The following is a 144,179-nucleotide window of genomic DNA, read 5'->3' as shown; positions in this document are numbered from 1 at the left end:
AGGATATATGAATGAGTGATGGTACAGGGCAGCATACAGTAGATGGTATCGAGTACAGTATATACATATGAGATGAGTATGTAGACAAAGTAAACAAAGTGGCATAGTTAAAGTGGCTAGTGATACATGTATTACATAAGGATGCAGTCGATGATGTAGAGTACAGTATATACATATGCATATGAGATGAATAATGTAGGGTAAGTAACATTATATAAGGTAGCATTGTTTAAAGTGGCTAGTGATATATTTACATAATTTCTCATCAATTCCCATTATTAAAGTGGCTGGAGTTGGGTCAGTGTCAATGACAGTGTGTTGGCAGCAGCCACTCAATGTTAGTGGTGGCTGTTTAACAGTCTGATGGCCTTGAGAGATAGAAGCTGTTTTTCAGTCTCTCGGTCCCAGCTTTGATGCACCTGTACTGACCTCGCCTTCTGGATGATAGCGGGGTGAACAGGCAGTGGCTCGGGTGGTTGATGTCCTTGATGATCTTTATGGCCTTCCTGTAACATCGGGTGGTGTAGGTGTCCTGGAGGGCAGGTAGTCTGCCCCCGGTGATGCGTTGTGCAGACCTCGCTACCCTCTGGAGAGCCTTACGGTTGAGGGCGGAGCAGTTGCCGTACCAGGCGGTGATACAGCCCGCCAGGATGCTCTCGATTGTGCATCTGTAGAAGTTTGTGAGTGCTTTTGGTGACAAGCCAAATTTCTTCAGCCTCCTGAGGTTGAAGAGGCGCTGCTGCGCCTTCTTCATGACGCTGTCAGTGTGAGTGGACCAATTCACTTTGTCTGTGATGTGTATGCCGAGGAACTTAAAACTTGCTACCCTCTCCACTACTGTTCCATCGATGTGGATAGGGGGTGTTCCCTCTGCTGTTTCCTGAAGTCCACAATCATCTCCTTAGTTTTGTTGACGTTGAGTGTGAGGTTATTTTCCTGACACCACACTCCGAGGGCCCTCACCTCCTCCCTGTAGGCCGTCTCGTCGTTGTTGGTAATCAAGCCTACCACTGTTGTGTCGTCCGCAAACTTGATGATTGAGTTGGAGGCGTGCGTGGCCACGCAGTCGTGGGTGAACAGGGAGTACAGGAGAGGGCTCAGAACGCACCCTTGTGGGGCCCCCCGTGTTGGGGATCAGCGGGGAGGAGATGTTGTTGCCTACCCTCACCACCTGGGGGCGGCCCGTCAGGAAGTCCAGTACCCAGTTGCACAGGGGGGGTCGAGACCCAGGGTCTCGAGCTTGATGACGAGCTTGGAGGGTACTATGGTGTTGAATGCCGAGCTGTAGTCGATGAACAGCATTCTCACATAGGTATTCCTCTTGTCCAGGTGGGTTAGGGCAGTGTGCAGTGTGGTTGAGATTGCATCGTCTGTGGACCTATTTGGGCGGTAAGCAAATTGGAGTGGGTCTAGGGTGTCAGGTAGGGTGGAGGTGATATGGTCCTTGACTAGTCTCTCAAAGCACTTCATGATGACGGAAGTGAGTGCTACGGGCGGTAGTCGTTTAGCTCAGTTACCTTAGCTTTCTTGGGAACAGGAACAATGGTGGCCCTCTTGAAGCATGTGGGAACAGCAGACTGGTATAGGGATTGATTGAATATGTCCGTAAACACACCGGCCAGCTGGTCTGCGCATGCTCTGAGGGCGCGGCTGGGGATGCCGTCTGGGCCTGCAGCCTTGCGAGGGTTAACACGTTTAAATGTCTTACTCACCTCGGCTGCAGTGAAGGAGAGCCTGCATGTTTTCGTTGCAGGCCGTGTCAGTGGCACTGTATTGTCCTCAAAGCGGGCAAAAAGGTTATTTAGTCTGCCTGGGAGCAAGACATCCTGGTCCGTGACTGGGCTGGGTTTCTTCTTGTAGTCTTCTTGTAGTCCGTAATAGCCTTGCGGAGGGAATAGCTGCACTGTTTGTATTCGGTCATGTTACCAGACACCTTGCCCTGATTAAAAGCAGTGGTTCGCGCTTTCAGTTTCACGCGAATGCTGCCATCAATCCACGGTTTCTGGTTAGGGAATGTTTTTATCGTTGCTATGGGAACGACATCTTCAACGCACGTTCTAATGAACTCGCACACCGAATCAGCGTATTCATCAATATTTTTATCTGACGCAATACGAAACATGTCCCAGTCCACGTGATGGAAGCAGTCTTGGAGTGTGGAGTCAGCTTGGTCGGACCAGCGTTGGACAGACCTCAGCGTGGGAGCCTCTTGTTTAAGTTTCTGTCTGTAGGCAGGGATCAACAAAATGGAGTTGTGGTCAGCTTTTCCGAAAGGAGGGCGGGACAGGGCCTTATATGTGTCGCGGAAGTTAGAGTAACAATGATCCAAGGTTTTACCACCCCTGGTTGCACAATCGATATGCTGATAAAATTTAGGGAGTCTTGTTTTCAGATTAGCTTTGTTAAAATCCCCAGCTACAATGAATGCAGCCTCCAGATAAATGGTTTCCAGTTTGCAAAGAGTTAAATAAAGTTTGTTCAGAGCCATCGATGTGTCTGCTTGGGGGGGGATATATACGGCTGTGATTATAATCGAAGATAATTCTCTTGGTAGATAATGCGGTCTACATTTGATTGTCAGGTTCGTACAGGCTGAACAACATATGAGTATGACCAAGAAAAGTATAATTATCTAACTTTAACATGAACTAACTGAAATTTGATGAGAGTTATACAACTAGGCTGAGTTCTGAAATAAGTTTTAGGACAAAACGAAACAACATTTGGTCAATCTGCATTCTCAGTCAAAGCCTTGAATTTAAATTTTAAAAAATGACCAATAGATGTAATTAATTGGTGGTATTTTCATTCATAAAGCATCAATAGATTTTTACAACACATTATTATTTTCTTTATTTTGTGATATCAACAGATATTATATCAGTAATTTTCTATGTATTTTGTTGCTTTAGTTTCAACATGTAACCAGGGACTGCAGATAAACTATTGGTTTTCAACTAATAGATTTGTGATGATGAATTAACATACACTCTCCTCCATATGTATTTGGACTGTGAAGCTAAGGGTTTTAATTTGGCTTTATACTCTGTTTGAGAAAATGTTTCATGAAGAAACAGTACAGATTGTTTTATTTGAGGGTAGTTTTTTTAAATAAATAACAGTTTTACCGTTTAGAAAGGACATCACTTTATGTGTCTTGTCTCCCCATGTGAAGAAGAAGTCATAAGTATTTGCAAAAATGTACTTATACTGTATTAAATTAGTTAAAAGTGTAGTATTTGGTCCCATATTCCTTGCACACAATGATTACATCAAGCTTGTGACTCATCAAACTCTTTGGATGCATTTGCAGTTTTTTGTTTAGTTTTTTGGGGTTATATTTTGCCCAAACATTTGCCCTAACGCACTTGCCTTTCGTGAACTAACACTCGCACTTGACTTTTTTCTACAAGCACTGGCTTTGCTGATACTGTGCCTTCAGAAAGTATTCATACCCAATGACTTATTCCACATTTTCTTGTGTTACAGCCTGAATTCAAATGGAAAATACACTTGAAAATCTTGAAAATCTATGGCAAGACCTGAACATGTTTGTCTAGCAATGATAAACAACCAATTTGACAGAGAAATCTATGTTTTTCTCACCCATCTACCCATAATACTCCATAATGACAAAGTGAAAACATGTTTTTAGAAATGTTTGCAAACGTATTAAAAATGAAATACAGAAATATCTCATTTACATGAGTAATGACTTCCCTGAGTCAATACTTTGTAGAAACACTTTTGGCAAGAATTACAGCTGCGAGTCTTTCTGGGTAAGTCTCTAAGAGCTTTCCACACCTGGATTGTGCAACATTTGCCCATTATTCTTTTCAAAATTCTTCAAGCTGTCAAATTAGTTGTTGATCATTGCTAGACAAACATTTTCAGGTCTTGCCATAGATTTTCAAGTAGATTTAAGTCAAAAATGCAACTCGGCCACATTCTTGGTAAGCAACTCCAGTGTAGATTTGGCCTTGTGTTTTAGGTTATTGTCCTCTTGAAAGGGGAATTCATCTCACAGTGCCTGGTGGAAAGCAGACTGAACCAGGTTTTGCTTGAGGATTTTACCTGTGCTTAGCTCCATTCTATTTCATTTTTATCCTGAAAAACTCCCCAGTCCTTGCTGATGACAAGCATACCCATAACATGATGCAGCCACCATCATGCTTGAAAATATGAAGAGTGGTACTCAGTGATGTGTTGTGTTGGATTCTCCCCAAACATAATGCTTTGTATTCAGGGCATAAAGTTAATTTCATTGCCACATTTCTTGCAGTTTTACTTTAGCGCTTTATTGCAAACAGGATGCATGTTTTGGAATATTATTCTGTACATGCTTCCTTCTTTTCACTCTGTCATTTAGGTTAGTTTTACAATGCTGATCCATCCTCATTATTCTCCTGTCACAGCCATTAAACTCTGTAACTCTTTTAAAGGCAACATTGGCCTCATGGGGAATTCCCTGAGTGGTGTCCTTCCTCTCCGGCAATTGAGTTAGGAAGGACACCTGTTTCTTTGTAGTGACTGATTGTATTGATGCACCATCCAAAGAGTAATTAATAACTTCACCATGCTCAAAAGGATATTCAATGTTTGCGTTTTACATTTTTACCCATCTACCAATATGTGCCCTTTATTTGTGAGGCATTGTAAAAAAAATCCCTGGTCTTTGTGATTGAATCTGTGTTGGAAATTCACTGCTCAACTGAGGGACCTTACAGAATATTTGTATGTGTGGGGTACAGAGATAAGGTAGTCATTCAAATCATGTTAAACACTATTATTGCACACAGAGTGAGTCCATGCAACTTATTATGTGAATTTTATGCACATTTATACTCCTGAATTTATTTAGGCTTGTTATATCAAAGTGGTTGAATAATTATTGACTCAAGACATTTCAGCTTTTCATTTTGAATGAATTTATAATATAATTCCACTTTGACGTTATGGGGTATTGTGTAGGCCGGTGACAACAAAATCTCAATTTAACCAATTTCAAATTCAGGCTGTAACACATCAAAATATGGAAAATGTCAAGGGCTGTGAATACTTTTTAAAGGCGATGTAACTACTTTATTGACAAAACATGTACTTACTTTATCTTAGCTAGGTGAGACAACCACATCTATCTTAAGATGAATGAGTTGCTCTGAGTAAGTGCGTCTGATATATTACTAAAATGTTTAAACATTTTTTAATGTAAATGCAATAGTAAGTGAATGGTGAATGATGACTGGAGTCATTTTCTTTCTAAGCGAGTAGATAAGATGCTTCTGACCACTTCTAAATTAATCCTGATAATGCCATGATAAAAAAAATCATGAATGAATCTAGAATAATGATGAGTGAGAAAGTTACAGAGGCTACTACAAAATCTCTCACCCATACCAATAATAGAGGAGGTAAGCATTTTTTTGTGTGGGGGGGGGGGGGGTATTATCTTTGTGCCTCTGCAACCTTCTCACGCATCATTGTTCATGATCCATTCATGATTATCCATAATCATGGTAGCATCCACATAAATGTAGAAGTGTTTAGAAACATCCTCTTTTCTCGCAATAAAAGTGACTCCAAAATGGCAAAGTGACTCTACAAACTCAGTTCCTACTGGGCAAAACATCATCCAAAACACAACCAAAACATACTGCAAATACATCCAACAAGTTTGTGGAGTCACAAGTCCTTGTTTTCAAGGAATATCAGACCAAATACTAAACTGACCAAATACTAAATACTAAACTGAGTAGTTTAATACTCTGTAAGTGAATTTGGCCCAAAAAATTATGATTTTAAAAAACACCTCATGACATTAATTGAGAAAAGTTCTGAAAAACAACCCCGACAAAGGTTTTTGTGAAAGCCTGTGTACAGTTGTTATCTAATAAGGGGAATGTTTGTTAAGATTAAAAAGGAAATTGAGATGCTCAAGCAGACCGCTTCCTTGCAACGTTCTGTGGTGTATTTTAGATAGATGACCTTTGAGAACCTGAAAAATAACTCTTCAGAACAAAGTGTTTTACACCTGCTTAGAATGTCATACTTTACCTCGCGCGGGCTTCCCCGTTGCGTAATGGACTCTTTTTTCATTGGTTATGTTAATGTTTCCTCTGTAAAATGCCTCGTTAACCATTTTTGGTGGTGATGCTGGTAGTAATGATAATGATGATTATTATCTTTATTACAAAATAAAATAAGTACAGCGGACACAACCAGAGCAAAACAAAATAATTTCTCACAAGAAATACACCTTTTGATGTCATTATCACAATTGTAATGTTGATAGTTTCATATACTGCTCATGCTATTAACCATTTGAGCGTACATGTCATAACGAATGTAATCTTACTTCAGCTCGTCATGATTAGGACACACCTGAGGTCAGCAACCGCCCGCTCTAGCCCCCTATTACCACTCCTCTGCTTCTTCTAGAGATCCTCACACACAAGGAAAAGTTTCATCACAGACAACATTTTTTAAATTTCATGATGAATTACATCCAAAGATGTAAGGATGCAAATGGACAACATATTACTTTTTTACTCTTGTCAGCAACTATCCTTACAGTATGTGTGGTCAGGAGTGACAGAATATGTGGTAAAAGATGTCTGTGTCCTTGCTCTGTTCCTCCGCAGACCGAGGTCGGCGAGAAAGTGCATAATTTCATTGTTTTCCCTCAGATTGTGTGTTGCGTTCACACGAGAAGACAAGTTTCAAGTAAATGTGTCTTGGTACACATGAGAAATCATACTCCTCAGCATAGCCAGTCAAAGACTTAAACAGGGGTAAAAGGAGAGCTAGAAGAGTATTTTAGCCATGGAAAGTTATTTAACAATGTGGTTTGGAGAATGTGTTGGTTAATTGTAGGGTTTAGAGCCTGCCGATATCACTGCGGACTGTTAAGGCCCCTCAGAGTCATGGTGGGGCATTGCCTTTGTAACAGAGGTGGTTCAATGAGCCATGCTTGCATGTTGAGTAACTTTGTCGGAAACCTAGAGACTTGCGCTAGCTTCCCAAGCTTAGGGTTTAGCTCAGTGAGCCAACACAATTTTGTGGTGCGCAGACGACCAGGGCTGCAACCGAGACGGTCCCATCGGTGCCAGTCATTCAGTTGATGCCTATTAGCTGCTGGGGTCATTGTGGAGAGGGAGACGAGGTCCTGAAGACTTGCGAAAGCTCCCCAAGCTAATGCCTAGGTTTCAGACCACCGGGCTAACACAGACAACCCAGATTCATTTGATTTATACTAATTCAGCACAATACGGTGGATCACATAATCAACAATCACAAAACAAACCATTTCTGTGCACTGCCATTGTGGCTTGTAGCATTTATTTGTTCTGAAATAGGTTGTGCTTCAGACTATTGAGGGTAGGGTAAGTCATTTACGCTTATTTGTGTGAAACCTGTTGCAGTGAGGTAGGACATTTCCATTTCGATGGCAGGCGTAAACGTTTTTCCTACTGTGACTTCCAGGTATAAATACAGACTGGATTCTGGCAAACACATTTCACACATCTGTTCCCTCTCTCACACGTTGCTTGTGACATTTTCAGGTGAGTGTTGAATGAAGGGGATGGTGATTCTGCGTTATTCATGCTCTCTGTAATCCGAGTGATTTCTCTTTATTTGAGCATGTTATTGTGATTACGCAACGTTATTTGAACAATTCTACTCATCATGGCTGTCCATTGTGTTGACACGCAGTGAAATTATACAAGGCCGCATGATTGTGTTTAGTCTGTATCAAGATTTTTTTTTATGTAGCTATTGTGAAAGTTATCTGAATACGATGGGTTGGCAAAGCAAAAATAAGATACTATTGGAGGAGATTAATGTTAACATTTATTTGTACCTTAGACAAAACATGCTGATAGGTTTTGGTCTTACTTGCCTAACAAATTAATAATTAATGCTGAAATCAAATATAATTGTTTTATAGCATCAAAGAAATATACTTTTCATAAACATTTTTATATTTCTAAACATATTTTAATAAACATTTCTTTGCTCTTACCATAACCTGTTTCCCCGTTACAGTGAATATTGCTGGTAGTCTGTGTTCTTTTAAACATAATAAACTTCAAACATCACTTGTGGAATACTACCCCCTCTCTCTGACATTTGTTTGCTTTTTTCTTCTTCATTTTCTAGCATCTCATCCTCTTAAGAACAGGAAGACAGAAAGCGAGCAGGAGATACGGAAGGTGTAAGGTGAGAAAAACTGTCTGTTTTAACGTGTGACCTTTACATTTTAGGAATGCACTTCTTTGCTTTCAGCTAGAGTTGGCAACCATTCTGTGTATCAGAAGGGAGATCATTCAGTGGACAAGTGTCTCCCAAATTGGGGTGCGTGTCCCCAAGAGGTACGTACAGTAGGCAAAACTCAAGACCATCATGTAATCTGGTTTGGTGTCATCTGTAATGGTGGATTGTTTGTAGCTGTGGTGTATGAGCTATTTTATAGTGTAGTCTAATGGTCATGTACCTTACTTCTAAAAGCGTACAAAGTATCGATGCTGTATATCAGTTGGGTAACACAGATTGTAGGCATATAGCAAAAGGGTGAAAGGGGAATGATAGGTCTTAATATTATGTAAACACAACTAAGAAAATAACTTTGTTTGTAATGACTGCTTTAGTGAGGAACCTGTTAAAAGGTGTTAACGGGTGTAAAAGTAAGTATTTAAAGCATCACTAATCATATAGGCGAAAACAAATCCAATCTTTCTTCTACACATTTTTGAAGCATTATGTTCAAGATAACTTTTAACTTCTCATTGAATGGATTATTCAATGACAACCCAGTCGACACAATTCTAACACTGGGCACATTCATTCACAAAATTGAAACGACTTTGGTATGATATCTATCACGGTTAGGGTAGATTCATTTGAACTCACGATATTCAAGGAAATAATTGAAAAAAATGTAATAATTGAAACTCTGAAATATCTATGCGTTACTAAAAAAAATGTACAATCTCATTATGAATGTAATTCTTTAAATGATTTGGGTTTAGACCCAAGACCTGATATTCATAACATGATGGACTGTTGGTGGATTGAAGTCTCATGGTGCAAAAAGGTCATTTGTGACGAATCTGTGGGCTTGTCCAGAATTAGTCTTTTATCATTAAAGGATACTGGGATTTTTTAAAATTTATGTCAAGAATGTGTACCAGTATCATCACATGTTGCTGTGTCATCAAAATTATCATACATTCAGATTTTTCTGACGGTAGTCAATATCTGTACTTTGTTACCACAAAAAAAAGCAAATGATGGAATATGGTAATATTTTCGGTACCACAATGTCAAAGACGATGAATCACTTTACAGGAATTACACTGTTATACTTTGGTCTTTCAATTGTGTTACTTTTGATCTGTGAGAAAACCAGAAAGCATTTTCTCTCTATGAATATTTTTTTGTCAATATAAAAATGTAAGTATTGAGGCTTACACTACAATCACAACATGCATTTCATCTGCAAATCACCAAAATATTCCAGGTAGATTAGGTTTTTATTCAGTTAACCTAATTTAAAGATCAGATTAGGATGAACAGAATAATACAAGCATGTTTTTTTTGTATTGTAGTTTATAGAATAATACATGTAGGTCAAATTCTGGCGAAAGCCAATAGTGATACATAGTTATAAATGGAAGCTCCGAGTCAGTGTGACATGATTGTAGGGTGTTGTTGTAGCTGCATTTACACTGCACATTAATGTGACATTAGTAATCATGAGTAGTAGTTCTATCTCAATTGCTTTTTATTTCTATTGAATTGTATTTGTACTATTAGGGATCTATTCTACTATTAGGGATCCCGATTCGCTGTTGCCAAGGCAGCAGCTACTCTTCCTGGGGTCCAAACACATAATGGCACTTACATTACACTAAAAACAAAAAATAAAACAGTACATCATATAAAAGTATTACACCACTACATATCTACAATACAAAATGTATAATACCACCATACAACAATATTACAATGTACGTGTGTGTAGAGTGAGTGCGCTAGCGTGTGTGCATATGCGTGTGTGTGTGTCTCTTTTACAGTCCACCTTGTTCCATAAAGTGGTTTTATTCGGGGTTTTTTCAAATCAGATTTTACTGCTTGCATGAGTTACTTGATGTGGAATAGAGTTCCATGTAATCATGGCTCTGTGTAGTACTGTGCGTTTCCCAAAGTCTGTTCTGGACTTGGGAACTGTGAAAAGACCCCTTGTGACATGTTGTGTGGGGTATGCGTGGGTTTCTGAGCTGTGTGCTAGTTTGAACAGACATCTCTGTGCTTTCAACATGTCAATACCTCTCGCAAAGACAAGTAGTGATGCAGTCAGTCTCTCCTCTACTTTGAGACAACAGAGATTGACATGCATGCCATTGATCTTAGTTCTCCATGTACACTTAAGGGCCAACTGTGCTGCTCTGTTCTAGGTCAACTGTAATTTGCCAATGTCTCTCTTTGTGGCACTTGACTATATGACTGGGCAGTAGTCCAGGTGCGATTAAACTAAGGCCTGTAGGACTTCTTTTGTTGATAGGAATGTCAAGAAAGCAGAGCAGCACTTTATTACGGGCAGACAACCTCTCCCCATCTTAGCTACTGTTACATCAATGTGTTTTAACCATGACAGTTAACAATCCAAGGTTACACCAAGCAGTTTAGTCTCATAAACTTGCTAAATGTTCACATTATTCATTAGAATATTTAGTTGAGGTTTAGGGTTTTGTGAATGTTGGCCCAAATACAATGCTTATAGTTTTTTAAATATTTAGTTCTAGCTTTTTACTTGTCAGTCACCTTAACCACTATCCTTACCCTAATCCTAATCCTAACTTTAACTCTAACCTTAACCCTTACCATAACCATTTAAAATGTCATTTATAATGGGATAGGGACATCTCAAGGATCGCAGATAGCACAGGCCATTCTAAAACTGACTGTGTGATTTTACTTGCTGACGTTTATAATGTTGAGCCATCAGCATACATAGACTCACAGGCTTTACTCAGTGCCAGTGGCAGGTCATTGGTAAAGATTGAAAAACATAAGGAGCCTAGACAACTGACCTGGGGAATACCCAACTCTACCTGGATTATGTTGGAGAGGCTTCCATTAAAGAACACAAAACAGCAACCACAAGCTTCTTATTATCAATTTATTTCAGCCAATCATCAGTGATTTGTGTAAGTGCCGTCCGTATATGTTGAGTGCCCTTCCCTATAAGTATGCTGAAAGTCAATTGTTGATTTGTTTACTCTGTAATAGCATTGCATCTGGTCAACCCAATTTCTTCCAAAAGTTTACTAAGGATTGGTAGCAGGCTGATTGGTCAGCTGTTTGAGCCAGTAAAGGGTGCTTTGCTATTCTTGGGTAGCGGAATGACTTTTGCTTCCCTCCAGGCCTGAGGGCACACACTTTCCTGTCGGCCTAGATTGAACAAATGGCAAATAGGTGTGTCGATATAGTCCGCTATCATCCTCAGTAATTTTCCATCCAAGTTGTCAGGCCCAACATTTCTGCAACTACCGCCCCCTTACAAGCAACGTTTGAAATACGTTCTACCTTCTTGTGGCTTTGAGTCAGTGACTCTTATCACAGAATGAAATGTTACATTTCAGAAGTTAAACAATTCTTTTTTCACCTCTTCCACACTCACTTTACGGAATTCAAAATTACAATGTGTGTATTTCATAATTTGGTAATTTATTAATGGATGTGTAGGTTCAGTGTTTGTTTTTGGCATGTCATGCCTAAATTGGCTAATCTTGCCAGTAAAAAAACGATTAAAGTAGTTGGCAATATCAGTGGGTTTTGTGATGAATGAGCCAACAGATTCAATGAATGATGGAGCTGAGTTCACTCTTTGGAAATACAGAAGTTGGACACAAATGTTCAAGAAACATCCTAACTTTGTAATATAAACCACAATATGTTTATTTTATTTTATTGTCTGTAGGACTGGTATTATATGACCATCACATTTAAAGTTAGTCTTCATGCTTATTTTGCCATTTAGATTAATTCAATAATTTTGGACATAAATGTTAATGTAGCTGTCTCTAAGTCACCACTACAGTATAGTATTTACTCTAATATATTTTTATAAACGTTTTTCTTCTCGTTCAAAAAGAAAAGTTGAATTAGAAGAAAACATATTATAAATTAAAAATAATATAATATTGGGGGGGAAAAAACATATTCTGTTTAATACTGTCCTTTGTGGATCAAAGATAAAAAAGAATGATTACTCTGCTTATAAATTCTTTCCTGTCCTACTGTAGTGTTATAGGTCAAAGAAAGCGAATCTACAAATCAATATCACCCACAGGTTCCTTCCAAAGTGCCAAGATCAGACAGATATTTTAGATATGGAAGCATAGTGAGTAATAAGAAAACTCACTGAGAAAAATGTTTCAATATGATGCAGAAGGAATAACTTTCCATATGTAGTTGATTGTAAATAAAGCATTTTGATAATCAAACCCAGTCCTAGACTATAGTAAAAGCTGAACGTAATTGTCCTCAGTTGAGAGAAGTGTTGTAAGAAGTGTTAATATATCACAATTTTCTACTTGTAATGTCATTGTAGCACATCCATTCATCAAATCACACCCTACAAACCTGTGTGACATAAACATGTACTGTAGGTCTCAATTCCAAATCCAAAAGATGTGCTTATTCATTTAATACCTGTTTTATGTGACATGATTCAATTGTCACTTTGCATTACAACAAATACTTTGCTTTGATCTGAGCTTTCTGTAAAGAAGAAATGTTTGGTTTTGCTAGTGAAGTGGAGATAAAAGTGAGAAGCCACAAAGAGCTTCAGTACTTTCTCTTTCTACTGAATTCCTGTTTCCTCTTCCTGGGTGAGAGCGTGCATTTGCAAATGTACACAGTGGTCACCCATAGACTTTTAAACATTTGAGGTATAGAGTTCTATAAGGTTGCCTTTAGAAGCTCTTGGGTTGCACTTTATTTTACAGTACAGAAATGACCAGATATTTACATATTTACCTAAAGATGACATGATATAATTACATGTTTTTTTGGTGGGGAGTTCTAACAGATTTTGGTACCAAGTAGTTCTTTCAAGTATACTAAGCACAATAACGTAGCCATTGATACCACATTATTTCCTTCTAAATAAAAGGTGAAGGCCACTGAAACAGTATCAGTACCAGGGGTACGAGGGGAGAAAAGAATTGGAGCACCCTCTCCCCTTCCCTCTTTCCTGTGCTATATTTTTGAGATACCTGCTGCTATCAGCTTCATCTCTGTACCCTCCACTGTCTGTGTAGTCAAAGGTTGCACCTGTGCACAACCACAAAATCTCTCAGCCCAGACTGTGTTTGAACTCCTCTCCCTTTCATTATGTCTGATAAAGGAACAAAGATAATATGCCTCCAAACCTGTAGCTGTCTAACATTTACCAAAGAGCAAATTTGTATCCCCCAATCACTCTCTCTCTCTCTCTCTCTCTCTCTCTCTCTCTCTCTCTCTCTCTCTCTCTCTCTCTCTCCTCTCTCTCTCTCTCTCTCTCTCTCCCTCTCTCTCTCTCTCTCTCCCTCTCTCTCCTCCTCTCTCTCTCTCTCTCTCTCTATTATATTATATTGTAGCAATATGTTGTTTTAATGTCATACATTGAACAATATGCTTGGACTGAATACAACATAACCTTACAAATAGGAACATACCTACACAATTGGTGCCCTGTGTGGAGATGATCTATTGCGATGTGTGTTTATTTACGATTGTTTATGTTGTCTACACATTTGCAGCGTGAGAGTCAACCTTTATCCACCACCACCCCTGCATTCCTAGGGGTAACATGCACTTAGCACTAACCCTCCATTTCTGCTCTTCTGCACCAGGCCCAGGGATGCCACAGACTGAGAGTGAGAGGTTGAAGAGTGGGCGACTGAACAGTGGGCGACATCAACAGCAGCGAGAGCAGCGAGAGGAGCCAGACGCACATACCCAGCCCAAAGATTCTGCCTCACCTCAGCTCTGTGCTCGTACCTCTGTTACGCAGGTACTGGTTGAACTGTTACTGTGGTTTCAAGCCAAATTTGAGCCAGATTTACAAAGAAAAATAATAATACATAATGAATACTAAAATAAACATGAATTGAAAGTTAAGAGCTCAAGCTAAAGTGTACATCAATTGGTTTCATACCGTTTTTTTGTATAATAATACTAATTTAAGACTATTAAAGCTAGAATCCATCAAAAATAACAAAGCCACACCCAGCCTCTGTTTCGAGAAAAAGCTGAGGGGTGGGCCTAAAGACATGGAACTACTCTCAATTTCATAGACTACGCTATGGATGCAAGGACGGGCCATCCATGATATCAAAATGACAGTTTTAACCATGTTTTGAGGCTATACAGCGGTTGTTTACATTTACTTTGTTGAACTCAGCTTATCAGGCATTAATACGTTTTCTTCAAGGGTAATTGTTAAGTCCAAACATTAATGTTGCAACTAAGGATTCTAGCTTGGAGGAAATATTTATACTTTCATTACATGGAATATCTGTTGTCCTTATAGTGAGAGGAATGAAGTAAATACATGTCCATTATTCATAGACGGGCTTCCCATTGATGATTAGACCTGGAGTTTCACTTATGGCCTCGTCTCAGCTCCAAAGCATATTGTTACGGCAGGTATGATATTCCTTCTTATGCCTCCTATTATAAAGCGTTTCGATGCCCTATTCTGGCCTGAGATACATGTAAACCCATACATTATTGTTTCAGTTTCACTGACATTAGCACAAGAAAGTTGCTTGTATTTGCTCGGAGAACTCCCTGCTGGTGGAAAGGGATACTGTATGTGCCTTGTTGCGTGTCCTCCCCAGTGTTCCAGTGAGGAGGAGGGGAGACCGCTCCTGCAACGGGTGTCTCTGTGCCCCCAGTTGAGCCAGCACAGACCCTCTGTTCTACGCCAGGGTGTCCAGGCTGCCCACGTGCGACCGCAGGGTACGCTTTGCGCTGACTGACTCTCTGCAGCCCACTTGCGTACACATGTTTTTTACATTTTTGTTTATTTATTTCACCTTTATTTAACCAGGTAGGCCAGTTGAGAACAAGTTCTCATTTACACCTGCGACCTGGCCGAGATAAAGCAAAGCAGTGCGACACAAACAACAACACAGAGTTACACATGGGATAAACAAACGTACAGTCAATAGCACAATAGAACAATCTATGTACAGTGTGTGCAAATGTAGTATGTCTTAGGAGAAGATATAAAGCCAGCTTGTAGTCCTAAAAAAATAGAAAGGAGTTACCTCTGGTTCGTTCAGCCATTCCTTTGGGGGAAATGAATGGGGAAAGAATAGGGTTTTGGGACAACCTTAGAAAATATGGTCTGAGGTTGACACAGGCTTAGGAGATCTTATACGTTTGGTTATATGCGATAATATCAGTCAGTTGACATGGCATTTATGAATTATGAAACCTTCATGTGCTTTTTTTCAGTTTACATACAGTCAATGCTTCAAAATGCACAACAAGTGACGTTAGCTGATGAAGATTATCTCATAGAACAAAACGTATAAGATCTCCTAAGCCTGTGTTTACCACAGACATATAAAACTCCATTAATTTCCGCGTAGGCTTTGTTCCACGGACCATGGCTGTGTCAGTGCTTACTAAAAGACGCAATTATTATTGCTCTCTATAAAACAGCTCTTTATGGAGAAAGACCTACAGTATAAACACTGTCCATGACCCTCAAGTATATAATGGATGTATAGAATCTATAACTAACCCCATAGTTCTGTCCGCTTGGACAGCATTCACAACTGGACCATTAAATATTTGTCAAAACATTTTCATTTTTCCCTCACCCTATAATGTGTGTGTACAGTCACACTTTTGAATGGAAACACTAGCGGCTTTAAAAGCATGGACTCATTCCATATGTTGCATACGATTGTATACAGCCATTATACTGTACATTATTCAAAGGAGGCTCGTGGAAAGTGTATCGAGGTCTTTCTCCATAAAGATCCATTTTTCTCTACCTTCTGCTCCTCCAGCACCATGCACTCTAACAGAGGCCAGTTCAGCTCAGCCCATCTCACTGTGCAAGGTGGAGGTGGACACAGGGAGCCGTGGACAGTCCTCTCCCCCACACTCTGAGCACTCTCCTGGGCCAACTCGTCACCCCTCTCCCCCGAGGACAGCCAGTCCTAATAAGCAGAGCTCCATCATCACCAGGCAACATGAGTGAGTTCCGCGTGTGTGTGTGTGTGTGTGTGCGTCTGTGTGCGTCTGTGTGCATGTACGTGCATCTGAGCTTGTGACATGAACAGAAACTGCATAAACAAATGCCAGGTTGGTTTGATTGATTGCGTTCAGTCCTAAGTTTGTAATATTCCTCCCCTCATTCTGCAGGGCAGGTCACCCAACCCTAGAGGGGTCCAGTGCTCTGTTTCTCAACGGATTCTGCTGCTGGCCTGGCTGCGATGCAGTATTTGAAGAATTCCCCAGTTTTTTGAAGTAAGTAATGAGCACCAGTATATGTCATTAGTCATTGTCATACAGTTGTGGCGCTGTTGTTTATAGTCATGACAGTGATGCTCTTTATGGTGTTTCCAGACACCTCCACTCTGACCATGGCCATGGAGACAGAAGCATTGCACAGTGGAAGGTACAACAAGACATGGTGCAATACATGGAGACCCAGGTTTGTTCCTGTAGTTCTACATATTATATCGTTTTACAGAAAAACTCCAACTAGTGAACACGGAGAACCCGGGAAAGGTTGTAAAAGCTCCAAGTCCAGCTAAGTGAAAATGTGGCCTTCAATGAATCTCCTCTCTTTTTTAGCTGACTGTGGAAAAACAGAAACTCTTCGCAATGCAACTACATCTGCACCTATCTGGACACAAATCAACTGTCTTGGTAACTTCTCTTTTGAATAATTCCCTCGAGTGACTATAGTAACCGGCCATTGTCCATTATCCTGCATTTTAAGACAATTTCTATGTACCTCAACTTGTCCTTGTTGAATGTCTGTGTTGTTGGGTCATGGTCTCTCTCCCTGTCAGAAGGCAGCTTCAGACTGGCCCTACAGGCACAGCCTGTCACTAGGCCTGCCCCAGAACCGAGGTGGAGTGTCACACTGCACCACTAAAGAGCCAGAGGAGCTGGTGCAGCACGAGTATTGGCCCTCTGCTGCTCCCCACCACCTACGGCCAGGTAACACTGCCCCCCCGCTCTTCTTAAGTACGGGGGAGTTCCACTCCATTTTGATTCTGAATGCCACTCTGAGTGCATTCCTACAAGTGTTTTGCTTGTCTGTTTTGGTGATGTTGTCTTTCGTGTTGCTGTGAAATCTGATCCAAACTCAAGACCTGGTATGTTTGCTTTCGTTGGCCGTCCTACAGATCTTATCCCGAGTGTTGAGTGTTACAAATACAACAACATTAGGCCACTGTACACCTACGCCTGCATGATAAGATGGGTGAGTTGTCTGATTTAAACAGTAAGAGTCTCTCTGAACACTTGTGTAAAAGGAGCACTTGAGAAAAGGAAAAGGTAGACTGTCGAGAGTCTGGCTGAGTGGCTGAGGAGCATACAGTTTGCTCGGTAGTTCATGCATCCTTGTTGGACTGCAAGACAGCGACAAGTGTGACATTAATATAACATCTGTTGTTTTGGACTACATGTGTAGCAAGACCTCAATCTATGTCTAGACCCCATGTGAGTTGTTTCAATTGCACAAGCATATTGTGAATGTCCACCATGTCTGTCTGCAGTCTATACTGGAGTCTCCAGACAAGCAGCGCTCCCTGAATGACATCTACAACTGGTTCACCACCATGTTCTTCTACTTCCGACACAACACGGCCACATGGAAGGTTAGACTTCTCCTTGGATCATTATGCTCGCTTTCATATGAGTCCTATATTTGAGCCTTGAGCGATATTAGCTCCTGAACTCCTGACACAAGCTGTATTCATTTGCCGCCACAGAACGCTGTCCGTCACAATCTTAGCCTCCACAAGTGTTTTGTGCGAGTGGAGGGAGGCAAGGGGGCCGTCTGGACAGTGGATGAAATGGAATATCAAAGGAGAAAGGGACAAAAATACCACAGGTAGACAGACCTATGGTCTGGATGTGCTCTCTTGATTCATTCTTAGTTTTGCAGCTTCATTCCAACTCAACAAGTGAGGGTGCTATTGTTAACCCTGTTAATAAAACACAGCTTAACCCACCCATTAACACAGACATGTTTTTAAAACGATATTGTAATAATATGAACCATTTTTTTAGGGATCATCATGTGAAATGGCTGGCACCCTACTCCTTATTTCGTCCAGAGGAACCTTGAACATAACCACCCCTTCAGTGAATGAAAAACTACTGGGAAAGGAAGTAACTAGGACCTATTACTGAATCAGGCATTTTTTCAACAAGGCTGGAGAAAAGGCCCTCCAGGAGGGTTGACCCGTCCTGGTCTACAGTATCTACAGAACCTATCGTCACCTTCTTTGTTCAGCAGCAGATGGTGCTACAACATAGCACAGCCTAGGACTCTTTTGCCTCTAGACTCTTTTATCATGAAGATGTGTGCACGGCTGGAATGGCTATACGTTTTGCAGCATTTGAAAGAAAAATATATACTTAGCAATTATTTGTCAATCAAACTTAGTGAAAGGGTAAACAATTGTTTTGTTGTGTTGGCTACATACAGTATACTCTATCCCACTGGGCTCATCATTGAAAACTGTTGTTTTTGAGGGTGGAATTTCAACCATAGGATAAGTTCAACATTTTAATTCATTTTCAACATAGACAAACATTGTATGAAATATAATTAATTTGTACCTTTGAAATAATGTCAGATCATCACTCAATTAAGTTAGCCAACAAACTTCTGGCTGATTTATTGAGTGGGTGAATAAAGGTTGAAATCGCATTGATCAACGTTTCTACCAAATATTACCCAAATGTCCACATTGAAATTAAATTGTGTGCCCAGTGGGATGTTACAGCAAGCATGTACAATTTTACATTGTGTTAAAAAAATAAAAAATACTCTGCAATTATATGTATATTTGATTATATCTTGTGGATGTGATCTGTCTAATGAATCTATCCTTTACAGGAAACAGTATGACTCTGATATCTCATCAAAACAACGGATCTAACATTCCATTGACATCAAGCTAAATATGGTCTATACGGTAGCATTTGGTTTCTAAACATCTCTATTGTGTTTTTCTTGTTCCACTGCTATTTATCCATTTTGCCGCAGACCCAGCAGTTGTCGTTCTGTGTGAACCAGGCTTTCCCTAGCAAGGGTTATCCAGTTATTTATATCCAAAGTTACTTTTCTAAAGGACAACATGCCTTTATCTGGTGTGCATGGGTAAGCATGAGACTGTTTGATATGAGCAAACCTCCGTCTGGACCAGATCCATGGAAGTTCATGAATGTGTATGTGGTTTCCAAATTCAAAAGTATACTAAAACCATTTAACTGTAATTCCATATGAGGGGGGTGTTTTTGCACATTCCTTTTCTCCCAGAGAAAGAAAATGCCCCCCCCCAATATGCAAATTAGCCCCATATTTTGTTTTACGTCTGTAAAGTGTCTGCCTCGTCTCTCTCACTCACAATCTCACATCCACAAACCTGCTAGCTCTCAGAAAAGGACCTCAGGAAAGGTATTTTTGACAGGACAAGACAGAGAGAGTGCAGTAAATACAACACATTTCCACTTTTCAGACCTTGATTACACATCTCAGGGCATAGTCATAAATAATAACTAGCAATTGCCTGTTCAAGGCAACCACTAACATATAAAAGTGTTCACCTGTAAATCAAGAACAAACTGATTTCATATCACAATTCACATTTTTACCCATAACAGATACATAGATACATCAGATTCACATTCTGACCTGTACATCCAAAAGGACCATAATAAAATATTGATTTTGCAAGCAAGCACTTAATCGGCGGGTATGTTTGTGTATAAATGGAGAAGTGTACCCTTTGGATGTACCAATTTGGTTCTGTTATCATTCTGTCACAGCTCAGAAATACTGTATGACCTGGTGGCTGAAGTCTTGACAGAGTTGAAGTCCTTTTCCAGCTCTCAGTGTTTTGCTGTTGGGAATTATGGTTTCAAAGGTCCCAGACGAGTATCACAGCCCTCCAAGCCCAGCCTACACAACAGGATTCATGTCTGATATGAATTCCTATAATGATTGCAAACTATAAATTCAAAGGATTTGGTTCAGAGAAATGGCATTGTCTGTGTCATCCCATAAGTGATTCCTCTGTGATGGTGCCACTCAATCTTTGAGAGAGAAGACGTTGTATCTAAACAGAGAACATAAACAGAAAGCTGGTTTCCATTTCACTGGATGGGGTTGTCCCACCGGAGGCCATCACAAGTTTCTGATGCCGTCTGACAGCCCAGAACTTTCCACCACTTTGATGCCATGACATTTGAATGGAGCAGCCTGGGGGGAGACAGATGATAACTTGCATGAGTTCACCCATTTCTCTGTCTCTTGCTGGCGGGCGACATAAAGTATAATTGCTCAGAGCATGATTAAAGTCGTTCAGCAAGGTGTAAACACATTTAACCCCTTGAACATCCTTAGCAGTCAAAAGAGAGAAGCAACACCCATGTGACTTTGAAACATATCTCATAGCCTCAGATAAAATAATAAAAGAAAAATGAATTGTGATGTGCTTGACAACAGTTGACACAGAGGGACAGTGTATACTACATTTAAGGTTTATCCCTTGTGTGGATTTACATGCCCACCGGTTCTTGGCTATTGCAATGGAATTGTCCCACTTTGGCACTAAACATGCTTTTGTAAACAACAATACTATTGTCTGTGATTTCACACAGCAGAGCTACACATAGCTATGCATCTACACTCATTGACTCAAATACACACGCACACACAACCACAAAGACAGACAACCCCCTTCCTTACCAGCACATCGGCATATTAACACACACATGCACCCACCCACGCACGCACGCACACACACACACACACACACACACACATTCTAGTAGAGAGCAGAATGATGCGTTGCCCCATCTCCTTGGATATGACAGAGTTATGCAAACCACATGAATGGCTTGATCCAACACTCCATGCCCCATTGCCTAAATGCTATCAACCCCAATATGCCTCCTCCACGCACGCACACACCACCACCAACACTACCATTCCGCTAGAGTGAGAGGTTGTTAACGTTCAAAGAAACCACACTGGCATCTTTAGATTTGGGTAAATGAAGTCCGTTGTGGTAACTTGAACCACTAGATGTTAACGGCCTTCATCCATGTCTAAATGTTATGGATGTTTTCTCCCCTCAAAAATGTACTTTGGAATTATTGTATATCCTTGCACAAGAAGATTTTTCCCAATATGTTTTTTTTAAAGCCTGTTGACAATGATTTGTTTTAGCTGTTTTCCAAACATTCCCATCCCTGATAACCTACTGAATGTCAATAAAACTATAACTATGTGCTATAAACCATTACGGTAATTCAGATAAATTTGAGGTAATTTATCTCATTACATTTGAAGAGCTATCTTAAATGAATTATCTGTGCCAAATGAAAAGAGCATACATCATTGATGAGTTAAAGCATCACCAGAAACATATTTGTCTGCAGTTTCCTGCACTTACAGTACACTAAGGAGTGATAGATTTATACTTTCACAGATGTCGCAGACTCCCAAATCCCATCTCTGCAGCCTGAGTACTATCATTAGTATGCTTTGGAGGAAATATGTCCAACAACTTGCCTATATAGCTCTGTTATGGCTAAAATGCAGTGGTGTAAAGTACTTAAGTAAAAATACTTTAAAGTACTACTTAAGTAGTTTTTTTGAGTATCTGTACTTTACTATTTATATTTTTGAGAACTTTTACTTTTACTTCACTACATTCTTAAAGAATATATTGTACTTTTTATTCCATACATTTTCCCTGACAACCAAAAGTACATTTTGAATGATTAGCAAGACAGGAAAATCACGCACTTATCAAGAGAAAACATGTGGTCATCCCTACTGCCTCTGGCCTGGCGGACTCACTAAACACAAATGCATATTTTGGAGTGTTGGAGTGTACTCCTGGCTATACATACATACATTTTAAAAACAAGAAAATGCTGTCGTCTGCTTTGTTTAATATTGGGAATTTTAAATAATTTATTTGAGCAATTACATTTGCTTTTGATACTTAAATATATTTCAAACCAAATACTTTTAGACTTTTACAGAAGTATTATTTTACTGGGTAACTTCTACTTTTACCTGAGTCATTGTTTATTAAGGTATCCTTACTTTTACCGAGGTATGACAATTGGATACTTATTCCACCACTGGTATTTCCTTTCACCCACTGGTTATTCAAACTCAGAAACTAAGGCTTGTGGAGGCCAACAACAACAGGGTATGTCATGGCCACAATACATATTCACAGAAAAGTTTGATATTTTAGTGTATTTGGTCAAAGCACATAGAAGGTTGGTTCAACACCAGGTGGTGATTTTTTCGGTATTGAGGCAGCAAGTTTGTGAGAGAACACCCACACACAGAGGTGGGATCTCAACTCCTGGACCTGTATCCTGTTTTACATCTCGTCAGGGATATTATTAATTTCCTTTGGGCCAGTTGACCTAAGGATCACACAAAGTCACAGCGCCATCATCAGTCATACTGTAGCTGTTGCTCTATGAAACATCAGGATCTCCCCTAAGACGTGTCTATATTTCCATCCCTACACTTTCAGGGATACATTGACTCAGAACAAAATGCATTAATAAGGAATTTAGATGGAGATGACAATGAACGAGAAAGGGAGGAGGGAGACAAGCTGGCATGGCCACTGAGTTCATGCTGTGCAATTTAAGAAAGATGTTGCTGCTGTCATTGTTCATGTGGCAGCGAGGGGGTAATTCCAGTGTCTGGGAATTCCAGCGATTCCTGCAGCTTGGTGGCATACAACAGGCGAGTGGAGAAAGGGCAACCATGAGGGGTGGATAAGACAGGTATTCACATCACAGCAAAGCCATTCGTCACCTGCCTGTAAACTCCCAAAACAAATCAGGGGTCTCCATTGGCCATTGTGCAAAATGGTAGCTAACCTTAAACACTATGGAGCAAGATCTCAGTGAAAAATCTTCCTTAGTGAGTAACTGAAAGGCAAAGACAAATGTGGGTGGTCCCTTGATGTCAACTGTGTTCATCTACAATGACAAAAAGGAAAGATGATTCATCATCATTGTGACCAAGGGGTGTCCTTTCTAGGTCCACCTGGGCACCGTGGGGCAACTTTATGAAATTCCATATACTCTCTACACGCTAATGATGACTCATTGACACTATACTGTTCTGGGAACTAAGCTTTTCTTTTTTAAATGTTATTTATTTATTTATTTATTTTACCTTTATTTAACCAGGTAGGCAAGTTGAGAACAAGTTCTCATTTACAATTGCGACCTGGCCAAGATAAAGCAAAGCAGTTCGACAGATACAACGACACAGAGTTACACATGGAGTAAAACAAACATACAGTCAATAATACAGTACAAACAAGTTAAAGGCAAACAAGGTAAAGGCAAAAAAAGGCCATGGTGGCAAAGTAAATACAATATAGCAAGTAAAACACTGGAATGGTAGTTTTGCAATGGAAGAATGTGCAAAGTAGAAATAAAAATAATGGGGTGCAAAGGAGCAAAATAAATAAATAAATTAAATACAGTAGGGAAAGAGGTAGTTGATTGAGCTAAATTATAGGTGGGCTATGTACAGGTGCAGTAATCTGTGAGCTGCTCTGACAGTTGGTGCTTAAAGCTAGTGAGGGAGATAAGTGTTTCCAGTTTCAGAGATTTTTGTAGTTTGTTCCAGTCATTGGCAGCAGAGAACTGGAAGGAGAGGTGGCCAAAGAAAGAATTGGTTTTGGGGGTGACTAGAGAGATGTACCTGCTGTAGCGTGTGCTACAGGTGGGAGATGCTATGGTGACCAGCGAGCTGAGATAAGGGGGACTTTACCTAGCAGGGTCTTGTAGATGACATGGATCCAGTAGGTTTGGCGACGAGTATGAAGCGAGGGCCAGCCAACGAGAGCGTACAGGTCGCAATGGTGGGTAGTATATGGGGCTTTGGTGACAAAACGGATTGCACTGTGATAGACTGCATCCAATTTGTTGAGTAGGGTATTGGAGGCTATTTTGTAAATGATATCGCCAAAGTCGAGGATTGGTAGGATGGTCAGTTTTACAAGGGTATGTTTGGCAGCATGAGTGAAGGATGCTTTGTTGCGAAATAGGAAGCCAATTCTAGATTTAACTTTGGATTGGAGATGTTTGATATGGGTCTGGAAGGAGCGTTTACAGTCTAACCAGACACCTAAGTATTTGTAGTTGTCCACGTATTCTAAGTCAGAGCCGTCCGGAGTAGTGATGTTGGACAGGCGGGTAGGTGCAGGTAGCGATCGGTTGAAGAGCATGCATTTTGTTTTACTTGTATTTAAGAGCAATTGGAGGCCACGGAAGGAGAGTTGTATGGCATTGAAGCTTGCCTGGAGGGTTGTTAACACAGTGTCCAAAGAAGGGCCGGAAGTATACAGAATGGTGTCGTCTGCGTAGAGGTGGATCAGAGACTCACCAGCAGCAAGAGCGACCTCATTGATGTATACAGAGAAGAGAGTCGGTCCAAGAATTGAACCCTGTGGCACCCCCATAGAGACTGCCAGAGGTCCGGACAGCAGACCCTCCGATTTGACACACTGAACTCTATCAGAGAAGTAGTTGGTGAACCAGGCGAGGCAATCATTTGAGAAACCAAGGCTGTCGAATCTGCCGATGAGGATGTGGTGATTGACAGAGTCGAAAGCCTTGGCCAGATCAATGAATACGGCTGCACAGTAATGTTTCTTATCGATGGCGGTTAAGATATCGTTTAGGACCTTGAGCGTGGCTGAGGTGCACCCATGACCAGCTCTGAAACCAGATTGCATAGCAGAGAAGGTATGGTGAGATTCGAAATGGTCGGTAATCTGTTTGTTGACTTGGCTTTCGAAGACCTTAGAAAGGCATGGTAGGATAGATATAGGTCTGTAGCAGTTTGGGTCGAGTGTCCCCCTTTGAAGATGGGTATGACCGCAGCTGCTTTCCAATCTTTGGGGATCTCATACGACACGAAACAGAGGTTGAACAGGCTAGTAATAGGGGTGGCAACAATTTCGGCAGATAATTTTAGAAAGAAAGGGTCCAGATTGTCTAGCCCGGCTGATTTGTAGGGGTCCAGATTTTGCAGCTCTTTCAGAACATCAGCTGAATGGATTTGGGAGAAGGAGAAATGGGGAAGGCTTGGGCGAGTTGCTGTTGGGGGTGCAGTGCTGTTGACCGGGGTAGGAGTAGCCAGGTGGAAAGCATGGCCGTAGAAAAATGCTTATTGAAATTCTCAATTATGGTGGATTTATCAGTGGTGACAGTGTTTCCTATCTTCAGTGCAGTGGGCAGCTGGGAGGAGGTGTTCTTATTCTCCATGGACTTTACAGTGTCCCAGAACCTTTTTGAGTTAGTGTTGCAGGAAGCAAATTTCTGCTTGAAAAAGCTAGCCTTGGCTTTTCTAACTGCCTGTGTATAATGGTTTCTAGCTTCCCTGAACAGCTGTATATCACGGGGCTGTTTGATGCTAATGCAGAACGCCATAGGATGTTTTTGTGTTGGTTAAGGGCAGTCAGGTCTGGGGAGAACCAAGGGCTATATCTGTTCCTGGTTCTAAATTTCTTGAATGGGGCATGTTTATTTAAGATGGTTAGGAAGGCATTTAAAAAAATATCCAGGCATCCTCTACTGACGGGATGAGATCAATATCCTTCCAGGATACCCCGGCCAGGTCGATTAGAAAGGCCTGCTCGCTGAAGTGTTTCAGGGAGCGTTTTACAGTGATGAGTGGAGGTCGTTTGACCGCTGACCCATTACGGATACAGGCAATGAGGCAGTGATCGCTGAGATCTTGGTTGAAGACAGCAGAGGTGTATTTAGCAGAGGTGTATTTAGAGGGCAAGTTGGTTAGGATGATATCTATGAGGGTGCCCGTGTTTAAGGCTTTGGGGAGGTACCTCATTGATAATTTGTGTGAGATTGAGGGCATCAAGTTTAGATTGTAGGATGGCTGGGGTGTTATGCATGTTCCAGTTTAGGTCGCCTAGCAGCACGATCTCTGCAATCCGTTCACATATGGTGTCCAGAGCACAGCTGGGGGCAGAGGGTGGTCTATAGCAGGCGGCAACGGTGAGAGACTTGTTTTTAGTAGAAGTTCAAATTGTTTGGGTACAGACCTGGATAGTAGGACAGAACTCTGCAGGCTATATTTGCAGTAGATTGCAACACCGCCCCCTTTGGCAGTTCTATCTATCTGAAAATGTTGTAGTTTGGAATTAAAATTTCTGAATTTTTGGTCTTCCTAAGCCAGGATTCAGACACAGCTAGAACATCCGGGTTGGCAGAGTGTGCTAAAGCAGTGAATAGAACAAATTTAGGGAGGAGGCTTCTAATGTTAACATGCATGAAACCAAGGCTATTACGGTTACAGAAGTCGTCAAAAGAGAGCGCCTGGGGAATAGGAGTGGAGCTATGCACTGCAGGGCCTGGATTCACCTCTACATCGCCAGAGGAACATAGGAGGAGTAGAATAAGGGTGCGGCTGAAAGCAATAAGAATTGGTCGTCTAGAACGTCTGGAACAGAGAGTAAAAGGAGGTTTCTGGGGGCGATAAAATAGCATCAAGGTATAATGTACAGACAAAGGTATGGTAGGATGTGAATACAGTGGAGGTAAACCTAGGTATTGAGTGATGAAGAGAGAGATAGTGTCTCTAGAAACATCATTGAAACGAGGAGATGTCATTGCAAGTGTGGGTGGTGGAACTTATAGGTTGGATAAGGTATAGTGAGCAGGACTAGAGGCTCTACAGTGAAATAAGCCAATAAACACTAACCAGAACAGCAATGGACAAGACATATTGACATTAAGGAGAGGCATGCTTAGTCGAGTGATCAAAAGGGTCCAGTGAGTGGAGAGGTTGGTTGGGGGTCACAGCGATTTAGACAGCTAGCCAGGCCATCGGTAGCAAGCTAGCAGAGGATGGAGGTCTGTTGTTAGCCACCTCTTGCGTTCCGTCAGTAGATTAGTGGGGTTCCGTGTGGTAGAGGGGATTAATCCAAATCACACAACAACAACAAAAATAAAAACAATAGATATAGTTATAGAGGCCCAATAAGAAAACATAATAATAATAAAAAATAAATAAAATGTCCGATTGTCCATTCAGATAGCAGCTGGTAAGACAGCTAACGGTTAGCAGGCCGCAGATGGGCGTTCAGGTAACGTCGCGGCGGAGGAGCCAGCCGGATCTCCTTCGGGTAGATAACGTCGGCAGTCCCGTTGTGAAGGCCCGGTGGGGCTCCGCGTAGGCAGTAAAACGGGTCCGGATAGGTGACAGCAGCACAGGAGTGATTGATGGAACTCAGGAGTGATTGACAGAGCTGGCTAGCTCCGGAATAATTGATGTTTGCTCCGGAATCGACGAAAGCCGATAGTCACGCGGATAGCAGCTAGCTAGCTGTGAGATCCGGGTATGAATGTCCAGAGAGCAGTTGAAATCCAGGGACATGGAGAGAAAAATTGGTCCGGTATGTTCCGTTCCAAGCCGTGCTGCACAAAACTGGCGATAGATTTTCGAGCTAAAGGATAGCTGATGACCACAAACCGAGGTTAGCTGAATACTGACGATTTGCCAGTAAAGAAGCTAACTAGCTTCTGAACTAGCTTCTGAACTAGCTTCTGATTAGCTTCTGGATTAGCTTCTGGGCTAGCTTCTGGGCTAGCTCCTGGCTAGCTTCTGGCTAGTTTCTGACTGGCTTCTTGGAGCTTCTTGGAGTTTCTGGCTTGTTTCTGGCTAGCTTCTTGGAGGATTACAGATTTGAGGTAAATAATACTTTTTTATAAATATAAATTGGTGAGGTGGGTTGCAGGAGAGTGTTTTGAAGATGAGTTGATGGAAAATAAAAATAAAATGTATGTGAAAAAGGACACGACAAGACGAGGACAAAAGATGTCTGAACTGCTATGCCATCTTGGTATGTATTTTTGAAGAAGTGACTTATCCATTACAGGATTCAGTTCCAAATCGGTAGTGAACACCACATAGTATAGTACTGGCTCAACTATTTACACTTGTTTTAAAGTTTTCCAGAAAACACTCACCTAACAAAATCTTAAGCAGGGACAACAGAGCGATGTCTTACTTAAACAGGAGGCTACCATAGGGATCTAGGCTACCTATTTAAATTGTTTGCTAGACCAATTAACATTGCAATTGTAATTGTCAATTTGGTCAATAAAAAAGTATTTCACATTTAAAAATGAAACTGGATTAAGTTTTCATTTCTGATTCTTACTCATATTTTATTTAAATATCATTCAATAATAGTTCAGTTCTGAAATGCAAATAAAAACAGGACAGAAAGAAGATCTCACATTGGTCTTGCTAGAGGAAAAAAAGTGGCAGTACCTATTCACTCTGCTCTGGCTGGCATTGAGGTAGTTAACTGTGACATGGTTGGCTTGGTCAGAGGTAGCAAGAATGGGACACGCGCCTTCAACAGTAGAGCTCAGAGGGCGTTGGAGGAAGAAGAACAAGCTCATAACACCTGCCAGCACTAATTTAATGAAACATTGTAATATTGCCCGGATTTGTCATTCCGGAGTTTTCAGAGGAGGATTTACTGGTAAATGGAAACGTAAGAGATTTCTAAAGCATCACGTAATTCCTATTGACTATAATTAGAGGAAAAACTTTTTTGACAACTTGCGAAACCTGAACAAAGCAGCGAAGCCGAATTATAAATTGCCTACAGAGATACACATTTCTACTTTTAGTTTGGAAGTCTAACGTTACTCAACGCCACGGAATGTGAAATCTAGTCTACTGTCCATCGACATCGCCAGCAGAGCCAACCTGCATTTCAAGTGAGTTTAATACTCATTTATGTTTAGAGCACGTTTGTATCACAGAGAAAGGCCAATCGTTGTCTTGAAAACTAGTCTACTTTTCTTTCAATGCCATTGTGTAGTGCTTATTGGCCTGTGGCATCTTCAGTCGCAGTTAGAGCGCGCTAGGCTTACGCTATAGGCTACAAGGAGTCCAACCATTTCTAGAGCTTTATAGATAACGTTATAACTCATAACATCCGCAGGATTCAGAAATAATGTCTTAGTCAAGTCATACTACAGAAGCTGCGTTATAAAAAAAAGGTGTAGGATACGTGTACTGCCTTGCCAAATGTTCCAAAACTCTTACCATCCTAGCATGCGTTTGCTTATGAATTATTTATTTTTTAAATCGCTATAATGACATTAGCACTAACGACGTTATAAAGGCTTTATTAAAAACGTGGTTCGACGTTATAGTTGCCTCCCTCAAAATGATACAATTATGGCAAATGATTCCACATGCTCTGATGGGCATACTTTACTGATGGGGCTTTTATTAGGCTATCTATCATCTCATTTTAGGTTTACTGATCTGATTGATAATGTTGGTATGAAATCACGCCCCGCATGGAGTTGATTATTTCTTATTTACAAACTCCCGAGCCAACTTTTTGAGGACCAGAGATGAGGTTTCAAAATGCAAATTATATGTTTCCCGCTTAGTGGGCCTATGTATAATTCATACTCTGCTTTCCTGGCTGAAGAGCTTATGCATAATGTATTTTAAGTTAAAAGCACAACACTTTTTATGACCTTGGGGTAAATCCATTTGAATTACATTTGACAGCATCCCTTTTAATTTAAAAATTTGCTCATGGAAGAAGTAGTCAAAATGTGACTTTTTGGTAGAGCCCCACCGATGAGGGATTTTTGGATCCGATACCAATTTTAGAGTGGAAATATTAACGATAACTGATATATTTGCCAATATATTTAGGAGCACCAGAATGACACATTTTTAAATGGAAGAAAAGTGTGTTACTCTAGTGAAAGGAGAATAACCTGTAGATTCCAGACAATAATGTGCCTCTGAAGCCTGAACTGCCTCATGCTAGCCAGCTGGAAAACAACGACATGGGACACCTTTTCAATATATTGATATTTAGGTATGTTTTCATCGATTGTAAGGCTGTAGCCACTGAATTCTGGTAGTTGTCACTTGAAAGGAAAAACAGCAATCACTAAATGTATAGCTGGCACAGTGATGCCTCTTGCCCCAAGCATTGCCTAAGTGAATGGTCTTTGCTCCCCCCTGGATCCTTGATATGTCCATTTCCCATTTGAACTTGACATTTAAAAATGTTTACGGTAAATGCTCAGACACACCAGTAGGATTGTCAAACGTTTGTCGGCTGTCAATCTCTTTTGTGTTCACACAGCAAAGACCTTGGAAGTCGTCAGCCACTCAGCCTTGTTAGAATACTCCAAACCAGAAGGTGGCAGTAGCGTTGTTTGGCAATGCATATCCGTGCATATTGCTTATGGTCTAGATTCTAAGCTTTCTGTGCTAAGGCTGCTATTTTGTAGAAATACCTTTTTGATACTAGCCAGATGGCCACAGCTAGATAATTACCTTGCGAGATGATGAAGAAACAATTTAATTCACTCTCCATAATCCCATAATGCCATAGCCAAATGTTTAGCTCGCTAGCTAACGCTAGCATTTTCCCTAGCTAGCACAACATAGCTAGCTAGCTAGCTAAGGACACTGCACTAACTTGGCAGCTAACACAGGCAGCTGTTTCATGGAAACTAGCTAAATGTAATCCATTGTGATTTAATTATGTCAATACTACAGTACCTACAGTGGTTAGCTAGCTTGGAGGAAGTATTTAATGTTGTGTGCATTGCATCTTTGCACTTAGGCAGCTGCCTACCCATAGCCTACATTGCATATGAAGTGTGACTGGCTCATCCATGGACGTAACATACGGAGAAAATGCCCTCTTTTTTTCCCAGGTGGTGGTTTGTGCTCTCTGAAATGTCTAAGTCAAGTTGTTGGCCACTGACAAGCATTGCAATTCTACAAGTAGAATCGGTAGGTTCGTCTGTACCGGTTCGGCATGCAGCAGGTACCGCTTTTGTTCTAGTGAGAGAAGGAATGGCCTCCCTCAGTGAATGGCATCAAATACTCTCACACAGCTGTTTAGCTGGGTAGATGGGGGTGGCAAAACTTACATTTGGAGCAGTCCCTAACAAGTAAAAACAAATAAATCAAAACAAAGCTATGAAGCGCTACTTTGTAACCTTCTATGTTTTTTAAGTGTCTCTGGAAACGTTTGAAGGACAAAGCTTGAGCAATACCCTTCTCAAAGACCATATACAGTGAGGGAAAAAAGTATTTGATCCCCTGCTGATTTTGTACGTTTTCCCACTGACAAAGAAATTATCAGTCTAAAATTTTAATGGTAGGTTTATTTGAACAGTGAGATACAGAATAACAACAACAAAATCCAGAAAAATGCATGTCAAAAATGTTATAAATTGATTTTAATTTTAATGAGGGAAATAAGTATTTGACCCCCTCTCAATCAGAAAGATTTCTGGCTCCCAGGTGTCTTTTATACAGATAACGAGCTGAGATTAGGAGCACACTCTTAAAGGGAGTGCTCCTAATCTCAGTTTGTTACCTGTATAAAAGACACCTGTCCACAGAATCAATCAATCAACCAGATTCCAAACTCTCAACCATGGCCAAGACCAAAAAGCTCTCCAAGGATGTCAGGGACAAGATTGTAGACCTACACAAGGCTGGAATGGGCTACAAGACCATCGCCAAACAGCTTGGTGAGAAGGTGACAACAGTTGGTGTGATTATTCGCAAATGGAAGAAACACAAAAGAACTGTCAATCTCCCTCGGCCTGGGGCTCCATGCAAGATCTCACCTCATGGAGTTGCAATGATCATGAGAACGGTGAGGAATCAGCCCATAACTACACGGGAGGATCTTGTCAATGATCTCAAGGCAGCTGGGACCATAGTCACCAAGAAAACAATTGGTAATACACTACGCCGTGAAGGACTGAAATCCTGCAGCGCCCGCAAGGTCCCCCTGCTCAAGAAAACGCATATATACGTGCCCGTCTGAAGTTTGCCAATGAACATCTGAATGATGCAGAGGACAACTGGGTGAAAGGGTTGTGGTCAGATGAGACCAAAATGGAGCTCTTTGGGATCAACTCAACTCGCCATGTTTGGAGGAGGAGGAATGCTGCCTATGACCCCAAGAACACCATCCCCACCGTCAAACATGGAGGTGGAAACATTATGCTTTGGGGGTGTTTTTCTGCTAAGGGGACAGGAGAACTTCACCGCATCAAAGGGACAATGGATGGGGCCATGTACTGTCAAATCTTGGGTGAGAACCTCCTTCCCTCAGCCAGGGCATTGAAAATGGGTCGTGGATGGGTATTCCAGCATGTCAATGACCCAAAACACACGGCCAAGGCAACAAAGGAATGACTCAAGAAGAAGCACATTAAGGTCCTGGAGTGGCCTAGCCATTCTCCAGACCTTAATCCCATAGAAAATCCCTGGAGAGAGCTGAAGGTTCGAGTTGCCAAACGTCAGCCTCGAAACCTTAATGACTCGGAGAAGATCTGCAAAGAGGAGTGGGACAAAATCCCTTCTGAGATGTGTGCAAACCTAGTGGCCAACTACAAGAAACGTCTGACCTCTGTGATTGCCAACAAGGGTTTTGCCACCAAGTATTAAGTCATGTTTTGCAGAGGGGTCAAATAGTTATTTCCCTCATTATCCTGTTGTGACTAGGGGGCAGTATTTTCATTTTTTGAAAAATAACGTACCCAAAGTAAACGGGATCTTTTGTTAGGACAACATGCTAGAATATGCATATAATTGACAGCATAGGATAGAAAACACTCTAAAGTTTCCAAAACTGTAAAAATATTGTCTGTGAGTATAACAGAACTGATATTGCAGGCGAAAGCCTGAGAAAAATCCAATCCGGAAGTGCCTCGTGTTTTGAAAGCTCTGCATTCCAATGCGTCCCTAGTGAGCAGTGAATGGGCTATCAACCAGATTACTTTTTCAACTTATTCCCCAAGGTGTCTAAAGCATTGTGACGTAATTTTACGCATTTATGTTGAAGAATACCCGAAAGCGGCTACATTGTGTAAGTGGTTACTTGATGGCTCTCAGAGTGATTCTCGCGTAAAATACAGAGGTAGCCATTTTTCCAATCGGTCCTACTGAAAAAACAATTGTCCCGATGGATATATTATCGAATAAATATTTGAAAAACACCTTGAGGATTGATTATAAACAACGTTTGCCATGTTTCTGTCGATATTATGGAGCTAATTTTGAATATTTTTCGGTGTTTTCGTGACCGTAATTTCCGGTCGATTTCTCAGCCAAACATGAAGAACAAACGGAGCTATTTCGCCTACAAAAATAATATTTTTGGAAAAAAGAACATTGGCTATCTAACTGGGAGTCTCGTGAGTGAAAACATCTGAAGCTCATCAAAGGTAAATTATTTAATTTGATTGCTTTTCTGATTTTCGTGACCAAGTTGCCTACTGCTAGCTGGACATAATGCTATGCTAGGCTATCGATAAACTTACACAAATGCTTGTCTTGCTTTGGCTGTAAAGCATATTTTGAAAATCTGATATGACAGGGTGATTAACAAAAGGCTAAGCTGTGTCTCAGTATATTTCACTTGTGATTTTCTTGAATAGGAATATTTTCTAGTAATATTTATGTCCGTTGCGTTATGCTAATTAGTGTCAGTCGATGTATACGCTCCCGGATCCGGGATGGGGAGTATCAAGATTAAAATGCAAATCAATTTATAACATCTTTGACATGTGTTTTTATGGATTTTTTGTTGTTATTCTGTCTCTCACTGTTCAAATAAACCTACCATTACAATTATAGACTGATAATTTCTTTGTCAGTGGGAAAACGTACAAAATCAGCAGGGGATCAAATACTTTTTTCCCTCACTGTATATTACAACATTGAGAGTTGAACGTTCTTAGTGCGACACTTGCTTAACATTTGGGTTTAGCATCCATACCATGACACTTCACGTAACAGTATTTGGCCAGTGCACATTTTTTTTAACTTTATTGAGCTGGCAAGCTTCTCTCTACTCAGCACTCACTGTAGAAGCAGTAGCAGATAGTTCACAGTAGTTCATTCTCCTCTCCGACTGGTGTAGTTGTGTTGGGTGATAGTGTCTTATCTTGCTGTAGGCAAGATAGGTTTATAGCCACGTAAAGAACGCCCTCTACAGGACAAATAATGAAATGCAAAAAAAAGTATAATCCTATGAACAGCTTTTTTCCCGAGCATTTTCTCTGCATCTTATATCGGTCATTTTTTGAGGATTAAACAAAGATACAAATACATATATAAAAGTATAATATTGATTAATCGGTCGGGCTCTACTTTTTGGACCTAAATGCCAAAACATTCAGCTGATAAAGGTGCTCATAGTTGGCCCAACTTTGAGCACCTTTATCTCTTTAACGTTTTGGCATTCAGGTCCAAAAAGTAACTTTCTGAGCATAATGTACAAATATGTTTGGAAGGTTTCATTCAAATCAAAAGGGGTGCTATCAAAAAGTGATTGAATTCAAATGGATTCACCCCTATGCTATCTGATTCACCCCTATACTATCTGATTTACCTCTATGCCATCTGCCCATGCTCAGATAATGTCAGAACATATTATTATCCTCTTAGCTAGACTATTATTAGAATAGGGCCCACTCTCATAGTGTTGTTTGTGTAGTGTTTAATCTAAGAGATAAATGCAGGATGTGTTCAGTGTAGGCCTACTAGTTGTTCACAAGTTTTGTGGTCATGTCCCTGCTGCAAGGGTTTCCCCTACCTGCACACTATCCCACATGACACTGGTAAGTCTACACTAAGACTTTATGAACAAATGACATGAAGCTGAAAAAACACAAGCGTGGACACACTGTCATTTCTGACATGGAAATATACAATGCTTTGCGAAAGTATTCGGCCCCCTTGAACTTTGCGACCTTTTGCCACATTTCAGGCTTCAAACATAAAGATATAAAACTGTATTTTTTTGTGAAGAATCAACAACAAGTGGGACACAATCATGAAGTGGAACGACATTTATTGGATATTTCAAACTTTTTTAACAAATCAAAAACTGAAAAATTGGGCGTGCAAAATTATTCAGCCCCTTTACTTTCAGTGCAGCAAACTCTCTCCAGAAGTTCAGTGAGGATCTCTGAATGATCCAATGTTGACCTAAATGACTAATGATGATAAATACAATCCACCTGTGTGTAATCAAGTCTCCGTATAAATGCACCTGCACTGTGATAGTCTCAGAGGTCCGTTAAAAGCGCAGAGAGCATCATGAAGAACAAGGAACACACCAGGCAGGTCCGAGATACTGTTGTGAAGAAGTTTAAAGCCGGATTTGGATACAAAAAGATTTCCCAAGCTTTAAACATCCCAAGGAGCACTGTGCGAGCGATAATATTGAAATGGAAGGAGTATCAGACCACTGCAAATCTACCAAGAGGGACGACCTGGCCGTCCCTCTAAACTTTCAGCTCATACAAGGAGCAGACTGATCAGAGATGCAGCCAAGAGGCCCATGATCACTCTGGATGAACTGCAGAGTTCTACAGCTGAGGTGGGAGACTCTGTCCATAGGACAACAATCAGTCGTATATTGCACAAATCTGGCCTTTATGGAAGAGTGGCAAGAAGAAAGCCATTTCTTAAAGATATCCATAAAAAGTGTTGTTTAAAGTTTGCCACAAACCACCTGGGAGACACACCAAACATGTGGAAGAAGGTGCTCTGGTCAGATGAAACCAAAATTGAACTTTTTGGCAACAATGCAAAACGTTATGTTTGGCGTAAAAGCAACACAGCTCATCACCCTGAACACACCATCCCCACTGTCAAACATGGTGGTGGCAGCATCATGGTTTGGGCCTGCTTTTCATCAGCAGGGACAGGGAAAATGGTTAAAATTGATGGGAAGATGGATGGAGCCAAATACAGGACCATTCTGGAAGAAAACCTGATGGAGTCTGCAAAATACCTGAGACTGGGACGGAGATTTGTCTTCCAACAAGACAATGATCCAAAACATAAAGCAAAATCTACAATGGAATGGTTCAAAAATAAACATATCCAGGTGTTAAAATGGCCAAGTCAAAGTCCAAACCTGAATCCAATCGAGAATCTGTGAAAAGAACTGAAAACTGCTGTTCACAAATGCTCTCCATCCAAAATCACTTGAGCTCGAGCTGTTTTGCAAGGAGGAATGGGAAACAATTTCAGTCTCTCGATGTGCAAAACTGATAGAGACATACCCCAAGCGACTTACAGCTGTAATCCCCGCAAAAGGTGGCGCTACAAAGTATTAACTTAAGGGGGCTGAATAATTTTGCACGCCCAATTTTTCAGTTTTTGATTTGTTAAAAAAGTTTGAAATATCCAATAAATGTCGTTCCACTTCATGATTGTGTCCCACTTGTTGTTGATTCTTCACAAAAAATACAGTTTTATATCTTTATGTTTGGAGCCTGAAATGTGGCAAAAGGTCGCAAAGTTCAAGGGGGCCGAATACTTTCGCAAGGCACTGTATATTCTACACTTACTGCTCCTCCTTTTTTTATTGCGTCAAACAGTGGTCTAGCGTTGTGGTTTGAGCGAGGGCCTCGACAAATACATGAGGGAAAAACATGGAAAAGCTCTCAGTGGTTTTCGCCCTTTACAGCCATGGTTGAAATATTAAAGGATTAGACACAAGGACATCTCTTTAGTGAAATCATGGAATGGTTTTGTATTTTAAGTGTATGGATGAAAATGGGGGAAAAGAAAGTTATGGTAGATTTGTGTGGTGAAAAAGGCAGATTATGGTCCTTAAATGGATGTTTACCAACATTTACGGTGTAGTCACCACTACAAACATACAGTACCATTAACTGCACAGTAACCATATAAACTCTGTTAATTGAGTGTATTTTTACAATAGTAAAATGGCTAATTAAATCTATTCACGTGGGAAGAAATACTGAAAACCATGCACTTTCAAACTGCCATGGTTGCTTCCCAAATGATTTATTCCTCTCATATTCAACATCTGACAATGCACCAAGCTGGTTACAGTTACATTATTCCCAAATGTTAATGTCTCGGTTGAGTAGTCAGAGATTAGCATCAAATGCTTTGCACTGTAATGTAGCAGACAGCTCCTATAGGATTCTGCATGCCTATCACACATGCACATATCATGAAGCTGGCAGTTGTTTGTTTTTGCTCCTACTTGTGGAATTAACTTTAAGTTTTGATCACATTATTCCAAGTTGAATAATTGTGTAAATTGATTATTGTGATTATTTCATTATTTTTCTCAACATCCCTTGTTGGATTCGGCATCATTCTATAATTTTCTTTGCCTTTAGAAATATGTCAATATGGTAAGGTTGTCACGACTTCCACCAAAGTCGGTTCCTCTCCTTGTTCGGGCGGTGTTCAGCGGTCGGCGTCACCGGTCTTCTAGCCATCGTCGAGCCACTTTTCATTTTCCGTTTGTTTTCCTAAAGAACTTGGTTTTCATTTCCCTCATTAATTGTTGTGTATTTAACCCTCTGTTCCCCCCCATGTTTTTGTGTGGGATTGTTTATTGTAAGTGCTTGTGCACATGTTGACTGGTGCGCAACGGGTTTTGTACCCATGTTTTGTTATTCTTTATGCCGTTGGTTTTGTAATTAAACTGCTCCGGCTATTACCTAGTTCTGCTCTCCTGCGTCTGACTTCCCTGCCACCGGTTACGCACCCCTTACAGAATCCTACGCCGCTAATATGGAGTCATCTGGAGCAGGTGGCCCTGGTATAGGGGTCGAGGAGCGCGTCCAGGAGCACGTGGCGATGATCCACCATCTCGGCGCCACCATGGACCGCGTCGTCCAAACCATGGACCGCTGGGAAAGATAGGGAATACCTCCAGCGCCTCCACCAGCACAACCAGGGCCTCCACTACTCGCCTTCCCTTTACCCGGTCCTAGTGGGATTCATCTCGCCCTTCCCCGGGAGTACGACGGGACGGCTGCACGCTGCCATGGTTTCCTATTGCAGCTAGATCTCTACTTGGCAACCGTCCACCCAGCTCCTTCGGGCTGTGAGAGGGTGTCCTCCCTCGTCTTGTGCCTCTCAGGGAAAGCCCTGGAGTGGGCCAACGCCGTGTGGGAAGAAGGAGATGCGGAACTGGACCATTTCGAGGATTTCACCCGCCGTTTCCGGGCAGTCTTCGAACGTCTCTACCATCTGAGGCAGGGTACGAGGAGCGCCCAGGAGTTCGCCATGGTCTTTCAGACCCTGGTTGCCAGCACGGGATGGAAAGGCAGGGCCCTGATCGACCACTATCGCTGCAGTTTGCACGAGGACGTCGTCGGGAGTTGGCCTGCAAGGACACTACCCTCACCTTCAACCAGCTGGTGGACCTGTCCATTCGGTTGGATAACCTGGTGGCTACCCGCGGACATCCAGAGCGGGGTCTGTCGGTTTCATCCCCCAACACCACCGCTCCGATGCCCATGGAGCTGGGAGGTGCTGTGCGCAGGGGGACCGGAGGAGGTTCCGTCTCATGCACCATCTGTGGCCACAGAGGTCACACTGCAGGTCGGTGTCGGGTTGGTTCCTCTGGGGATCGAGGGAGCAGGCAGGGCACTCTGGTGGCTGGGAATTTTATAGACAGATCGTTCACCCATAGTTTAGGGATCCTTATTGTTCCCGTGGCTGTGCCCTTCCCCGTTCACACTTTAGACCATTACCACTTGCTTGACTCATTTCTGTTGACCGCCATTCTGTTTCCTAAAACTTTATCTCCCCTTCTCTTTGAAATAGAAACAGGCTATGTAGGCTCTCATACTCCAGTGTAGATTAATTTCATTTTGCAACACCACCTATCCAACTGTGACTCATCCCTGAGTCCTGGCACAGTCACCTGGCAAAGGTTGGTTGAGCGACAGTTTTCATTGATACTATGTATAATTGGACAGCTCCTAAGTCCTGTTTGTTCGACTCTTAAGGATGTGCATAATAGCTCTATTTTTATTTGAGATTTACCTTTGACTTTTATGTTAGTGTTTATCTTAGCTCTTAAAACGAGATTGCCATAACATCTCCAAGAATCCCTGTGAATTAGATAGACAGGTGAGAATGTAAGAAGAAGGGGAGAGAAGAGAAATCTGTCTGACATCTTGCAGTAAATGGTCAAAATATATTTTGAGTGGTGTAATTTAGTGGCACATGATAATGATGGTATTATGCTTTTAAATGTAATTTTCAGTTCAGGGGGAATCTCTGTGTTTACAAGCTTTATTGATGGAAATATATGCGTTATTGCAGGGAGTGAATATTCGTAGGTTCACTGAGAAATATGAATCCCTACTCTGAAACCCTAGTAATAACTATGTTTAATATGTCTCAGTTGTCTATTGTCCTTGTTTTTGTAAATCACTTTGCATTGCATGTTTGAAGGTGATCTACTAATGACGTTGTTATTGTGGTAAGTAAAACTTTACATAAAGCAGAGTGGTATAGTATAATACTGCATTACTTGTTATAACCACATATGAGCCTTTATGATGTATTTTAATAAGGCTTATAATATATTATGTATCTTTAAGTAGCAGATTTGCAACTAAGCATGTTCATGAATTGTTCCGTCTTGACATTTGATGTAGGAGAACAACTGGAGTGGAATTTCAGTGCATCAGAAGCCCACCACAAAGCTGGTGTCATGTAGATATATGTTCAGAGGGACCTGGCTATTGTTCGTCATCACTTTCTCTGACACTCTCCGTTCCTTAAATTTGGCATCAAGGATTTGGTGCATTCAAGCAGTTGTCAGGCTCCAACTCACCACAAATACAACTGGCCTCTTGAGACAGTTGTCATGACATCCTCAGTGAGTTTTGCTGGGGTAATATGAGGGCCAGCATGGGCCCTAGAGGTCAAGAGGAGGGGGAAGTGGGGAAGAGAGTGATAATTGGTGATATCAGTGAGTGTGGCAGACTTAAAATACATAGGCCCACTACTGTTGGTGCCATTATGAGTCTATTATTTTTATGAGCAGTGCCATCGGTAAATAATTTCTGAAACGTGTTTCTTGGTTTTATGCCTTATTTTTTTCTTATTAAAAACACTTTCAATTATTACATTTTTTTTGACAAATCTTTAAGAACACAAGACCTAAGATATACTAGGCTGTATGACGCCGATTTTGGAATTAAATGTTTTTTTCATTACTCCAGACATTGTGCCAGCTCTGGTCTCTTGGCCCTCCCAGCCCTGTGGGAGGGCAGCTCCCCCTCAGCCCTATCCAAGCTCTTCTCTGTCCTTGCACCCTAATGATGGAACCAGCTCCCCCTCTGAAGCTACGACAGCAGAGTCCCTTACCCTCTTCTGAAACCCTACCTCTTCAAAGAGTATCTTAAATAATCCCATAGCTAAATAACACTCACACTTGACTTTTTATGTACTTTATTGAAGAAAAATGTACTTACTATGATTGTGATATGTGGTTGTCCCACCTAGCTATCTTAAGATGAATGCACTAACTGTAAGTCTCTCTGGATATGAGCATCTGCTAAATGACTAAAATGTAAAAGTACTATTTTTGTACCCACAAATTTGACCTCACCACATCAAAGACATTGGGTGTTTCTCAAAATGCATACTACCGTGCTCCGAGCATGCAAATTAGTGCCACGCCCTGGTCGAAGTATATTGTGTTTGTCTTTATTTGGTCAGGCCGGGGTGTGACATGGGTTTATTGTGGTGTGTTTTGTCTTGGGGTTTTGTTAGGTATTGGGTGTGTGGCTTAGTGGGGGTATCTAGCAAAGTCTATGGCTGTCTGGAGTGGTTCTCAATCAGAGGCAGGTGTTTATCGTTGTCTCTGATTGGGAACCATATTTAGGCAGCCATATTCTTTGAGTGTTTTGTGGGTGATTGTTCCTGTCTTTGTGTTTGCACCAGATAGGGCTGTTTCGGTTTTCACATTTCATTATTTTGTAGTTTCTTCATGTATAATTGTTTCCTTCATTAAAATATCATGAATCATCATCACGCTGCATTTTGGTCCGACTCTCCTTCTCCACAAGAAAGCCGTTACAGAATCACCCACCACAACAGGACCAAGCTCCGTGGTAACAGGCAGGAGCAACAAAGAGAGGAATGGACATGGGAGGACGAATTGTTCGGATCAGCCTGGAGAATATCGCCGCCCCAAAGAAGAACTGGAGGCGGCGAGAGCTGAGAGGCGCTGGTATGAGGAGAAGTAACAGCGGCAACAGGAGCAACAATATCTGGACTACACAACTTGGGAGGAGATAGACAGGTGGGCGGTCGACCCAGGGAGAGTGCCGGAGCCCGCCCGGGATTCGATGGAGCAGTGTGCAGAAGGTTATGAGAGAATGAGGTTGGCGAAGCAAGCACGGCGGCGCGGAAGGAAGCCCGAGAGTCAGCCCCAAAAATGTATTGGGGGCTCAGGGAGAGTGTGGCAGAGTCAGGAGTCAGACCTGAGCCAACTCTCCCTGTTTATCGTGGGAACCAAGGAGGAGACCAGAACCAGGGCCGGTATTGGAGGTGAGCGAAGCAGAGACTGTGAAGGAGTTAATGGGGAAATTGGAGGAGAGAGTAATGAGGGAGTTGCTGTGTTGGTGTTTTAAACATGGAATTCGCCCGAGGGAGTGTGTCGGGGATTTGATGGCACCTGGGTCAGCGCTCCATACTCGTCCTGAGGTGCGTGTTAGTCGGCTGGTGAAGTTGGTGCCAGCCTCACGCACCAGGCCTCCTGTGCACATCCCTAGCCTTGCACGTCCTGTGCCAGCACTGCTCTCAAGATCTCCAGTACGCCTTCACGGTCTAGCCCATCCTATGCCACCTCCACACACCAGCCCTCCGGTGGCAGCTCCCCGCACCAGGCTTCCTGTGCGTGTCGTCGGCCCAGTACCACCACTGCCAGCACCACGCATCAGGTCTACAGTGCGCCCCGCCTGTTCAGCGCTGCCCGAGCCTTCCTCTTATCCTGCGCTGCCGGAGCCTCCCGCCTGTTCAGCGCTGCCGGAGCCTTTCTCCTCTCCTGCGCTGCCGGAGTCTCCCGCCTGTTCAGCGCTGCCGGAGCCTTTCTCCTTTCCTGCACTGCCGGAGTCTCCCGCCTGTTCAGCGCTGCCGGAGCCTTTCTCCTCTCCTGCGCTGCCGGAGTCTCCCGCCTGTTCAGCGCTGCCGGAGCCTTTCTCCTTTCCTGCACTGCCGGAGTCTCCCGCCTGTTCAGCGCAGCCAGAGCCTTTCTCCTCTACAGCGCTGCTGGAGTCTCCCGCCTGTTCAGCGCAGCCAGAGCCTTCCTCTTCTCCTGCGCTGCCGGAGCCTCCCGCCTGTTCAGCGCTGCCGGAGCCTTTCTCCTCTCCTGCACTGCCGGAGTCTCCCGCCTGTTCAGCGCAGCCAGAGCCTTCCTCTACAGCGCTGCTGGAGTCTCCCGCCTGTTCACCGCTGCCAGAGCCTTCCTCCTCTACAGCGCTGCTGGAGTCTCCTGCCTGTTCAGCGCAGCCAGAGCTGCCAGCCTGCATGGAGCAGCCAGAGCTGCCAGTCTGCATGGAGCAGCCAGAGCTGCCAGTCTGCATGAAGCAGCCAGAGCTGCCAGTCTGCATGGAGCAGCCAGAGCTGTCAGTCTGCAAGGAGCTGCCAGTCTGCAAGGAGCTGCCAGTCTGCAAGGAGCTGCCAGTCTGCATGGAGCTGCCAGTCTGCATGGAGCCGCCAGAGCTGCCAGTCTGTAAGAAGCCGCCAGAGCTGTCAGCCTACATGGAGCAGCCAGAGCCACCAGTCAGCGTGGAGCAGCCAGATCCGTCAGTCTGCCAGTATCCGTCAGTCAGCCAGACTCTTCCAGATCTGCCAGTCAGCCAGACTCTTCCAGATCCGCCAGTCAGCCAGACTCTTCCAGATCCGCCAGTCAGCCAGACTCTTCCAGATCCGCCAGTCAGCCAGACTCTTCCAGATCCGCCAGTCAGCCAGACTCTTCCAGATCCGCCAGTCAGCCAGACTCTTCCAGATCTGCCAGTCAGCCAGACTCTTTCAGATCTGCCAGTCAGCCAGACTCTTCCAGATCCGCCAGTTAGCCAGGATCTGCCAGAACCGCCAGCCAGCCAGGATCTGCAGATCCAACTACCTGCCTGAGCTTCCTCTCAGTGCTGAGCTTCCCCTCAGTCCCGAGCTTCCCCTCAGTCCCGAGCTTCCCCTCAGTGCCGAGCTTCCCCTCAGTCCCGAGCTGCTTCAGTCCCGAGCTGCCCCTCAGTCCCGAGCTGCCCCTCAGTCCAGTGGGGTTCTGGGTGAGGACTACTAGGCCATGGTCGGCGGTGAGGGTGGACTATCCTAGGACGCGAGGAGGAGGGACTAAGACATTGATTGAGTGAAGTCCACGTCCCGCGCCGGAGCCGCCACCATGGACAGACGCCCACCCGGACCCTCCCTATTGTTTTGATGTGCGTCCGGGAGTCCGCACCTTAGGGGAGGGGGGTTCTGTCACGCCCTGGTCGAAGTATATTGTGTTTGTCTTTATTTGGTCAGGCCGGGGTGTGACATGGGTTTATTGTGGTGTGTTTTGTCTTGGGGTTTTGTTAGGCATTGGGTGTGTGGCTTAGTGGGGGTATCTAGCAAAGTCTATGGCTGTCTGGAGTGGTTCTCAATCAGAGGCAGGTGTTTATCGTTGTCTCTGATTGGGAACCATATTTAGGCAGCCATATTCTTTGAGTGTTTTGTGGGTGATTGTTCCTGTCTTTGTGTTTGCACCAGATAGGGCTGTTTCGGTTTTCACATTTCATTATTTTGTAGTTTCTTCATGTATAATTGTTTCCTTCATTAAAATATCATGAATCATCATCACGCTGCATTTTGGTCCGACTCTCCTTCTCCACAAGAAAGCCGTTACAATTAGAGTACGGGAGGGTCAGAGTATGAGTCCAAATCAAAGTATGCTCAACGGAGTACGGAGGGCACTTCTCGAATGCGTACTCCGTTTGTACATTTTTGAAGCATGCATCAATGCAAGTGTCAATGGAAAGTTTTCAAAGAAATATTACACAATCACGTAAACATTTTGCACATTTTCTTGAAATTAATGGCGGCCATTATTTGTGCTGAAGCGAGAGAAAATACACTCCCGATTTAGGAATTAAATTTAGCCTATTCACATCTCATATGTTGCTTGACTACAATATTTTATCTTAATATGTTAATAGTACATGCTGTGTTATTTGTGGCATGGTTACCTGCCTACAATACGCACTATAGTGTGCTTAGGTCGTAATCCCATACTAAGTCAATAGAGCTAACTGGCTAGCTACTACTGTTAGCTATCCAGATAGCCACAAATAATTGTTAGCTAGCAACACAGGAATAATTGACATCTACCTTTGATAAAATTGGTTTTGGGTCATTTTTGTCTGTTTTCAGCTAGCTGATAGTTATACACAAAGCAAACATTTTACTTCATATCTTGTTTCGTCTCTATTGCCATTGTCCTGGCTAGAAGAAGGAAGGTTCAGTGAATGGGGAGATGCAGCATGAGTTAATACAGTAGGGGGAGTGCGAGTGCTTCTCAAATTAAATGTTTTATGCGTTCTCCACACTCTCGTCCTCACAAGAACGTACTCAAGAGAACATCCTCGGAGAATGCACTTGGAGCATGAGAGTGTGGAGCACGGCAGTATGCATATTGAGAAACACCCAATGTGGCACTCCATGAAAAAGACAAGTAGCTCTCTGGGGAGGAAGGGCAGAGTTCTCTTTTATTATCAGTGTACGCCCACTGACAGTGAGAGATAGTATCAGAGTGATTATATACTATTAATAGCATAGAAATACTATATACTGCCAGCACAAAGCACTTGTGTATGTCACCAAGACATCAAAAGCAGAAGCACCTGACTGTTAAACCCCCTCCCTCTCCTCTCCTTTACCCTCCTTCCTAAATCTGGTGCCGCTTTTACAGGGAATGGCACAATACAGGGGCGTCATTGACAGCGGGCAAGGGGAGCTAATCCATGCAGCTGTCAACCCGCGGGGTATTAAGCCTTCATTCTGATGATTATTGGCACCCTGCCAGAAATAGAGCCAGTCTTTTTCAGACAAGCATGAAGTAGCGGCATGGAGGGCCTGGTGCTATGCTTACTATACCCCACTGTACTTTGACTGAAGTGAATTTTGGGAACCCAATGCACCATTCATAAATCTTTTTACAGAGTGAAGATGTAGCCAGCGATAGTAAGACTCTAGAGAGGCATTTATCATGACTGGTGTCTCTGTGTCACACTTTGATTTACTGACTTGTTAACTGGTCTCTTGGCCCGGAGACTGAAGTGCTTGTTGTCTTGGATTCTTCTACTTCTACTTTAGAGTTCAGTGTTGCATTTTCTAAGTTCTGATTCTGATAAAGCATGTTCTACTGAACATAGAATTCTGGATGTGCAGTGCAGACTGTATTGGTCTGTAATGTGTGTGAAATCTATATCTAATAATGGCAACATTACTGAAGGTCTGTTAAGCCAGGATTTTGGTCTGGCAAAAACAAACATGCATGTAAAAAATAAAACAAATAAATAATGTTCTTTCATAAGCCAATCCAATGCTGGAAAACAGCTGTTGGGTATACATAGTAGGGCAAGAGATAGTGGTAATTACAAAAGAATCCAGTGTTTATTGTTTAAATCAAAAGAGCAAGCCCATTTGAAACAGGTGTTGGAATGTGATGGGAGGGTGTCCATCGATCGCCCTTTCTTTTTTCCTTTCTGCAAAATAGCTCTCTAATGCTGCCTCGCTCATGTTGTACCATTACAACACACAGGACCTCCGCTTCAAGTGATTGAGACCTGGGGGGCTGGATTACCAACAGAGACAGGCGGGGGAGGGTCGATGGCCTGCATAAATGTGGGGTGACGCAAAAGCTATACATTTGTTCTATCGCATAAGGGGGAGAGTAGGGGGCATCCCTGTCTCTCCCTGTCCATCTAGATTCAGGGAAACATCTTGAGTTTGTTTTCTAACAGTTTTTGAGACTATCTTTGGAGCTCTTTTGATGTTTAGGTGACCCAAAGACAAGCAGATGCTAATTTATCTTCTGAATATGTTTTTTGTTGTTGCTGCCAGTAGTTTTGTAGTCAGGCGCTGTGATATTGTGTTTACTTTGCCCAGTGATTGTCTGAAAATAATTTTGTCAGAGAGTGGGCTTGGACACAGCGGAACGAACATGCACACTAACACATATGGCTCTGGTTACACCTGAATGACTGGCGACATTTCAAGGACTATTGCCCAGCTTGCTAGATGCACTGAACAAAAATATACAGTACCAGTCAACAGTTTGGACACACCTACTCATTCCCAGGTTTTTCTTTATTTTTTCTATTTCTACATTGTAAAATAACAGTGAAGACATCAAAATTATGAATTAACATGTATGGAATCATGTAGTAAGCAAAAAAGTGTTAAATAACTCAAAATATATTTAATATTTCAGATTCTTTGAAGTAGCCACCCTTTACCTTGATGACAGCTTTGCATATTCTTGGCATTCTCTCAACCAGCTTCATGAGGTAGTCCTCGGAATGCATTTAAATTAACAGGTGTGCATTGTTAAAAGTGAATTTGTTAATGCGTTTGAGGCCATCAGTTGTGTTGTGACAAGGTAGGGTGGTATACCGAAGATAGCCCTATTTGGTAAAAGACCAAGTCCATATTATGGCAAGAACAGCTCAAATAAGCAAAGAGAAACGACAGTCCATCATTGCTTTAAGACATGAAGGTCAGTCAATCCTGAAAATTTCAAGAACTTTGAAAGTTTCTTCAAGTGCAGTTGCAAAAACCATCAAGCGCTATGATGAAACTGGCTCTCACGAGGACTGCCACAGGAAAGGAAGACCCAGAGTTACCTCTGCTGCAGAGGATAAGTTCATTAGTTCAGATTGCAGCCCAAATAAATGCTTCACAGAGTTCAAGTAACAGACATATCTCAACATCAACTGTTCAGAGGAGACTGTGTGAATCAGGCTTTCATGGTCAAATTGTTGCAAAGAAATCACTACTAAAGAACACCAATAAGAAGACGAGACTTGCTTGGGACAAGAAACATGAGCAACGGACATTAACCTGTCTAGGCCGTTCCGCTACCGGAAGCCCTCGCCAACAGCCAATGAAATTGCAGGGCGCCAAAAACAAATCAACAGAAATCTCATAAATCAAATTTTGCAAACATACAAGTATTAGGCACCATTTTAAAGATACAATTCTCGTTAATCCAGCCACTGTGTCTGATTTAAAAAATGCTTTACACCGAAAGCTCCACAAACGATTATGTTAGGTCACCACCAAGTCACAGAAAACCCCAGCCATTTTTCCAGCCAAAGAGAGGAGTCACAAAAAGCACAAATAGAGATAAAAGTAATCACTAACCTTTGATGATCTTCATCAGATGGCACTCATAGGACTTCATGTTACACAATACATGTATGTTTGGTTCGATGAAGTGCATATTTATATCCAAAAATCCAATTTTAAATTGGCATGTGTTGTTCAGTAGTTCCAAAACATGTGGTGATTTTGCAGAGAGCCACATCAATTCACAGAAATACTCATTATAAATGTTGATGAAAATTAAAGTATTATGCATGGAACTTTAGATACACTTCTCCTTAATGCAACCGTTGTATCAGATTTATTTTTTAAATTATGGAAAAAGCATACCATGCAATGATCTGAGTACAGAGCTCAGAGCCCAAACCAGCCAAAAGAGATATGTACGCCAGTCAACATTAGTCAGAAATAATAAATATAAATATTCTCTTACCTTTGATGATCTTCATCAGAATGCACTCCCAGGAATCCCAGTTCCACAATAAATGTTTGATTTGTTTGATAAAGTTCACCATTTATGTCCATATCCCTCCTTTTGTTAGGGCATTTGGTAAACAAATCGAAATGCACATGCAACTTCCAGCGGAAAGGTCGGACGAAAATTCCAAAAAGTTATATTACTGGTCGTAGAAACATATCAAACTATGTATAGAATCAATCTTTAGGATGTTTTTACCATAAAGGTTCAATAATGTTCCAACCGGAGAATTCCAATGTCTGTAGAAAAGCAATGGAACGAGAGCTACCTCTCATGTGAATGCGCGTGACTGAGCGAGGCTGCTGGCAGACCCCTGACTCATTCCCCTCTCATTCAGCTCCCCTTCATATTAGAAGCATCAAACAACGTTCTAACGACGGTTGACATCTAGTGGAAGCCTTATGAAGTGCAACATAACCAGTATCCCACATGTATATTCAATAGGGGCTGAGTTTAAAAACTACAAACCTCAGATTTCCCACTTCCTGTTTGGATTTTTTCTCAGGTTTTTGTCTAACATATGAGTTCTGTTATAATCACAGACATCATTCAAACAGTTTTAGAAGCTTCAGTGTTTTCTATCCAATATTAATAATAATATGTATATGTTAGCATCTGGGACTGAGTAGGTGGCAATTTACTCTGGGAATGCTTTTCATCCAAAAGTGAAAATGCTGCCCCCTAGCCCAAACAGGTTAAACCGGTGGAAATCTGTCCCTTGGTCTGATGAGTCCAAATTTGAGATTTTTGGTTTCAACCACCATGTCTTTGTGAGACGAGGAGTAGGTGAACAGATTATCTCTGCATGTGTGGTTCCCACCGTGAAGCATGGAGGAGGAGGTAGGATGGTGTAGGGGTGCTTTGCTGGTGACCCTGTTAATGATTTATTTAGTATTCAAGGCACACTTAACCAGCATGGCTATCACAGCATTCTGCAGCGATACGCCATCCCATCTGGTTTACGCTTAGTGGGACTATCATTTATTTTTCAACAGGACAATGACCCAACACACCTCCAGGCTGTGCTAGGGCTATTTGTCCAGGAAGGAGAATGATGGAGTGCTGCATCAGATGACCTCAACCCAATTGAGATCGTTTGGGATGAGTTGGACCGCAGAGTGAAGGAAAAGCAGCCAACAAGTGCTCAGCATATGTGGGAACTCCTTCAAGACTGTTGGAAAAGTATTCCTCAAGAAGCTGGTTGAGAGAATGCCAAGATTGTGTAAAGCTGTCATCAAGGCAAAGGGTGGCTACATTGAAGAATCTCAATCAGAAAATATATTTTGATTTGTTTAACACCTTTTTGGTTAATAGATGATTCCATATGTGTTATTTCATAGTTTTTATGTTTTCACTGTTATTCTACAACGTAAATAGTAAAAAAATAAAAATAAACATTCAGACTGGTACTGTAAATGCAACATGCAACAATTTAAAATATTTTACTGAGTTATAGTTCATATAAAGAAATCAGTCAATTGAAATAAATTCATTAGGCCCTTATTTATGAATTTCACATGACTGGGAATACAGATATACAGTTGAAGTCGGAAGTTTACATACACCATAGCCAAATACATTTGAATGCAGTTTTTCCACAATTCCTGACATTTAATCCTAGTAAAAAGTCCCTGCCTTAGGTCAGTTAGGATCAGCACTTTATTTTAAGAATGTGAAATGTCTGAATAATAGTAGAGATGATTTATTTCAGCTTTTATTTCTTTCATCACATTCCCAGTGGGTCAGAAGTTTACATACACTCAATTAGTATTTGGTAGCACTGTCTTTAAATTGTTTAACTTGGGTCAAATGTTTTGGGTAGCCTTCCACAAGCTTCCCACAATAAGTTGGGTGGATTTTGGCCCATTCCTCCAGACAGAGATGGTGTAACTGAGTCAGGTTTGTAGGCCTCCCTGCTCAGGTCAGGGCTTTGGGATACCTTGACTTTGTTGTCCTTAAGCCATTTAGCTACATCTTTGAAAGTATGCTTGGGGTCATTGTCCATTTGGAAGACCCATTTGCGACTAAGCTTTAACTTCCTGACTCATGTTTTGAGATGTAGCTTCCATATAGCCACATCATTGTCCTTTCCTCATGATGGCATCTATTTTGTGAAGTCCACCAGTCCCTCCTGCAGCAAAGCACCCCCACAACATGACGCTGCCAACCCTGTGCTTCACGGTTGGGATGGTGTTCTTCGGCTTGCAAGCATCCCGTTTTTTCCTCCAAACATAACGATGGTCATTATGGCCAAACAGTTCTATTTTTGTTTCATCAGACCAGATGACATTTCTGTAAAAAGTACCATCTTTGTCCCCATGTGTATTTGCAAACTGTAGTCTGCCTTTTTTAATGGCGGTTTTGGAGCAGTGGCTTCTTCCTTGCTGAGCGGCCTTTCAGGTTATGTCGATATAGGACTCGTTTTACTGTGGCTATAGATACTTTTGTACCTGTTTCCTCCAGCATCTTCGCAAGGTCCTTTGCTGTTGTTCTGGGATTGATTTGCACTTTTCACACCAAAGCACGTTTATCTCTAGGAGACAGAACGTGTCTTCTTCCTGAGCGGTATGACGGCTGCGTGGTCCCATGGTGTTTATACTTGCGTACTATTGTTGTACAGATGAACGTGGTACCTTCAGACGTTTGAAAATTGCTCCCAAGGATGAACCAGACTTGTGGAAGTCTACCATTTTTCTTTCTGAGGTCCTGGCTGATTTCTTTTGATTTTCCCATGATGTCAAGCAAAGAGGCACTGAGTTTGAAGGTAGACCTTGAAATACATCCACAGATACACCTCCAATTGACTCAAATGATGTCAATTAGCCTATCAGAATCTTCTAAAGAATCTTCTAAAGCCATGACATCATTTTCTGGAATTTTCCAAGCTGTTTAAAGGCACAGTCAACTTAGTGTATGTAAACTTCTGACCCACTGCAATTATGATACAGTTAATTATAAGTTAAATAAACTGTCTGTAAACAATTGTTGGAAAAATTATTTGTATCATGCACAACGTAGATGTCCTAACAGACTTGCCAAAACTATAGTTTGTCAACAAGAAATTTGTGGAGTGGATGAAAAACGAGTTTTAATGACTCCTAAGTGTATGTAAACTTCCGACTTCAACTGTACATCTGTTGGTCACAGATATCTTTAAAAACGGTAGGGGCGTGGATCAGAAAACCAGTCAGTATCTAGTGTGACCATCACTTGTCTTAATCAGTCTGTTGATTGTGGCCTGTGGAATGTTGTCTCACTCTGCTTCAATTGCTATGCGATGTTGCTAGATGTTGGCAGGAACTGGATCACGTTGTTGTACACGTTGATCCAGAGCAACGCAAACATGCTCAATGGGTGACATGTCTGGTGAGTATGCATGCGTTCTGCCATCTGCCCTGTACAGCTGAAACTATTATTAATCTCCAGCATGCCAGTGGCCATCGAAGTTGAGCATTTGCCCACTGAAGTCGGTGACGATGCCGAACTGCGGTCAGGTCAAATCCCTGGTGAGAACGACGAGCACACAGATGAGAATCCCTTAGATTGTTTCTCAAATCCTCTGCACAAATTATTTGGTTGTGCAAACCCACAGTTTCATCAGCTGTCCGGGTGGCTGGTTTCAGACGATCCCACAGGTGAAGAAGCTGGATGTGGAGGTCCTGGGCTGGTGTGGTTACACGTGGTCTGCTATTGTGAGGCGGTCGGACGCACTGCCAAATTCTCTAAAACGACGTTGGAAACGTCTATGGTAGATTATCTGGCAACAGCTCTGGTGGACATTCCTGCAGTCCGCATGCAAATTGCACGCTCTCTCAAAACCTGAGACATCTGTAGCATTGTGTTGTTTTACAAACCGCACATTTTAGAGTGGCCTTTTATTGCCCCCAGCACAAGGTACACCTGTTTAATGCTGTTTAATCAGCTTCTTGATATGCCACACCTGTCAGGTGGGTGGACTGTCTTTGGAAAGGACAAATACTCACTAACAGGGATGTAAACAAATTTGTACTCAAAATTTGAGAGGTATAAGCTTTTTGTGCATATGGAACATTTCTGGGATCTTTTATTTCAGTTCATGAAACATGGGACCAACACTTTACACATTTAGATTTTTGTTCATGTCACACCCTGATCTGTTTTACCTGTCTTTGTGCTTGTCTCCACTCCCTCCAGATGTCGCCCATCTTCCTCATTATCCCCAGTGTATTTATACCTGTGTTCTCTGTTTGTCTGTTGCCAGTTTGTCTTATGTCAGCTCTTACCAGCGTGTTTTCCCTTCTCCCTGCTTTCTCAAGTTCTGTTTCCTAGTTCCCCGGTTCTGACAGTTCTGGCTGCCCTGACCCTGAGCCTGTCTGCCGTTCTGTACCTGCCTGCCTTTGACCTGTCTTTTGCCTGCCCCCTGTTTGGGTCAATAAACATCTGTGGCTCTAACTGTCTGCATCTTATCCTGAGTTCTGATAGTTCAGTGTAGTATGTTCAGTATGTTTGCTAGCTACTAGCTAGTGGAACTGTCATTGTTGACTATGGTGCCTCCTCTATAGCTTGGAAGGACATCATCTGCAAGAATAGAAAGTATATTTTCTGATTCAATAAGTTGTTGGTATTGTCTTGCCACGGCAATTTAATTTAAGTGTTGTCTCTAACTAGAAGCCTACTCTGATTCAGCGGGGTTGGGTTAAATGCGGGAGACACATTTCATTTGAATACATTCAGGTGGACAACTGACTAGGTATCTCCCTTTACCTTTCCCTTACTCATTGCTGTTTGAACTGTTTGATTGCTCAGTACGTGTGACTGTTGTTGTTGACTTGGATTTGTTTCAGGGCAATTTGTTAATAGTCTTTGGTAACGGTTTGATGTTTTAAAGTGCCTTTGAAAATCAAATGAAATGTTATTGGTCACATACACATACACGCGAAATGCTTGTGCTTCTATTTCCGACAATGCAGTAATATCTAAAACGTAATCTAAGAAATTCACAGCAACTACCGTATACACACAAAAATGTAAGGGAGGAATAAGAATATGGACATATAAATATATGGATGAGCGATGGCCGTGTGGCATAGGCAAGATGCAGTAGATGGTATTGAGCAGTATATACATATGAAATGAGTGATGTAGGATATGTAAACATTATTAAAGTGGCGTTATTTAAGGTGACTAGTGATACCTCTATTAAGACTATTTATTAAAGTGGCCAGATATTTGAGTCTATGTTGACAGCAGCCTCTCTATGTTAGTGATCGCTGTTTACCAGTCTGATGGCCTTGAGATAGAAGCTGTTTTTCAGTCTCTCGGTCCTAGCTTTGATGCACCTGTACTGACCTCGCCTTCTGGATGATAGCGGGGTGAACAGGCAGTGGCTTGGGTGTTTGTTGTCCTTGATTATCTTTTTGGCCTTCCTGTGATATCAGGTTCTGTAGGTGTCCTGGAGGGCAGGTAGTTTGCCCCCGGTGATGCATTGTGCAGACTGCACTACCCTCTGGAGAGCCTTGCGGTTGAGGGCGGTGCAAACTACACTACCCTCTGGATTCTTGCGGTTGAGGGCGGTGCAGTTGCCGTACCAGACGGTGATACAGCTCGACAGGATACTCTCGATTGTGCACCTGTAAAAGTTTGTGAGTGTTTTAGGTGACAAGACAGATTTCTCCAGTTTCCTGAGGTTGAAGAGGCGCTGTTGCGCAAATTGGAGTGGGTCCAGGGTAGAGGTCGACCGATTATGATTTTTCGATACCGATTATTGGAGGACCAAAAAAGCCGATACCGATTAATCGGCCAATTTATAAAAATGTAATAAAATCGTTTTTGTAATAATGACAATTACAACAATACTGAATTAACACTTATTTTAACTTAATATAATACATCAATAACATTTATTTAGCCTCAAGTAGATAATGAAACATGTTCAATTTGGTTTAAATAATGCAAAAACAAAGTGTTGTAGAAGAACATAAAAGTGCAATATGTGCTATGTAAGAAAGCTAATGTTTCAGTTCCTTGCTCAGAACATGAGAACATATGAAAGCTGGTGGTTCCTTTTAACATGAGTCTTCAATATTCCCAGGTAAGAAGTTTTAGGTTGTAGTTATTACAGGACTATTTCCCTCTATACCATTTGTATTTCATTAATTAACCTTTGACTATTGGATGTTCTTATAGGCACTTTAGTATTGCCAGTGTAACAGTATAGCTTCCGTCCCTCTCCTCGCTCCTCCCTGGGCTCGACAACAGCCACCACATCGAAGCAGCGTTACCCATGCAGAGCAAGGGAAACAACCACCCCAAGGCTCAGAGCGAGTAAAGTTTGAAATGCTATTAGCGCGCGCTAACTAGCCAGCCATTTCACTTCGGTCACACCAGCCTCATCTCGGGAATGGATAGGTTTGAAGTCATAAACAGCGCAATGCTTGACACACAATGAAGAGCTGCTGGCAAAACGCACGAAAGTGCTGTTTGAATGAATATTTACGCGCCTGCTTCTGCCTACCACCGCTCAGTCAGATACTTAGATACTTGTATGCTCAGTCAGATTATATGCAACACAGGACACACTAGATAATATCTAGTAATATCATCAACCATGTGTAGTTAACTAGTGATTATGATTGATTGTTTTTTATAAGATAAGTTTAATGCTAGCTAGCAACTTACCTTGGCTTACCGCATTTGCGTAACAGGCAGTCTCCTTGTGGAGTGCAACGAGAGAGAGGCAGGTCGTTATTGTGTTTGTGACAATACAGAGGCGGATGCAAGATGCAAGCAACGATGGTTTAATTAATACAGTTTACAGTAGCAACAGGACAGACAGACTGTACTCAGACGGAATCCGACCCAGGGACTAGGGCGCATCTTCCGATGATAGCGTGCTGAGAAATCCAGGGGAGTGTGTCCGGATGGGTAGGAAGGAGCACAGCAGTTCATCCACACAAGGGCGGCGAGAGATGAGCACGGACACACGACACAACCTCAGGGAAGTAACAATGAGCACGGACACACGACACAACCTCAGGGAAGTAACAACGATCTGACAACAAGAAACACTGGTTACAGAACATATAAAGGGAAGAGAAGTGGTTCCAGCTGGCGCAGACAATCAGGCCGAGATTGGGAACCACGCCCACACAAACACGAGAGAGAGAGAGAGAGAGAGAGAGAGAGAGAGAGAGAGAGAGAGAGAGAGGGAGAGAGAGAGAGGTAGTAGATTCATGAACCGTGACAGTGTTGGACTAGTTAACTGTAAGGTTGTCGGCCATTCTGATTAATCGGTCGACCTCTAGTCCAGGGTATCATGTAGGGTGGAGGTGATATGCACCTTGACTAGTCTCTCAAAGCACTTCATGACAGAAGTGAGTGCAACGGGGCGATAGTAATTTAGTTCAGCTACTTTAGCTTTCTTGGGAACAGGAACAATGGTGGCCATCTTGAAGCATGTGGGGACAACAGACTGGGATAGGGAATGATTGAATATGTCCATAAACACACCAGCCAGCTGCTCTGCGCATTCTCTGCGGACACGGCTAGGGATGCCTTCTGGGACGGCCGCCTTGCGAGGGATAACACGTTTAAATGTTTTACTCAAATGTTTGACCACGGACTAGGAGAGCCCACAGGCTTTGGTAGCGGGCCGTGTCAGTGGCACTGTATTGTCCTCAAAGCGAGCAAAGAAGTTGTTTAATTTGTCTGGGAGCAAGACGTCGATGTCCGCAAATGGGCTGGTTTTGTTTTTGTAATCCATGGTTGACTGCTACATACGTCTTGTGTTTGAGCAGTTGAATTGCGACTCTACTTTGTCTCTTTACTGACGCTTTGCTTGTTTGATTGCCTTGCGGAGGGAATAGCTGCACTGTTTGTATTCGTTCATGTTTACCGTCGCACTGCCTAAAAGCAGCGGTTTGCGCTTTCAGTTTTGTGCGAATGCTGCCATCAATCCACGGTTTCTGGTTAGGAAATGTTTTAATAGTCACAGTGGGTACAACATCTCCGATGCACTTGCTAATAAACTCACTCACCGAGTCAGCGTATACATTAATGTTGTTGTTGGAGGCTATCCGGAACATATCCCAGTCCACGTGTTTGAAGCAATCCTGAAGCGTGGAATCCAATTGGTCAGACCAGCGTTGGACAGACCTGAGCACGGGCGTTTCCTGTTTTAGTTTCTGTCTATAGGCTGGGAGCAACAAAATGGAGTCACGGTCAGAGGGTTAGGGCTTTGTATGCATTGTGGAATTTAGAGTAGCAATGATCCAGAATGCTAGCAGCCCGTGTCGCGCATTCAATTTGCTGATATAATTTAGGAAGTCTCGTTCTCAGGTTAGCTTTGTTAAAATCCCCGGCTACAATAGATGCAGCCTCAGGATGTATGAAGTTCTTTCAGGGCCGACGAGGTATCTGCTTGGAGGGGGGATATACACGGCTGTGACTATAATCAAAGAGAATTCTCTTGGAAGACAATGTGGTCGGCATTTGATTGTAAGGAATTCTAGGTCAGGTGAACAAAAGGACTCAAGTTCCTGTATGTTGTTGTGATTACACCATGAGTCGTTAATCATAAGTCATACACCCCCGCCCTTCTTCTTACCAGAGAGATGTTTGTTTCTATCGGCGCGATGCATGAAGAAACCGGTTGGCTGTACCGACTCTGAAAACATATCCCGAGTGAGCCATGTTTCCGTGAAACAGAGAATGTTACAATCTCTGATGTCTCTCTGGAAGGCAACACATGCCCTAATTTCGTCCACCTTATTATCTAGAGATTGAACATTGGCAGATAAATATGCTTGGGAGCGGTGGATGGTGTGCTTGCCTAGTAGGCCTTTCCATCTGCCTCTCCTGCAATGACCGCGTTGTTTTGGGTCGGCCTCTGGGATAAGATTCCATGTCCAGGGTGGAGGTCCGAACAAAGGATCTGCTTCAGGAAAGATGGTTGTAATGTTGGTAAGTTGTCATCGCTTTTATATCCAATATTTTTTTTATATACATTTGCAAAATGTAATCAATTTTAGAACAAGGCTGTAACGTAACAACGTGGATAAGAGTGTCTGCTAAATTAGTAAAATAGAATATATGTTATAATATATATATAATATATCATATATGTTGTAGCATTTCTGAAACACTTAAATTGTGATGACTACCGCAGCTACCAAGCTTTTTGTTGTTGTCAAAAATGTATGTATTCCTTATATTCGCTGAGTTTGCAAAGTGTGACACTTTCCTTGGGAAATAGCCTAGAAAATGAGGCTATGCTGCCAGTAACACTTTGAAGGAGACTGGATCTTTAATTTTGATTTAATCTTCATTTAACCTGGTAAGTCAGTGACAAAACATTCTCTTTCACAATAATGACCTGACCGAGATAGGGCAATAACTGTGCAGCAAAGCAGACAGGTGATGACATTACAGACAAAGCAGACTTTTTTTTTAAACTCCATGCAATAACAGAAAAAGCCAAATACATTTTCAAAACACATATTGCAAGAGGAAAACAACTTGAGACAAAATAAGAAAAATGAGAAAGCAGACAATAGTTAGTCAGACAGATAAAAATGTTATTTGCTTAGCTGAGGCTCACGCATGCCAACTTTGAAATGTTTTTAGTTATTTCTTCTCGAAAAGTAATACATTAATTTGTCTCTCACCTACTACTTGCCTTGAGTCTTGTGCTTGCTGACAGGCCTGTTGTGGCGCTACAGAAGGAGACATAGTCATGGTCATGGAAGTGAAGGACTTCAAATAGGAGCAGATTAGACAGCAGGGTCTTAACAGCCTTTGAAGGGAGGTGCTGAATCCAGTATTTAGGAGTGCAAGAGCTTAACGGTCAACTCCAAAGTTCACCACTTGGCCTGGATTACACTTTGGACCCTAGACCAGTGTGGAGGGAGCCTGGTTACAGCTGCTACTGGAGAGGAGCCACAACACACCCACTGCAGGACCGTCCAGACAGACCATCGGGGAGCAGCACGCACCTCCTCAAACACATAATTGGGTTCTTGAATACCGGGCTCTTGATTTATGCAACGAAGTCATAACACATGGAGCCTAAAGTGACAAATTGTCAAAAGAGTAACAGGAGACTACTCCCTACAATAAAATAAGCTATGTATGCTTTGGATGCATGGTGTCATAGCTCAATGAACCGACTATTCTCGTGATGTGTAAAAAATATGAGTCATGATTGGTTAAATGTCTCAAGACTATGCCACAGGTGCATCCGCAGGTGGAGGAGAGGCATTGACATAGTCTGTGAACAAAATATTCCTTCTGTGAGTCTGAGGCCCTCTGACTTGCCAAGCATTTTAAAAATGTGTATTTTTAATTTTTTATTTCACCTTTATTTAACCAGGTAGGCTAGTTGAGAACAAGTTCTCATTTAAATGTAAATGTAAATGTACAACTGCGACCTGGCCAAGATAAAGCAAAGCAGTGCGACACAAACAACAACACAGAATTACACATGGAATAAACAAGCCAGCTGGTCTGCTCATGCTCTGAGGACGCGGCTAGGGATGCCGTCTGGGCTGGCAGCCTTGCAAGAATTAACAAGCTGAAATGTCTTACTCACATCGGCCACGGAGAACGAAAGCTGACGGTCTCCAATTTGGCGGCACTGTGTTTTCCTCGAAGCGGGCGAAGGTGTTTAGCGTGTCTGGGGAGCAAGACGTCTGTGTCCGCGACGTGGTTGGTTTTCACCTTATAATCCATGATTGTCTGGAGCCCCTGCCACATTCATCTTGTGACTGAGGCGTTGAATTGAGACTCCACTTTGTCTCCTTACCGACTTTATGCTCATTTAATTGCTTTACGAAGGGCATAACTGGACTGTTTGTAATAAACCACAGTCCCAGTCACCTTGCCAGTCAACTTTTTGGAGAAATGTCCTCTGGTCTGATGAAACAAAAATAGAACTGTTTGGCCATAATGACCATCGTTATGTTTGGAGGAAAAGGGGGGAGGCTTGCAAGCCGAAGAACACCATCCCAAACGTGAAGCACGGGGGTGGCAGCGTCATGTTGTGGGGGTGCTTTGCTGCAGGAGGGACTGGTGGACTTCACAAAATAGATGGCATCATGAGGAAGGCAAATTATGTGGATATATTGAAGCAACATCTCAAGACATCAGTCATCAGGAAGTTAAAGCTTGGTCGCAAATGGGTCTTCCAAATGGACAATGACTCCAAGCATACTTCCAAAGTTGTGGCAAAATGGCTTAAGGACAACAAAGTCAAGGTATTGGAGTAGCCATCACAAAGCCCTGACCTTAATCCTATAGAAAATGTGTGGGCAGAACTGAAAAAGTGTGTGCGAGCAAGGAGGCCTACAAACCTGACTCAGTTACACCAGCTCTGTCAGCAGGAATGAACCAAAATTCACCCAACTTATTGTGGGAAGCTTGTGGAAGGCTACCCGAAACCGTTGACCCAAGTTAAACAATTTAAAGGCAAATGCTACCAAATACTAATTGAGTGTATGTAAATGTCTGACCCACTGGGAATGTGATGAAAGAAATAAAAGCTGAAATAAATCATTCTCTCTACTATTATTTAGACATTTCACATTCTTAAAATAAAGTGGTGATTCTAACTGATCTCAGACAGGGAATCTTTACTAGGATTAAATGTCAGGAATTGTGAAAAACTGCATTTAAATGTATTTGGCTAAGGTGTATGTAAACTTCCGACTTCAACTGTAGGTCTGTAACAGTCTGGTTCTAGAGTGTCTCCCCCTTTGAAGAGGGGGATGACCGCGCAGCTTTCCAATCTTTATGGATCTCAGACGATACGAAAGAGAGGTGGAACAGGCTAGTAATAGGGGTTGCAACAATTGCGGTGGATAATTTTAGAAAGAGAGGGTCCAGATTGTCTATCCCAGCTGATTTGTAGGGGTCCAAATTTTGCAGCTCTTTTCAGAACATCAGCTATCTGGATTTGGGGGAAGGAGAAATTGGGGAGGCGTTCTGAACATTGTGACGGTCAGTACGCTCGAATCAACCCTACACCTCGGCCAGAGCTTCCAGTATGGGCTCTGAATGCTCCGAGAGGGAAACTCTCTGCATTTACAAACAGACAATATGGTAATGCTCTGAATTTACAAATGCACTTTGGCACTCCAGATTGAATTTATGAACACACCGACGTGTCTAGCTTGTAATCTGCTATGGTAAACAAGCTAGCAAGAGGTTACAAAGCAACAGTATCAACTTCCAGTAGACAGACGTAGCGCTAGTATACACAGCTGAAATGATACCATTTGTTTACACTATACTAAAATGAACGATTAGTATGTAGTATATACTCATTAAGTATGTAGTATACAATATGTTCGTATGAGAATACGAACACAGCTCTTATCTATCGGCGCCATCTTCAATGTTGTACGGATCATGATAGGTGATACAGCATTGTAGTAGTAAAAGTTTCACAGGGGTATTTGATTGACTTTCATTACTCTATGATTTACATTGCCTTCAGAAAGTATTCACGCCTCTGGACTTTTTTCCACATTTTGTGTTATAGCCTGAATTTCAAAATATTAAATTGAGATTTTTTGTCATTTGAAAATAATAATGTGCAAATATTGTACATGCCAGGTGTGCAAAGCTCGTACCCAGAAATACACAGCTGTAATCGCTGCCAAAGGTGATTCTAACATGCATTGACTCAGGGGTGTGAATACTTATGAGATATGTAAATGAGAAATGTCTGTATTTAATTTTCAATACGTTTGCAAACATTTCTAAAAACATGTTTTAGCTTTGTCATTATGGGGTATTGTGTGTAGATGTGTAATGTTTTTGTATATATTTAATCCATTTTGATTTCAGGCTGTAAAACAACAAAATGTGGAATAAGTCAAAGGTTATGAGTACTCTCTGAAGGCACTGTATATGGCATGTGCTGTTGCCATTCCAGAGATAGAGAGAGAATGAGAGACAGAAAGACAGAGAGAGAGACCCACCCGGTGTTGCAGGAGATGGCACTAACGGCAAGGGTTGTGCTTGGGTAAATAATTCTTACTTTTGTAGACGATGTGGAAACATGACCCGCGCTGGCGGTCGCTGTCCCTCCTGGGGTCGCCCTCCAAGCCTGTCGCAGCTTTCTTTCCAAGAGGCCGTGCTAATGAGCTCTCACGTTGACAGCCCTGTCCCCCAGCCGGCACGTGTGGGGAGATGCTGCATGGGGATGACTAGGGCTGTAGCGGTCATGACATTTTGTCAGACGGTGATTGTCATTACAATTAACTACCGGTCTCACGGTAATTTACTGTTAATTAACATAAACACTTTTGGAATTTCCTGGGTGCCACGCATAGTCTACGAGCCATTGATGCAGACAATATTTTAAAAAGTCAAATCCATTTAATATAGCCTACACCATCACAATAAACCCATTATTTATTTTAGACGGGTGATACAGAAACATGATACGAAGAAAATTTAGCCTTTTTCAGAAGAACAGAATAACATATTCTGAGTTGTCCTTATGTTAGGCCCTCATCTGGCTATGCCATATGGCTGTGGGCTACACTAGTTAATTTATCAAACAAGATTTACTTAGAATTCTTTCTAATTATTTTATATTATTTTATAATATGAGGAATATACAGTACCAGTCAAAAGTTTGGACACACCTACTCATTCAAGAGTTTTTATTTATAAAAAAAACAAACTATGTTCTACATTGCAGAATAATAGTAAATACATCATAACTATGAAATAACACATATGGAATCATGTAGTAACCAAAAAAGTGTTAAACAAATCCAAATATATTTTATATTTGAGATTCTTCAAAGTAGCCACCCTTTGCCTTGATGACAGCTTTTCACACTCTTGGCATTCTCTCAACCAGCTTCATGAGGTAGTCACCTGGAATGTTCATTTCAATTAACAGGTGTGCCTTGTTAAAAGTTAATTTGTGGAATTTCTTTCCTTAAAGCATTTGAGCCAATCAGTTGTGTTGTGACAAGGTATGGGATGGTATACAGACGATAGCCCTATTTGGTAAAAGACCAGGTCCATATTATGACAAGAACAGCTCAAATAAGCAAAGGGAAACAACAGTCCATCATTACTTTAAGACATTAAGGTCAGTCATTATGGAATAATGTGCTTAATTTTAAGAATTGAGCAATAAATATAGCAGAACCTGAAAGCTGGGATCCTCTTTTAAATGGTGGCCAGTCAAAACTCTGCTTTTACATGCGATTGCGCAGTGACTAGGCTAATAAGAACAAGTTTCACTAGGCTCTGTAGGCTATGTGCTCTCTAACTGTGTTCCACAGGTCCTAGGCGTATAGACTGCGTTTTGAGATATATTTCCACTTTAGTTGTGATCCAAACTTATCAAAACATATGGGGCTAGGCTAAATGATGTGTACAACTGATTTGAAAAAGTTGCAAAAAAAGGCATGTGCTGTTTCTTGCCTTACTGCACATGCTGTGCATCATTCACAAGTGATAAGACATCATTCACAAGTGATAATATTGTCACCCATCAGACTTTTCTTAATTTAATATTGTCTTTACAAATAGTAAATCATGTATGTGTGAAATTAGTTTTGATTTAAAATGGACCATTGTCATGTACCTGTTGGAACAGGGGAAGGGGGAAAAAACACGTAATCTATGCACTTAATTAGCATATGGAGGACGCTTTTCCCACTGTTCATTTTCATGCCAGCCAGGTAGGCTATACTCCTGTTGTAAAGCGAAGCAATGTGCTTAATATTAGGAGAGTTGAGAAATAAATATAGTAGGCTTAGCCTATAGAATGCTGATGGGATCCTCCTCTTTTTAATGGAGGCCATCAAAACTCTGTTTTCTCACAATTGCATAGCCTATAGAAATGTTGCGCAACATGAGCTCAATGATTTGATTTTTGTTTTGATTTGCATTGATGTCAGAGTGATTAGAGGGACAATCAATTGTTGTGTACCAGGCCATTAGCGACTGGCAGTTAGCAAGTTTAGTAGGTTACTAATGACCATCAGCAGCATCAGAGGGCAGTTATGGAGAAGCCTAGTTACCATGACTAAACGGTTACGTGGAATTTAACTGTGGTCATGACCACAATATGGTCACCGTAACAGCTCTACACTCTTTGAAAAAAAGGTGCTTATTTACAAAGAGGATTCTACATGGAACCCAAAAAGTGTGCTCCCATGGGACAGCTGAAGAACCCTTTTGGAACCCTTTTTTCTATGAGTGTAGGGACGACCACTCAGACCAACATCAGGCACTAATTGCTGGCCAAGTGCTCACATGATCCGAAGTCACATTCCCCTCAGCTAAATACTAGACTGACTAGCCATGACTGCCAGGTTCCTACAAGGTTTCTTCTATGGTAAGTGTCTGTGGCATGCATTCCTTTAGCATTCAGGAGCTTGACTTGATTGATGTTAGGGTAGACAAAACCAGAGAACTTTAGGCTAAAACTCAAGGACAAGCTTGCTGAACTGTGTAACACTTCGAGTCTGAGTCACAGTGAGGAAAATATGCAATGTTTAATTCCAGCCTTTGTCTTTTTATTGAGTTGAATTAATTTGACTTGTGGAATGCTTGACGTCCACATGATCAAAGCAAATATGGAAACTCTCAAGAGGGTTCCTAGGACATATAATTTTGATTAGATTTATTTAAACTGATGCTTTTTGACTTGGAGGCAGTGAAATACAGTAACAATTTCTACAGTTTGACTAATTCAAGGTTCCTAGCGGTAGAGCACTCAAAACACCAGTCAGAGATGAGATAATCATGTTTGTCTCAGACTTTATTCCAGATGGAAACGCATAGGTACATTTGGAAGAGTTTCCTGGGCAAGTCATTCTTTTTAACTTCTGTCTGGGTTGTTGAACCCCTCTTCTGTGAATATATTGTTTGCTGAAACACGGAGAACCCCTTTTGTTGTGTTTTTGATGTGGGTAGTTTTCAATTGAATGCCTATAGAGCATCTCATGGGTTAGGACCCAGATTGCAGTTCCTATGACTTCCACTAGATGTCAACAGTCTTTAGACATTGTTTCAGGCTTCTTTTCTGAAAAATGAAGAAGAAAGAGACCTTTCTGTCAGTGGACTGTAGAATCATGCAGTGGTGTTTTTAAAAAATATATATATATTTTACCTTTATTTTGCTAGGCAAGTCAGTTAAGAACAAATTCTTATTTTCAATGACGGCCTAGGAACAGTGGGTTAACTGCCTGTTCAGGGGCAGAACGACAGATTTGTACCTTGTCAGCTCGGGGATTCGAACTTGCAACCTTTCGGTTACTAGTCCAACGCTCTAACCACTAGGCTACCCTGCCGCCCTGGTTTGCGTGCGTGACCGAGTGCGCGCCTGTCAGAGTCCTTTAAGGACAGTGGGTTTGGAGTCAGGCGCAGAGAGCAGAGGGTTCGAATAAATTTACACAGGACCGGAAATGTCAGGAAAAATAAAATACAATCGAACATCCACAAACTAACAGTATAAAATCCCGTACAAACCTAGGCGGGCCTAACAGGCTTAAATAGACAAAAATCAACAAACACAATAAGGAACAGGTGCAACTAATAAGACCAAACGAACAGAAAAGGAAAAAGGGATCGGTGGCGGCTAGTAGACCGGCGACGACGACCACCGAGCACCGCTCGAACAAGTAGGGGAGCCACCTTCGGTGAGAGTCGTGACAGCGCCCTTCGTTGTTTTTCCTTTGAAATATTATTGATTATTTAGACAATTTACAACCTGAGGATTAATTATAAACATCGTTTGACATGTTTCGACGACCGGTACTATTAGGATGTATTCGTCTGCATGTTTTAACCGCCTTTGAGCCAGTGGATTACTGAGCAAAACCCTCCAACAAAACTGTGTTTTTGGGATATAAAGAGGGACTTTATCGAACAAAACAAACATTTATTGTGTAGCTGGGACCCTTGTGACAGCAACCAGATTAAGATCTTCAAAGGTAAGTGATTAATTTTATCTCTATTTCTGACTTTCCTGACTCCTACTTGGTTGGAAAATGTTTGTATGCTTTTGTAAGCGGGACGCTGTCCTCAGATAATCGCATGGTATGCTTTGGCTGTAAAGTATTTTTGAAATCTGATAAAGTGGCTGGATTAGCAAGAAGTACATCTTTAAGCCGATGTATAACACTTGTATTTTTATGAATGTTTATAATGACTATTTTGGTGCTCTGCAATTTCACCAGATGTTGTCAAGGTGGGTCTCTAGCGGAACGCATGCGCCAGAAAGGTTAACTCAGTACTTTGTTGAAGCACCTTTTGCAGCAATTACAGCCTCTAGTCTTCTTACAGTAGGTATGTTGCTACAAACTTAGCACACCTGTATTTGGGGAGTTTCTCCCATTCTTCTCTGTAGATCCTCTCAAGCTCTATCAAGTTGGATGAGGAGCGTTGCTGCACAGCTATTTTCAGGTCACTACAGAGATGTTCGATTGGGTTCAAGTCCGGGCTCTGGCTGGGCCACTCAAGGACATTCAGAGACATGTCCCGAAGCCACTCCTGCATTATCTTGGCTGTGTGCTTAGGGTCATTGTCCTGTTGGAAGATGAACCTTCACCCCAGTCTGAGGTCCTGAGCGCCCTGGAGCAGGTTTTCATCAAGGATCTCTCTGTACCTTGCTCTCCTCATCTTTCCCCCGCCACCACCATGCTTCAATGTAGGGATGGTGCCAGGTTTCCTGGCGTTCAGGCCAAATAATGCAATTTTCATAAGACCTGATTGGTGGAGTGCTGCAGAGATTGTTGTCCTTCTGGAAGGTTTTTCAATCTCCACAGAGGAACTCAAGTGCTCTGTCAGATTGACCATCGGGTTCTTGGTCACCAGGGCCCTTCTCCCCCGATTGCTCAGTTTGGCCAGGCGGCCAGCTCTAGGAAGAGTCTTCGTGGTTCCAAACTTCTTCGATTTAATTAGGACGAAGGCCACTGTGTTCTTCGGGACCTTCAATGCTACAGATTTTTTTCGGTAACATTCCCCAAATTTGTGCCTCGACACAATCGTGTTTCAGAGCTCTACAGACAATTCCTTCGACCTCATGGTTTAACTATAATCTCAAGTACAGTACTCCAGAGAAATTGAGCTTTTCTAATATCAAAGTGAAGGCCATTGTATAAAAATAAAAAGCTTAAGACAAATAGTGGAAATGAGTTTGACGGCACTGATTCAATACCTTCATGCCTCAAGGAAAGTCATGTATCTTGGGGAATTTCTGTGCAGTTACTACATCCATTTACTGTAACTTTTAATGGATTTCTTAGTGATGAATTTAATCATTATACAGTATTCTAAGATCAAGGATTAGCACTCAGCTATAGCCTGTCCCTGGTTATTTATGTAGGAACAGTCATCAAAATTGTTTAAAAGGTTTGAAAGCAATTATAATAAATGCAACAGTTGGACTGTTGATGAAGATACTCCAAACTTTTTGAATGTTTTAATCTATCAGATATTGACTGAATTATGGCACATAAAACATTTTACTTGCACGGACAAATATTGAATGAGTTCAGGCATTTTGGTGGGAATTCAGGTATTACATTTATTGTAAAATTAAGCTTTTTTCCCCCCTTAGAATGCACTCATAGTTTTTCTTATTGTATCAGGTATTTTTAAATATTTGGTGTTAAAATAAAAATAAAATGTTATGTGTGACATTTGCGTAAATACACTGAGTGAATTTACATATATTAATACATTAACATAAAGGGGTGGAGCAGGGCTGCATCCAACAAACACTTACTTTCCTGCACTCACCTGTGCTGTCAGGACTTCCTTATTAATTACTGTTGTTGTCACTTTCTCCTGCATAATTCTCAAGTGTGTCAATAGCAGGATACCCTCAGCTTAAATATCAACACACTTGGCTCTAGATTACACTTATCTAAACATACTTTACATTGTTTGCGAGGTCAGACATAATATCACTATAATCCGAGTGTTCATTTTCAGAAGTTGCTTTTATTTCAGCGCATCTCATTTGTATACATTTCAACTGTTTTTCTTGATAACTTTATGGGTGTACATTTTTTGTGGAATTGAAAAAAGTAATCTTTCTCGTGATGTTAGTGTCGAGATGGTGCGTTAAATCCCAAACGAAGCTGTTTTTATAGATTCAATGAAAGCCATTGTATTCCATTGAGCCCATTTCAACCATTACCGGGGTGTTTTACTGGCCATTGAAACATTTCAACAGTCATAACGTTAATGGGAAACAACAGGCACAAGCAAGAGTTTGAAAGAGTTGTAGGAGTAAAATGAAAGCAATCCAGCGAGATGTACAGTTGAAGTCGGAAGTTTACATACACTTAGGTTGAAGTCATTAAAATTTGTTTTTCAACCACTCCACAAATTTATTGTTAACAAACTATAGTTTTGGCAAGTCGGTTAGGACATTTACTTTGTTAATGACACAAGTAATTTTTCCAACAATTGTTTACAGACAGATTATTTCACTTATAATTCACTGTATCACAATTCCAGTTGGTCAGAAGTTTACATACATTAAATTGACTGTGCCTTTAAACAGCTTGGTAAATTCCAGAAAATGATGTAATGGCTTTAGAAGCTTCTGGGCTAATTGACATCATTTGAGTCAATTGGAGGTTTACCTGTGGATATATTTCAAGGCCTACCTTCAAACTCAGTGCCTCTTTGCTTGACACCATGGAAAAATCAAAAGAAATCAGTCAAGACCTCAGGAAACAATTGTAGACCTCCACAAGTCTGGTTCATCCTTGGGAGCAATTTCCAAACGCCTGAAGGTACCATGTTTATCTGTACAAACAATAGTACACAAGTATAAACAGCATGGGACCTCGCAACCGACATACCGCTCAGGAAGGAGACGCATTCTGTCTCCTAGAGATGAACATACTTTGGTTTAAAAAGTGCAGATCAATCCCAGAACAACAGCAAAAGACCTTGTGAAGATGCTGGAGGAAACCGGTACAAAAGTATCTATATCCACTGTAAAATTAGTTCTATATCGACATAACCTGAAAGGCTGCTCAGCAACGAAGAAGCCACTGCTCCAAAACCATCATTAAAAAAACAGACTACAGTTTGCAACTGCACATGGGGACAAAGATTGTACTTTTTGGAGAAATGTCCTCTGGTCTGATGAAACAAAAATATAACTTTTTGGCCATAATGACCATCGTTATGTTTGGAGGAAAAAGGGGGAGGCTTGCAAGCCGAAGAATACCATCCCAACTGTGAATCAAGGGGGGGTGGCAGAATCATGTTGGGGGTGCTTTGCTGCAGGAGGGACTGGTGCCAAATACTAATTGAGTGTATGTAAACTTCTGACCCACTGGAAATGAAAGAAATAAAAGCTGAAATAAATCATTCTCTCTATTATTATTATTCTGACTTTTCACATTCTTAAAATAAAGTGGTGATCCTGACCTAAGATGGGGAATTTTTACTAGGATTAAATGTCAGTAATTGTGAATAACTGAGTTTAAATGTATTTGGCTAAGGTGTATGTAAAACTCCGGCTTCAACTGTAAGTGACAAGTGGATTTTGCACCCCTCAAACACAGGAAATAAATGGCTGAAAAAGACAGATGCTCAGGTGGGCAGGGCATGCACGTTGCTAATTTATGGGACAATAATGCTGTGAAAGGTTGTATCAACTGTTGCAGGTTTTCAGGCCCCAACATGTTTTCTCTGGGGGCAGCACACAGCTCTTTCCACACCACTTTAATGATTCGGATTGCAGTGTGAAATGTGGGCAGACAGTAGTGTCCCATTGGGCACATATGTCAGTTCAACATCTATTTTTGATTTACAATTGGTTCTGTTGTCAACTAACGTGAATTCAACCTGAAATTAAACAAAAAATGGCACCATGACATTGGATTTAGGTAAAAAGTTGGGTGAAAAAAATGCATTTCCTTACGTTGATTACTTTTTGCAAATACCATCAGTGTTCCACGTTGATTATTTTATTGAAATGATGTGGAAACAACATTGATTCAACCAGTTTTTGCCCAGTGGCATGTGAGCTAAGAGATGTTGACATGTTCTCAGGAGCTATGGCCACCACCCGGTCGGCTTAAACCTATGACAGGATGGATGACGGGATTCAGACTTAGTCAACTAATGTCACACAAAAATATTACATTTTTTTTGATAAGACAAAATATTTTTTGTCTACGACAAAATGAACATGAAAAACTTTGCTTGAACACTGTGTACCAGCTTGTTTATTCCATCCCTTTGTCCTTGAATTTCATTTGAGGGATCCTTTGAGGCTTGCCTGTTTGTCTCGTTTTGTGGATCTGTGCATTCCTTATTGCAATTGATAGGACCACTCCTATCTAGACTTCTGAGGTGAACTGTTTGTCATTTGGAACTAACTCCAGAATACATCTGTGAACACCAGATTTTTTTATTACACCTTTATTTAACCAGGTTGGCCAGTTGAGAACAAGTTCTCATTTACAATTGCGACCTGGCCAAGATAAAGCAAAGCAGTTCGACATAAACAACAACACAGAGTTACACATGGAGTAAAACAAACATATATTCAATAATACAGTAGAAACAAGTCTATATACGATGTGAGCAAATGAGGTAAGATAAGGGAGGTAAAGGCAAAAAAAGGCCATGGTGGCAAAGAAAATAGAATATAGCAAGTAAAACACTGGAATGGTAGATTTGCAGTGGAAGAATGTGCAAAGTAGAAATACAAATAATGGGGTGCAAAGGAGCAAAATAAATCAATAAAATAAAATAAATACAGTAGGGAAAGAGGTAGTTGTTTGGGCTAAATTATAGATGGGTTATGTACAGGTGCAGTAATCTGTGAGCTGCTCTGACAGCTGGTGCTTAAAGCTAGTGAGGGAGATAAGTGTTTCCAGTTTCAGAGATTTTTGTAGTTCGTTCCAGTCATTGGCAGCAGAGAACTGGAAAGAGAAAGTCAAAGAAAGAATTGGTTTTGGGGGTGACCAGAGAGATATACCTGCTGGAGCGAGTGCTACAGATGGGTGATGCTATGGTGACCAGCGAGCTGAGATAAGTGAGGACTTTACCTAGCAGGGTCTTGTAGATGACATGGAGCCAGTGGGTTTGGCGACGAGTATGAAGCGAGGGCCAGGCCAACGAGAGTGTACAGGTCGCAATGGTGGGTAGTATATGGGGCTTTGGTGACAAAACGGATGGCACTGTGATAGACTGCATCCAATTTGTTGAGTAGGGTATTGGAGGCTAGATAATATTCATGGGCTTTGTACCACAGGTCAGTGTGGTGTTAACCCTTACAGGGCTGCCGTCCCAAGTCGTGTCCACAGAGCATGTGCAGACCAGCTGGTGTATTTACTACATATTCAATCTCTCCCTATCCCAGTATGTTGATCCCACTTGCTTCAAGATGTCCACCATTGTTCATGTACCCATGAAAGCGACGGTAACTTAGCAAACACGTCAGTAGCCATGAAGGACTTTGAGATGCTAGTTAAGGATCATATCACCTCTACCTTACCTGACACCACTACAACTTGCATACTGTCCCTACAGATCCACTGACGGCGTAATCGCCATTGCACTGCACACTGCCCTATCCCACCTGAGGAATACCTATCTGAGAATGCTGTTCATCAACTACAGCTCATTCTTCAACAACATAGTGCCCTCCAAGCTCATCACTATGCTCAGTGCCCTGCGTTTGAACCCGTCCCTGTGCAATTGGGTCCTAGACTTCCTGATGTGCCGACCTCAATTGGTGAGGTAGGGAACATCCCCTCAGCCACTTTGATCCTCAACACGTTGGCCCCACAGTGGTGTGTGCTCAGCCCCCTCCTGTACTCCCTGTTAACACATGGCTTCATGGCTATGCACTTCTCCAACTCAATCATCAAGTTTTCTGGCGTCACAACAGTTGTAGGCCTGATTACCAACAACGACGAGACAGCCTACATGGAGGAGTGTAGAACCCTGACGGAGTGGTGGCAGGAAAATAACCTCTCCCTCAACGTTAACAAAACAAAGGAGCTGATCATGGACTACAGGCAACAGCCAAGAGAGCAGTAGAGAGGTTCAAAAGCTTCAAGTTACTCAGCGTGCACATTACTGAGGACCTGAAATGGTTCCGCTACACCGACAGCGTGGTGAAGAAGGCGCAACAGCGCCTGTTTTCTGGTCACCCTATATAACTACTGCTATACACACCTTTCTATTCATGTACTGTCCATACTGTTTATACACCACAGGAGGTTGGTGGCACCTTAATTGGGGAGGACGGACTTGTGGTAATGGCTGGAGTGGAGTTAGTGGAATGGTATCAAATACATCAAACACATGGTTTCCAATTGTTTGATACCATTTCATTCGCTCCGTTCCAGACATTATTATGAGCCGTCCCCCTCTCAGTAGCCTCCACTGCTATACACACCATTTATATATATTTATATTCCGGACTCTTTCTGATATTGCTCATTCTGATATTTTTTTATTTCCAGTTTTTATATTATATATTAGTGCACTGTTGGAGCTAGAAACATAAGCATTTATCTGCACCTGCTATAACATCTGCAAATCTGTGTATGCGACCAATAAACGTTGATTTGTGCCACCTCAATCTTCGCTCTCTCTCTCCCACTAATCTGTCCTCTTCTATCTTATCCTCTCTCCCTTCTCCTAAATCCTTTTCTCTCCTGCCTCCTGACTGCCTGTTTGACCCTACTCTCCTCCCTTTCCACATCCTTTGACTCTCACTGTCCCCTTTCCTCCCGGCTGGCTCGACCTTCCCCTCCCACTCCGTGGCTGAATGACTCACTGCGTGCTAACAGAACAGGGCTCCAGGCAGCTGAATGGAGGAAAACAAAACTTCCGGAGGACCTATTATCCTTCCACTCCCTCCTCTTCCTCTGTATCAGTGCTAAAGCCACTTCCTATCACTCTAAATTCCAAGCGTCTGCCTCCAACCCTGGGAAACTCTTCTCCACTTTCTCCTCCCTTCTTAATCCTCCACCTCATCCCCTTCCCTCCTCCCTCTGCGGAAAACTTTGTCAACCACTTTGAAAATAAGGTTGACGACATCCACTCCTCATTCACAGACCCCACTGATCCAACTCACACAGAACTACCCTACACCTCGACTTCTTTCTCTCCTCTCTCTCCCGTTAAAAACCTGCGACTAGTGATGTCCAGCCTCCCAACAATCTGCCAACTTGACCCCATCCCCTCCCTTCTCCAGACCATCTCTGGAGATCTTCTCCTATTCCTCACGCCCCTCCTCAAGAAACCAATTGACCATTAATTAACATAAACATGTTTAGCATCTCCAGGCCTCCAAGTATACAAGCCGTTGATGTGCGCCTTTGGAATATCTGTATTTAAAATTCATTTAATATACACCATCACAATAAAAAAACAATTTTAGGCAGGTCTAAAGAAACCTAATGGTATTAACAAAATGTAGTCATCCTATGTTATCTGGCTATAAGTCATTCCATAGTCTGTAGGCTAGTTCATTTAGGAGACAAGATATGCTAATAAGTCCCATGCCATTATTTAATGTTATATGATTTTATTGTAAGAATAATATAATGGAATAAGATAATATAATTGAATAAAATATATAAGGATATTTTTCTATTCCGGAGCCAGTGGGCATATGAAGTGGCTATGTTGAGTGTAAAAGTGATCATTTGAAACAGGTTCTATACGCTAGATTTAGAATTATTTGGCTAATTTAGTTGTGAATGACACAAACCTTAGAATGTCTTAGAAATCAAAACTGCATGATGTGACTATAGGCTGTTGACTATTTGAAAAAGTCACAAAAATGCTTGCTCTCTGTTCCTTGCCTTAGGCTGCACACTCTGTTCTCTCATCAAGCGATCATATTTTCACCCATCGGACTATTCCCAATTTACTCTTGCCTTTACTAATATATATATTTTCAAATTGATTTAGAATGCCCAATTATCAAATGGATAGGAACAGAGGCAGGGGGAAAAAAGACATATCATCTGTATTCACTCGAATAGTGAATGGAGGCTGTTTTCCCGCAGTTTAAATCATGTCGGGTGGGCTACTCTGGTTTTATAGTGGAGCAGCTGAGAAATAGTCCTAAATATAGTTTCAGCTGGGATCCTGCTCTTTTTAGTGGCCAGCATCAAAACTCTGCTTTCACACGGGATTGCATATAGAAATATCTGGGCTTATAAGAACACTTATTTCTCTTAATGCATCAACCACCGTTTGAGGAGCATGCAGCCTCGCTGCACGACTGGTGATATTCTGCCCAAACTCTGTATGCCATGGGCTCTCCAACCATGTTCCTGCAGCTACCCAGTACATCATTTGGGAAAGCAAGTGAAATCTGTTCGGGAACATTGATAGTAACGTGCTTTCACAAGAAAACATATATTTATTTATTTTACCCTCTTTTTCTCCCCGATTTCGTGATATCCAATTGGTAGTAACAGTCTTGTCCCATCGCTGCAACTCCCATATGGACTCGGGAGAGGCGAAGGTCGAGGACATCCCGTCCGGCCAAACCCTCCCCTAACCCTGACGTCGCTGGGCCAACTGTGCGCCGCCTCATGGTTCTACCGGTCGTGGCCGGCTGTGACACAGCCCAGTATCAAACCAGGATCTGTAGTGATGCAGTGCCTTAGAACACTGCGCCACTCGGGAGGCCCCACAACAAAACATATTTAATTAAACTGTTGACAGCCCCTATCACTGCACACAAGGAAGGAATCAAGGAGAGAAAGGAGGAGATGGAAACGCATGGTGGTGAGATATTCTGTAGCTAAAGGTAATGTGTCAGCCTATTCATTATAAAATATCAATGATTCCCTATTACCAGGCATTTCAACAACGCAATGGTGTCCCCCTCCCAGAGTGCAAAGAACCTTGGCTTTACCCTGGACAACACCCTGTCGTTCTCTGCAAACATCCAAGCAGTGACTCGTTCCTGCAGGTTCACGCTCTACAACATCCGGAGTATGACCTTTCCTCACACGGGAAGTGGTGCGGGTCCCAATCCAGGCACTTGTCATCTCCCGTCTGGACTACTGCAACTCACTGTTGGCTGGGCTCTATGCTTGTGCCATCAAACCCCTTCAACTTATCCAGAATTCTGCAGCCCGCCTGGTGTTCAACCTTGCTAAGTTCTCCCATGTCACCCCGCTCCGCCGCACATGACATTGGTCTCTAGTGGAAGCTCGCATCATCTTCAAGACCCTCGTGCTTGCTTACGGAGCAGGAAGGGGAACTGCCCCTCCTTATCTTCAGGCTATGCTCAAACCCTATATCCCAACCCAGTGCACTCCGTTCAGCCACCTTCTGGTATCTTGGGCCTCCAACCCCTATGGGAGGGCAGCTCCTGCTCAGCCCAGTAAAAGCTCCCCAATAGTGGAACAAGCTTTCCCCTGCAGTCAGGACAACAGAGTTCCTGCAAATCTTCCTGAAAATGTCTGAAACCCTACCTCTTTGAAGAGTATCTTAAATAATTTCTACAATGAACAGTGGATTTGGAAGGTATTTTGACTCCTTCCCTTTTTCCACATTTTGTTACGTTACAGTATTATTCTAAATTGGATTAAAAAAAAAAAAAATCCTCACCAATCTAGACACAATACCCCATAATGACAAAGTGAAAACAGGTTGAGAAAATGTTGCACATTTATTAAAAATACAAAACAGAAATACCTTATTTACATACGCTACTGGTCAAAAGTTTTAGAACACCTACTCATGCAAGTTTAAAAAAAAAAAATATTTCTACTATTTTCTACATTGTAGAATAATAGTGAAGTCATCAAAACTATGAAATAAAACATATGGAATCTTGTAGTAACCCAAAAAGTTTTAAACAAATCAAAATATATTTTATTTTTGTGATTCTTCAAAGTAGCCACCCTTTGCCTTGATGACAGCTTTGCACACTCTTCGCATTCTCTCAACCAGCTTCATGAGGTAGTCACCTGGAATGTATTTCAATTAACAGGTATGCCTTGTTAAAAGTTAATCTGTGGAATTTCTTTCCTTCTTAATGTGTTTGAGCCAATGAGTTGTGTTGTGACAAGGTAGGGAGATATACAGAATATAGCCCTATTTTGGTAAAAGACCAAGTCCATATTATGGCAAGAACAGCTCAAATAAGCAACAAGAAACAACAGTGTTGTGACAAGGTAGGGGAGATATACATAAGATAGCCCTATTTGATAAAATACCAAGTCCATATTACGGCAAAAACAGCTCAAATAAGCAAAGAGAAATGACAGTCCATCATTACTTTAAAACATTAAGGTCAGTCAAGCGCTTTGACCATCAAAAAACATCAAGCACTATGATGGACTGCCACAGCAATGGAAGACCCAGAGTTACAGTACCTCTGCTGCAGAGGATAAATTAATTAGAGTTACGAGCCTCAGAAATTGCAGCCCAAATAAATGCTTAGTAACAGACACATCTCAACATCAACTGCTCAGAGGAGACTGTGTGAATCAGGCCTTCATTGTCAAATTGCTTTAAAGAAACCACTACTAAAGAACACCAATAAGAGACTTGCTTGGGCCAAGAAAAACATGAGCTATGGACATTAGACCGGTGGAAATTGAGACTGTCATTTGTTTTCCAACAGGACAATCAAACAACACACCTCTAGTGCTATTTTACCAAGGACAGTGATGGAGTGCTGCATCAGATGACCTGGCCTCCACAATCTCCCCACCTCAACCAAATTGAGATGGTTTGGGATGAGTCAGACCACAGAGTGAAGGAAAAGCAGTCAACTCCTTCAAGACTGTTGGAAACGCATTCCAGGTGAAGCTGGTTGAGAGAATACCAAGAGTGTGCAAAGCTGCCGTCAAAGCAAAGGGTGCCTATTTGAAGAAGGTCAAATATAAAATATATTTTGATTTGTATAACACTTTTTTGGTTACTCCATGTGTTATTTCATAGTTTTGATGTCTCCACTGTTATTCTACAATGTAGAAAATAGGAAAAATAAAGATAACACTTGAATGAGTAGGTGTTCTAAAACTTTTGACCGTTAGTGTAAGTATTCAGACCCTATTTTTTAGGGTGGTGCATGTCAGAGCAAAAACCAAGCCATGAGGTCATTAGGAATTGTCCATAGAGCTCCATAGAGGTTTGGCTTTTCATTATGGAGTATTGTGTGTAGATTGTTAAGGGGAAAAAACTACAGTTGAAGTCGGGAGTTTACATATACTTAGGTTGGTGTCATTAAAACTTGTTTTTCAACCACTCCACAAACTTCTTGCGAACAAACTATAGTTTTGACATGTCGGTTAGGACATCTACTTTGTGATGACACAAGTAATTTTTCCAACAATTGTTTACAGGCAATTTATTTCACTCATCATTCACTATATCACAATTCCAGTGGGGCAGAAGTTTACATACCCTAAGTTGACTGTGCCTTTAAACAGCTTGGAAAATTACAGAAAATTATAATTTGTTCAAACAACAGTACGCAAGTATAACACCATGGGACCACGCAGCCGTCATACCACTCAGGAAGGAGACGCGTTTTGTCTCCTAGAGGTGAACGTACTTTGGTGCAAAAAGTGCAAATCAATCCCAGAACAACAGCAAAGGACCTTGTGCAGATGAAAGGCAGCTCAGCAAGGAAGAAGCCACTGCTCCAAAACCGCCATAAAAAGCCAGACTAGTTTGGAACTGCACATGGGGACAAAGATCGTACTTTTTGGAGAAAATCCTCTGGTCTGATGAAACAAAAATAGAACTGTTTGACAATTATGACCATAGTTATGTTTGGAGGAAAAAGGGGGAGAGGCTTGCAAGCCGAAGAACACCATTCCAACTTTGAAGCACGGGGGTGGCAGCATCATGTTGTGGGGTTGTTTTGCTGCAGGAGGGACTGGTGCACTTCACAAAATAGATGGCATCATCAGAAGGAAAACTATGTGGATATATGGAAGCAACATCTCAAGACATCAGTTAAAGCTTGGTCGCAAATGGGTCTTCCAAATGAACAATGACCCCAAGCATACTTCCAAAGGTGTGGCAAAATGGCTTAAGGACAACAAAGTCAAGGTATTGGAGTGGCTATCACAAAGCCCTGACCTCAATTCTATAGAAAATGTATGGGCAGAACTGAAAAAGTGTGTGCGAGCAAGGAGGCCTACAAACCTGACTCAGTTACACAAGCTCTGTCAGGAGGAAATGGGCCAAAATTCACCTAAATTATTGTGGGAATCTTGTGGAATGCTACCCGAAACGTTTGACCCAAGTTAAACAATTTAAAGGAAATGCTACCAAATACTAATTGAGTTTATGTAAACTTCTGACCCACCGGGAATGTGATGAAAGAAATAAAAGCTTAAATAAATCATTCTCTCCACTATTATTCTAACATTTCACATTCTTAAAATAAAGTGGTGATCAGACAGGGAATTTTTACTAGGATTAAATGTTAGGAATTGTGAAAGACTTGGCTACAAATTTGGCTAAGGTGTATGTAAACTTCCGACTTCAACTGTACGTAAATAAGATATTTCTGTTTTTCATTTTTAATACATTTACAAAAAATATATATTTTCGCTTTGACATTATGGGGTATTGTGTGGAGATTGATAAAGATTTTTTTTTAAATTTAGAGTAAGAATGTAACTTAACAAAATGTAGAAAAACTGAAGGAGTCTGAATACTTTCCGATTGCACTGTAAGCATGTTGACAGAGAAAAGCAATATCATCATTGAAGGTAACAGCTCAGACCCACCGTGTCAACGAACGGCTAAAAGCAGCAAGTGGCCATGTTGTGTAAGTGATCACCTGCTGGGTGACTACGAACGGTGGCTGTTTGCGACGATTCAACATCTGGTCAGAGGTGATTGGACTGCCACCCGCTTCTTTAAACCGTTTCTATTGTGCATCTTTGTATTGTGTCTGAGCTGTTTATGTTACAGTTATGATAACCCGTCATTAACCTTGGGTATATGTGGGGAAATAAAGTACAGCACCCAAACCCTAACTTAAACAGACATGATTTACATTTGATTTTGAGGCCTAGTGAGTGAGTGTGTGTGTGATCCTTATTGGTGGTTCTCGTGCTTTTAGACAGTCTCTTACTAAAAGAGTTTCACATTTAGAGCAAGACAATGTGGCAGGGATTTGTATTAGCTGCCAGGATTTGGCTGCAGTGTTTAAGAACTCTGTCTCGGAGTGCTCACTTTCCTCATCTCTTTAGGAGCATGTCACTCATGGGTAAGTTCTAGTTGCCCCACTTTCACAGTCTTTTTTACTCCACCACTGTCCCAGTGTCAGGGGAAGGGCACACAGGTCAATAGAGACATCCACTTTGTGCTGCTCCCTGGCTGTCTGATAGCCAATCTATTTTATAAGAACCCAATCACAGGAACAATACATTTCCCTAAATGGAATCATGTGAACCAGGTTGAGTTTTCTGTCTCACTGGTTTTTCTGTATTGTTGTCATTGATTGGCATCATATTTATCTGGGTATCCGTGTTGTAAAGAAGCCCCTGAATGGGAATGACTTGATAAGGCTTTCTACAAAGTTGAACAATTCAATGATTGTTTAAGTGGTCTATTCTCACTATGTTAAAGGGGGGCTGAACTTCCTGATTTGGCCACTGTTTCAATTCCCCTCATTATCTTTTTTCTATTCCCCTCATTAGGAATTGATACAGAAAGCGATTTGGGTTCTGGAGGTGTACTTTGATGTGGGTGTCTCTTGTGTGCGTTCAAATGTGGGAAGCTTTTTTTCTTTCACTCTGCCAAAACAGTACACAGTTACACTCACTCACCCTTATAGATAAGTTGAAACAGTCTAATGAGGTCTTGTGTCTTAAAGTAACCTAGACTAGCTAGCAAGCTAACCAATTTCCTTCAGCCTGCCAATGTGCTACTGTGGCAAAGTTGGTTTGACCTTGTATAGCCTATCTGTGGGGCTAGTTAGGGACCTTCAATAACTTACACAATGTAAATTGGACAATATTTTCATATTGCACACCTTTTAGTTGTCTCATTAAACGCTTTCAATATTTGTATTTGAATTTCTACAATTTATAGTTGGTTTGAGTCATTGAAATTTGGAGCTTTCGACATTTTAAAATATTGTCCCATGTACATTGTGTAATTTATTGATGATCCCTAACACAGTAGGCTGCTCGGGGGAGGAAGGCTCATAACAATGGCTCAAATGGAGTGAATTGAATGGTATCAACCACATGGAAACCATGTGTTTGATGAATTCGATACCATTCCATTGGTTCTGTTCTATTACTATGAGCCCGTCCTCCCCAATTAAGGTGCCACCAACCTCCCGTTGTCCCTAACTTGCCCAATAGGAATATCGAATGTCAAACCAAATTGACCACGGGCATTACGATTATGTCTTGTGTAGCTGCGCTCTGAATTGATGATTACTTGGGTGCTGCTGTAGCTGATGTGAAATGGCTAGCTAGTTAGCAGTGGTGCGCGCTAGTGGCGTTTCAATCGGTGACAGGGGACCAACATAAAGTAAACTGTTACATTGCCAGCTGGGGGGGGCATGTGGGCAGGGTTGAAATAAACCCAACACGGAGAAAACTGTCACGGTACCCTTCGTTTCGTAACATACCATTTTTCTTAATTATCTTGCAAGTCTCAGTTTTGGATGAGACTGACTTTTTGACCGAAATTATCCTATTTACACTTTGTAGTCAATTTTGACACTAGAGTAAATGTTTTTGACTCATATGATGCCACATAGGCTGTTTTCAAAAGAAGAAGTTGCTTATTCCTGTACGTTCAGTTGCTCTTTAAATAGGATAGCTTTCTTAGGGCGGGTTTCCCAGACACAGTATTAGGCCTTGTCCTGGACAAAAAAAAAAACATTCTCAACGAGGAATCTTCACTGACTGTGCTTTTTAGTCCAGGTCTTAGCTAAATGTGTGTCAGCGAAACCGGCACTTAATGTTTACCAGTTCCCAATATTTCTGCATCAGATGGTAGTTGTAAGTGCACTCTTTTTTTCTTGTCTTGTTATTGATAGTGTTCATGGAATAGAATTTGTAGCTATTGACATGCTAATGATATATCTCAGTAATGAGGACATTTTAGTCTTAACTCTGAAAGCTTCAATGCTCACTGACCTGCAAACAGATTATTATCAGGGTCAAGGCTTTTGAGTGGGTGATTTCAATGTGAATGGGACATTTTTAGAGGACTGGAAGTTATTTTTAACTTCTCAAAACTACACTTTTCTGTGCAAGGGATATTTCAGTGGTTGTGGAGGTAGAGATCTTTACGGATCCACCTGTACCCGAATAACCAGGTATGTGTCATTTTAACTGTGCCCATACTGATCCGAACCAGACTGCTGCAGTAGAGAGAGAGAGAGATTGTATAATCGCTCACACTCACAGTAGCCTACAACACAGCACGGCCCCTGCTAGAGCGTCACCTCTCTCTACCTCCTGTCCCTCATGCTTTATCACCTCTGGTTAGTAAAGTAACAAATAAATTGCCCTTGCTGCTGCTTCCGTCACTCGGCTCTGATTGGAAAGGGTCTGGATCCGACAAGGTCTGTACGGAATGGGTCTAGTTGTCCTAGGGTCCGTTTGGAACTGGTCTGTATGTTTAAAAAATGTATTGATGTGTATCGGGTCCAGATGTAAAAAAAAGACCTTGGTCCATTTTGGAATGGCTCTAGCTTTTTGTACTCGTGAAGGCCTCTATGTCGAAGTCTCTCTAAATGGTTGCAATGATTTGACGGTTTTAAGTGATGTTCAGTTAATCTGTGCGGCTTTTACCTTTCCCCTTTGTAGGACTCCAAAGGTTAACACTGCTGTCATTGCTATGGAGACCACCCAAGCCCTCCTCCTCTTTCTACTGAGTTTATGTGTCTACAGTTGCCATGCCAATGCACGGACTGCTCCCAGAGTGCATTTGTCATACAAAGGTGAGCCTTACCTTACTAATTTTATGTGAGTGTTCAACAGCAACTTAAGACAATTACAGTCGGTGTATTTAACTATGAATGCCCTTTCAGTGTATTTAACTATGAATGCCCTTTCAGTGTATTTAACTATGAATGCCCTTTCAGTGTATTTAACTATGAATGCCCTCTTTCAATTTTAGTTTTATGTGAGACTTCAGAGCTGGGGTCTTGAGAGCGACATGTCTTCCAATAAAATACTTCAATTTCACTTTATTCACCAAAAAATAATTATAAAATGAAAGCAAGCACCGTTTGAACACAATGTAATTTAGAACTCCAAACGTTGACGTGCACTGTTGCCCAAAAGCAAAAGGATACCTTTCTTCGATATTGACAATAAAGGCTCTTTCTCATATATACTACCGGTCAGACGTTTTAGAACACCTACTCATTCAAGGGCTTTTCTTTATTTGTACTATTTTCTACATTGTAGAATAATAGGAAAGACATCAAAACTATGAAATGACACATGGAATCATGTAGTAAACCAAAAAGTGTTAAACAAATCAAATCAAATTCAAATGCAGTTGCAAAAACCATCAAGCGCTATGATGAAACTGGCACTCATGAGGACCGCCACAGGAATGGAAGACCCAGAGTTACCTTTGCTGCAGAGGATAAGTTCATTAGAGTTACCAGCCTCAGAAATTGCAGCCCAAATAAATGCTTCATAGAGTTCAAGTAACAGACACATCTCAACATCAACTATTCAGAGGAGAATCAGGACTTCATGGTCGAATTGCTGCAAAGAAACCACTACTAAAGGACACCAACAATAAGAAGAGACTTGCTTGGGGCAAAAAATCTGTCCTTTGGTCTGATGAGTCCAAATTTGCGATTTTTGTTTCCAACCTCTGTGTCTTTGCGAGACACGGTGTGGGTGAACGGATAATCTCCGCATGTGTATTTCCCACCGTAAAGCATGGAGGAGGAGGAGGAGGTGTTATGGTGTTAGGGGTGCTTTGCTGGTGACACTGCCTGTGATTTATTTAGATTCCAAGGCACACTTAACCAGCATAGCTACCACAGCATTCTGCAGCAATACGCCGTCCCATCTGGTTTGGGCTTAGTGGGACTATCATTTGTTTTTCAACAGGACAATGACCCAACACAACTGCAGGCTGTGTAAGGGCTATTTTACCAAGAAGGAGAGTGATGGAGTGCTGCATCAGATGACCTGGCCTCCACAATCCCCCTAACTCAACCAAATTGAGATGGTTTGGGATGAGTCGGACAGCAGGAAAAGCAGCCAACAAGTGCTCAGCATATGTGGGAACTCCTTCAAGACTGTTGGAAAAGCATTCCAGGTGAAGATGGTTGAGAGAATGCCAAGAGTGTGCAAAGCTGTCATCAAGGCAAAGGGTGGCTATTTGAAGAATCTCAAATATAAAATATATTTGGATTTGTTTAATACTTTTTTTTGGTTACTACATGATTCCATATGTGTTATTTCATAGTTTTGATGTCTTCACTATTATTCTAAAATGTAGAACATAGTAAATATCAAGAAAAACCCTTAGTAGTTGTTCTAAAACTTTTGAACGGAAGTGTATATGTATATATATTTTGTTTGTTTCTTTATCTGAACATATCACTCTTCCTTCCTGATGATGTCTCTGTGGAGCTATGTGTGCATGTGTGTGTGCCTGCGTCTCACTCTGAATTCGCTATATGTGATACAAAGGGACACACCTTGCTACCCTCTGTGCAGGGGAGGGGATACAGGATCTGTTGGCCCTCTACCAGGGCAGAGGGGGACACTGGTGGTGCCCACATCTCAGGAGGTCTAAGCTCACCATGGAACGCTAGAACCACACAGAATGGAGGGGTGAGGAAGGAAGAGGAGAAATCTGGTGAAGATGGAAAAGGAAAGAGATAGTGAAAATACAGCCATGGAGAGATTAAAATATAGGCTAGAGGGAAAGGGAGCAATATGTACATTTTGTGGTTATGTAGAGAGCGAGAGATAGTGTGAGGAAGAGAAAGAGTGGTGAGAATGAGAAATGGAGACAGACATGGGTGTGGGTATTGAGGGAGGGAAGAGGAGAGGTGTCACTGTGAAGGAGAGAGCGGTGACAGGATGGTGGGCTGTCCTGGGTTATGTGTGCGTAGGTGACAGTGAAACAGATTCCTCTTCGGAGAGACAGTCTGTCAGAAATAGCCTGCCATTGTTGCTATGTTTAGCTCAGTAAACGCACAGGGAAACCCCCTGAAGAATGCGAGGGCCCAGCTCCAACGACCTGCTTCAACATGCAAGACAGACATGTCTGTTATGCAGAGTGGGGCCTGTCTTCTTGTTCCAGACACACTCTATCAAAGCAGACTGCAGAAGCTACTGCCGTCTCAGTTGGTTTATCCTGCACTGTGTCTGAATCAGTTTAATGACTGTGTAGTGGCACAATAAAATTCAAACCCATGATCATGTTCTGAAAACTTGTATTACAGGCAGAGAAGATAAAAACCTCACACACAGAAAATCATTGAATAATTGGAAGGATGCATCAAATGTTTGTCCAAATTTTAAAGTGCAAATATCCATTTGGAAAACAACCTTTTGTCCGGCAATATTGTCCCATATCTCCTTAAACCCCTTTACCAACTTGTCTGGTCCACTCTTTGTCCTCCCATTCTGCCTCTGTTGAAACAGAAGCACTAGCAGCATACTTACTCTCTTCTTCATCCTTGGTGTTTGATGGTTTTTCCATCGATCTCTAACACAGACCAGGCTATTTGCAATAGCAGGAACTAAGGAACTTTCCCAGATTTCTCAACCACCTCTGGAGTGACAATGACACATGACACTTCTCCACAAATGTGAGTAATACTTTAATTGGGAAATAATAACAACCACTGTGTCAATTAGTGTAAAACGCACCGAGATCTGGGAAGAGGATTTAGCCCTTTGACACGTGTCAAACACTTTCTAAAAATCTAAAGTAATCCGATGATGGGTAGCGAGCCACCATGTTTTTTTTTTTGCGTCAATCAAAGATAATAAGAGGAGATGAGTTTGGTCTGTTTGCAGTATACATGTTGAAGGGGGTGTGTCTTCTATCATCATTCACTTCCATTCATTCACTTGCGGAAGTTTACTCGAAACATGAGTGAGCCATCCCTTCACCTCATTTTGTAATAACATCTTTGGTCTGACAGACTTTTACGTGACACCCATAATGCATTGTATAATGTCAACAAACATGGCACCACACATAGCTGCCAAATAGCTTAGCATTAGCTCATCATAATCAGTACAACCTTCAAAAAAGCATTTTACACCCATCATATGTGTCCATTACAATCTAGTGTAATTTTTCCACACTGAATTCTCATAAGTTGCCATCCAAAAAAGCAATTGTCCAACAACTATGCTTCAAATGTTGATTTTATACATTGTGACAACAAGGACACATCATGAGAATGGCAGCAAGTGTTCAGATAAGCATGAGACTCCTTTTTTTCACCCTATTTGTTCAAAATTGGTTATCGGTGGAATTATCGTTCGATACCGATGTAGCAGGAAAAGGACAATATCAGACGATAAAATCGGCAAACCGATATCGGCCCGGGCTCTAATCCGATGATATCACTTCAGAAAGAGTAACATCAATCCTATGATATCACTTCAGAAAGAGTAACATCAACCCTATGATATCACTTCAGAAAGAGTAACATCAATCCTATGATATCACTCCAGAAAGAGTAACATCAACCCTATGATATCACTCCAGAAAGAGTAACATCAACCCTATGATATCACTCCAGAAAGAGTAACATCAACCCTATGATATCACTTCAGAAAGAGTAACATCAATCCTATGATATCACTCCAGAAAGAGTAACATCAACCCTATGATATCACTTCAGAAAGAGTAACATCAACCCTATGATATCACTCCAGAAAGAGTAACATCAACCCTATGATATCACTCCAGAAAAAGCTAAATCCAATAATTTCATAAAAAATATGAAATACTTTACACTTCCCTTTGCATAGTCGTTGCGTTTTCTAGCCTGGTAGCTAGCTGTGCTATTCCCACAACATTCTTGCAGAAAATCCATTATAAGATGATCATATCTTAGTGTAATGGGGTGTGTGGCTATAGGATAGATTACATTACAGTCAATTCTGCTTAATAAGATGTATATATAAAAGAACCAAATACATGTAGGGGCCAAAAAATGTGGGACAACTTAGCTTACTTTGCTTGTAGAAATGTAATTTGTCATAAGAATCAAAAAATGATTCAGTACGTATGTGATTCTTATTGTATTTACTAATCCCAGTTCAGGCTCTCGAGGAATGGATTACATTAGCTGGCTCCTCTGTTTTAAGAGTGGGCTTTTTATTATCAACTTAAATCTATAGCTTCAGTATAATGGCAATTTGCAGCCGGTGACCCTTGTGCAGTGTTTTGAGTTCAAGATATATTGTATGAGTTAATGCATTACACTATTTCTAGATGGAAAAGTATGCAAATGTCCCAAATAGTTATATTCGGTAATGCTCTATTTGGAAATAAAATGTTCATTGGAACATTGATGGATAGAAAGCCGGCAGACTCTCAAGGTCCATCGGCTGAGAACCAAGCATTGCCTGATTACATTTCTTTCCCTTGAATGTTTGTGGGACTCAGCCCAAATAAGTACTTGACCGGCCCAGCTTTGTAAAAAGTCAACCTCTTGAAGGACCCTTGTGGCAATAACAGTCTCTGTCTAAAGAGCTGGCCACCTGCCAGCATTTGGCTAACTGACATTAAAACAGTTCCAAGTGCTTCTAATGATTGAAAACTAAGGGACCCCTGTCAGGGGGGCCAGTGGTACGCTGTTGAGCCAGTCATTAGCAATAGGGAACACACCAGAAATCAGATAAAGAACGTTTCCACAAGGAGCCCCTATATGTCTGGAACCTGATAAGTGCCTAGTGGCCAGACTAGTACCAGGTATAGCATGAGACCCCTACGGATAGTCTAGATCAGTTATCTGGCATGTCCAAAAACATTATCTGTAAGACTCACTCACTCACTCACTCACTCACTCACTCACTCACTCACTCACTCACTCACTCACTCACTCACTCACTCACTCACTGACTCTTCGCTAGCTCTTAGGATTGTACCACCTATGGCTGTAAAGGTCATGAAATTTTGGATGATGGTAATTGGCCAGACAAAATATTTTGGGGGATGCACATTTTCTCCTTTCCTCCGCTCCTGACTGCATGTGCTGCCATATAAATAGAATGAATAGAACAGGCGACCCCATTCAAGTCAATGGTGGCATAATGGGTGGGGACTGGCAGCCATTGCGAGTGTATCCATAGGCGCAAAGCAGGAAGTAAGAGCAGGAAGTAAATGCAGTACGTACACGTACCCATCAGTATGTGATGTGATTTGTTGTGGATAAGAGCGTCTGCTAAATGACTTAAATGTAAATGTAAATGATTCAACTCAACTGGCATACAAAAATAAATTCCATTGTATTTTATTTTTTATCTTTATTTAACTAGGCAAGTCAGTTAAGAACTAATTCTTATTTTCAATGACGGCCTAGGAACAAGGGGTTAACTGCCTGTCCAGAGACAGAATGACAGATTTGTACCTTGTCAGCTCGGGGGTTTGAACTTGCAACCTTCTGGTTACTAGCCTCCTGGGAGGCTGCTGCCAGCGGGCACCTGACAGTATCCCTAATATCAGGTGAAGGATGCTGACGTATCTCGCCTTCCTCAAGCGGACGACCAGTTCGTCCACCCAGGGCATGGGGTTTGCGTCAACTTTACTGACCTCGTTCAGGCCCCGGAAGTCGTTGCAGACGGTTCCGTCCGGTTTCGGTACCGGTACTATAGGGCTAGACCACTCACTGTGGGACTCCTCCAGTACCCCTATCTCTAGCATTGTTGTCAATTCCCACTGGACCACCGCCCTCCAGGCTTCTGGTATGGCTGTTTACACACTTTTTCTGCTGGATGTGTGTGGAAATCTCGCTATGACCTCTGACAAAGCGTCAATACAGGACTGAAATCGAATCATACTACACCGGCCCCGACGCTCGTTGGTTGTGGTTGGGCTTGCAAACTATTACAGACCATGAAGGAAAGGACAGCCACGAGCTTCCCAGTAACACAAGCCTTCCAGACGAGTTAAATTACTTCTATGCTCGCTTCGAGCTGTTCTGTACGGCTGTGATTACGCTCTCCGTTGCCGATGTGAGTAAAACCTTTAAACAGGTCAACATTCACAAGGCCGCAGGACCAGACAGAAAACCAGAACGTGTACTCCGAGCATGCGCTGACCAACTGGCAAGTGTCTTCACTGACATTTTTAACCTCTCCCTGTCTGAGTCTGTAATACCAACATATTTCAAGCAGACCACCATAGTCCCTGTGCCCAAGAACACTAAGGTAACCTGCCCAAATGACTACCGATCCGTAGCACTCACGTCTGTAGCCATGAAGTGCTTTGAAAGGCTGGTCATGACTCACATCAACGCTATTATCCCAGAAACCCTAGACCCACTCTAATTTGCATACCGCCCCAACTGATCTACAGATTATGTCATCTACACATTGCCCTTTCACACTTGGACAAAAGGAACACCTATGTGAGAATGCTATTCATTGACTCCAGCTCAGCGTTCAACACCATAGTGCCCTCAAAGCACATCACCGTGTGGTGCCAGGACAGCGTCCTCTTCCTCAATGTGATCAAGACAAAGGAAATGATTGTGGACTACAGGAAAAGGAGGACCAAGCACGCCCCCATTCTCATCGAAGGGGCTGTAGTGGAGCAGGTTAACCTCACTACGGTAGGGGGCAGCATTTGGAATTTTGGATGATGTGTGCCCAAAGTAAACTGCCTGCTACTCGGGCCCAGAAGATACGATATGCATACGATATGCAAATTGGTAGATATGGATAGAAAACACTCTAAAGTTTCACAAACTGTTAGAATAATGTCTGTGAGTATAACATAACTGATATGGCAGGCTAAAACCTGAGGACAATCCATCCATGAAGTGCTTTTATTTTGAAATTGTGTTTTTCCATTGAAAGCCTATCCACCATACAAAGAATTATGACACAGTTCACGATCCCTATGGCTTCTTCTACATGTGGCCAGTCTTTAGGCAGTTGTTTCAGGCTTTTACTCTGAAAAATGAGGGAGAAACACTACGTTCAATGAGTGGACAGTGGAAATTTCCAGACAGCGCGTGACCGGGAGTGCGCATTTCTTGTTTTTCTTTTCTATTTCACAAAGCTTTTGTCCGGTTGAAATATGATCGATTATTTATGACAAAAACAACCTCCGGTTTGATTATAAATATCGTTTGACATGTTTATACAAACTTTTATGGTACTTTTTAGATTTTTTGTCAGTCTGTTGTGACCGCGCTTTGTTCCAATGGGTTACTGAACAAAACGCACCAACAAAACTGAGGTTTTTGAATATAAAGAGGGACTTTATCGAACAAAGCAAACATTTATTGTGTAACATGGAGTCTTGGGAGTGCAATCATATGAAGATCATCAAAGGTAAGTGATACATTTTAACGCTATTTCTGACTTTTGTTACTCCTCTTCTTGGCTGCTAACTATTTGTAATGATTTGTCTGCCGGGCGCTGTTCTCAGATAATCGCATGGTTTGCTTTCGCCGTAAAGTATTTTTGAAATCTGACACCGTGGTTGGTTAACAAGAAGTTAATCTTTAAAAATATATATAACACTTGTATGTTTCATGAATTGTTATAATGAGTATTTCTGTTTTTGAATTTGGCGCTCTGCAATTTCACTGGATGTTGGCCAGGTGGGACGGTAGCATCCCACACCCCCTAGAGAGGTTAAGGGCTTGTAAGTAAGCATTTCACTGTAAGGTGAAATGTATTTGGCGCATGTGACAAATACAATTTGATTTGATATAATGTTCCACGAGATCCTTTCCTCCCGGCTCCTCGGAGAACACGGCCGTATTCCACTGGACCAACTGGCTTGTCGTTTGGTCAGGCTTGGTTCTTCCCCCATGGAAACTTTGACAGAGGGTGGGTTCTGTTGTGGCCGGTTCCACGTTGCACACAGCACCTCTCGTGTGTGCCACCTCTTCACTAGATTCACATGGTAAAGCTGAAGAAGTTTTCTGCCCCGGTTGGCGGACACAATATTTGATGTCGCCTACCCACTCAACGATGTCGTAGGGCCTATACCATGTAGCCAGGTGTTTGCTCTCCATGGTGGGGATCAGCACCAGTACCTTTTTCATTGCACCTGGGCCATGTGCTCTCTCACCACTGGCCAAATCAACTTCATCCTCTCCCTCATCTTCTCCACGTTTTCCACCACGCTGTGAAGGGAGATCGGTTGGTTCTCCCAGACCTCTTTGGCTAGGTCCCGCAGTCTGTGGGGCCGACGGCCATTCAAGAGGGGGAGAACCCAGTGGACGCTTGGGGTACCTCAAACTCCGAGAACATCAGGTGCGGCAGCAGCTGGTCCCAGCTCCTCCCATCTCGCTCACTGACCTTTTTCAGCATCTGCTTTAGGGTCTTATTGAAGCGTTCAACTAGACCATCTGTTTGTGCATGGTACACACTGGTCCTCGCCTGTTTAATTTGTAAAAGATTGCAGGCACCGCTTTCTTTACATGAGACATGAATGGGGTGCCCTGCTCCGTCAAGATTTCCCGCGGGATACCCACCCGGCTGAATAGATGGAAGACCTCCAGTGCAATACTTTTTGCTGCCTCCGTGTGTAATGGGATCGCCTCCGAATTCCAGGTGGCGTAATCCACGATTACCAGAATGTATTGGTGTCCCCTCATGGTCTTCACCAACGGACCCACCAGATCCATCACCACCAGCTCAAACAGCATCCCTATAATGGGCAAGGGAACCAAAGGGTTTCTGTAATGTGCCCTCCGGGCTGTGATCTGGCACTCCAGGCAGGTACAACAGTAGTCCTCCACGGTGCTCTTGAATCCGGGCCAGTGGAACCGATTTCCTATCCGCTCCCTGGTTTTCTCCATCCCAGGTGTGCCCCGAGCAGGTGGGGGTGGGCGAGCTGCAAGACAGAACTAACATACTGAGTGGGTATGAGTAACAAATCTTTCGTCTCCCCATTGTGCTTTACTACCTGATACAACAAATTATGCTTGATGGCGAAGTATGGGTAGCGCCACTCACTTACCCCGGGTAACAGCGTGCTGTCCACCTTGATCACCTGGCTCCTCGCGTTCGGGAGGTTGGGGTCCTCTAACTGAGCCGTCCAAAACTGGCCTGTGAGGATTCCCATGTCAGACGGCCCGTCTGGTGCCTCCACCTCCATAAATGGGAGCCTGCGGTCCTCCACGGACGATGGCTCGCTTCCCGGCACAGGGTCGTCTCCCTCCTCCTGGTCCGACTTGGGCCCAGTGGACATCTCTCGCAGCGGGGCATGGGTTGCGCAGGTGACAGTCCATTTTCCTCTCCTTCCTACCTCGTGCGCGCACCTCCCCAGGTCCCTCCTCCACAGTGCCTAGAAGAGAGGGCAATCTCTACAGAGGAGAATGGGCACAGGCAGGTTAGCAATGGCCCCCACGCGCATCTGGCACTCCCCCTTGGGGTGGTTATCCACACCGGCATGGTTGGGAACCGCTTTCTGTCCCCAGGATACCATCCCCCAGTTCGTCTTTCCCCTCTTGTGTGAGCCACTGCAGTTAGGCCAGGGTCAGAGCACTGGTGTCGACACCATCAATTCGTACTGGGACCATCGAAGGGGCCATCTCGGTGTGCGCCGGCTCACCGCACTCATAGCAGCTCCTCTGATCTGGGTCTAGCAGCGGACATCATCATCGGTTCGGGTCGCCCTCCTGCTTCACGGCTGGTTCCGTCCGGGCCCCCTTCAGTCCCTCACCTCTCTCAGTGCATTTCTTCCCCCTCTACGCGTCCGTTCTCTCTGCCCAGGCCCCTTTCAGCAGATGCTGGGTGTTCTGGTGGGTTTCCACCATGGTCAGCAAATCCTCCAGGCTTTGGGGGCTCTGCATGCTTGCCGCCTTCTTCATCTCATAGGGGAGGGCCCGAAGGTACCGTTCCAGGACGACCTTATCGATTATCAGGAGGGACATTACGTCAGTCAGTAGCCAGCCCTTGGTAAGGCGCACCAGGTCGCTAATCTGAGCGCGGGGAGAGATGGTGGAGTCAAAGGCCCAGTTGTGGACCAGTTGTGCATGGCGTGCGAGGCTGAATCCATAATGGCTCAGGATCTCACATTGAGTACCTCATAATTTGCTGCCTGGTCAGCGTTCAAGTGAAAGTAGGCTTTCTGGGCCTTCCCGGAGAGGTAGGGTGCCAAAAGGCTGGCCCACTTGGGCTTGGGCCATCCTTCCCTCTGCGCTGTCTTCTTGAAGGTGCACAAATAGGTATCCACATCATCTTACTCCATTAGCTTGACCAGGAACTGATTCGGGCTAGACTCCTAAGCCATACCACCTTTCAACTGGGCTACCTCTGTTACCAGTCTGAGCTTTTGTTGGCACTGCTCCTCCAGCGCATGCTCCTGGAGAGCCTGCAGCTTCTGCTGGCTGATGATAAACTGAGCCACCAGTTCCTCCATGGTAATCTCTGTACGCTTGACCCCTCAGCACCCAAAGCTACTGAGTTGCCCATATTCTCCACCATATGTGGTAAACCATGGGGTGTAGGGTTGAGCGCACAGAGATGGACACAGAGACAGGAAGGTTCTAGTCAGAAAACACAACTTTACTTGGCAACAAAAATAAACATAACAACAAAATAACTTAAGGTTGGCTCGGTAATTCTTCTCATTTAGGCTCCGTGTCTCCGGGAGCTTCATTCCCCTCTGTAGGCTCACTCTTTGCCTCTCTCTCTTTCTCCCTTGCGGTGTGCCATAGTGCTCCCTTTATGTGGCTTACACGGCTGGTTGGCAGTCTCCCCTAATTACCCCTACTTGGTGCCATCAGCGTCGGGTTGCCCAGCCCGGGTACCAGCCCGGGTACTCCCAGCAGAGGGTGCCAACTTTGCAGCACGTACCTTCTTGTCACCAATCCCTGGGGTAGATCTCCAGGGATACCGCAACATTTATTCCATTTTCATGATGGCCAGGTTCCAGGCTTATGTGGTATTGAGTCCCAAGTTGTGTAGGTCGTCCTCCAACTGGTTGGATCACCTGGCTCGTGTCTTCCTCTTGAGTGTGGACAGTTGGGAGATGGCTCATGATCTCAAGGGTAAGATGTAAAATGTCCATGAGCTCGGCCAAGATTGCTATGTCGTCCGAATAGTCCAGTTCAAAGAAGCTGAGGCTCCCATAGCCGGTCCCACATTATACTTTGGGCGACAGTCCTTAGGTGAGACCTCTATGGATGATCCAAAAAAGGTTAAAAAAATTATCTTCATTAAAATTCTCATTCTAAATTCTAATTAAATAATACACTTGGAAAAACTCATCAGATTGATTAAGTTGTTTCCATGGGAATGAGAACACACACTTCTGGCAAACTTTATTATAAGCAAGAAAGTTAACAATAACAATAGCCATTTAGGTCTTCATTGGATATAGAGCAGAGGTGGGACCAAGTCATTGTTTTACAAGTCACAATTAAGTCTCAAGTCTTAGCACTCAAGTCCCAAGGCAAGATAGGCAAGTCCGAGTCAAGTCTCAAGTCAAGACCATCAAGTCTCAAGTCCTAAACGTTGAGTTTCGAGTCCTAAACAAGTCAAATATAAGCAAAAAGAAACTCATGAAACAAGTTACACACACTCATAAACACACAACCTCGTGTGATGGATAGCTGTCGGTTATAGTAGCCACAATTTAGCCACGATTTACCTTTCTTTGTGCAGCTTCAAATGTCGAACAAAGTTGGAAATTGTTGCGCCTCCTTCTGTAATTTTCTTCCCGCATGTTTTGCAAGTTGCAATCCGTTTTTTGTTGATACAGTGTTGTTTTTATATCTGAAAATAATAATTTGGGGTATCATCATTCCAAGGGCTCCATCTGAATTCACCCACCGACGTTCCTCTGCACTGCCACGCACAATTTGATTGGCTGCTGTCCGATTCAAACTGTAATCCGTAAATGAAGAGTTGATGCCGCTGCACACTTTTTTTAATAGCATCATTTTTTATATTTGGGCTTGGGGAGGGTATCAAGTCAAGTCACGAGTCATTGGTGTTAAAGTCAAAGTCCAGTTGCCATTTCATCATATTTGTGACTCGAGTCTGACTCTAGTCCAAGTCATGTGACTCGAGTCCACATCTCTGGTATAGAGCCTACTAAACTACTGCAAAGTTTGATTGTTAGCTTTTTTATACAAAGTTGTCTGTCAATCTACCTAGATTCCAATAATAGGTAACATAATGTGGTTACCTAATGGCTGTAATATTAGAGAATTTGACATTACTTCTGTAAGTGCAAATACAGTACAGTGAAAAAGTATTTGCCCCCTCTGATTTTCTCTATTTTTACAAATAACGAAAAAATGGATACTTATTTTATTTATTTAATTAACAAAGTTATGCAACATCCAATTCTGTGTGAAAAAGTAATTACCCCCTTACACTCAACTGGTTGTCACCTTTAGCTGCAACGACTGCAACCAAATGCTTCCTGTAGTTGTTGATCAGTCTCTAATGTCGCTGTGGAGGAATTTTGGTCCGGTCCTGCATGCAGAACTGCTTTAACTCAGCAACTTTTGTGGGTTTTCAAGCATGAACTGCTCGTGTCAAGTCCTGCCACTACATCTCAATTTGGATTAGGTCTGGACTTTGACTAGGCCATTCCAAAATGTCAAATGTTTTGCTTTTTATCCATTTTCATGTAGCATTGATTGTGTGTTTTGGATCATTGTCTTGCTGCATGACCCAGCTGCGCTTCAGCTTCAGCTCACAGACGGATGGCCTGACATTCTCCTGTAGAATTCTCTGATACAGAGCAAAATTCATGGTTCCTTCTATTAAGGCACGTCGTCCAGGTCCTGAGGCAGCAGAGCATCCCCAAACCATCACACTACCACCACTATGCTTGACTGTTGGTATGAGGTTCTTACTGTGGAATGCGGGGCTTGGTTTTCACCGGGCATAATGGGACCCATGTCATCCAAAAAGTTGACTCAAGTTTGCCAAAAAGCCCCTGGTAGCGCCTGGGTGATTATCAAGGCTCTTGGAAGAATGTTCTATGGACAGGTGATTCAAAGGTATAACTTTTTGGACTACAGGAAGTGTTTGGTTGGAGTCATTGCAGCTAAGGGTGACACAACCAGTTATTGAGAGTAAAGGGGGCAATTACTTTTTCACACAAGGGGATTGGGTGTTGCATAACTTTGTTTATTAAATAAATGACACGTATGTAGTTGTTGTGTTATTTGTTCACTCAGGTTCCCTTTATCTAATATTAGGTTGAAGATCTGATAACATTCAGTATAAAAAAATATGCAAAAGCAGAGAACTTGAAAGGGGGGAAATAATCTTTCAAGGCACTGTTGATGACTAGGATGGGCACCATGGGCCGAGTTTAATTAACTGTATTTGTGGGCAGTCCTGATTCTTATAGCACCCCTTAGTTAATGTTCCAAGTGGAAAATGTGACCATGTTTTGTGCCTCACTAATAAATTATATTTACAAGACTATCTGGTAGCTTTTCTGGCCATGGCACAGTGACACACAAACAGCCATTGCAGCCAAATGAACAAGAACAAACTAAACTAGATTCCACTGTGGTAAAGAAGGAATTCCCCCCCCAAATATCGCTCTGTCTCCCTCCAGTGCAGCTCTAACAGGGTTTGCGGCTAAGGGGGTGTTATTATTGTCAGGATGAGCCCAGAGGTGATATGAAGTTTATTATTAACAGAATGATAATTACATAGGACAACCTAACATACAGTATGCTGACTGACTTGCCCAAACTACCTCTTAACATAATCACCACTCTGATATACATAAGTCTTGCACTGTGACATAAAATAGATCCATTATAACACTGGGAAGTAGGACATTCTTTGGTGTTGATTCAGGGCAGAGCAGCGTAAAACCTCTCCACGCTCACAGGAAAATGACCTGCTGTTCTCTCCATTCATCTATTTTTTGGACTACCTGAACCTACCAATAGTTTTTTAAGTATTGAAACCAAACCTTATGGATTTGAATGAAAAGTATTGGAATGAACATGAAAAGGTGAATGTAACCATCATTTCAAATAGGCTACATGTTATATTAAACAGCATATACCCTTGCATTTGGAAATGCACTGTTATGTTACAGCCTTAGTCTAATACCGATTTTGTTTTGTTTTAAATCCCTCATCAATCTACACACAATATCCCATAATGACAAAGCGAAAAAAGGTTTTTAGAACATGCGCATCCTGTTTCCATTGATCATCCTTGAGATGTTTCTACAATTTGATTGGAGTCCACTTGTGGTACATTCAATTGAATGGACATGATTTGGAAAGGCACACACCTGTCTATATAAGGTCTCACATTTGACAGTGCATGTCAGAGAAAAAGCCAAGCCATGAGGTCAAAGGAAATATCCATAGAGCTCCGAGACAGGATTATGTCGAGGCACAGATCTGGGGAAGGGTACCAAACATTTTCTGCAGCATTGAAGGTCTCCTACATTCTTAAATGGAAGAAGTTTGGAACCTCCAAGACACTTCCTGGAGCTGGCTGACTGCCTGGCCAAACTGAGCAATCGGAGGAGAAGGGCCTTGGTCAGGGAGGTGACCAAGAACCCGATGGTCACACTGACAGAGCTCCAGAGTTCCTCTGTGGAGATGGGAGAACCTTCCAGAAGGACAACCATATCTACAGCAATCCACCAATCAGGCCTTTATGGTAGAATGGCCAGACGGAAGCCAATCCTCAGTAGAAGGCATATGACAGCCCGGTTGGAGTATGCCAAAAGGCACACTAAAGGACTCTCAGACCATGAGAAACAAGATTATCTGGTCTGATGAAACCAAGATTGAACTCTTTGGCCTGAATGCCTAGCGTCACGTCTGGAGGACACCTGGCACCATCCCTACGGTGAAGCATGGTGGTGGCAACATCATGCTGTGGGGATGTTTTTCAGCGGCAGAGACTGGGAGACTAGTCAGGATCTAGGGACAGATGAACAGAGCACAGTACAGAGATCCTTGATGAAAACCAGCTCCAGAGCGCTCAGGGCCTCAGACTGGGCGAAGGTTCACCTTCCAACAAGACAATGATCCTAAGCACACAGCCAAGACAACGCAAGAGTGGCTTTGGGACAAGTCTCTGAATGTCCTTGAATGACCCAGCCAGAGACCGGACTTAAACTTGATTGAACATCTGTAGAGAGACCAGAAAATTGCTGTGCAGCGACGGTCCCCATCCAACCTGGCAGAGTTTGAGAGGCACCGTAAAGGTCAGGAGCCAGACAGGGAGCCCAGGTATGAATGAAAATGAATTATGTAGGCTTATTTCAATTATTTCAAGGCTATAGCCTACAACAAAATACATTGTGAAGCATTTTTGAGTGTGACACATGTGGCTGGTAGGACATAAAGTGCTCAGTATTTAAACAACATTTTGTTGTAACATTATATTCTATAAAGTGAGCATATACAGTACCAGTCAAAAGTTTGGACACACCTACTCATTCACGTGTTTTTCATTTTTTTTTCATGACTATTTTCTACTTTGTAGAATAATAGTGAAGACATCAAAACTATGAAACAACACATATGGAATCATGTAGTAACCAAAAAAGTGTTAAACAAATCTAAATATATATATCTTTTTTGAGATTCTTCAAAGTAGCCACCCTTTGCCTTGATGACAGCTTTGCACACATACAAATTAAACGAAAAATGACCTATTACTGCCTTGGCCAGTCTGCTGCTTCAGGCTTATGTGATGGTGCCTGGAGAGCCGGCCAGCAGCAGGGAATATCCTCTCCACACTTGTAGAGCCACTGGGTATGCTAAACACCCCTTTGGCCATTCTTGCCAGGCTGAGCAGAGATGCAGAGTTGTTTATTTATTTTTCTATAGTTGGACCGAAAGGTTTTTAGGCAAAATAACCCAATCAAAATGGAAAGCTCCTTGAACGTGGGAATAATGATGGCCTATTGTGTAGGTAGTAGAACAAAAATGAACAAAACGTTTAAGAGAGCAGATTTTTAGTTTATAAATACTTTGCAACAGTGACATACTTAGTTATCTACCCACCTCGTTCCTTTCGTTTAGCATGTGCACGTAATAAGTCATCATGCTTTTGGGATACATGTCTTTTCAGATTCCACAATAATTATTTAGTTGTGGACACTACATCACCACACCACCTTCTCTTGGTCCTCATCTTTGTAAGTCACCTTGATTTAGCACCTGTGTGCTTTGTCAGTTTCTTTATGAAAATATTCAGCGAACTCCATGATAGTAGCTAAAGCAAGGGGCTATAGCAGCACACAAGTAGACTACAAATGCATGATGGGGTGAGCATGCCCTGAACTCATGAAGTGAGTGCTACTGGAGTGAAATTGGAGTCTCGCTCCAAACTCCAGTAAAATCGGGCACACTCCTCGCTCCACTCCAGCTCCACTCACATACTCTGTTTCAATGCATGCAAGGCCTGAAATACGACAACAACCTCTCTCTCAACATGATCAAGACAAAGGAGATGATTGTGACAACCCATTCTCATCGACAGGGCTGTAGTAGAACAGGTTGAGAGCTTCAAGTTCCTTGGTGTCCACATCACTAACAAACTATCATGCTCCAAATACACCAAGACAGTCATGAAGAGGGCACGACAAAACCTATTCCCCCTCAGGAGACTGAAAAGATTTAGCATGGGTCCTCAAAAGTTTCTACAGCTGCACCATCGAGAGCATCCTGACTCGTTGCATCACTGCCTGGTATGGCAACTGCTCGGCCTCCAACAGCAAGGCACTGCAGAGGGTAGTGCGTATGGCCCAGTACATCACTGGGGTCAAGCTTCCTGCCATCCAGGACCTCTATATCAGGCGGTGTCAGAGTAAGGCCCTAAAAATTGTCAAAGACTCCAGCCACCCCAGTCATAACCTGTTCACTCATCTACCGCACGGCAAGCGGTACCACAGCGCCAAATTGAGGTACAAAAGGCTTCTTAACAGATTCTAACCCCAAGCCATAAGACTCCTGAACAGCTAATCAAAGGGCTACCCAGAGCCCTATTTTACTCTGCTCCTACTTTCTGTTTATAATCTATGCATAGTCCCTTTAACTCTACCTACATGTACCTATTACCTCAATTACCTCGACTAACCGGTGCTCCCGCAAATTGACTCTGTACCGGTACCCCCTATATACAGCCTTGCTTGTTATTTTATTGCTACTGTTGAATTATTTGTTACTTTAAAAAAATTTAAATTTACTTATCTATTTTTTACTTAACACTTATTATTTTTTTTAAATGTACTTCTTAAATCATTGTTGGTTAAGGGCTTGTAAGTAAGTAAGCACTTCCCTGTAAGGTTGTTGTATTCGGCGAATGCGACTAATACATTTTTTGTGTGGTTTGATTTGACTTGCAAGGCCTGAAATACTACTACTATACCACAAACACCCAGTGCCTGCACACAACTTCTAATCAAGTCTACACTGTGTGTAAATTAAAAGAGAGGGGAACAGACAATACAACCCCAAAAAATTGATTCAGCAGGTTAAGCATCTCATCACGGTTAACCTCAGATGTAGATTATTGCTGACGTCCTACAGTAGGCCAATAAAGTAGCATTAGTTTGTCCTCATTATTCTCACATCATGTAAAGCTGTTGGTTAAAAGATAAACATATTTGTTCCATTATTAATTGGATTAATTAATACATTTTTGCACTACACTCTGCATGATCTCTTGTGTCCCTCAAACACTGGCACGTTTCTGTTTTGAAGTCACAAATACGTCGCTAGTTACAGTATTAGATGGTTCTGCTAACGAGGTATGGCAGTCAGTGAATTGTGCTAATATAAAGAGTCATTGGGGTTGCTCCACTGTGGCAGAGAGGACCAGAGGTGGAGGATACCGGCTTCAGCATGACTCAACACACTGGCCTCTTCCTTTGAAGCTGCTCTAAGATGTCTTCATACCCACAACATGATGCTGCCACCACAATCTTATATGTTGCCCTAAGAGTTGTGCCAAGTTGGTAGAATCTTATTCCAAATGATTCACAGTTACTTCCAACAAATATTAATTCAAGGGGTGTGAAGACATCCTCAATCAAGACATCTTTGTTTTTTGTTTTTTATTGTACATTTGGGAAATGTTCTACAATTGTTTTTCACTTTGAAAATGTGGAGTAGGTTGTAGGTTCTGCAGGGGGAAAAATTAATGTAATCCTTTGTTATATTTATTTTTTTTGGCAGCAAAATATGAAGACTGTGCAAGGGCTGTAAAGATTTTCACTAGGCACTGTACTTTCCACCTTGTTTTTAATTTGCCACAGGAAAAAGTTCATTTATCATCTAAAAGACGGAGGTTGAAAATGATGGAAAGGTTAAAGGTCACCATGAGAGTGTTGATCCAGAATGATCCGGTTTGGAAATGTAGCCTACTCTAGTTATTGAACTCTTGTTCCCACGGATCAATATGGCTAAGTTTAATAATAATGGAACCGAATCGTTAAATTGTGAGATTGTCACGGCTTTAGAAATGGAACAATGCTATGGAAAGTGAAATAATTTATAAGCCCATTTTTTCCCCCTATGCTCTTATCAAGAACCAGCAGAAACGATGTGTCAGACTCAATGACACTCAATAAATGTAATTGAAGTCGACAATTTTTCATGACCTTGTAGCAGTATTTATTAGAGAGGGGTAAATGACATGACATTTCATGATACTACACTTAGGTGATTGTAGGATGTATGATATACTGTAGTTCAAGGTAGTGCATGCATATCCAGCATATGCATATCCAGCATACAACATCTCAACAGCCTTCCATTCCCCACACAGCGTAGAAGCAGCCGCACAGGGCCCCAATAGTCCTGACCTTTATGGCCAGCAGGTGTGTCCTTTTTCAAACAGTCAGCCCTCTGTCCTACCCTTGCCCAAAGATAGTGGATTTTCGGGATAAAGACACTTACAATGGGATGAGAGAAGTCCTGAGAATAGAAGCGTACTTGCCTTGCCACTCCCCCTGCCTACCTACGCACACCGAGGGGACAGAATCCCAGGCGCTCCGCAGAGCGGTGGCTGACGGAATTCTACAGATTGTTTGCGGATCAGTCACACAGCTGCAAGAGAGACAGACAGACGGCCACTCTTCGCCACCTAGTTAGTGGGCCAGATAACGGCACCAAAGACATTCACATGCCCCTCTCTGCTGCCCACTCTCTTCTTTGATGTGTACACACACAGACTACACACATACACACACACTAAGGGTATGCATAGACTCTTGTAAGTGTATGGTTCTTCATGAAGATATTATCTACTACAAAAGATGCATCTTCATTTTTGTTTTCAATCACAAATTATTTGTCTTTTTGTGGCACTTAGTTGAGCTAAAACAAGGTCCTGCTTCAATGTAGGTTAACAGTAGGTATCTTTCAAAAGAAAAGGTAATAGAAGATTCTCTACATTGAGCATCGTCCCAAAGCTTGTTCCCAGAACCTTGGATAGTGTACGTCCATGACCTTCACACCACTACGGCTCAAGCTATTTTTATGTATTTAACGTTTCAGACCGAGCCCAGACAGGTTAGCAGTTGGAAGGGCAGTAATACCTCGTGAGATCAAAGTGTGTCTGGTATGAGGCTAACGTGAGCAATTTATAGATATGGCCTGTGTCACTGCTCCCCCCAAGGCCCCATAGCCAAACTAGGGCCCGCTCTCATATAGTTGGCGGGCGGCGTTGTCTTCACACTCTCATAACCAGAGATTTATGTCTAAAGTCAACAAGCTGCTCTACCTGTAGGTCACATGAATGTGAGGATTGAAATTGTCCGTCCAATAGAGAAGTGCCATTATCCTGTGGTATATTAGACGGTTGATCATAAAAAAACATTCCTTTGGATTGTGGCATGGTATCCATCCCCATTGTGGCAGGCCAGTAACTGAGCTAGAACCCAAACTAATAGAGACAATAAGAGACACACAAAAAGACACGAACACACAAACTAAAGCACGCAGTTTAGGCCTTGGTTGAGAGACAGCTGAACCCATCTTTCATCTCTCCACCTGCTTCGGGGCCTTGGCTATAGAGGTCTTCACAAGTCCAAGAAGGTGGACCTTTTCCGAAATGGACCGTTTGCTTTCCCACCCGAACCTGATATGCATAAAGAAAAATGTGAACAGAGACACGCTCCGAATGGGCCCTAGGACATTCAGACACGTTCCCGAAAAGCCCTGTGTAAAAACAGATTTATGCCCATTCGGATCCGAGAGACCCGTTCAGATCTGAGAGTAGAAAGAGAGGGAGAAAGAAACCTCCGACCTGGCCAGATGAGACACAGTTAACACCTTAAAAAATTGCCTGTAACAAATTACAATTAATTGTGTTTTTGATGTGTAGCATATTCAAAACGTCATAGCCTATTGTTTCTTGGGTTTTTACTTTCCTTAAACAATTTTTGTCCACCTCACTTCACTGTTCAGCTGTCAGACATTTAAGAACTAAATGCATCAGGGCACTGCATACATAGGCCTAGACATCCAATATATTATATTAATATTGAAAATATATATATAAAGGACAGAGAAGCTTAGGCATATTAGAGAGAGACAAGAGAGATGTAATGTCTGGCGGTATGCTCCTTGCTGTTGTACTGTTTGTTGCTACTTGGCCAAATGCCAAACCTTTCTGTTTTTATTTTTCATACATTTACCAACGTCTTCATGTTTTCCTTGCTCAACTTTTTTCATTCAACTTTTTCACCCCGGATGCTTTATCTGGACATGGATCTACAGGACCTCCACCAGCTGAAAAGCAAAGTAGTAACATAAACACTATGCTATCTAATTGCAGTCGCTGTACTCATAATATACGGTAGAACTATCGTCTTATTGCGAGGAAAGTCGTGTTGCAAGGTAAGCTTCAGATGCAATCGTTAGGCAAAGGCAAATTAAAATGTTGGAAAGGATGAAACAGCGTCTGTGCCACCAGTAAGTACAGATAGTAGTATAAATCCCCTGGCACAGTCCCCGCAGCCGGACAATTTTCTCAAGCCTTCTGGAAAGAAATGCTCTTGGCATTCTCAACCGGTGTCGCTCATTCAGCCGACAAACTTTCAACCGGTTCTCCCCATTAAGCAACGAGTCGAATTCAGAGGCCCAGCCTTCTCAGGTCTCTCCTCCACCCGTTACGGGGTCTGAGCTGCCGAAGCCTCCCATCATTAGCTTTGACAAATTGAAAACCCTAATCATTGGCGACTCCATTACCCGCAATATTAGACTTAAAAATAATTATCCAGCGATCATACCCTGTTTACCAGAGGGCAGGGCAACCGACGTAAAGGCTAATCTGAAGATGGTGCTGGCTCAGGCTAAAATTGGTGTGTAGAGAGTATAGGGATATTGTTATCCACATCGGCACCAACGACGTTAGAGGTCACCAAGCGCAACATAGCTTCAGCGTGTAAATCACCTAGAAAGATTTGTCAGCATCAAGTAATTGTCTTTGGCCCCCTCCCAGTTAGGGGGAGTGAGTCAAACAACTCAATCGCTGGTTGAAAACTGTCTTCTGCTCCTCCCAAAAGATAGAATTTGTAGACAATTGGCCCTCTTTCTGGGACTCACCCACAAACAGGACCAAGCCTGGCCTTCTGAGGAGTGACAGACTCCATCCTAGCTGGAGGGGTGCTCTCATCTTATCTATGAACATAGACAGGGCTCTAACTCCTCTAGCTCCACAATGAGATAGTGTGCAGGCCAGTCAGCATTAGCCACCCTGACAGTTTAGTGGAGTCTGCCACTAGCACAGTCAGTGTAGTCAGCTCAGCTATCACCATTGAGACTGTGTCTGTGCCTTGATCTAGGTTGAGCAAAACAAAACATGGCGGTGTTCACCATAGCAATCTCACTGGAATAAAGACCACCTCCATTCCTGTCATTATTGAAAGAGATTGTGATATTGATTGACCCTAGGAAGCTCTTTTGCCACCTTCTCCTCCCTCCTGAATCCTCCTCCCCCTCCCCCCTCCTCCCTCTCTGCAGATGACTTCGTCAACCATTTTGAAAAGAAGGTCGACGACATCCTCCTCTCTCTCTCAGATGAAATCTCGCGTCTTGTGACGGCCGGCCGCCCAACAACCTGCCCGCTCGACCCTATCCCCTCCTCTCTTCTCCAGACCATTTCCGGAGACCTTCTCCCTTACCTCACCTCGCTCATCAACTCATCCCTGACCGCTGGCTACGTCCCTTCCGTCTTCAAGAGAGCGAGAGTTGCACCCCTTCTGAAAAAACCTACACTCGATCCCTCCGATGTCAACAACTACAGACCAGTATCCCTTCTTTCTTTTCTCTCCAAAACTCTTGAACGTGCCGTCCTTGGCCAGCTCTCCCGCTATCTCTCTCAGAATGACCTTCTTGATCCAAATCAGTCAGGTTTCAAGACTAGTCATTCAACTGAGACTGCTCTTCTCTGTATCACGGAGGCGCTCCGCACTGCTAAAGCTAACTCTCTCTCCTCTGCTCTCATCCTTCTAGACCTATCGGCTGCCTTCGATACTGTGAACCATCAGATCCTCCTCTCCACCCTCTCCGAGTTGGGCATCTCCGGCGCGGCCCACGCTTGATTGCGTCCTACCTGACAGGTCGCTCCTACCAGGTGGCGTGGCGAGAATCTGTCTCCTTACCACGCGCTCTCACCACTGGTGTCCCCAGGGCTCTGTTCTAGGCCCTCTCCTATTCTCGCTATACACCAAGTCACTTGGCTCTGTCATAACCTCACATGGTCTCTCCTATCATTGCTATGCAGACGACACACAATTAATCTTCTCCTTTCCCCCTTATGATGACCAGGTGGCGAATCGCATCTCTGCATGTCTGGCAGACATATCAGTGTGGATGACGGATCACCACCTCAAGCTGAACCTCGGCAAGACGGAGCTGCTCTTCCTCCCGGGAAGGACTGCCCGTTCCATGATCTCGCCATCACGGTTGACAACTCCATTGTGTCCTCCTCCCAGAGCGCTAAGAACCTTGGCGTGATCCTGGACAACACCCTGTCGTTCTCAACTAACATCAAGGCGGTGGCCCGTTCCTGTAGGTTCATGCTCTACAACATCCGCAGAGTACGACCCTGCCTCACACAGGAAGCGGCGCAGGTCCTAATCCAGGCATTTGTCATCTCCCGTCTGGATTACTGCAACTCGCTGTTGGCTGGGCTCCTGCCTGTGCCATTAAACCCCTACAACTCATCCAGAACGCCGCAGCCCGTCTGGTGTTCAACCTTCCCAAGTTCTCTCACGTCACCCCGCTCCTCCGCTCTCTCCACTGGCTTCCAGTTGAAGCTCGCATCCGCTACAAGACCATGGTGCTTGCCTACGGAGCTGTGAGGGGAACGGCACCTCAGTACCTCCAGGCTCTGATCAGGCCCTACACCCAAACAAGGGCACTGCGTTCATCCACCTCTGGCCTGCTCGCCTCCCTACCACTGAGGAAGTACAGTTCCCGCTCAGCCCAGTCAAAACTGTTCGCTGCTCTGGCTCCCCAATGGTGGAACACACTCCTCACGACGCCAGGACAGCGGAGTCAATCACCACCTTCCGGAGACACCTGAAACCCCACCTCTTTAAGGAATACCTAGGATAGGATAAAGTAATCCTTCTCACCCCCTTAAAAGATTTAGATGCACTATTGTAAAGTGGCTGTTCCACTGGATGTCATAAGGTGAATGCACCAATTTGTAAGTCGCTCTGGATAAGAGCGTCTGCTAAATGACTTAAATGTAAATGTGAATGTGATACCTCACATCTCAAAATAGTGTTACTTAAGGTTAGATCCCTCACTTCCAAGGCAGTCATAGTCAATGAACTAATCACTGATCATAAACTTGATGTGATTGGCCTCACTGAAACATGGCTCAAGCCTGAGGAATTTACTGTGTTAAATGAGGCCTCTCCTCCTGGTTACACGAGTGACCATAATCCCCGCGACTGCGTTTTCGTCTTTTGAGCTTCTAGTCATGAAATCTATGCAGACGACTCAATCACTTTTTATAGCCACTATTTACAGGCCTCCTGGGCCGTATACATCATTCTTCACTGAGTTCCCTGAATTCCTATTGGACCTTGTAGTCATGGCAGATATTATTATACTTTTTGGTGACTCTAATATTCACATGGAAAAGTCCACAGACCCACTCCAAAAGGCATCACCGACTCAATGGGTTTTGTCCAACATGTCTTTGGATCTAGTCATTGCCACAGTCATACCCAGATCTAGTTTTGTCCAGTGAAATAAATATTGTGGATCTAAATGTTTTTCCTCATAATCCTGGACTATCGGACCACCATTTTATTACGTTTGCAATCGCAACAAATAATCTGCTCAGACCCCAACCAAGGATCATCAAAAGTCGTACTATAAATTCTCGGACAACCCAAGGATTCCTAGATGCCTTTCCAGACTCCCTCCACCTACCCAAAAATCGGTTAACCACCTAACTGAGGATCTTAATTTAACCTTGCATGATACCCCTAAAAACAAAAAACATTTGTCACTAGAAATTTGCTCCCTGGTATACAGAAAATACCTGAGCCCTGAAGCAAGCTTCCAGAACATTGGAAAGGAAATGGCGCACCACCAAGCAGGAAGTCTTCCGACTCGCTTGGAAAGACAGTACCGTGCAATATCGAAGAGCCCTGCTTGATCATCCTATATTCTTCCAACATAATTGAGCAGAATATGAACAATCCTAAATGTATTTTTGATACTGTCACAAAGATAACAAAAAATCAGCATTCAACAAGAGAGGAGAGCTTTCACTTCAGCAGTGATAAATTCATGAATTTCTTCAATGAAAAGATCATGATCATTAGAAAGCAAATTACGGACTCTTTGAATCTGCTTATTTCTCCAAAGCTCAGTTGTTCTGAATCTGCACAGAACTGCCAGGACCTAGGATCAATGGAGACACTCAAGTTTTTTAATCCTATATGTCTTGACACATTCACGAAAATAGTCATGGCCTCTAAACCGTCAAGCTGCATACTGTACCCTATTCCAACTAAACTACTGAAAGAGCTGCTTCCTATGCTTGGCCATCCTATGTTGATCAAAATAAATGGCTCCCTATCCACCAGATGTGTACCAAACTCACTAAAAGTGGCAGTAGTAAAGCCTCTCTTGAAAAAGTCAAACCTTGACCCGAAATCTCCATTTCCTCTCAACATTTTTTGAAGAAGCTTTAGGCAACTCACTTCCTTCCTGAAGACAAATAATGTATATGAAATGCTTTAGTCTGGTGTTATACCCCATCATAGCACTGAGACTGCACTAGTGAAGGTGGTAAATGACCTTTTCATGGCCAAGACTCTGCATCTGTCCTCGTGCTCCTAGACCTTAGTGCTGCTTTTGACACCATTGATCAACACATTCTTGTGGAGAGATTAGAAACCCTAATTGGTCTACACGGACAAGTTCTGGCCTGGTTTAGATATTATCTGTCGGAAAGATAACAGTTTGTCTCTGTGGATATTTTGTCCTCTGACAAATCAATTGTAAGTTTCGGCATTCCTCAAGGTTCCGTTTTAGGACCACTATTGTATTCACTATATATTTTACCTCTTGTTGATGTCATCGGAAACACAATGTCAATTTTCACTGCTATGCGGACAACACACAGCTTTACATTTTGACGAAACATGGTGAAGCCCCAAAATTGCCTACCCTGGAAGCCTGTGTTTCAGAAATAAGGAATTGGTTTTGGACAAAACAGAGATGCTAGTTCTAGGTCCCAAGAAACAAAGAGTTCTGCTGTTGGATCTGACAATTAATCTTGATGGTTGTACAGTCGTCTCAAATAAAACTTTGACGAACATATCAAGAATATTTGCTCTGGAAGAGATCTGTCCGGTTTTGCGCTCGTGCGGTGGAGGAGATCTTCATGGGCTATACTCAGCCTTGTCTCAGGGTAGTAAGTTGGTGGTCTGTTGATATCCCTCTAGTGGTGTGGGGGCTGTGCTTTGGCAAAGTGGGTGGGGTTATATCCTTCCTGTTTGGCCCTGTCCAGGGGTATCGTCGGACGTGTTTCCCGACCCACCCCGTCTCAGTCTCCAGTATCTATACTGCATTAGTCTATGTGTCGGAGGGTCAGTCTGTTATATCTGGTGTAATTGTCCTGTCTTATCCGGTATCCCCTGTGAATTTAAGTATGCTCCCTCTAATTCTCTCTTCCTCCCACCACTGTGATTATTATTTGATCCTGCTTGTCACAGTGTCCAAGATGGTGTAGCAGTAAGTCGTCCTCTCGTATCGTCTCTCTGTAAATATCTGTAAATACCGTCTCTTTTTCGTTTTAGATATTTTTCTTCACATATCTTTAAAAACATTTAGCTAAACCTAAGCTTCCAAATACTCTCCTGCAATCCGCCTCACCCAATGTAGCTACTTTTCCAAAAGTATTTATATTTACTTCGAACCGAAACCCTCAACTGAAGTTAGCCAGCTAACCACCAGCTATGCTAGCGGTCTTCAGCTAACCGGTCATCAGCTAACCTTTAGCTCGGAAAGCTCTCGCCAGTTCGAACAACGCGACGCTAACCAGAGCATAACGGACCTATTTATTTTTTATCCCCGGATTCCCTCCGCAAACTGAATTTTTTTCAGCTGGATCTTCACAACTAGCTATCGAGCTAAACCGCAACCCTGGTTGTTTACTCCTGGCTAGCGTTTCCACCCACGTAGCTTGAAGCTAGCCCGGCCAGAGCTCCTGTGTTCCTAGCATACTCCTGGGCTTCTATACCCGGATCCACGACCGGTCTACCGATGTCACTGCATGAAGAGAAATAAACAGACTCACCCCATCGCGACGTCCTCCATAGGCTAACTCTCTAGCCCTCGCTATCTCCTTGCTTGCTAATTCGGCATGCTAACTGCTAGCTTGTTTAGCCCAGGTCCGATAACTACTACCTTGTTTACCCCGGCCTGCTAATCTGTTAGCTTGTTAGCACAGGTCTGCTAACCGTCTGCATCGCAGTGGCCCATATGTACTTTCTATCTCTTCCCGATTTTTAACATTTGTTTATACCTTCCGGAAACCTGCCTCACCCAATGTGATACGGAATCGCTATTATTTTTTATTTTTAGAACACACTCAAGAACCTCCAGAAGCGAATCAGCTAACTAGCTACAAGCTACTTAGTCACTGTTAGTTTTTTTATTTTTTAACCTGGATAACACCCGCCAGTCCAGCCCCCTGCCTCATCCACCGCTGCCTCTGGACTCTGATCACTTGGCTACACAGCTGATGCACGCTGGACTGTCCATTAATCACGGTACTCCATTCTGCTTGTTTGATTTATCTGTCGGCCCCGTTGCCTAGTCAATGCCATTTTACCTGCTGTTGTTATGCTAGCTGATTAGCTGTTGTCTCACCCACTGTTTTAGCTAGTTTTCCCAATTCAACATCTGTGATTACTGTATTCCTCGCTGTATGTCTCTCTCAAATGTCAATATGCCTTGTATACTGTTGCTCAGGTTAGTTATCATTGTTTTAGTTCACAGTGGAGCCCCTAGTCCCACTCCTCATACCCCTGATACCTCCTTTGTCCCACCTCCCACATATGCGGTGACCTCGCCCATTACAACCAGCATGTCCAGAGATAAAACCTCTCTCATCATCACCCAGTGCCTGGGCTTACCTCCGCCATACCCGCACCCCACCATACCCCTGTCTGCGCATTATGCCCTGAATATATTCTACCATGCCCAGAAACCTGCTCCTCTTATTCTCTGCCCCCAACGCTCTAGGCGACCAGTTTTGATAGCCTTTAGCCGCACCCTCATACTACTCCTTCTCTGTTCTGCGGGTGATGTGGAGGTAAACCCAGGCCCTGCATGTCCCCAGGCACCCTCATTTGTTGACTTCTGTGATCGAAAAGCCTTGGTTTCATGCATGTCAACATCAGAAGCCTCCTCCCTAAGTTTGTTTTACTCACTGCTTTAGCACACTCTGCTAACCCTGATGTCCTTGCCGTGTCTGAATCCTGGCTCAGGAAGGCCACCAAAATTCAGAGATTTCCATACCCAACTATAACATCTTCCGTCAAGATAGAACTGCCAAAGGGGAGGAGTTGCAGTCTACTGCAGAGATAGCCTGCAAAGTAATGTCATACTTTCCAGGTCCATACCCAAACAGTTCGAACTACTAATTCTGAAAATTACTCTCTCCAGAAATAAGTCTCTCACTGTTGCCGCCTGCTACCGACCCCCTCAGCTCCCAGCTGTGCCCTGGACACCATTTGTGAATTGATTGCCCCCATCTAGCTTCAGAGTTTGTTCTGTTAGGTGACCTAAACTGGGATATGCTTAACACCCCGGCAGTCCTACAATCTAAGCTAGATGCCCTCAATCTCACACAAATCATCAAGGAACCCACCAGGTACAACCCTAACTCTGTAAGCAAGGGCACCCTCATAGACGTCATCCTGACCAACTGGCCCTCCAAATACACCTCCGCTGTCTTCAACCAGGATCTCAGCGACCACTGCCTCATTGCCTGTATCCGCTACGGTGCCGCAGTCAAACGACCACCCCTCATCACTGTCAAACGTTCCCTAAAACACTTCTGTGAGCAGGCCTTTCTAATCGACCTGGCCCGGGTATCCTGGAAGGACATTGACCTCATCCCGTCAGTTGAGGATGCCTGGTCATTCTTTAAGAGTAACTTCCTCACCATTTTAGATAAGCATGCTCCGTTCAAAAAATGCAGAACTAAGAACAGATACAGCCCTTGGTTCACTCCAGACCTGACTGCCCTCGACCAGCACAAAAACATCCTGTGGCGGACTGCAATAGCATCGAACAGTCCCCGCGATATGCAACTGTTCAGGGAAGTCAGGAACCAATACACGCAGTCAGTCAGGAAAGCTAAGGCCAGCTTCTTCAGGCAGAAGTTTGCATCCTGTAGCTCCAACTCCAAAAAGTTCTGGGACACTGTGAAGTCCATGGAGAACAAGAGCACCTCCTCCCAGCTGCCCACTGCACTGAGGCTAGGGAACACGGTCACCACCGACAAATCCATGATTATCGAAAACTTCAACAAGTATTTCTCAACGGCTGGCCATGCCTTCCGCCTGGCCACTCCTACCTCGGCCAACAGCTCCAGCCCCCCGCAGCTCCTCGCCCAAGCCTCTCCAGGTTCTCCTTTACCCAAATCCAGATAACAGATGTTCTGAAAGAGCTGCAAAACCTGGACCCGTATAAATCAGCTGGGCTTGACAATCTGGACCCTCTATTTCTGAAACTATCCGCCGCCATTGTCGCAACCCCTATTACCAGCCTGTTCAACCTCTCTTTCATATCGTCTGAGATCCCCAAGGATTGAAAGCTGCTGCAGTCATCCCCCTCTTCAAAGGGGAGACACCCTGGACCCAAACTGTTACAGACCTATATCCATTCTGCCCTGCCTATCTAAGGTCTTCGAAAGCCAAGTCAACAAACAGGTCACTGACCATCTCGAATCCCACCGTACCTTCTCCGCTATGCAATCTGGTTTCCGAGCCGGTCACCTCAGCCACACTCAAGGTACTAAACGACATCATAACCGCCATCGATAAAAGACAGTACTGTGCAGCCGTCTTCATCGACCTTGCCAAGGCTTTCGACTCTGTCAATCACCAGATTCTTATCGGCAGACTCAGTAGCCTCGGTTTTTCGGATGACTGCCTTGCCTGGTTCACCAATTACTTTGCAGACAGAGTTCAGTGTGTCAAATCGGAGGGCATGCTGTCCGGTCCTCTGGCAGTCTCTATGGGGTGCCACAGGGTTCAATTCTCGGGCCGACTCTTTTCTCTGTATATATCAATGATGTTGGTCTTGCTGCGGGCGATTCCCTGATCCACCTCTACGCAGACGACACCATTCTATATACTTTCGGCCCGTCATTGGACACTGTGCTATCTAACCTCAAACGAGCTTCAATGCCATACAACACTCCTCCTGGCCTCCAACTGCTCTTAAACGCTAGTAAAACCAAATGCATGCTTTTCAACCGATCGCTGCCTGCACCCGCATGCCCGACTAGCATCACCACACTGGATGGTTCCGACCTTGAATATGTGGACACCTATAAGTACCTAGGTGTCTGGCTAGACTGCAAACTCTCCTTCCAGACCCATATCAAACATCTCCAATTGAAAATCAAATCAAGAGTCGGCTTTCTATTCCGCAACAAAGCCTCCTTCACTCACGCTGCCCAGCTTACCCTAGTAAAACTGACTATCCTACCGATCCTCGACTTCGGCGATGTCATCTACAAAATCGCTTCTAACACTCTACTCAGCAAACTGGATGCAGTTTATCACAGTGCCATCCGTTTTGTCACTAAAGCACCTTATACTACCCACCACTGCGACTTGTATGCTCTAGTCGGCTGGCCCTCGCTACATATTCGTCGCCAGACCCACTGGCTCCAGGTCATCTACAAGGCCATGCTAGGTAAAGCTCTGCCTTATCTCAGTTCACTGGTCACGATGGCAACACCCATCCGTAGCACGCGCTCCAGCAGGTGTATCTCACTGTACATAATCTATTGGTAAATAGCCCACCCATTTTCACCTACCTCATCCCCACAGTTTTTATTTATTTACTTTTCTGCTCTTTTGCACACCAATATCTCCACCTGTACATGATCATCTGATCATTTATCACTCCAGTGTTAATCTGCAATATTGTAATTATTCCCCTACCTCCTCATGCCTTTTGCACACATTGTATATAGACTCCCCTTTTTTTCTACTGTGTTATTGACTTGTTAATTGTTTACTCCATGTGTAACTCTGTGTTGTCTGTTCACACTGCTATGCTTTATCTTGGCCAGGTCGCAGTTGCAAATGAGAACTTGTTCTCAACTAGCCTACCTGGTTAAATAAAGGTGAAATAAAAATTGTTTAAAATCTATGAACGTTTGAACATCTTGAAGAACAATCTGGCCTTAAATTGCCATGTACTTTTATAATCTCCACCCGGCACAGCCAGAAAGGGGACTGGCCACCCCTCAGAGCCTGGTTCCTCTCGAGGTTTTTCCTAGGTTCCTGCCATTCTAGGGAGTTTTTCCTAGCCACCGTGCATCTACATCTGCATTGCTTGCTGTTTGGGGTTTTAGGCTGGATTTCTTTATAGCCCTTTGTGACATCTGCTGATGTAAAAAGGGCTTCATAAATATATTTTACTGATTGACTGTTCCTGACAACGACATGCACTTCTTTATCCTTGTCGGCTAGCCTACTAGCCTAGGCCTACTGCTATACAAACATAGGCCTACAGAAGGAGGCTAATTCATATATTTTGAATCAGAATATTTTATAAAATAAGCATTATATTGTTAGATTATAGGAGTAACTTTGCTAGCTTAAAACATTCCTCACATCAAGTTCAGCTGTTGTGCGCACTGCCTTCTGATGTTACATTAGATGCAAGATATCTGTCTTTGTCCAGTACAATATACAAATTTGTCCACATGAAGGACATACCCCATGTCGGCTTCTTTTCACTATACTGTTTCTCATCGCTTTAATTTTATCTCCATGAAAAAGACCTCCATCTTTGCAATCAACAGCACAGCAGCATAGGTCAAGGATTCTCTCTCTCTCTCCTCAGCAGCAAGCGCACATGAGGTGAGCGGTTGGAACAAGGTTCTCCTGTACCTGGCCGACCTAAGCTATGTGTTTCATTGAGTTTCAATTGACTGACACAGATAACAAGCTCTCACAGTTTCCTCATCACCTCACACACATTAAATGAACAAAGGACGGGTTCAAACGGGTCCAGTTTGGAAATCAATTTTAATTGCACATACCCGAGATCCATGGCAATTATATCAGACCCGACCCAGATCCGAGACAAACCAGAATTTAGGACCCGGATCCACTCGGGTCCCAGGTCAGATCTTGGAATTTCGTGTCTGATGGACCCGTGAAGACCTCTTCTTGGCTCACCTCACATTTGCAAAAAGTCTGGCTCCCTTTTCTCTTTACTGTGTGACAGTACATTAACATTGCCTGTCCTTAAAGATAAATTCCGCAGTAAGGGCAAACAGTGCCACTGTCTGGCCCACGGTTGTTATAGTTTTGTTGACAAGCAGAGGTGGGGAACACTGGCGGTAAAATGGTAGTACATACAGTGCCTTCATAAAGTTTTCAGACCCCTTGACTTTTTCCACATTTTGTTATATTACAGCCTTATTCTAAAATTGAATAAATAAAACATTTTCCTGAGCAATCTACACACAATACCCCATAATGAGAACGCGAAAACAGGTTTTTAGACATTTTTTCTCATTTCTGAAAAATAAAACAACAGAAATACCTTATCTACATAAGTATTCAGCCCCTTTGCTATGAGACTCGAAATTGAGCTCAGGTGCATCCTGTTTCCATTGATCATCCTTGAGATGTTTTTACAACTTGATTGGAGTCTACCTGTGTTAAATTCAATTAATTGGACATGATTTGGAAAGGCACACACCTGCCTATATAAGGTCACACAGTTGACAGTGCAAGCAATGAGGTCGAAGGATTTGTCTGTAGAGCTCCAAGACAGGATTGTGTTGAGGCACAGATTTGGGGAAGGGTACAAAAACATTTCTGCAGCATTGAAAGTCCCCAAGAACACAGTGGCCTCCATTTTTAAATGGAAGATGTTTGGAATCATCAAGACTCTTCCTAGAGCTGTCCACCCGGCCAAACTGAGCAATTGGGGGAGAAGGGCCTTGGTCACGGAGATCATTCTGACAGAGCTCCAGAGTTCCTCTGTGGAGATGGGAGAACCTTCCAGAAGGACAACCATCTCTGCAGAATTCCACCAATCAGGCCTTTAGAGTAGAGTGGCCAGACGGACCCGACTTCTCAGTAAAGTGGCACATGACAGCCCGCTTGGAGTTTGCGAAAAGGCACCTAAAGACTCTCAGACTATGAGAAACAAGATTCTCTGGTCAAGATTGGTTTCTTTGGCCTGAATGCCAAGCGTCACATCTGGAGGAAACCGGGCACCATGCCTACGGTGAAGCATGGTGGTGGTGGCATCATGTTGTGGAGATGTTTTTCAGTGCCAGTGACTGGGAGACTAGTCGGGATTGAGGCAAAATGAACGGAACAAAGTACAGAGAGATACTTGATGAAAAACCAAATGTATTTTTATAGCCCTTCTTACATCAGCTGATATAACAAAGTGTTGTACAGAAACCCAGCCTAAAACCCGAAACAGCAAGCAATGCAGGTGTAGAAGCACGGTGGCTAGGAAAAACTCCCTAGCAAGGCCAAAACCTAGGAAGAAACCTAGAGAGGAACCAGGCTATGAGGGGTGGCCATTCCAGATTATAACAGAACATGGCCAAGATGTTCAAATGTTCATAAATGACCAGCATGGTCAAATAATAGTAATCACAGTGAACAGGTCAGGGTTCCATAGCCGCAGGCAGTACAGTTGAAACTGGAGAAGTAGCACGGCCAGGTGAACTAGGGACAACAAGGAGTCATCATGCCAGGTAGTCCTGAGGCATGGTCCTAGGGCTCAGGTCCTCCTCCGAGAGAGAGAGAGAAAGAAAGAAAGAGAGAGAGAATTAAAGAGAGCATACTTAAATTCACACAGCACACTGGATAAGACAGGAGAAATACTCCAGATGTAACAGACTGACCCTAGCCCCCCGACACATGAACTACTGCAGCATAAATACTGGAGGCTGAGACAGGAGGGGTAAGGAGACACTGTGGCCCCATCCGATGATACCCATGGACAGGGCCAAACAGGCAGGATATAACCCCACCCACTTTGCCAAAGCACAGCCCCCACACCACTAGAGGGATATCTTCAACCACCAACTTACCATCCTGAGACAAGGTCGAGTATAGCCCACAAAGATCTCCACCACGGCACAACCCAAGGGGGGACGCCAACCCAGACAGGAAGACCACGTCAATGACTCAACCCACTCAAGTGACGCACCCCTCCTAGGGACGGCATGGAAGAGCACCAGTAAACCAGTGACTCAGCCCCTGTAATAGGGTTCGAGGCCGAGAATCCCAGTGGAGAGAGGGGAACTGGCCAGGCAGAGACAGCAAGGGCGGTTCGTTGCTCCAGTGCCTTTCCGTTCACCTTCACACTCCTTGGCCAAACTACACTCAATTATAGGACCTACTGAAGAGATGAGTCTTCAATAAAGACTTAAAGGTTGAGACAGAGTCTGCGTCTCTCACATGGGTAGGCAGACCATTCCATAAAAATTGAGCTCTATAGGAGAAAGCCCTGCCTCCAGCTGTTTGCGGAGAAATTCTAGGGACAATAAGGAGGCCTGCGTCTTGTGACTGTAGCGTACGTGTAGGTAGGTACGGCAGGACCAAATCGGAAAGATAGGTAGGAGCAAGCCCATGTAATGCTTTGTAGGTTAGCAGTAAAACCTTGAAATCAGTCCTTGCCTTAACAGGAAGCCAGTGTAGGGAGGCTAGCACTGGAGTAATATGATCACATTTATTGCTTCTAGTCAGGATTCTAGCATCCGTATTTAGCACTAACTGAAGTTTATTTAGTGCTTTATCCAGGTAGCCGGAAAGTAGAGCATTGCAGTAGTCTAACCTAGAAGTAACAAAAGCATGGACTTAACTTTTCTGCATAATTTCTGGACAGAACATTTCAGATTTTTGCAATGTTACGTAAATGGAAAAAATATGTCCTTGAAACAGTCTTGATATGTTTGTCAAAAGAGAGATCAGGGTCCAGAGTAACGCAGAGGTCCTTCACAGTTTTATTTGAGACGACTGTACAACCATCAAGATTAATTGTCAGATTCAACAGAAGATCTCTTTGTTTTTTGGGACCTAGAACAAGCATCTCTGTTTTGTCCGAGTTTAAATGTAGAAAGTTTGCAGCCATCCACTTCCTTATGTCTGAAACACAGGCTGTGAGGGCAATTTTGGGGCTTCACCATGTTTAATTGAAATGTACAGCTGTGTATCATCCGCATAGCAGTGAAAGTTAACATTATGTTTTCGAATGACATCCCCAAGAGGTAAAATATATAGTGAAAACAATAGTGGTCCTAAAACGGAACCTTGAGGAACACCGAAATGTACAGTTGATTTGTCAGAGGACAAACTATTAACAGAGACAAACTGATATATTTCTGACAGATGAGATCTAAACCAGGTCAGAACTTGTCCGTGTAGACCAATTTGGGTTTCCAATCTCTCCAAAAGAATGTGGTGAACGATGGTATCAAAAGCAGCACTAAGGTCTAGGAGCACGAGTATAGATGCAGAGCCTCGGTCTGATGCCATTAAAAGGTAATTTACCACCTTGACAAGTGCAGTCTCAGTGCTATGATGGGGTTTAAAACCAGACTGAAGCATTTCGTATAGATATTTTGTCTTCAGGAAGGCAGTGACAGCTTTTTCAAAAAAATTTGAGAGGAATGGGAGATTCGATATAGGCTGATAGTTTTTATATTTTCTGGGTCAAGGTTTGGCTTTTTCAAGAAAGGCTTTATTACTGCCACTTTTAGTGAGATTGGTACACATCCGGTGGATAGAGAGCCGTTTATTATGTTCAACACAGGAGGGCCAAGCACAGAAAGCAGCTCTTTCAGTAGTTTAGTTGGAATTAAGGTCCAGTATGCAGCTTGAAGGTTTAGAAGCCATGATTATTTTCATCATTGTGTCAAGAGTTAAAGTACTAAAACACTTGAGTGTCTCCCTTGATCCTAGGTCCTGGCAGAGTTGTGCAGACTCAGGACAACTGAGCTTTGGAGGAATACACAGATTTAAAAGAGAAGTCCGTAATTTGCTTTCTAATGATCATAATCTTTTCCTCAAAGAAGTTCATGAATTTATTACTGCTAAAGTGAAAGCCATCCTCTCTTGGGGAATGCTGCTTTTTAGTTAGCTTTGCGACAGTATCAAAAATAAATGTCGGATTATTCTCATTTTCCTCAATTAAGTTGGAAAATAGGATGATCGAGCAGCAGTGAGGGCTCTTTGATATTGCACGGTACTGTCTTTCCAAGCGAGTCGGAAGACTTCCAGTTTGGTGTGGCGCCATTTCCGTTCCAATTGTCTGGAAGCTTGCTTCAGCGCTCAGGTATCAAATCAAATCAAATGTTATTTGTCACATACACATGGTTAGCAGATGTTAATGCGAGTGTAGCGAAATGTTTGTGCTTCTAGTTCCGACAATGCAGTAATAACCAACGAGTAATCTAACCTAACAATTCCACAATTACTACCTTATACACACAAGTGTAAAGGGATAAAGAATATGTACATAAAGATATATGAATGAATGATGGTACAGAACGGCATAGGCAAGATGCAGTAGATGTTATCGAGTACAGTATATACAAATGAGACGAGTAATGTAGGGTATGTAAACATAAAAGTGGCATTGTTTAAAGTGGCTAGTGATACATTTTTTACATCAATTTCCATTATTAAAGTGGTTGGAGTTGAGTCAGTTTGTTGGCAGCAGCCACTCAATGTTAGTGGTGGCTGTTTAACAGTCTGATGGCCTTGAGATAGAAGCTGTTTTTCAATCTCTCGGTCCCTGCTTTGACGCACCTGTACTGACCTCTCCTTCTGGATGATAGCGGGGTGAACAGGCAGTGGCTCGGGTGGTTGTTGTCCTTGATGATATTTATGGCCTTCCTGTGACATCGGGTGGTGTAGATGTCCTGGAGGGCAGGTAGTTTGCCCCGGTGATGCGTTGTGCAGACCTCACTACCCTCTGGAGAGCCTTACGGTTGTGAGTGCTTTTGGTGACAAGCCGAATTTCTTCAGCCTCCTGAGGTTGAAGAGGGGCTGCTGCGCCTTCTTCACAACGCTGTCTGTGTGGGTGGACCAATTCAGTTTGTCCGTGATGTGTACGCCGAGGAACTTAAAACTTACTACCCTCTCCACTACGGTCCCGTCGATGTGGATAGGGGGTGCTCCCTCTGCTGTTTCCTGAAGTCAACAATCATCTCCTTTGTTTTGTTGACGTTGAGTGTGAGGTTATTTTCCTGACACCACACTCCGAGGGCCCTTTCCTCCTCCATGTAGGCCGTCTCGTCGTTGTTGGTAATCAAGCCTACCACTGTAGTGTTGTCCACAAACTTGATGATTGAGTTGGAGGCGTGCATGGCCACGCAGTTGTGGGTGAACAGGGAGTACAGGAGAGAGCTTAGAACGCACCCTTGTGGGGCCCCAGTGTTGAGGATCAGCGGGGTGGAGATGTTGTTACCTACCCTCACCATCTGGGGGCGGCCCGTCAGGAAGTCCAGTACCCAGTTGCACAGGGCGGGGTCGAGACCCAGGGTCTCGAGCTTGATGACGAGTTTGGAGGGTACTATGGTGTTAAATGCTGAGCTGTAGTCAATGAACAGCATTTTCACATAGGTATTCCTCTTGTCCAATCCCAGATGGGTTAGGGCAGTGTGCAGTGTGGTTGCGATTGCGTTGTCTGTGGACCTATTGGGGCGGTATGCAAATTGGAGTGGGTCTAGGTGGAGGTGAGTGTCAGGTAGGGTGGAGGTGATATGGTCCTTGACTCGTCTCTCAAAGCACTTCATGATGACGGAAGTGAGTAGTCGGCGGTAGTCGTTTAGCTCAGTTACCTTAGCTTTCTTGATTGAATATGTCCGTAAACACACCAGCCAGCTGGTCTGCGCATGCTCTGAGGACGCGGCTGGGGATGCCGTCTGGCCCTGCAGCCTTGCGAGGATTAACACGTTTAAATGTTTTACTCACGTCGGCTGCAGTGAAGAAGAGTCCGCAGGTTTTGGTAGCGGGCCGTGTCAGTGGCACTGTATTGTCCTCAAAGCGAGCAAAGAAGTTATTTAGTCTGTCTGGGAGCAGGACATCCTGATCCGCGACGGGGCTGGTTTTCTTTTTGTAATCCGTGATTGACTGTAGACCCTGTAGACGCTAACTCTTGTGTCTGAGCCAATGAATTGCAACTCTACTTTGTCTCTATACTGACGCTTAGCTTGTTTGATTGCCTTGCGGATGGAATAGCTACACTGTTTGTATTCGGTCATGTTTCCGGTCACCTTGCCCTGGTTAAAAGCAGTGGTTCGCACTTTCAGTTTCGCGCAAATGCTGCCATCAATCCACGGTTTCTGGTTTGGGAATTTTTTAATAGTTGCTGTGGGTAAGACATCGCCGATGCACTTGCTAATGAACTCGCTCACCGAATCGGCGTATTCGTCAATGTTGTTGTTGGACACAGTGCGGAACATATCCAATCCACGTGACCAAAGCAGTCTTGAAGCATGGAATCAGATTGGTCGGACCAGAGTTGAAAAGACCTGAGCGCGGAGCTTCCTGTTTTAGTTTCTGTCTGTAGGCTGGAAGCAACTAAATGGAGTTGTGGTCAGCTTTTACGAAAGGAGGGCGGGGGAGGTTCTTATATGCGTCGCGGAAGTTAGAATAACAATGATCCAGGGCTTTACCAGCCCTGGTAGCACAATCGATATGCTGATAGAATTTAGGGAGTCTTGTTTTCAGGTATTTTCTGTATACCTGGGAGCTAGTTTCTTATGACAATGGTGGTCCGATAGTCCAGGATTATGAGGAAAAACAGTGAGATCCACAACATTTATTCCATGGGACAAAACTAGGTCCAGAGTATGACTATGGCAGTGAGTAGGTCCGGAGACATGCTGGACAAAACCCACTGAGTCGATGATGGCTCCGAAAGCTTTTTGGAGTGGGTCTGTGGACTTTTCCATGTGAATATTAAAGTCACCAAAAATTGGAATATTATCTGCTATGACTACAAGGTCTGATAGGAATTCAGAGAACTCGGTGAGGAATGCTGTATATGGCCCAGGAGGCCTGTAAACAGTAGCTATAAAAAGTGACATTTGTAGGCTGCATATATGTCATGACTTGAAGCTCTAAAGACGAAAATGTCGTTTTTTTTTCTTTGTAAATTGAAATTTGCTTTCGTAAATGTTAGCAACACCTCCGCCTTTGCGGGATGCACGGGGGATATGTTCACTAGTGTAACCAGGAGGTGAGGCCTCATTTAACAGTAAATTCATGAGGCTTAAGCCATGTTTCAGTCAGGCCAATCACATCAGGATTATGATCAGTGATTAGTTCATTGACTATAACTGCCTTGGAAGTGAGGGATCTAACATTAAGGAGCCCTATTTTGAGATGTGAGGTTTCATGATCTCTTTCAATAATGGCAGGAATGGAGGAGGTATTTATTCTAGTGAGATTGCTAAGGCGAACACTGCCATGTTTAGTTTTGCCCAACCTAGGTCGAGGCACAGACACGGTCTCAATGGGGATAGCTGAGCTGACTACACTGACTGTGCTAGTGACAGACTCCACTAAGCTGGCAGGCTGGCTAACAGCCTGCTGTCTGGCCTGCACCCTATTTCATTGTGAGCTATGAAATAGGGTGCAGGGCAGGCAACCTGCTCCAGAGTGCTCAGTACCTCAGACTAGGGCGAAGGCTCACCTTCCAACAGGACAATGACCTAAAGTAAGCGCACAGCCAAGATTTTGCAGGAGTGGCTTCGGGACATGTCTCTAAAGATCCTTGAGTGGCCCAGCCAGAGCCCGGACTTGAACCCGATCGACTCTCTCTGGAGAGACCTGAAAATAGCTGTGCAGCAGCTCTCCCCTGCAGTGAAGAATGGGAGAGATTCCCCAAATACAGGTGTGCCAAGCTTGTAGCATCATACATCAAGAAGACTCAAGGCTGTAATCGTTGCCAAAGGTGCTTCAACAAAGTACTGAGTAAAGGGTCTGAATAATAATGTAAATTAGATATCCGTTTTATTTATTTTTTTAATTACAAAAAATGTCTAAAAACGGGGTTTTGCTCTGTCATTATGGGGTATTGTGTGTAGATTGATGAGGGGGAAAAACTATTTAATACATGTTTGGATAAGGCTGTAGCGTAACAAAATGTGGAAAAAGTAAAGGGGTCTGAATACTTTCTGAAGGCACTGTATGCTGCTGTTTTATCGCGTGTGCAATTATGTCCGAGGTGTTCGTTGTTTGCAGTAACTTCTTTATTGTTGTAATATCCCAAATGGACGTGGCAATTTCACCATTAAGGATTCATGCTTCTCAAGCCAAGTCCCAGGTATATCCTGTCCCCAAATGTATTCTGATCAAAATGTATTTATTTTTTATTGTACCTTTACTTAAATAGGCAAGTCAGTTAAAGAACCAATTCTTATTTCAATGACGGCCTAGGAACAGTGGGTTAACTGCCTTGTTCAGGGGCAGAACGACAGATTTGTACCTTGTCAGCTTGGGGATTCGAACTTGCAAGTCCAACGCTCTAACCACTAGGCTACCCTGCCGCACCATTAATGATGCCTGTCTTTGTGTTTCGCTCTCTTTCTCTCTCCTCTCTGTCTGTCTCTCTCTGCCTGTGTGTGTGTGTGTGTGTGTGTGTGTGTGTGTGTGTGTGTGTGTGTGTGTGTGTGTGTGTGTGTGTGTGTGTGTGTGTGTGTGTGTGTGTGTGTGTGTGTGTGTGTGTGTGTGTGTGTGTGTGTGTGTGTGTGTGTGTGTGTGTGTGTGTGTGTGTGTGTGTGTGTGTGTGTGTGTGTGTGTGTGTGTGTGTGTGTGTGGTCCAGAGCTGATAGAGACGCGGACGGCGCGGCCTTTCTCCTTCTCCTTCAACACCAGTGACTACCGTATCCTGCACATGGACCAGGACCAGGGCCGTCTCTACCTGGGCAGCCGGGAGTACCTAGTGGCACTGGACATGCACAACATCAACAAGGAGCCCCTCATAGTAAGAGAAAACCGTATGATGACCCCTATGATAAAATTCCACAGAGACAGATACATATATTACCTGATAAGATTTTCCTGATGAAGATGGCCGCCCTGGAGTCAAGTTGCCAGTATCCATTATTGTGTTTTATTACATTTTATGAAATATTCAGCCACTGAAGCCATCTGTACGCCTATGAGTGCAAATAAAAGTCACACTTGACGTCCACAGGTATAATGCTTTTTTTTTATCATGACCTTTTTATAAGCATGTATGAGCCTTTATGATGCCCTATTTTAAGGCTTAGAATATGTCATGTCTACATGCAGAAAATCATACAATGCACCAGATCTGAAATGTTTTCTACACTTCTTCCTTCAGATTCACTGGCCGGCCACTACCCAGAGGAAAGGAGAGTGTAGAATGACTGGAAAGGGTGGGCAGGTTAGTGTCCTTTACGTCTTGACCATTAGCTTTAATGTATAAAAAGGGCTACACAAATACTGTTGTTATTGTAGTACAGTAAATATACACAGTATGTCAAGTGTATTGATTGTAACTCTGTTCCCTCTGTCCTAATCAGGGGGAGTGTGCGAACTTTGTGCGTCTGATCGAACCCTGGAATCGCACACACCTGTACACCTGTGGCACAGGGGCCTACAAGCCCATCTGCACCTTCATCAACAGAGGATGGAGAGCAGAGGTATGGACACAAACAAACATGCACATGCACAGACACACGCACACACAAACATGCCAGATCTGGGTTCAAATGCATGTGTATTTGAGTATTTGTTATTTAAGATACTTTTTTTGTGTGTATTTGAGTATTTTTTCAAACGCAACATAAAACAATTACTTTTATTTTAGTATTTGAATGGGTATTTGTAAAAACCACAGTCTACCAAATTGTATTTGAACGTATTTTCAAATACTTTCCTGGAATACTATTTGAAACACTTTTCAAATATCTTTTCCCCAAACATATTTCAAATACCCTGCTCCAAAAGTTGAGCTAAAAGGCAGGACACTTCCTACAGGATTGGACTCTTACAGTGTTATGCTGGCATGTTAACAGTTCAAAGGCAGTCATACTGGACAATGCATTGTCAGTACATATGAGGAACTCTTGGATCACTACAAGATCTCAACCAAAATCAACACCATGGTCACCACTAAATGCAAATAATATGGTTGTTGCCTTTGCTAATTTTGAAGACGACATCCGAAGAAGATGAAAGATGTTTTTCTCACTATTAAAAATGACTTTAAATCTGCAGATAACCACAACAGTAATTTCCAAAGTCTCCAACCTTGTCTCCCACTACCACAAATCAACATTTGCACAGGATAGTAAAATATAGTAAAAAGAACCTCGGACCTTGCGGGAGTCCAGATAAACTGTGTTCGGCCAGTGATTGATGTGCTTAACTTCCTTTAAATAGTGTCCAGTCAAAACTCACACCTGATTGTTTTCACACCTGATTGCACAAATGACTGGGCTTATAAGAACACGTTTCACTAGGCTCTGTAGGCTATGTGCTCTCTAACTGTGTTCCACAGTTCCTAGGCCTATAGACTGCGCTTAGAGATATTTGGCATATTGGGTAGGCTGCATGTGACTATGATTAGATAAAGTCCCCCAAAAAATGCATTGCCTTAGACAGCACACGGTGGCCATCATTCACATCATTCATTGAATAGCGACTGCAAGAGGTTTTTCCCACGGTTCATTTAAATGCCATCCAGGTAGGCTACTCTGGTTGTAAAGAGACGCAATGTGCTTAATATTGGGCCTAGCCTATAGAAAGCTGCTGTGACCTGCTCTTTTTAAAAAGAGGCCATTAAAACTCTGTTTTCTTGCATAGCATAGCCTATAGAAATGTGGTGCAACATAAGCTTTTCATTCTATGCATCGACCAGCTATGAGGAGCTGGCTCTCGCTGCACAGCAGGTGATCCTAGTCCGCTCAAACTCTGAATGCCAAGGCTCTCATGAAGTGATTGATTTGTTTTTCTATTGCATTTGCATCGATGTCAGTGTGATTAGCGAGACAATGGAGCGCTGAGTACCAGGCCATTAGCAAGTTTGGTAGGCTACTAATGACCATCCGTGGCATCAAAGCGCAGTTTTGGAGAAGCCCAGTTACCGTGACTCTGTAGGGTCTGTGTGTAGCTGATGCAGAGGAGTCAGGCGCAGGACAGCAGAGATGACTAAATAAAAGTAACTTTCTTCAAAGTCATCAAATAATACAAGAATAATTCTAAGCCCACAATACAACAAACAATCACTCACAACCAAACAAGGGGAACAGAGGGTTAAATACTAAACAGGTAATTGGGTGAGTGAAACCAGGTGTGTAAGACATAGACAAAACAAATGGAAAATGAAAAGTGGATCGGCGGTGGCTAGAAGGCCGGTGACGTCGACCGCCGAAAGCCGCCCGAACAAGAAGAGGGACCGACGTCGGCGGAAGTCGTGACAGACTCAATGGTCACGTGGAAATTGACTGTGGTCATGAAATTAAACTACTATGTACATTCACATTTTGTTTTCCAAATACTTCCAACGATATGTATTTTTAGTTAAGTAAACTTTCCAAATGGTATCTTGAAATGCATTCCAATATTCAACTATTTGTTTTTTCAAATAAAGGTTATCTAAATATTAGTTATGAAATGTGTTAAAAAGTAATTGAAGTACCTAAAATAGTATCTGAATCCAGGTCTGAAACATACCTACATCCATGTATTGTCCTCTCTGTGCAGGAGTACCTGTTCAGGCTGGTCCCTGGCTATGTGGACTCAGGGAAAGGGAAATGTTCCTACGACCCGCTGCAGGAGAATGCTGTGGCCCTTATCAGTGAGACCTCTTCTTGTCTGTTCATCATAACAGTTCCCACCACAGTTCTCACTTACAATACCAATAGCCATCATCATCATCCATCTTCCTCTTTTGTTCCCTCTTTGCTAGATGGGAATCTGTATGCAGGGGTCCACGTTGACTTCATGGGCACGGACCCGGCCATCTTCAGAACCCTGGGAGACAGACCTGCCGTCAGGACTGAGCAATATGACTCCCGCTGGCTGAATGGTAAGCTTGCCCCTGACCCACAGGTGACACTTTGAGCAACTCATGACTATTTTGCCCTGAGAGAAAGTCGGCCACACCTCTCTCTCTCTCTTTCATTTGTCACTTGCACATATACAGTGAAATGCTTACCTTGCAAGCCCTTCCCAAAAGTGCAGTACCAAATTACAATTTGCAGGGATACTGGAGTAGTTGAGGTAGATACTGAATGTACATGTAGGCAGGGATTAGGAGAAGGTGACTGGTAACTGGATAAATAATCTCTCTCTCTCTCTCTCCCTCTCCCTCTCCCTCTCCCTCTCCCTCTCCCTCTCCTCAAATTGACTAATGTCTGTCTCCATCTCCAGAGCCTGTGTTTGTGAAGATCCAGCAGATTCCTGACAGCTCCGAGAGGAACGATGATAAGCTCTACTTCTTCTTTCGGGAGAAGAGCCTGGATTCGGCTGGGGGGGGCAGCCCCAGTGTCCTGGCCAGGGTGGGCCGAGTATGCCTGGTGAGAGACCCTCGTATATCCCCCCCTGACCTCACAAACACACAGACACATACACACACACCACAGGAGGCTGCTGAAGGGGAGGACGGCTCATAATAGTGACTGGAATTGAAATCATGTGTTTAATGTGTTGGATACCATTCCATTTATTCTGTTCCAGCCAATACTATGAGCCCGTCTTCCCCAAGTTAGGGGATAATACCTCAGTTTCAAATAATTTTGTCCCATTTCGTTCCTACTAAACGCACAACCATTGGACACTAGAAAGCCAAGTGGTTGTGGTGATGATATTGAATGATCTACCATTTTACATAAATTCCCCCTAACTTTGTTTCACGATCCCAGAATGATGATGGGGGTCAGAGGTCACTTGTCAACAAGTGGACGACCTTCCTGAAGGCTCGCCTGGTGTGCTCAGTGATAGGCAGTGATGGTGTGGAGACCTATTTCGATGAGCTGAGTGAGACTGCTTTTAATTCCTGCGGCATTGACATACTGTACAGTAGGCTGCAATTCAATCAGTTGCAGATAAAGGAAAATGGAGGCTTAGTCTTATTTTGACACTTGTTTATAGAAAAGGCACTGTTAACATCTTTGTCAACTTGCTTCCCATCAGAGGATGTCTTCATTCAGCCAACACAAGACGAACGCAATCCTGTCGTGTACGCTGTCTTTTCCACTGCGGGGTAATATATCACTTGAATCATTCCAAAATGTTTTTTTTTTTTTCCCACAACCATACATTCTATGTCCTTTGTTAGTGTCGGACAACAACAAAAAAAGCCTGCCAACCCAGTAGTTCTCCACAAATGAAGTTCTAGAACCCTGGGGTAGTTCAGTAGCGGTGCATGGGTAAAATCACTGGGGAAGCCAAGCCAGGGGGGGAAAAAACATATTACAACCTATGGGTAAAATCACTGGGGAAGCCAAGCCAGGGGGGAAAAAAACATATTACAACCTATGGGTAAAATCACTGGGGAAGCCAAGCCAGGGGGGGAAAAAAAACATATTACAACCTATGGGTAAAATCACTGGGGAAGCCAAGCCAGGGGGAAAAAACATATTACAACCTATGGGAAAAATCACTGGGGAAGCCAAGCCAGGGGGAAAAAAACATATTACAACCTATGGGTAAAATCACTGGGGAAGCCAAGCCAGGGGGGAAAAAAACGTATTACAACCTATGGGTAAAATCACTGGGGAAGCCAAGCCAGGGGGAAAAAAACATATTACAACCTATGGGTAAAATCACTGGGAAGCCAAGCCAGGGGAGAAAAAAACATATTACAACCTATGGGTAAAATCACTGGGGAAGCCAAGCCAGGGGGGGGAAAAACATATTACAACCTATGGGTAAAATCACTGGGGAAGCCAAGCCAGGGGGAAAAAAACATATTACAACCTATGGGTAAAATCACTGGGGAAGCCAAGCCAGGGGGGAAAAAAACATATTACAACCTATGGGTAAAATCACTGGGGAAGCCAAGCCAGGGGGAAAAAACATATTACAACCTATGGGTAAAATCACTGGGGAAGCCAAGCCAGGGGAGAAAAAAACAACATATTACAACCTATGGGTAAAATCACTGGGGAAGCCAAGCCAGGGGAAAAAAACAACATATTACAACCTATGGGTAAAATCACTGGGGAAGCCAAGCCAGGGGGGAAAAAAACGTATTACAACCTATGGGTAAAATCACTGGGGAAGCCAAGCCAGGGGAGAAAAGCCATATTGCATGTGTTGTGATAATTGTGTTGTTTGCCCTACAACCTGTTGGTTTATATTCCTTAATCAATTTAACCACACCTTTGTTTTATCACAAAAACGGAGCGCAACATCTGTCCTGTGAAGTCCACAAAGCATATTGCATGTAACAAACAGTTCAAGCAAGTTAATGTTTCCGACATTTTCAGACTACTGAACAACTATTGATTTAGAACCATGGAGAATTACCGCAAGTCTCAAAGAAAACCGGAGCTGCCTCCACTATTCCAGCACCACATCAATTTCATTATTTCATCGTCATCAAATCACCTATGCTTAGTCTAATATAGTTACAACTAAAATATACCAAAAACAGTTTAGGAAAAGGGAAAGGGGGATACCTAGTCAGTTGTATAACTGAATGCATTCAACTGAAATGTGACTTCCGCATTTAACCCAACCCCTCTGAATCAGTCCAATTAACGTAAGCTAAATATGATGTGGCTGTCCATGGAACTGATTTCTGTGTTTGTGTGTGTGTGCGTGTGTGAAAGTAGGAAAAACTTGGCTCACCCTACTTGTAGAGAAACACCAATTGCCATCCTCCTCTTTTCCATGTTGCTGAAATGGTCTATGACTCTGTCATACAATACACACTTTTAGTTTTTGTTGTCCTAGGCTACCTGGCTAAAATGCATGCTCTCTAGCCTAACTTCCTTTCATGGGCAATGATGAGCCAGCTAGTTAAAATTAGCCAACATTTAGCTTCATATTGAACTCCCATCCTCTCAGGCCAGGGGCACAATTTATGAATTTATGGTTGTATCAGAATTGCTGTTATAATCATTGGCTAGTACAACTAATTAAATAAAACCACAAGTCCTTTGACACTCTTCCCTTGACACTTTTTTTCTGGTGCACCAGGACCATTCACAGTTGATCTCACTCAGTTTAGCTCAACGCTGATTGGCTATTATTTTTTTAGTCAAGAGAGGCCAAATGCTCGTTGGCTTCTTTTGCATTCAATGCTACGGACGGCAACAATGTCATACTCTTTTTGACCAGACAGCATCAGATAGATGGGCTACGCATACAGAGACAGAGGGGCGCTGTTACGCTTGCTCGGATGCCTTTCTTCCCTTGGCATACATGAATACACACCACTGGGGTAGTTTATTTTGATGACTCTCTTCCACCACTTTTCCACCTCTTTCCTTAGGTCTGTTTTTAAGGGCTCAGCCGTGTGTGTGTACTCTATGTCCGACATTCGCAATGTCTTCAATGGCCCCTTCTCACACAAGCATGGACACAACTACCAGTGGACCCCCTACACTGGAAAGATCCCCTACCCTCGCCCTGGAACGGTACGTACACTCAGGACCAATAAACAAACAAATTATGGGTAGCTTTGAAGTTGCTATTGATCATAGAGTCAAATCTAGATCAACAAGTAATCAAAAGAAACAATGTGTCAAACTGTCAGTGTCTTGGTGTGGTCAAAATCCCATAATTCCCATGATCCAACACACAAGAACATGTTGAGCTACATGCTACGTATTCATTGACGTACATGCTACGTATTCATTGACGTACATGCTACGTATTCATTGATGTACACCGTAGCAAAACATTGTGCAATGGAAAAGGAAACATGCCGTTTTTGATTGGCCAAGTCCAGATACAGTCGTTCTTCCCTGTTTCAGATGGATTTCTTCTTTTTGGTGCCACTGAACATGACCCAGTTCAACCAGAGCTATCTGTCCTTTTCGCCTACAGTGTCCAGGAGGAACGTTCACCCCGGGCCTCCGCTCCACCAAGGAGTTTTCGGATGAGGCAGTGAACTTTGTGAGGGCACATCCCCTCATGTACCACCCTGTCTACACAATACACAAGCGCCCTCTGGTGGTCCGAACTGGAGTGGACTACCGATTCACCTCCATCGTGGTGGACCTGGTGGATGCTGTGGACGGGAGGTATGAGGTGCTCTTCCTGGGCACAGGTGAGCCATGCTAGCTAGCAGCTGTAACTATTATCCACCTATACCCAGAGATGACTTGCACTAGAGTTCGATTACTGTTCGATGATGTTGACTAGTACCTTAAATCTACTGACATGGAACTGCCATGGGCTAGGTCATGCAATAAAACTGAAAAAGATATTAAACAAAAAAAAGAAACGTCCTCTCACTGTCAACTGCGTTTATTTCCAGCAAACTTAACATGTGTAAATATTTGTATGAACATATTAAGATTCAACAACTGAGACATAAACTGAACAAGTTCCACAGACATGTGGCTAACAGAAATGAAATAATGTGTCCCTGAACAAAGGGGGTGTCAAAATCAAAAGTAACAGACTTGCAGGAAATCACGCACAGAACGAGCAGTATGGCCGGTGGCATTGTCATGCTGGAGGGTCATGTCAGAATGAGCCTGCAGGAAGGGTACCACATGAGGGAGGAGGATGTCTTCCCTGTAACACACAGCGTTGAGATTGCCTGCAATGACAACAAGCTCAGTTTGATGATGCTGTAACACACCGCCCCAGACCATGATGGACCCTCACCCTCCAAATTGATCCCGCTCCAGAGTACAGGCCTCGGTGTAACGCTTATTCCTTCAACGATAAATGCAAATCCGACCATCACCCCTGGTGAGACAAAACATGCACCTGTGGTCAAGTGGTCTGCAACTGCGAGGACTATCAGCTGTCCGTCCTGTCTCCCTGTAGCGCTGTCTTAGGCGTCTCACAGTACGGACATTGCAATTTATTGCCCTGGCCACATCTGCAGTCCTCATGTCTCCTTGCAGCATGCCTAAGGCACTTTCACACAGATCAGTAGGGACCCCGGGCATCTTTATTTTGGTGTTTTTCAGAGTGAGTAGAAAGGCCTCTTTAGTGTCCTAAGTTTTCACAACTGTGACCTTAATTGCCTACCGTCTGTAAGGTGTTAGTGTCTTAACGACCATTCCACAGGTGCTTGTTCATTAATTGTGTATGGTTCATTGCCTGGGAAAGCATGGGAAACAGTGTTTAAACCCTTTACAATTAATATCTGTGAAAGCATTTGGATTTTTATGAATTATCTTTGAAAGACAGGGTCCTGAAAAAGGGACGTTTCTTTTTTTGCTGAGTTTATGTGCTCTCAAAAAGGAAAAAGCAGACATTGCGCCATTACGAGAGACCATCCTCTGTGTTACTGAACATGCTAAACTCTGCAGAGCTTGGGTGGGACAGCTGTTTTTCCCATCTCTCAAATGAAACAGTAGAGGCACAGCCATACTTATCCATAAGCATGTTTTATTCAGAATTGACAAAACCATATCTAATCCGGAGGGGAAATGTATTCTGATATCTGGGTCACTATATGGGCAACCAATTCCTATTTTAAATATATATGCCCCTAACACAGATACTCCTGATTTCATGTCGAAAATGATAACCCTGTTCAATGAGCATTGTATTTCCTTTGGAGTGCTGGCTGGAGATTTTAAGTGTACCCTCAACTCAACTCTGGACAAATCATCTCAAGTGCCCACCACAAACCCTAGATCGTAAAAGATATTGAACTCTCTTACTAAAGAGAAGGCCACACTAAGACGCCATCTAATTGCATATGCTTCCTCTAAGACAAAAGCAATGGAAGCACACAGGTTAGATCTTGAGAGGGAGCTGGAACGCTGCAAAAAAGTACACTGCTCAAAAAAATAAAGGGAACACTTAAACAACACAATGTAACTCCAAGTCAATCACACTTCTGTGAAATCAAACTGTCCACTTAGGAAGCAACACTGATTGACAATAAATTTCACATGCTGTTGTGCAAATGGAATAGACAACAGGTGGAAATTATAGGCAATAAGCAAGACACCCCCAATAAAGGAGTGGTTCTGCAGGTGGTGACCACAGACCACTTCTCAGTTCCTATGCTTCCTGGCTGATGTTTTGATCACTTTTGAATGCTGGCGGTGCTTTCACTCTAGTTGTTGCATGAGACGAAGTCTACAATACACACAAGTGGCTCAGGTAGTGCAGCTCATCCAGGATGGAACATCAATGCGAGCTGTGGCAAGAAAGTTTGCTGTGTCTGTCAGCGTAGTGTCCAGAGCATGGAGGCGCTACCAGGAGACAGGCCAGTACATCAGGAGACGTGGAGGAGGCCATAGGAGGGCAACAACCCAGCAGCAGGACCGCTACCTCCGCCTTTGTGCAAGGAGGAGCAGGAGGAGCACTGCCAGAGCCCTGCAAAATGACCTCCAGCAGGCCACAAATGTGCATGTGTCTGCTCAAACGGTCAGAAACAGACTCCATGAGGGTGGTATGAGGGCCCGACGTCCACAGGTGGGGGTTGTGCTTACAGCCCAACACCGTGCAGGACGTTTGGCATTTGCCAGAGAACACCAAGATTGGCAAATTCGCCACTGGCGCCCTGTGCTCTTCACAGATGAAAGCAGGTTCACACTGATCACATGTGACAGACGTGATAGAGTCTGGAGACGCCGTGGTGAACGTTCTGCTGCCTGCAACATCCTCCAGCATGACCAGTTTGACGGTGGGTCAGTCATGGTGTGGGGTGGCATTTCTTTGGTGGGCCGCACAGCCCTCCATGTGCTCTCCAGAGGTAGCCTGATTGCCATTAGGTACCGAGATGAGATCCTCAGACCCCTTGTGAGACCATATGCTGGTGCGGTTGGCCCTGGGTTCCTCCTAATGCAAGACAATGCTAGACCTCATGTGGCTGGAGTGTGTCAGCAGTTTCTGCAAGAGGAAGGCATTGATGATATGGACTGGCCCGCCCGTTCCCCAGACCTGAATCCAATTGAGCACATCTGGGACATGTCATGTCTCGCTCCATCCACCAACGCCACGTTGCACCACAGACTGTCCAGGAGTTGGCGGATGCTTTAGTCCAGGTCTGGGAGGAGATCCCTCAGAAGACCATCCGCCACCTCATCAGGAGCATGCCCAGGCATTGTAGGGAGGTCATACAGGCACGTGGAGGCCACACACACTACTGAGCCTCATTTTGACTTGTTTTAAGGACATTACATCAAAGTTTGATCAGCCTGAAGTGTGGTTTTCCACTTTAATTTTGAGTGTCACTCCAAATCCAGACCTCCATGGGTTGATAAATTTGATTTCCATTGATCATTTTTGTGTGATTTTGTTGTCAGCACATTCAACTATGTAAAGAAAAAAGTATTTAATAAGAATATTTAATTCATTCAGATCTAGGATGTGTTATTTTAGTGTTCCCTATTTTTTTGAGCAGTGTACATAAACAATCCCCAGACAGCGCCAAACCCAAACTAAACTTGGACTATACTCGGGAGAGTATAGTCACTAAACAGAAATACCATGAGTATAGCAATAGGCCAAGCAGATTGCTTGCTTACCAATTAAAAAAAGAGCAGTCAGAGCGTACAATCATGGCCATCCGAACAGCAAATGACAAGGTCACATATGACCCAAATCAGATACATTTAACTTTTCATTATTTTTACTGCAAATTATACTTCTGAGAGAACATACGGAGGCAAAACTCCATTCCTTCCTCATCAGCCACCTTGTGGAAGGGACTTTGTGGATCTGAGGCTCTTTCCCCTGTTGCCTCCATCATCCTCCAAATCCCACCAAAATCAGCCGCCTCAAAGCGCAACTGGTCCTTGTTTGGGAACACACACACACACACACACACACACACACACACACACACACACACACACACACACACACACACACACACACACACACACACACACACACACACACACACACACACATCATCATCAAGGTTGGAAAGTGACAGTGAAGATGAGGCCTCAGAGTCTGATGTTCAAGAGGTGGACATTGGGAAGGTCCAGGGAGAAAACATGGAAGCCTGAGAGGAAGACAACCAAAGCTTTAGTTTCTAGACTATCATTTTACAGAAGTATGTTGAAAATGTTTTTGAGAGATGTGATGGATCATTGGGGATCATTCAATATTTCAATATTATTTTGTTGTTCAGTAAAATCCTCCCATGTGAAGAGTCAACTAATTTAATTAAAGTTGAATTCGTAACTAAATTGTTTTTTAAATTTCTATTTATTGGAAGGATTTAATCATTTGCAATTATTTCTCCATATATGGTAAATATATCCAATGCAAAAAAACATCTATATTTAAATGGTATTAATATTTTATTTGCATATATTTCCGTTAATTCCCATATATTCCAGTTAATAATAATATAATAATATATGATATATGCCATTTAGCGGACGCTTTTATCCAAAGCGACTTACAGTCATGTGTGCATACATTCTACGTATGGGTGGTCCCGGGAATCGAACCCACTACCCTGGCGTTACAAGCTCCATGCTCTACCAACTGAGCTACAGAAGGACCACAGTTAATTCAGACGGAAAGTTTCCACCTCTAAATATTCCCCAAAATGTGCAACACTACTTATGACCCCAGGTTTGATAGACTCTGGTCTTCACTACTCAACTATATTTCAAATTGGACAGAGTCAATGGGGTGATTAGGGAAATTGGTGTATATACATGTTGTGTAAGGTGCTGTAAAAACTCATTATTTGCTCCTTGTCTCAGCTAAAGCTGGAAACAGCTAAGATGATCACAGATAGGGCTGCTGCAAATCGGTTTGTTTTGTTTTATATTTTATTTTATTATTTGTCTGCCACATCTGTGAATGTGGAATGTGTTTTGTTTGTTGATCGAAAAACAAGAGAAGGTAACTAACTGTAAATTGAAAAAGACTAACACATTTGGGATCATTAACCTTTAGAAAAAAATCCCTAACCGTACATTTTGTAAAATAAATTGTACAAAATTTAAATCAGTGTACTGTCCTCATCATAAAGGCTAAAAAATATATATATTATAAATACGTACTGCAATAATGCTGTAAGTAGGAGAAGATACGCGTCTTTCAAATTATTTGCCATGGATATAAATAAAGTCTTCCACACGTCATCTTCGTTAACAATTGGAAAAATGGAGAGGAAGCGAAAGCGGCGAAGTCCTGTATGGCAATAATTTGAGAAGTGAAAGGAGAAGGTGATGAAATACAAACTTTGCAAGGTGGAATTGAGCTACAGCGGCAGTGCAGGTGCATTGCTGAAAGAGTATGATAATGGATGGAGTAAGCAAATCACATCGCTGATTAGATAAATGATTGATGTTTATGTCCAGCCATTGTCAATGGTAGAGGATGTCGGCTTCAATACCCTAATGGCATATCTAGAACCAGACTACAAGATGCCATGTCGAAGAACCGTGATGGCCCTGATGGAGAGCTCTCGAACACCATACGTAGCGTTAACAACAGATTGTTGGACATTTATGAACACGCTCTCATACATCACTGCAACGAGCCATCACATTGATGATAAGTGGGACATGAAGTACGTACTGACAACGGAGAACCTAAAATAGCATTAATACCATCGTTGCTGAGTGGGTCGGGGAGGGCAGTAAAAGTGAATGCTGTCTGACTGGGTTTCCAGTAGTAACCACTGCCACAATGTAAAAAAAAAAAAGACTATATCTTAAAATAAAAATGTGTTTGGTCTTAATTTAAGGTTCGGGTTAGGCATAGGGTTAGCAGTGTGGTTAGGGTTAAAATCACATTTTAAAAAGAGAAATATAGAAATAGGCTGACTTTGTGGCTGTGATAACTAGTGACGACCTGTATGTAGCCAGGGCTGCTGTAGATTGACCTGCATTGCCCCCTAGCGGTCACACGCAGAACCATATCTAGATTATGAATTTACGCCATTTTATGATATTTTATTTAACGTTTAAACGTTAAATAAACTGCCTTTTACATTTCACACATACCTTCTCTAAATATGTTTCTATAATATTTAGGCCAATATTTAGGCTATCTGTGGTACTATGTACGCTATGAACTGCTCTCCCCTCTTTTGTAGATCGTGGGACAGTCCAAAAGGTGATAGTACTTCCTAAAGACACCAGCACAACAGAAGAACTCACATTAGAGGAAGTGGAAATGTTCAGGGTAATGACGATCATTACTATTTCATGTAAATCACTGTCTAGTATGAATTAATACGGGGAGGGAGATGGGACAAGCCAAAAACTTCATTCTACTGTATTATCTTCTCCTAATCCCTATTTGTTGTTCTTTTTTGCAGACGCCAGCTCCTATTAAGACTATGAAGTTATCATCAAAAAGGGTACGTTTCATCAATATTCACTTGTTCATCTATGATTACTGCTGTTGTTTGTATGCCTCTGATAGTTCTTCCTCTTCCCTTCTGACCCACAGCAACAGCTGTATGTGTCGTCAGAGAGGGGGCTTACCCAGTTGTCCCTGCACAGGTGTAGCGTCTATGGGAAGGCCTGTTCAGACTGCTGCCTGGCCAGAGACCCTTACTGTGCCTGGGACGGGGAGACATGCGCCACCTTTAGCCCCTCCACCAAGAGGTGAGGCACCTTAGCATCAACATAATAGAGTGCCTTCAGAAAGTATTCATACCCCTTGACCTATTCCACATTTTGTTATGTTACGGCCTGAATTCAAAATGGATTAAATCATGTTTTTTTCTCACCCGTCTACACACAGTGAAAACGACATGTTTTTAGACATTTTTGCTAATTTATTGAAAATGAAATACAGACATATTCAATGTACATAAGTATTCACAGCCCTGAGTCAATACTTTATAGAAGCACCTTTGGCAGCGATTACAGCTTTGAGTCATCTGTATCAGCTTTGCACATGGATTTGGGGATTTTCTCCCATTCGTCCTTGCAGATTTTCTCAAGCTCTGTTAAATTAGATTGGGAGCGGCGGTGAACAGTAATCTTCAAGTCTTTCTATAGATTTTCAATGGAATTCAAGTCTGGTCTTTGGCTGGGCAGCTCAAGGCCTTTCACATCCTTAATCTGAAGCCATGCCAGGGTTGCTTTTGCTGTATGCTTGGGGTCATTGTCCTGTAGGATAGTAAATCTTTGCCCCAGTCTAAGGTTGTTTGCTCTCTGAAGCAGGTTCTCATCAAGGATTGGCCTTTAGTTGGTTCTGTTCATTGTCCCTCTATCCTTACCGGTCTCCCAGGCCCTGCCGCTGAAATGCATCCCCCATAGCATCATGCTGCCACCACCATGCTTCACGGTAGGGATGGTATTAGATGGGTGATGGGTTTTCTCCAGACATCGCTTTGCATTCAGGCCAAAAAGTTGTCTCATCAGACCACTGAATCTTTTGTCTTATGCTCTGTCTTTCACTTGCCTTTTTGCAAACTCCAGGCATGCTGTCATGTGCCTTTGTCTCGAGAGTTGCTTCCGTTTGGCCGCTCTCCCATAAAGCCCAGATTAGTGAAGTGCTATAGAGACAGTTGTCCAACTCGTCCTAAACCATCTCAATTGGTTTGAGGTTGGGTGATTGTGGAGACCAGGTCATCTGCTGCAGCAATCCATCACTCTCCTTCTTGAAATAGCCCTTACACAGCCTGTTAGGTATGTTTTGGGTCATTGTCCTGTTGAAAAACTGATGATAGTTCCACTAAGCACAAACCAGATGGGATGGCGTATTGCTGCAGAATGCTGTGGTAGCCATGCTGGTTAAGTGTGCCTTGAATTAAAAAAAAACACTAACAGTGTCATCAGCAAAGCACACCCACACCATCACACCTCCTCCTCCATGCTTCACTGTGGGGACCACACATGCCGAGATAATCCGTTCACCTACTCTGCATCTCCCAAAGACACGGCGGTTGGAACCAAAAATCTCAAATTTGGACTCATCAGACCAAAGGACAGATTTCCATTGCTCGTGTTTCTTGGCCCAAGCAAGTCTCTTTTTCTTATTGGTGTCCTTTAGTAGTGGTTTCTTTGCAACACTTTGACCATGAAGGCCTGATTTATGCAGTCTCCTCTGAACAGTTGATGTTGAGATGTGTCTGTTACTTGAACTCTGTGAAGCATTTATTTGGGCTGCAATCGGAGGTGCAGTTAACTCTGACGAACTTATCCTCAGCAGTAGAGGTAACTGGGTCTTCCTTTCCTGTGGCGGTCCTCATGAGAGCCAGTTTCATCATAGTGCTTGATAGTTTTTGCAACTGCACATTTCCCGCATTGTCTGATCTTCATGTCTCTAAGTAATGATGGACTGAAATTTCTCTTTGCTTATTTGAGCTGTTCTTGTCATCATATGCTGTATACCACCCCTACCTTGTCACAACACAACTGAATGTCACAAACGTATTAAGAAGGAAAGATATTAATTGAAATGCATTCCAGGAAACGTTTGACCTCATGAAGCTGGTTGAGAGAATGCCAGTGTGCAAAGAGTGGCTACTTTGAAGAATCTCAAATATGAAATATATTTATATTTTAATTTGTTTTTGATTACTACATGATTCCATATGTATTATTTAATGACAGTGATTTGAGAAGAGTAGGATAATGGTCCCACTTAAGTTCACTTTTCTAGATACTTTACTTCGGACAGCTTATCAGCCATACCAGAGATTGTCAGAGAGGTGACATTATCGCCTCTACCTCGTGTTGAGATTGAGTTCGATCCACTTTGGACGTGAGCTGCAGCTACAGTTGAAGTCGGAGGTTTACATACACTTAGGTTGGAGTCATTAAAACTCGTTTTTCAACCACTCCACAAATGTCTTGTTAATAAACTATTGTTTTGGGAAGTCGGTTAGGACATCTACTTTGTGCATGACAAGTCATTTTTCCAACAGTTGTTTACAGACAGATTATTTCACTTATTATTCACTGTATCACAATTCCAGTGGGTCAGAAGTTTGCATACACTAAGTTGACTGTGCCTTTAAACAGCTTGGAAAATTCCAGAAAATGTCATAGGCTAATTGACATCATTTGAGTCAATTGGAGGTGTACCTGTGGATGTATTTCAAGGCCTACATTCAAACTCGGTGCCTCTTTGCTTGACATCATTGTACAATCAAAAGAAATCAGCCAAGACCTCAGAAAAAAATTGTGGACCTCCACAAGTCTGGTTCATCTTTGGGAGCAATTTTCAAATGCCTGAAGGTACCACGTTCATCTGTACAAACAATAATATGCAAGTATAAACACCATGGGACCATGCAGTCGTCATACCGCTCAGGAAGAAGACTCATTCGGTCACCTAGAGATGAAGGGTACTTTGGTGCGAAAAGTGCAAATCAATCCCAGAATAGCAGCAAAGGACCTTGTGAAGATGCTGGAGGAAACGGGTACAAAAGTATCTATTTCCACATTAAAAAGAGTCCTATATCGACAGAACCTGAATGGCCACTCAGCAAGGAAGAAGCCACTGCTCCAAAACCGCCATAAATAAGCCAGACTACGGTTTGCAACTGCACATGTCCTCTGGTCTGATGAAACAAACAACCATCGTTATGTTTGGAGGAAAAAGGGGGATGCTTGCAAGCCAAAGAACACCATCCCAACCTTGAAGCACGAGGTGGCAGCGTCATGTTGTGGGGGTGCTTTGCTGCAGGAGGGACTGGGGGACTTCACAAAATAGATGGCGTCATGAGGTAGGAAAATGATGTGGATATATTGAAGCAACATCTCAAGACATCAGTCAGGAAGTTAAAGCTTGGTCGCAAATGGGTCTTCCAAATGGACAATGACTCCAAGCATACTTCCAAAGTTGTGGTAAAATGGCTTAAGGACAACAAAGTCAAGGTATTGGAGTGGCCATCACAAAGCCCTGACCTCAATCCTATAGAAAATGTATGGGCAGAACTGAAAAAGTGTGTGCGAGCAAGGAGTCCTACAAACCTGACTCAGTTACAACAGCACTGTCAGGAGGAATGGGCCAACATTCATCCAACTTATTGTGGGAAGCTTGTGGAAGGCTACCTGAAACATTTGACCCAAGTTAAACAATTTAAAGGCAATGCTACCAAATACTAATTGAGTGTATGTAAACTTCTGACCCACTGGGACTGTGATGAAAGAAATAAAAGCTGAAATAAATAATTCTCTCTACTATTATTCTGACATTTCACATTCTTAAAATAAAGTGGTGATCCTAACTGACCTAAGACAGGGAATTTTTACTAGGATTAAATGTCAGAAATTGTGAAAAACTACGTTTTTAAATGTATTTAAACTTACGACTTCAACTGTACATGCTTCTCTGATCTGATATGTTAATACTTAACCCATCATTTTATACAGTTCTTCAAAAGAGGCGGTTCGTGAGGCTGACACACTCTCTGACCTCATCAAGGGGGTGGTGACTACTTACTTATCAAAGTTATAGGAACAATTTCCTCTTATAGTTTCTAAGATCATATCCCTCTCTTAACAAAAACACTAATACATTTTCATATTTCATACACAATGTAGAGGATGGAAACTTTGCACATGTTGTGTATATACTTTACATGTTACAGTATTTCCTTTTATATAATTTTTAATGACATCACAAAATAACAACCAAAATGACATTATTATTCTTTAGATCGCCTTTGACCATTCCCCAAGTTCTATGTTAGAAATGTTGTTCCAGTATTCACGTTAGAATGTGTTAAGAGTTTCGTCTTGAAAATGTCTGTGAAACAAAGGCACATGCCTGTGTGAATTTAGAAAGGGAGACAACTGAATATTCTAATCCTTGATTTATAACAGGGTGTGAACTGTCAACCTCCCACCAGCTCCCAGCTCCCATCTCCCCCCTCTGTGGGTGATAGAGGGTCTGGCTGAAGTTATTTATTGCCAAGCTGATCTGACCTATTTGGATCCTCACAGGACAGTCATGACATTAGTTTAGCTGAAGTAATTCCATCCAAACTGCTTACCGGGTTTCAGGCATAAGTCAAAGTTGTGATAATTGTTACTTGTTCACAGGCGAAGCAGAAGACAGGATATTAAGCATGGAAACCCCTTGCGGCAGTGCAGAGGGTTCAATGCAAAAGGTAAGTGATTCCGGCCAAAGCACTGAACAATATCTCCCTTACCTCTTATATAGAGTGTGTATCTGAAAGCCTGGTCTGGCAAATAGATTTTTGTAAAAGGAGTATAATTTTCTTCTGCATACAATGGTCTCGCAACACATTCTCACAAAGGAGTTAACCATTGTTAATGAGTCAAAAGGCCTTTTATTCAGACTATGCCATAATCTATACTTCACTTTATTTCTCTGATTCTGTCTCCTCCAGTGGAGAAGCGTCTCAGTGAAACGGTGCAGTTTGGGGTGAAGGGGAGCAGTACGTTCCTGGAGTGCCAACCTCGATCTCCACAAGCGACAGTCAAATGGCTCTACCAGACACCAGACGGCAGGAGGAAAGTGGTAAAACAAGGCCTAATGGACCGTTTAGTTAACTTCTTTATGATGGCTGTAGATAATGTTGTCTTTTCCTTTTCGCTCACGCTGATGGTCCTTGTCCCTTCTCTCCCCTTCCCCCAGCTGAGCCGAGACGGAGAGGTGCTGGAGACAGCTCATGGCATCTTGCTCAAGTCTCTGAGCTACGCTGACAGGGGGCTGTACCACTGCCTGGCCACTGAGAACAACTTCAAGCACACGGTGGTCCGCGTGGCCCTCCGCATCCTGGACCGGGAGATAGTGGAGGCCCTCACCTCCCTGGATGCCCCGCTGGAGGACCAGAACCCCCATCACCACCCCCACCACCCACCGCCCCCGCCTCAAACTCTGCCACTGCAGTTCTCCTCCCAGCCGGAGATCCGCCTCATCAACCAGTACTGTCAGTCCTACTGGCAGCAGTTCAACCCCAACCTTACCACAAAACGCACCAACAGGAAGCATGTCAAGAGCCAGCCAGAGCCAGCCCCAGGGGGCCTTATCCCCTCCTAGACTCCTTCTCTCCCCTCTCCTTCACTGGTGCCCGGGCCAGGTCCTGGAGGGTCACAGTGGCCCTCCACACTGCAGTCACTCACTCATGTTGTGATGTTGATGTTGTTATGTGTGTTGTTCATCCCATTCCCATTCAGGGTTAGTCTCCATGGGCCCAATTCTGACTTTAGATCAGTGCACAAAGCTATGTGCTTTCTTGTAAATCCTCTATTGATGTCATTGAGAGTTGAGGTCAAATTGGAGTTACACGCACAGAGGGTTTGGTCCTAAAAATCTTCAGTTTATTTAGCAAATTAACTGCCCTAATTCAGTCCAAATTAGTAACTAGTAACCTGAATATAATCCCTGATCCTATAAACCTGGGTATTATCAATGGGAGTGCTACTTATGTTATAGTACGTCTCACTCAGTATAAGCAGTTTTAGACACTGCAGAGGATTGTTAGTGTACACAAGAGTTGTCTAGCAAGCACCATGGTAGTTAGGCGATAGGGAGACCCTATCATATGAATCATTGTAAAACCATACTTTTACAATCCATTTGTTCCCCTGAATCCAACATTTTCAAAAATCAGTGTTTCAAACATTCATTTGAACTAATTGATGAAAAATGGGCAATTTTTGTATTATATTATGTGTATTGTGTTTCCATTCGAAATATTGTAACAGTAGAATCCTGCCAATGTCAAATCAGGAAGATTACAGCTCAGTTATTCATCTGACATTTATTAAGATTCTGATATAACAATGAGGTGATCAATTTTAGCAAATTTACATTGTTTTGATTGTGTTTTAAAATGACGTATCACAGAAAATGTGGATAATCAGAAACTCCTGCTTAATTTGACCAAACGTATTTGTTAGCAGGAAGAAATTGACCAAATGAGTCTCTACTTCTTTTTATTTGTTGTACTCTTTGGGTTTATGCATATATATATATATATATATATATATTTTTTTTCCCAATACAACATTTACTGGATACAAAACCATTAGCGTCAGCTAAAAAGCTATCCAAGTCTCCGACCTTTGTGCTTCTTTCTGCTCAGCACTTCAACAGTGTGTTAGGCAGAGACAATATTTTGGACCAAACTGTACCATTCTCCAGCCAAGACTATAGAGAGGGATTTAAAAAAATGTCCATGTAAATAGAGCAAGTTTGGTTTGGAACGATTCATTCAGAAAAAGAGATTCATTAGCTGTTGATTATTGCAGTGAGAAAAGAAATGGAGACAGTACAGGAGTTTCCTAATGCATTGCTTCAAAATGACAATACATATGACCTCTTCTATGTGAGCTACATTACTTTTACACAGCCTGACACCTGATATGAACCTGATCCAACAACAGAAACTGGACTGGAAGGCTCTTTACAGTTGGACTATATGACATGGCCACACTGTATTTCTTGTCTTCTAGAGATGAGACATGATTATTATCGTCACTAGCACTCACCTGGCTCTTATCAACAATGCTGCTTAGAGCTCCTTTTGCCTGATTCACAAGCTGTGGTCATCTTTCGACCTTATGTCATGTACTACGTGTGTACAGTGCGTTCATATGGACTTTTAGATCTCACAGAGATCTATGCTTGTTTTGGACTTTTCATGAATCCATTGCACTCCCTCTCACCCATACCATGAAACATATTTTGAGACTGTAGATATTCTTGTTCTGCACTTTGGTGGTGGGGGTGTGAGGGCTGGGATGGGGAAGGGGATATTATAATTATCATGTGATTTACAGGACCAGTATTAACAGAAAGAGGATTTGAGGAAAAAGAGGTAGACCTTTTTGGAAACTAAAAGTAGAAAGATTAGAATAAATACATTGTTAAGGACAGGAACGCTCCAACAGATTACTCAACTCTGAAGCCAAAGAATACTCTTATTTGAATGAAAATGTGTTCTATTGAACATATTTTGCACTATATTCACATTGTTTGTGGCTTCACATGGCTTCTTTGCCTTTTCTTAGCTATAGAGTTTGAATCCAGAAATGTCTACCTCTCGTTTCTGGAATATAATATGTACCAAAACAAAAATCACTCAAACAAAACAAAGTAACACTCGATACCATATTCCTTCTAGAGCAGGTAAAAATGTTTATGTGAGCTGATTCATGATGCCACAAGAGTGACATGAGTAAAGAGTGACATGGTCTAGGGCACTGCATCGCAGCGCTAGCTGTGCCACCAGAGACTCTGGGTTCGCGCCCAGGCTCTGTCGCAGCCGGCCGTGACCGGGAGGTCCATGGGGCGACGCACAATTGGCCTAGCGTCGTCCGGGTTAGAGAGGATATGGCCGGTAGGGATATCCTTGTCTCATCGTGCACCAGCGACTCCTGTGGCGGACCGGGCGCAGTGCGCGCTAACCAAGGTAGCCAGGTGCACAGTGTTTCCTCCAACACATTGGTGCGGCTGGCTTCCGGGTTGGAGGCGCGCTGTGTTAAGAAGCAGTGCGGCTTGGTTGGGTTGTGTTTCGGAAGACGCATGGCTTTTGACCTTTGTCTCTCCCGAGCCCGTACAGGAGTTGTAGCGATGAGACAAGATAGTAATTACTAACAATTGGATACCACGAAATTGGGGAGAAAAGGGGGTAAGATTTTAATTTAATTCAATTAAAATATAGCTGCTGGTAGCCATGGTGGGGGTCAAGTAATGGCCCAACAGCACCACCATGTGGCCAAACATAACCACTCTACAGGTTAGCTATACTTACACCCCTGATTCCAAATTCCATGACTCTGAGTCAAACACATCCAGAGATATGCAGTTCCTTATTCATTCATATCATACCCCTTATTCCACATTTTTCAACCACTCCACAAATTTCTTGTTAACAAAGTATAGATTTGGCAAGTCGGTTAGGACATGTAATTTGTGCATGACACAAGTAATTTTTTCAACAATTGTTTAAAGACAGATTATTTCACTTATAATTCACTGTATCACAATTCCAGTGGGTCATACACTAACTTGACTGTGCCTTTAAACAGCTTGGAAAATTCCAGAAAATGTCATTGCTTTAGAAGCTTCTGATAGGCTAATTGACATAATTTGAGTCAATTGGAGGTTTTCCTGTGGATGTATTTCAAGGCTTAACTTCAAACTCGGTGCCTCTTTGCTTGACATCATGAGAAATTCAAATGAAATCAGCCAAGACCTCAGAAAAACAATTGTAGACCTCTACAAGTCTGCCTCATCCTTGGGAGCAATTTCCAAACACCTGAAGGTACT

The 144,179-nt window shown here is 42.8% G+C and overlaps 2 protein-coding genes across 8 annotated transcripts; both read left to right on the top strand.

The window, feature by feature from the left end:
* The first annotated feature begins 7,110 nt into the window (after positions 1–7,110).
* Positions 7,111–19,100, top strand: LOC118361265 (forkhead box protein P1-like). 5 transcript variants are annotated; one of them, XM_035741063.2, is made up of 15 exons: positions 7,111–7,382; positions 7,483–7,562; positions 8,161–8,220; positions 13,902–14,062; positions 14,620–14,697; positions 14,892–15,012; positions 16,077–16,266; positions 16,435–16,539; positions 16,639–16,726; positions 16,870–16,944; positions 17,094–17,241; positions 17,430–17,506; positions 17,802–17,903; positions 18,018–18,139; positions 18,319–19,100. In XM_035741063.2, exons 4-15 carry the CDS (start codon positions 13,910–13,912, stop codon positions 18,374–18,376), a joined length of 1,317 nt encoding a protein of 438 aa, XP_035596956.1. In that variant the 5' UTR covers positions 7,111–7,382; positions 7,483–7,562; positions 8,161–8,220; positions 13,902–13,909; the 3' UTR covers positions 18,377–19,100. The 5 variants fall into 5 exon arrangements, with proteins under 5 accessions (XP_035596956.1, XP_035596957.1, XP_035596952.1 ...); XM_035741059.2 differs by having other exon boundaries at positions 7,125–7,382; positions 17,091–17,241; XM_035741064.2 differs by lacking the exon at positions 14,620–14,697 and having other exon boundaries at positions 7,112–7,382; positions 17,091–17,241.
* A 9,615-nt stretch (positions 19,101–28,715) lies between these two features.
* LOC118361263 (semaphorin-3F-like) lies at positions 28,716–143,013 on the top strand. Of its 3 annotated transcripts, none has more exons than XM_035741056.2 (18): positions 28,716–28,847; positions 80,801–80,934; positions 121,694–121,854; positions 122,218–122,280; positions 122,420–122,539; positions 124,605–124,698; positions 124,810–124,929; positions 125,274–125,419; positions 125,765–125,879; positions 126,036–126,105; positions 128,344–128,488; positions 128,901–129,123; positions 135,064–135,152; positions 135,289–135,330; positions 135,423–135,580; positions 139,979–140,046; positions 140,290–140,420; positions 140,538–143,013. In XM_035741056.2, exons 1-18 carry the CDS (start codon positions 28,840–28,842, stop codon positions 140,940–140,942), a joined length of 2,292 nt encoding a protein of 763 aa, XP_035596949.1. In that variant the 5' UTR covers positions 28,716–28,839; the 3' UTR covers positions 140,943–143,013. The 3 variants fall into 3 exon arrangements, with proteins under 3 accessions (XP_035596949.1, XP_035596950.1, XP_035596951.1); XM_035741057.2 differs by having other exon boundaries at positions 28,734–29,076; XM_035741058.2 differs by lacking the exon at positions 28,716–28,847 and adding an exon at positions 80,454–80,556.
* Positions 143,014–144,179: the final 1,166 nt, after the last annotated feature.

The sequence above is a fragment of the Oncorhynchus keta genome, chromosome 28, assembly GCF_023373465.1.
Source record: "Oncorhynchus keta strain PuntledgeMale-10-30-2019 chromosome 28, Oket_V2, whole genome shotgun sequence".
Lineage (NCBI taxonomy): Eukaryota > Metazoa > Chordata > Actinopteri > Salmoniformes > Salmonidae > Oncorhynchus > Oncorhynchus keta.
Note: the sequence above shows the minus strand (reverse complement) of the source record. Positions and strands in the feature narration are given on the sequence as shown.

What these genes read in the sequence shown, in the direction of transcription:
- LOC118361265 (XM_035741059.2), top strand. Translation starts at nt 13,910, where the DNA reads ATGCCACAGACTGAGAGTGAGAGGTTGAAGAGTGGGCGACTGAACAGT. An exon ending in AAAGCATATTGTTACGGCAG is followed by an intron (nt 14,698 to 14,891) that starts GTATGATATTCC and finishes TGTCCTCCCCAG; the next exon opens with TGTTCCAGTGAGGAGGAGGG. An exon ending in GACACAAATCAACTGTCTTG is followed by an intron (nt 16,945 to 17,090) that starts GTAACTTCTCTT and finishes TCTCCCTGTCAG; the next exon opens with AAGGCAGCTTCAGACTGGCC.
- LOC118361263 (XM_035741056.2), top strand. An exon ending in TGACTGGAAAGGGTGGGCAG is followed by an intron (nt 122,281 to 122,419) that starts GTTAGTGTCCTT and finishes TGTCCTAATCAG; the next exon opens with GGGGAGTGTGCGAACTTTGT. An exon ending in GGGTGGGCCGAGTATGCCTG is followed by an intron (nt 125,420 to 125,764) that starts GTGAGAGACCCT and finishes TCACGATCCCAG; the next exon opens with AATGATGATGGGGGTCAGAG.